Source organism: Poecilia reticulata, chromosome 6 (genome assembly GCF_904066995.2).
Source record: "Poecilia reticulata chromosome 6, P_reticulata-male-v2, whole genome shotgun sequence".
In the NCBI taxonomy this organism is placed as follows: Eukaryota; Metazoa; Chordata; class Actinopteri; order Cyprinodontiformes; family Poeciliidae; genus Poecilia; species Poecilia reticulata.
The window spans coordinates 11,774,131-11,876,164 of record NC_088835.1 but is presented as its reverse complement, the minus strand read 5'-3'; the positions used below and the strand labels follow the sequence as shown (position 1 = coordinate 11,876,164).

The window sequence follows — 102,034 nt, the reverse complement described above, 5'->3', positions numbered from 1 at the left end:
TAATAAAGGGACATACTTGGAATAAAAACACTCTTGAATGATAATTTCTTACTTTAAAAGAACATTTACCCTAACTTTTTGTTGTTTTTTTTGTGGACGTCTTTGGGCTAATGGCTGATGAGTTCATTTCGGAGGAATTCTTTGCATCTCTGTAGGCTGTTTGTTGATCTCCTTGGAGACAGAACATCAGACCTGCTCTTAACTGGGCCTCCTAGGAAAATGTCCAAAAATGTCCTGTTTACTCTGTTTTTGAAGCACAGCCAGAAAAAGACACATGTTGAGCGGACGTCTACAAACACAAATATGGGCTTATGATAAAACTGGGCTCTCAGACGGAAGAGGATGTTTCATGAGAGAGAGAGAGAGAGAAACAGAGAGAGAGAGAGAGAGAGAGAGAGAGAGAAAATCCTGATAATAAGTAATTGGTTGGCTGAAGAATCTGTTCAACTGAACTGGATGAAAGGCTAAATTAGCATATTGTCACCTTCCTAATGTAATGGCAAAAAAAAAAAAAAAAAGCTACTACCATCTTAGCCAAAAGATGAGTTAGGCAAAAATAAAAGATATCTTTTTTGGAGATATTTCAGAGCAGAGAGGTTTTTCTACTAAGGAGTCACACACACGTTAATGTCAACTTGTCATAATTTATTAATATCTGAGATAAAAAATAATTGTAAAAACTGGCTTTGAAAATGTTCAAGTACTTATCGATAAAATAACCGGAACAAGACAATAGAAACTTTTTGCCGCTTTTGGCAAGTCGACACAATATAACTCTGTGTGTAGTTTAAAAACAATCTGAAAAAAAAAAAGATAATTTGTCTTTTAGACTTTTTCTGTCCTATAAGCTCCTCAGTAGACGGGATAAGAGTCATTCACTTCAGCATCCAAACAAAACAGAGTCTCTCTGAAGATTGTTGGACCAGATTTTGGTCCAACATTCAGATGGATCAACAAACCGTCCGTTTGTTGACCTGGGCAGCGTTTTACCTGCGCCCACAGTCTTTTCTGATAATGTGAAGGAGTTTGCGTCCCAGGTTCGACTTCCATGGTTTAACAAAACTCCTGGTGTTCACCATGAGCCGGCCAGTTTTCCAGTTCTTATGGCCAGCCACGATGTATTCGTGTCCTAGGGAGGAGGACAAAAATGTCAGAAACGATCAAAGCGATTCTTGAGAATAGGGACAAAACAGGTCCTATGGATAAAGCACAAAATTTGAATAAAATATACACAAAATATTATTTTTTCAAATATCTGACTAAACTAACCTGGGTCATGTGAGCACAACAATGTATATTTTCCTGGTGTTTGCTGAATATTTTTTTTTTAAACATTGTAGTCCGTGGATGATGCCTGTAAAATCCCTTGTCCAGGAGCAGAACTCAATACATTATAATAGTTTAAAACAAATAAAGAAATACTAAAATTATATATTATGACAATTAAGTATAAGTAGTCATATAAATAATTATAAAAGTATCAATAAATTGAATAAAAATTTTTTTTTTATAAATTTTCCAACTCTATTGAAATTTGTCCCTAGTTTTTGTCAACACCGTCAGACATGAAAAGAATGTAAAAAAAAAATCAGGCAGTATTGGGGGGCACCAACGCTAGGTCAGGTTAATTAAAAATGAAATTTAAAAAAAAAAATGTTGCAACTGGGAGCCTGCACCTTAGCATCTTTACATTTCCAAAACATTATTTGTCATATTTGCATACATAAGGTTGAGAAATAATTTTAAAAAATTATGGGAAAATTAAAACCCATTTTGTCCCTATTCTCAAGAATCACTGTTTCCAGATACATAAACAATACAAATGAGCACCAGTAGGGAAAAGCCATCATTTAAAGAAACAAGTGTTACGGAACTACTGCTGCAGCTTGAGCTTTTCTTCTTCTTGGTGTTTTCTTAAACATTATAACAATTTTTCTTTCATATGAAGCTGATATTTTGGGTCCATTTTGGGTCAGATGGTTTGGATTTGGACACAATCGGCTGCTGCAGTAGGGAAATGTCTCCAAATACACAACAAAACTGGTTTCAGAAGACTGACATTAACCTTACAGGATGGCCTTCCCAATGCTTTGACTTTATTCCTGTTGAAAAAGTGTGGGCCATGACTAAAAACTGGGTCATTAAATCATTAAAAAGTTCTGAGTTATTATGGCATTCGTGACGCTGCTGAATGGACGTAAACGCCGGCGCTAACCTGGATTGAGGATGGGACACGTACAGCCTCGAACAGTCCAAGACTCGGGATAAAGTGTGATGTTTCCGTGCTGGATCTTCATCTGCGGGTTCTGCTGCAGAACCTTTTTAATCTTTGCCTCCACCTCGGCATGAGAGCCTTTATCATGAGCGGACATCACCTTCACCACCAGAACTGCAACACAAACAGTAGATTTTAAAAAAATCTGTTAGGAACTTTATTAAAGTCCTGCTGAAATCTGCCTGTGAAACATATCGGTATTTATCGGTGGGAGTTTTTTTTTTCTTTATACAGGCAATTATTTTTAGTTGAGACTAATTTCATTTATACAAATTCTGATACGCAACATCTGGATTGTTTCTTTTGGGTTGAGTCGTTTTGGGATGCCATCAGATATTTTAGGACACAAAACCCAGAATGAAACAACTCATTTTCCTGTCTGATAAACTTTATGCTCACAAACAACATGTCAGAGTGAAATGATGTCACTGTACTGGTACTGTGGGTGAGAGTTCACTTCAAACTTCCCTGAGTTTCAATAAGCAGCAAATAATTAATCCCACATCGTCCTGTTTCAGTTCTTTTGTGCCTGAAAAACAACTTTCTTTTCCCAGTTTCAAACAATATTTAGTCCTCTAAATACAGTCATATTCAATAAATAAGAATATACGACCCAATGAGCCTCATTTGTCAGATTAAAAGTACTTTTTGAAAATAATACAAGTATTAAACATACTTTTAAAAAAAACAAGCTTTTTTATCGATCTGATCTGTATTCTAGGTTTAAATGTCACTCTTAACAATCTATCTCCTTTATGTGTTTCACTTGGTGATAAGGGGTTTTTAATAATATTCTAATTTATTTTCAGTGAGGTATGACTACAAAGACTCTTTTTTTTTTTTTACACCAAAGTATTTCATTGAAAAACATTGGAATATTAATAAAACAGGTTAGGCATCCATAGTTTATGCTTTTTTTAAAATCTATGTACATTTACTTAAATAACATCAACACCGCCAACATGTAACACCTCATCTTTTTCTGCAGGTTTTTAATTACATCTGGATTATACGGTTGCCTGCCCTCTGTGTAATGGCTGTCTCTTACACAGTTCTGAATAATTACCGATTTCTGCTTACCATAGTCAAACTTAGCTACGCAGAACCGTTTAGGGCTGCCCAGGGTACCTTCGACACATTCACATTTCTCTGCAGCACAAAATAACACAACATGATCAATATTGAAGGGTACTTTCTTCAACTGATGTCTGGATGGAAACAGGTGACTGGTTCCTCACCAGAGTGGTGCAGTGCAGAGAAAAGCTCCTTTGCTCTTGATAGCGCTGTCTCACTATCGTTGCTGCCATTTCCTGGGTTTCCAGCAGCTGCATAGAGGACCTCAGCATCTCCGCTGCACAGCAGAGGTAAAGCCAATTAGACGCAACACTATTTAGAGTTAATACAGAAAAAAAAAAAAAATCTCCCTTCACAGTATGTATTGCCCTAGCTTGATTTATTTATGCTGATTAATACATTTAGGCTCTCACCCAGAGACGCAGTCACCGGTGTAGGGGTCGCAGTCTCCCGTGCACTCACATGGACGGCAGCCATACTCGTGAAGCCCCCAGTATCCCATTATGCACTTGTCACAGTGGGGGCCTTCCACGCCAGGCTTACAAGTGCATTCCCCGGTGCTGGGGCCACAGATGGTGCCACCGGCTGAGGGCACCGAGCCAACAGGGTGGCAGGAGCAGGCTGTGAAGCAGACAGGCAAAGAACAAGACAAGTGCAGGTTAATATGTCTGAAATGTTTGCAACTCTGGCATCATGGTAGGGGCATTTATCGTATCGTTTCTCACTTATCGTGATAAATTTCTTATGATGAGATTTTTTTTTATTTATCTCTGTCACGATAAATTCCAATTAATGATGTGCAAAACCCAGCAAAACTGTCCACATCGTCAGGATGGATAGTTTTACTATTTTTGCCACTATTTGTTCAGTGAAAGCACCAATAAATATCAGTACATTTGAATACAGAGTTACCATGTGGAGCTTCAATAGCTAAGACAACCTAAAAAAATACAAAATAGCTTTTTAGAATCAGTTACATCATTTAAAGCTTCAGATTAGAAATGTGACTTTAGTTGGATCATCTACGTTTTTTTTCTATTTTTTTTATGTAACTGAAACAGATCGATATTTTTTAGATTGTAAAATTTCCAATAAGCTATGTAGTATAATTTTTAGTTTTTGAAAAGGTGGTTTTCCCAATGCAACATTCATGCAAAAATGACCGGCGATTAGCATGATAACACAATTATTGTGTACTGGGGAAATTTTTTATAAACTAGTAATATGAGGAAAACAATGAAAGTCCACTTATGAAAAACTGGAGTTTCAGTGTTTTGATACAGTGAACGCTGCACTGTGAAGGGATTAAACTGATTCCTCCTCGATTCTCTAATCTGGGATCATTATGACTTTTGTCTACTGCAGGTGAGTCACTGACTGCTTCAGCAGCTACCTGGAAGAATGATCAACATGTTTTCTTCGAAAACAAGCCTCACGAGAATCAAAGTCCGCTTGTTCCACTTGTGTTCCAATCTCCCAAATTTGTGACAAATGTTTTTTTCCAAATATGGCATGTTTGTTCCTAAACAGATGCAGCAGCATTCCTTTGGAGGGGGCGACGAAAGCAAGAATGGGAAAAATGTGCTCATAAGGACCATGAGAAATTCCTCTGCTGTCAGATGTTGCAGTCACATTCCCAAGCGGTGACGTGGTTGGCTCAGGAGGGACGACGGATATCACAGCTTAAGATAAGGAAGGGGTCATCCTGTCACATTACTGATAAAGCAGCGACGGATGCACATGCTCTTATCGGGGAGATCGGCGTGCTTTAATCTGGAGGGCTGCAGGGAAATCAGCCTCTTAATTAGGCTTTTCTGCTGCCGTCCATTTATGGTGCGAGGCCAAAGGTGGACCTGTCCAGTCTGGACAGGTTCACGTCAAATTCTCTTACGTTTGCAGGTGTCTGGCGCGGTTTTGGGACGGCTCGGGTCTCTGTAGAAGCCCCTCCTGCAGTTTTGACAGTGACGGCCCTCTGTGTTGTGGAGGCAGTGGTCGCACACGCCTCCTCTCCGCCGTCCCGCAGCTAGCCACAGTCCTCGGTCGAAGTGGCAGCTCCTGGCATGGCCGTTGCACTTGCATTCTGCGTTCAATCAGAAACATACACAGTTCAATGAAAACATGGCGGTCAACTTACATCAGAAACTTTTTTCACTTTTTGCCTCAGTAAAATGCAACCTCAGTGCATTTTATTATAATTTTATGTGGTTGAAGAACAAAGCTATTTATCATTGTGAAGCGGAAATTGACTTCTTTTTCCAATTAAAAACCTTAAAAGAATGAGTTTAGCCCCATTTACTCAGATACCCCTAAAATAAAACCATAAATAAAACCAAGCAGAGCACCGTATTAGTCCAACTTGTAAATAAAGTAATGCTGACTGTAACAAAATCTTTTCAAATAAGTTTGTGACGATCATGACAAATCAAAAAGATGGCGGTGTCAACATCATGCTCGGAGAATGACGTGTGAGGCAGGGAATCTGACCGAGTCAAATACGACGCCATTTTGGGAGGAAACCTGTTAGAGCACATGTGTCAAACTTAAGGCCTGTGGGCCAAATCTGGCACACCACAGCTGTTTATGTGGCCCTCTAGATTCTTCACTTTGATTTTTATTGCAAAAAAAGCCACAAAAAATAATCACAAAATCCTGGGAGGACTGAAAAGACGATTAATAATATTATTTAATTATAAGAATTAATTTATATTTTAAGAGTTTGTAAACAGGTTTTATCAATACATTCTGTAACAACCGGCCCTTTAAGAGCGTTCGGGATCTTGATTTGGCCCTAAACAAAAATTTGTTTGACACCCCTGTGATAGAGGCTTCAGATGATTTGAAATTGGGTCAAAGGTTATCCTTTGAGCAGCAAAATGTCCCTAAATACAAAAACCTGAAGTAGTTTCAACAAAGACATGTACTAGAACGCCCTAGTTAAAGTCCAGACATAGAACTAATTGATAATCTGTTGGAGAACTTTAAAAGGGCAAATTTAACGAGAAGAAACCAATAATTCTAGTCTGTAAATGTGGAAAGCCAGTAGAAAAATATTCCAAAAGACTAATTTTGATTGGACTGAATTGTAACTGCAGAAAAAACCCAAATACTGATTAATGAGTGCTGAATAAAATTGCAAACCACACCTTAAAGACTTTCTACTTTTGAAGTAATTTTAAATCCACGCATCATTTTTTGCTTCACTTCACAAATACGTTTTGTGAAGTAAGCATTTTGTGTTAACGTAACACATTTATGCTTACGGCTTTTGATGCAACAAACCATGAACAAGTTCATGGGGTCCGAACGCTTTCGTGATGCAATCAGCGGCTGAAGGCTCCCACGTGATTTATGACGCCCAATTCGACATGCAGAGGCTCCCAATCTGCTTTTGACTTTCTAGCCCCATAACTCACTCTGGCATTTGTGTGGTGTACCCATGATGCCGTTGGCCGCCTGCCACGGCAGGTCATTGTAGAGAGGGGCGCAGCGCTCGCAGTGGTCGCCGGCCGTGTTGTGTCTGCAGACGCATTTGCCGTGGACCTGCCAATCGGACAAAAGACAGGAAATGATTTTAAGGCTTTTGGAAGCGGCAATAATCCTTGCATTAGAGTTTAGAGCCGCCGCCCTCCTGCAAGCAGCATTGCAACATTTGCACACCAGCTTTATTTACAGAGTAAGAAGCGTAGCACATCTAAACTCCTTTAAGTTTCTTGCCAATAAACCAGCAGGCCGCAGAGAATGAAACACCTAAGATTAAAGGTCGTTAAAGTCTTAGGCTCAATACTATAATTGAGATTTCCACATCGTTAAGACCCTGTAATGGCGGGTAGGACAACGGCTCGACGTCAAGTCTCAAGTCTTCACTTCATCTCTCAGCTGAGGCAGCACGTAAAGCGGCGCGAGAGTCTGAGTCCGTCTTCACTACATGGAAACTCACCACACTGCTGGCCTTTTCCGGGCCGGGTTGATAGCCTCCTGCTGGCACGCAGTGGTCAGCGTGTCCGTTACAAAGGCAGCTGCCTTTGACAACAAAATCATAGATAGCGTAGTGGTCCGTCGGGAGAGAGGCAGCTCCCGGATGTTTGGTCTGGCACGGGCACTGCTGTCTCTGCAGGAGACGAACTCTGAGGTTGGTGACAGTGAGCTGGTTCTGGGCAGCTAGTCCGTAGGGATCCACCGAGCGCCAAGGGGACAGGGCTCGGTAGATTACCTGAAGAGCACAGGACAGGGCAAGACGAAAACCAGACTTGTCAAACGATCTAAAGAAAACTTTAAAATAAATGTGTCAAAAACAGAGATTGTGTCTCTTATGGTGATTGAAAATTTAACAGAAGCTCCATTTTCTAATCAGCATGTAAATCTGCTGATTAGAAAAAAATGAAAACATAATGGGTTTGTTACGTGCCAAGACACAAAAAGGTTCAGTGACGTGTGCTGTGGTGGCGCAGGGGTTAAGCCCAGTCCACATAGGGAAGCCGCTGCAGGTTCGATTCCCGGGCTGGCGGCCTTTGCCACATGTCTTCCCCTTCTCTCATTACCTGCTTTCCTGTCAATTAACTCTAATAAAGGCCACTAGAGCTGATAAAACCTTTTTAAAAAAAAAAAAAGTTCAGTGACTTCAAACTTGTCTGTCAAGCAGCTGCAGAGCAAAGATAACAAAGCAAGCTGATTATGAACCAAAAACCTATGAGCTCAATAGTTCTGAGAAAAAAAAGAAGGTAATTTCTTCCCTCTGTAGCCGTCTGTGTCTTGCTTGTGAATCAGACATTTTTGTGGCTCAGAGCCCTGGAAAGGTTCTGCAGGTCTCTGATCTCCTTAGTAATAAAATAAAAAGCTGGACCCTGACTTTGTAGATGTGCATGTCGGAGCAGCGGGAGGCTTTAGAAAGAGGAACCCGTCTGGAAGGACTCAAAATCAACATTCTGGAAATAAACGGAGAGCAGCAGACGGTTACTGCTGTTACTGGTTCAGGATGACAGGAGGTTTTCAAGTGGACTCTCACATCCCTGTGATATTTTATTTTCTTTCTCTTTAAGATCTCCCTTTCCTCTCACTGTATGTTTAACTCAGTACTTCTGCTTCCCAAATTCCGTAAGCTAATATGGATGGTTCTTGCAAAATAGATTTTATCACCCCAAGTGTGATAGACAAAGAAACAGCAGCGAGTAATATAGATTTAATTAAAAACTGGAAAGTGTGGCATGTTACTAGTTAGCTCACTTTTATGGCATTTAAAATGGAAATCTTTTTTCTTAAAGTAATAATTTGCCATATATACATGTAAATTTTGGTGCTAAATGTGAGAAGGCTAAATATCAAAGAATTGAATCTTTTGTATTCAAATTTTACACTATACCCGTCTCTATGCACACATTTCTCTTCATATGCAGATAGAAATGTTTAGGTTCACAAACTTTCAACAGAAAACTTCTAGCAATGAGTTTTTAACTTTAGGCATTAAATTTTTTTTCCCTTTGCCCGTTTTCTATGTTACGGGACTACAACCTAAATCAGCTGCAGAATTTCAGTATTCAGAATTTATTGTGTTGGCCCGCTATTGCATGCTGAAGGGACCCTCACCTCTCCTTTGGTGCAGGGGAAAGCTCCTGAGTATTTGGAGGTGCATGTTGCCCCGTCTCCCTCGAGAGACAAACCCTCAGCCAGGCCGAACATCTTCTCACAGTCCTGGGCAAAATATCGGAGGGTCCTCCATGTGCGTCCAAAGTCCTGGGAGCGCTCCAGCAGCATGGCAGCCGGGCGGGGGGAGCGGAACACCAGGATCAGATGAGTAAAGAGAAACTTGGTCTCCAGGTCCAGCCGGAGCGCCTCCTCCTCCAGCCCCTCAGCAGACTGCCACCAGGTGTCCGGGTGGCGGAACGAGGAGTCGCTCATAGCCGAGGCAGGGTGCGCCTGTGCGGGCTCGGCGGCGTTGCAGCGGGCGCATTTAGCCGCGGAGCAGGACTGCTTGCCGCGGGGCCCGGCGGTCTGTTTAAAGAAGCAGAAGCGCTCCGAAGAGTTGGAGCCGCAGACGGACTGCGTGTGGAGCACTCTGCCCACAGCCAGGTTACCGATGCGCGGGTTGCAGGCTCGGTCAGAGCAGCGGCTGTGTGGACCTGGGCTCTTCGCTTTAGATTGTTCTGGCAAGAGAAAGTGGGTGGAAAAAGTAGCGAAATTTTTATTCTGGGTGAAAAGTTTATTCAAACTTAAGTTAAACATCTGTAACTCACCGGCTGACAGAGAGAAAGATGCGCGCGTCAAAATAAAAACTAGTAGAGTCCCCAGTCTCATCCTGCAGGAGAGGCAACTTCCACAAACTGTGAAATAATCCGCTGCTGAGCATTTAAAGGCTGGATTCAGGAAAACCACGCATCAATTACATGCCTCTTCATGATTTAAAGAAATAGTTTCGAAATGTTTGCAGAGCTGAGATCACATCTATGTGTGGGGATACGTAATCATTGTTAATCCTAATATTGTTTTAGAGCCCCGCGGTTCCAATCACGTCATTCCAGGATTCAGGATTCTCAGTGGAAAGTTTCATTGACATTGGGCACTTAAGGGCATTAGCTCCGCCCACCTCAGACCACTCCTACTATCTATCGCATAATAAAACTATAAGAGCTACAGCACCGCTAACCAAACCTAATAATTAGTCTTAAACGTTTTCTGACACACTAAAAATACTTTAATTTGATTTTCTGGGTAGCAGTGCATAAATGGAAGAGAAATGACACATTGATGACACAAAGATTTTTGATCATAATAATAAAAAAAGAAAAATCTAAAATGTATGTTTTATAAAATGCAGTGCAGCCAAGTGTCTTCAAAAGTATCTTAAATAATAATTGGAGACCACCTGTGTGTGATTTTAGTAATTTTATCCCTATGCAACGCAGCTGTTCTGTGAAAGTCTTAGAGGTTTGTTAGAGACATAGAGAAAAAAAAACAAACAGTATCATGAAGACTAAGGAACACAGCAGGCAGGTCATGGATAGAATTGTGGAAAAATTCAGGTTATGAAACAAAGAGTAAAGCTTCGAGCGTCGAGTTGACCACTGATTATGTAATCATCTGAAAATGGAAAGAGTGCGGACAACCACAATGCTACCAATACACAGACATTCACCTCATCTAAACCTTTTACACGCTCACATTTTCACGTCGTTTTAATGTTGTTCTTGTAACAACATGGACTAAATATTCACCTTGAATTTCTTGCTCAGAAGTCTGATCTCCATCAAATCAAGAAAACACACAATGCTGAAACTGTCTTTTTGTTTTCTTCCAAAGAGTGATATTGGGCCATTTCACTACGGTACTTTTTTTTTTGCATTCTACACTGATACAGAGTCTATTATCTATTTCATAACATTTGCACTTATCAGGTAGGGTTTGAAATATTCTAAAATAAATGTAGTTTCTGTAAAGAACATTCTGTACACATAGATGATAAAACATTGTAGTTTTATTGTCTTGTGTTTTTGTTTTGCTTTGGAATTTTCACAAGAGACGTAGACAGTTCAACTTTGAATCTGAACATGAAGATGAAAGGACATTTATTCAATAAATTAAAAGTCAAAATACTGACGGGCAAAATCTCAAAAAGTCTCATCCAGACCTGGAGAATTATTTGAAAAAAAAAAATCATCAATTTTATGGGAACCCCAAGTTTTCTACCAAAAAACGAGGCTCTAACACAAATATTAACACGTCAACCTGAACATGTATACGAGACGATTTCCAAATATAATACATAAAGGTTTGTGGCTCTAAGGAGACAAAGTGTGAAGAAGTTCAAAGGGGTATTTATGACTTTTACAGGGCTATTTATTTTTTTTCTCTCATTTTAACTAATCAGTGGCATTAGACGGAACAGAACGTTCCGGCGCAAAGCGAGACTTTATCTATGTCCAACATGCTGTAAGGAGACGCTTAAAAGCTGCTGCTGGTATAAAACATTAACTGAGACATGAAGATTGCCTCCACATTCCTGAAACGTATCATTAGGACTACCTGGCATTTATTAACCACACCTCGTCTGTCTCCTCAGACAGACAACAGCCCTGGACCTGGGGAGCAGCACAACCCTTGACCCATTAATCATGCGGCTCCACTCATGCCTTCTGGCCCATTTATGGATTTCAAAGTGACATCAACTGACTAAGTCCAGAGAGATTTTGTCAAGATAATTAATACAATCTGCACATGTTTAGTTTTAGTCTGTTCGCACTGTGACAATTAGCCGTTTAGTTAAACAGCCTCGCATTCGTCAAGAGACGGACGACGGTGGTGAACATTCATAGTTTTGTTTTTTTTTCTTTTCCCCTAAAGCGTGGCATTCCTGGGATTCTGCTGCTCTCGTCACAATGATGCTTCAAAGGGAAACAGGCTTGATCTCGGAGTGTTTCTAGATTTACATGGCGCATTTAGTCTTTCCCAGATCATTTGTGGCATAGCAGACCTCCTGTTTTTTTGTTGTTGTTGTTGTTTGTTTTTTCCCCTTAAAATTCCAAGAGATCACAATGAGAACTGTCTCAGGACGGATGTCTAATCTTGGCTGATCTGGGTTGTATTCCCTTGACTGGAAGAAAGCTCTGCACATTACGAGCAACTTCCTCTTGCTCTCCAAAACTCCCAACATTTACCCATATTAAGAAGAAAAAATGTAAAGCATGGAATGTGACTAACAGCCACAATTATTTCGGGAATTTGACTTAATTTTGTTCAAAATGTGTTCAATTTGTTCATCAAACTGAAGCTTAGGAATTAAAGTACTCTAATGTTTGATTTGACTTGTGCGTAAAACTTTACGGAGATTCGGATTAAGTCGCTAAAAAAAACTCATAAAAAGAACTGAATAAGCATAACTACTTTTTAACTCGTTTTTTTAAAATATATATTTCAATCTCATTTTCGACCCCAGCTGCTTCTGAATGTTGTCTTTGTCAATTCATCGTCACTGGATGATCTGAGGAAGGGAGAAATGGATCCACATTTGAATGTTTTGGTTCAAACTCATAACAAAGCGACAAGAAAAGGTGTGGAGAAAATTTTAAAAAGTGATTCATTTATTTTTATACCCGTAAAGCACGGTGATGGCTCTGTCATGGTGTGGAGTGGGACCGACAGTCTGAGCTCAAGGTCTGGAATCTTAAGAATCTTAAGAAGGTCGGTTCAAATGACCCTACATGCTATTAATTAAGTTGCTGTTTTACAAAAAACAGCCAACTTTTTGAGGATACACAAGTAAAGCACTTCAAATAGATGATTTTTGCATTGGTTCAGTCGCTACAGTTAGACTGTAAGCTTTAACATGAGATATTTGCAATATGATCTCTGTTGTTCCTGTGGTGTTGTCCTTGACCAGGCATATATGTGTTGCAGTGGTCTCCTCGTGTAATGCCTCAGTAAGAATGTCAGACACGGGTCCGACTGGCCAGCTTTATTTCCAGACTGTAAAAGGCGATGCTTCCCTCCTCTTTCACGCAGACTTGTCACCCTGTACCTTCAGCTCACTGAACCCTAGCGAGTAATCTGTCTACACTTGTGCAGAAGCCAGACAAAAAGCCAGACATGCTACATCCAGAGAAGACCACAGGCTAATCATTACTGCTTTTCTTCTCAGCTCATTTTATGATGTTTATCTTTGGCAGATGTCCCCCTTACGCCAATTTAACGTTATTAACACTACCAGCCATAAAATGTATATTGAACACTTGTTCAATATACTTACTTGGATAAACTTAATTTGATTACGTGTAACGAAACTCAGTTGCCTTTATTGGACCTGTTTTCTTTTTTCGCTGTAATGTTTTGGACAAAAAAACTCAAACCAAGTCTGCTGTAAATGAACAGAGATAGGACTCCCTTCATGATGTGACTTCTGCATACACAATGATACTTCATTGCCTGGAAAGTTAAAATATTTTTTCATAGTCTATGTTATTTTTTTCTGTCTTTGTCCAAAGTACCGTCTGTTTCTGCTCTGGTTTTATCACAGAAGGATTTTAAGTTGTAGGCAAAATGCGGGCAGTTCTCTTATAATATTTAGTTGTATCGGACGCAATGGTTTTGTTCGATGAAATAGACAAATTAAAAAAAAATAGTTAACATTTGGTTCAATATAACTCACAGGAATAATACATAAATCGATGTACTGTGGAAAGGACTCGGAAATGTTGTCACTATTAATTGTGTTGAGTCGTGGGTTGTACCGTGGGGTCCCTTCGATAGCTCAGTTGGTAGAGCGGAGGACTGTAGAGGCTTCAGCTGAAATCCTTAGGTCGCTGGTTCGACTCCGGCTCGAAGGAGACGATGTTTTTTTTTATTTTTTTTTGTTTTTACATTGCTATGACGGAACGCATTAACCTTCGTATATAGGATGCCCATAACACGTCAGCTAAAGCAGGTTTAATCATAAGTTGAAGGTGTGTTTGCGTCTCTGTGTGTGAAAGATTACTGCACAGTGCTTAAAAGTCTGACCTTTATCCTCAGGTAACACATTACAGACAGCCTTTCGGTCAATCAGAGAGCAGACAGTAAGTCTCGTGCATCATAACTTTCAACACAAGCATGTTACCAGGTCCGCATGTGCTTGTTTTCTTTCATGGTTACGTTTTCCTTTAGGGTAGACCATAATTATAGTTTTTGAAAAATAGAGTAGAATAGAATAGAAAATATCCTTTGTTGTCCCAAAGTCTTGTAAATTCAGCAGAAAAGTCAAGTCAAATGTATTTGTTTAGCACATTTCAGCAACATGGCAGTTGAAAGTTGCTTTACGCAACAAAAGAGAGTAATTACAACTATAATTACCTTTGTTAAATAACCAGCTTATGCCACTGTTTTTTTTTTGTTTCTTGGGAAATGTATAAATTATATTTCTTTGAGCAAATTTATTTTGAAGGTCTTGTATTGCGTGCGCTTTTCCTCGTGTCTACGTAACGTCCTCTCCCTCACATAGCCGCAAAACATTGAGAAAGTATGTCATTCATATTTAGAGAAATTGCTTCGGCTATTTCTGCATTTATTTATTTTTTATAAATATTATATTCTATGTTATTCCACATGGACGTTATTCACAGGATAATTTAAAGTGTTACTGTGACGCTTGGCTATATGTGAATATATGTTTTATTTACGTTTTATGCTCAGTGGGCGTCCTTTACAGCCCCCTCGTGGCGAGTGCCTGTAATTGCGCTTCATTTGTTTGGCTTTATTATTTGTGTAACAATAATCTTGTTTCATGTAGGAGTCAGAAGTGCACATGAAACCCAAAGAACAGCCAATGTGGGGTTTTGTTGTGCTCTGCAGATATATACATCATGTTTAAATTTAATGGGAAGTTCAAACTTTTAAGTCCGCTAGGTGTGTTTGTTGTATTAACAATGCTTAGTTTAAGCAGTTTTGTCAATTAAAAGTTTTATTATTAAAAAGCAAATGAGAAAATAATTTCTAAACCTTTCTAAACTCCTGGGAATAGTTGTTTCTTTATTGCATAACAAAAGTGAATGTACTGTAACACTGATAACGCACATTGTTGCCGAGCATTGTGGGGGAACCGGAAGTGCACATGAAACCCACAAGACAACTGATGTGCGTCTCTATCGTCTTTTTGAATAAATGCAGAGCAAACAGTTCATCCGTGTTGGTCTTCTGTAAATATACACAGTCACTTTGATGATTATATCGTATTCACTTACCACGTACAGCCCTTAACCAGACCCCAAATTAAAAGAGTGCTTGTTATCTAAAAAAAAAATAAAAAAATCTCCACGCTATAATGTCTTTAAAATAGATGTATATCTCCATCTACTGGTGGAAATGCGAACTGAAAGTAAAATAATTACAAATGACAAAAAAAAAAAATAATCAGGACAGTCAGTGATTGTTCTCAAGTAAAAGTCGCACTTCTTCCACATGTTTTCACTCAGGTAAAAGTAAGAAGTAGCCATCCCAAGAGATTACTCAAGTAAGAGTAGAGGAAAAAAAACATATTTCGAAAATCTGAATGGATGTTTTTAAAATTATGTAACTACTTGTTCCACTGGCACATTATTTCACTTATAACGACACCGATTGCAGAAATAACAATGAAACATACAACAATTTCATGAAGTTAGAAATATAACAGAAAAATGTGATAAACATTTTTAATGAATCATGGCAAAATCCAACAAGAGAAACACAATGTAAAACACAGACTGATGCATCAACATAACATAGCAGCAAATAATTACACATAAAACAATTTTATTTATGCTAATAAAGCTTGAAACTGTGAAGAGGCTATAAAAACTAAATGAGCAACAATAGTCAAGAGTAATGCAAGTTTACTGCAGTGCTGTTGGAGAAAGTGTAGGAAATAACAAAACTTAATTTCCCAGATAATAATACAATTTGTAATGTATTCCTAAGTAAGCAACACATCTCCACAGATTTTCATGTCAGAAATCTTCCAGGGTCTTACTAATAATTAATCTTTGTAACAATATTTATACTTTTAGTTTTTGATCAGTAAAAATGACTCATGCAGAACAGTAAGAAAACAGAGTGAACTTAATTTGAAGCTTTGTTTCACTCGTGACGGACGCGTTTCCTCGGTGATGCTGGGGGATCCAGGGCGAAGGCGGTGGGGGAATTGGGTCGAGACTCTGGGATATATTCAGTCTGATACTTATCAATGTAAGGCTTGGCCACCTTCCACACCTAAGATTGATAAGAAAGCATTTTCAAAAATTCTTTTCCTTCTACTTCACAAATGTGAACTACATTTATATCAAATTCCAATAAGATACACTGAGATTTTTTGGTTTTGTCTCGACAAAATGACCTAAACTCCAAATATTTTAGCTCTTGCCTTCTGGTCGAGCAGGAGACGGTGAACAGCTTCGATGTCTGGCGACATGAATCGGTCTTTAATCCACGGCCTGTTACAGTGCAAGCAGAAAATGAGGAAATAGGAGACAAATATTCCCCGTTTACATATTTTTGTGGGCTTGAGATCCGTCTAACTTACTTGACAACGGTGCGCACGAGGTCGTAGACCTTCTCCAGCGGGGTGGTGGTTCGAAGAGGGCGGAGGAACTCGATACCCTGGCAGGCCGCCAGCAGCTCTATGGCAAGAACTGATCACAAAAATCACGTTAATTGTGCTAAAGTGAATATCTTTTAGAATATCTTTATGTGCGTATGTTTTGGTCAAATAAAGAATGACCAACTTCTTTATTTGGTCATTTATACAACAGCTCCCTGTTAACTGCCAGGTCATGGTCGCTTCTAACATTACGCAACAGATACATTGTTGACTGGACCAAATCTTGTGACCGACAAACTGTTTAACCGTTTCTAACCGTTTCCACTCAGACGGCTTTGAGGTAACAGACTGAAAATGAGTGAAAAAGCAGCCAGAATCTGAAATTGATCTTCAGAAAGGATGAAAATGTATTAAAACCACTTTGAAAGATTAAAAGAAAATATGGCAAGTATTAAGACACAAGGCATGACTCAAAGTTTTCACTGCACTGCATTTAACCCCTTTAACCTGATACAATGGAAAAAACAGCACACGGGCGATCCATTGCAGGTTAAGGGGTTAATGAACGTTTACTAGACTCGACTTACTTAACCGACATGCAGATATTCTGTTGTTGCATTAACCTACTATAACCTTCTGGTTCTGGTCTGCTCTGCATCCACATAGTCAGAACCAAACATGGAGAAGCAACATTCGGATTAGTGATTGGTCCACTATTCTGGAACAAACTTCCAGAAAACTGCAAAACTGCTGAAACTAAAACACTTAAACACTGAGACTAAAACCCCATTTGTTTGAATTTGCCTTGATCAGTATGTACTGAAACATCATTCATTTTAGCCTGTATTCCAACTTTTCCTTTGCTTTCCTGTATTACGCCGCTGCAAAGTCATGTTTTGTCTGTTTCATGTAAAGCACTTTGAATTATCTTGCTGCTGAAATAAACTTGCCTTTCCTGTTGCCATAATTTCACAGTGGACTTTTAATTTCATAGTTCAAGAAATAAGTGAGACCTTTTGGAATTTTATTCTGAAAAACCATCTAAACCAATACAAATCTACACTTTGACTTGTTTTTGCATTGTCTGAACATTAATTCATTATTACTTATGCTGGTTTTTCTTCTGCAGTAGGATCCTCTGGACCCAGTATTTCAATTTGCAGTGAAATGTTCCAGACAGAGCGTTTCACCTTGCTCCACATGTTCCACAACCCTCAAGGCTTTCCGAGCGGCCCAGCCTCCCATAGACACGTGGTCCTCCGTAGCCGCGCTGGTGGACAGGGAGTCCACAGACGAAGGGTGGCATAAAACTTTATTCTCTGAAACTAACAGGAACAGATGTCAAAATGAGTTTCTACTCATTTAATGATTAAAGTGAAGATATTTCCTAAAGTTCTCAGGTAACATTTTCATTTGTTATGCTCACAAACCAACCTAAAGAAGCAGCGGTGCAGTGGGCAATCATGAAGCCCGAGTTGAGGCCGCCCTCATTAACCAGGAAGGCAGGCAGCTCACTCAGTGAGGGGTTACATAACCTCTCAATCCTCCTCTCACTGATGGAAGCCAGCTCATGGACAGCGATGGACAGAAAGTCTAGAGCCTTTTAGAGAAAATATGGCATTGGGAGTTAATTACTTCCTCAAAGGTCATGAGGCTGTTTTATTACCCACAAACCTTTGCCGGATATTCTCCATGGAAATTCCCACCAGAAATGGTTTCACCTCGTTCTGCAAATACCATCTTGTACGGCCGTTAAGGTAAAATAAAAAAACATGGAAGTCCATGTGCAATCATAATAAGTTATTTTTGAAAAAGTGTGAAATTCTTGGAAGACATTTATTGTTTCATGGTCACATGACACTGAAGGATACAGGGTTGTCTGTAGCGCTGTTGATTTCTGTGTTGATGATGTTCTGCACAAACATTATTGTGTCATTCGCTATTCCGTGCACCTGCATACAAAGAAATACACTAATGAAAGCTTATCTAAACACCACATATTTAAATACGAACTTGAATAAGCTCAAAGAGAAATGTCTAAAAACAAAATGCCTAAAACATGTTCTCGCCAAGTTCTGACAATTTAGCAAATAGAAACAATTTTGGTAATTCGAACTAAGCTAACACAAGAGAAGTTTGATCTAATTTAACTCCAGACAGTGAGCAAAAACAAAAATGTGTCTTGTTAGGCAGCGCGTAACAAGACACTGCATGTAAACTTATGGTTTAAACTGCTTTCAAATCTTCTGAGAAACTAGGTTTTGACTTTTGTCATCTGCAAACTTACAAAATCAAAATGAATCAGAGTAGTAGTAGTAAACCTCCATAGTTTCACTTTTTGAATTGCTGACAGGTTTTTTTTGTCTTTTCACTTAAAGTCAAATTTATTGAGACACACCTGGAAATGATCAGAATTCTATTTTTTTTACCCTGATTACTAATGATGATAAATACCAAGTACTGCTATATGCTGTGAAAGACAACCAGGGCAAATAATTGGTTCAGAATGTCTCGTAACTTTATTCTTAAATTAGGTGAAACTTACGTGACTTTCACATGGAAAATTTGCGATGCTCAATTTCAACTTTTTGTTTAATCTGACTAATTAAACTACATTTGACCTGAAGTTACCTGAGGACAGCAGCGCATGGTGTAGGCATCCTGGACCCTGTCACAGAACCTATGGCTCTCTGAAAATGGACATTAACATTACACATATGGACATGAAACATGGCAACTTAACCATGTTTTCCTAAATCCACATGGACGAAGACACCTTCACAAACCTTATTATGGGTGACAAATTTGATGTGTATTACTAATTTAAAAAATGGCTTCATTAAGCGATCCTCCTAATGAGTTTGGGTCGCTCTGCTAACCTGCAATCTCAGATGGATGGTGGTCAGAGTCCAGCAGCGAACGAAAGCGAAGGGCAACTTCCGTCTGGCCTGGATGGGGACGCAGCGAATGGATGTCTGTGGGAAAACGGCAACGTGTTGGCATGAATTGTGGGTAAATCCACGTCAAGTAGAAACTCTGACGTGGATTTATCCACATCTGCTCTTCCTGCTGTTGCTCACCGCTGTCAAAGGCCTTAGTGGTTCCCTTCAGCACCTCCAGCGTGAGAGCAGCAACGATGTCCGCCTGCTGGGCAATTGCCCGGGCGCGCTCCACCGCCTCCGCCCCCAAAGAGGTGATCATCTGGGTACCGTTGATCAGAGCAATGCCCTGGGCGAAGGACGGACAGAGGAAACTGTCTATTTATTTTTGTCAAGTTTACGAGGTGGTGGACAGTGGGAAAATGGAGAGAAGTTATTAAATATAGGGCCTCAGCTAACGACGATGTTAGCAATTAATTCATCTGTCAATTATTCTGGCAATCCATTAATCAGACGGAAATTTCTGCAGATACTTCATTTAGCCACTTCAGCGTTTTTAGTAGTAGAGATACGTTATAAGATCCAAATAAACAAATAATTAAATTCCTTTTTAAACACAATAAGGAGTTTTTTTCCCCCCCTTTAAATGTGGTAACACAGCCTTGTTTTAGTGTAAGCTATTGGAAAGGATGCATCTTCATCTTCAAACATCAACATGTGAAAATCATTCAATCAATACAGTGTAGGGCTAAACTGATGACAGTTTTTTTTTTGTTTTAACATAATTTCAGCCCAATAAAGCCAAACTATGTCTCTAGAGAAGTTCTGGTTAGAACATATTTACAGACAAAGTTTTTTATTTAATTATATTTTAAATGCAAAATGTATACAATTTTTCTACAGTTTTGGCTTAATTACTGCAAAATGTATTTTTTTCTAACCTATATACTCCAGTTCACAGTTAATCACTGAATTGTTGGACGATTATTTCAGCAATTGATTCATCACCTTTAATCCCTATTAAATGCATCAACTCAGTTATTTCCCATCAAAGCAAATATAACATAAATCTGGGCGTTCTAATGAACTGTACATTTTTTCTTTTTTACGATGATGGATACCTCAATGATTTTTAAAAACAAAATTAGCTGCACATTAGCATCTATTGTTTTTATTTGTTTTCATCTTTTTCAAAATATTATTCTCTTTCTCACTGTTTTTATTTTAATTATGTAAAGCACTTTGAAATGCCTTGCTGCTGAAATGTGCTATACAAATAAAATTTGATTGATTGATTGATTGATAGATACTGTATTTTTTAAAATTCACACAGGTCTAAATAATGGATAAATGCTCAAATAGTAAAAGAATGGTTCAAATGTCTCATTAATTCAACGATGACTGCATGTACACTTAAGCAAACTGTATTTAGGTTTTATTTATCTTATAAATAAAATTGTTTTAACCGATTTAAAATTTGATAATCGTCCATCTGTCCCACTTAAAACATGAAAAAAAAAATAGCATCCTGTAATTGTCAGAACGAGTTGTGTACTTTGATCCCTTAATCTCAGATAAACCACGTGCATATTTTTAAATGTTACCTCTTTGGGTTTCAGTGATATTGGCTTTAGTCCGTGGGCCTCCAGGACCTGAACCAGGAGTAAAAGGAGATAGAGCGTGTACAAAGACAGGGGTCATCAAAAAGCAAACATGTTTCCCCATTGGACCTAGCAACCTTCTACGTTTCCAAGAACGACGCTCATTTCCTTTAGTTATTATTACAGAACTGATGTGTTGAAACTATGGGAAGGTGACTGTACATATTTGGCGTCTGCCCATCCGCTCTTGGGGGACCACATTTTCCCTTCTCCCATCAGTCCCAGGGCGAGGTGTGAGAGGGGGGCCAAGTCTCCGCTAGCTCCCACCGTCCCCTTCTCTGGAACGAAGGAGAGGCAGGAGGCTGCATGGGGGCAAAGAGAAGGATTAGTCAGAAATCAACTCTGAGCCTCTTAAAGAAGCGATCAGAGAACCAAATCAGCTTGGGTAAAACGATCTGGTATCTGATGGGTCTAGTTGAAGCTTACCATTGAAGGCCTGGATCATGGCTTGAAGGGTTTCCAGAGAAATCCCGCTGTGGCCTTTAGCTAAAACGTTGATCCTCAGAGCGAGCAGCATGCGGGTCCTCTCAGGACTCAATGGGTTCCCCAAACCTACAAATCACAGCAAAAACTCTAAAGCCTTTCCCCATTGCAACAAAGTACAACATACTGAATGCTCAGAAGTGTCAATCTCAAGGTGGGCTTTCCAGATTTCTACCTGCTGAGTGCGACCGCACCAGGTTTTCCTGGAGTTCCCTGCGGAGCAGAAAGTGTGTGGCACATAAAAGAAGATTGTTCTGCAGCAGTTTACAGAGATTAAACCAGAAAAGATTGCCTTTACTTGAGCTTGCCGATAGGAATGACAGTTCGGGCAAATTTGCCGAAACCTGTCGTGATTCCGTAGACAACTGCAGGAATGACAGATGCAGAGAAAAAAGTTAATGGTGTTATCAAATTGCGGGGAAACGAAATTCTGCGATCACTGATTTACAGCACACTCTCCGCAATTAATCAGTCATTAAATGCGAGTTTACCTCGGTTTTCTTTGACAATGGTGTCCAAAAGTTCTCGTGATTGCACAACCTTTTTCTCTGCCTCCGGAGTTAGCTGGGAAAAAAAAAAGTTTGGTGGAAGGAGGGAAGTCAAAGATTTACCACCGACAGAAAAAACACAACAGTGTTTGATCATTACCTTTATTTTGTAGAGTCCTCTGCCTAAGTTGACCAGATCAGTGGAAGTCAGGCTGTTGCCATCCAAACTAATGTACTGCACAAGCAAAATGTGTGTCACAAAAACAAAATCTGACGTCCTTTTTCAGGCGTTCAACAGAAAATATACTTACTTCTGCGGGTTCTTTGTACGCAGCTGTGCTGTTTTGTAGTCTAGTTAAGAATAAACGTTATCCAAATGTTGTTGCTACTTGGATTTACTTAAATGTCTCTAAGGTCTGTTTTGCAGGTTTAAGGATACATATTTGAAACTCCAGGCTCACATGGGATGAAGTCGGAAGACATGGTGTCTCCCTCAATTGCTGGAAGCAATTTAGGAGAAAAGTTATTTTAAATTAATAAAATCTTTGAATGAAGCAATACCCATGTGTACAGTTAGGGTGGTCTTGCATTTAAACTATTACCAAGCTCAACAAAGTCATTATCCTCCAGCACATCATCGATGGCGTCATCCGCGTCCAGCAAGCCTAGGCCCTGGCACCTGCGCACTAAGAACCGCGTCTCCTTCACAGACACGATGCCGCCGTTGTCCGGTTTGTTCTTTATGTACCGCTTCAGCGCTTCCTGTCCGAGCCACTGGATGTTTTTGGAGGTGTCCCGGCAGGCCACCGCCACCCATTCATCTCGGATGTGGACGGTAAAGCGAGGCATTGCGCGTCAGCGAGTCTCGGCCGCAGTGAGCGCTGCTCTCTGGGCTCCTGGGTTCCACCTTCAGCCGCACGCCTCCCCAACACCAATCAGAAGCGGGCTGAGGGGGGCATGCCTCGCCGGAGTAGCACCTTTTGTTTTGTTTTTCTTTCTTTCTTTCTTTAGAGAACAGTGACCTCCAAAGGTCGTTCACATAGATGTTTGATCTCATCGACCAAATGCGGTTACAAGCCAAGGGGGAGGAGGCCTTACAGGGGGATGTGCTCCTGTTTGAAGAGGGAAAATGACTGTTGTAGCAGAAATGATTAACGCTGGAAAAATGGAGCTAGAGAATCAATACGTGAATATCTTTTATGATTATGACAATGAATATTCAGGAAGGTGATGATCACGTGATTCCAGGAGCATTTTGATAAATCTTTAAAAGCTCGTATGAGGCACGCTGGTGGCGCAGGGGTAAAGCGGGCATTACCCATGAACGGAGGCCTCGGTCCTAGACGCAGCCGTCACGGGCTCGAGTCCCGGCCAAGTCTTCTCCCCTGTCGAGTAAAGGCCATCACAGCGCAAAAAAAAAAGAAAAGTATGCATCTTATTAAAGAGCTTGGACCCTGCTAAAGTTGTTACCACATTTATGTAATGCCAAACAAACCATTTTAGATTGTCTTTCTCCCAGAGTAAACATAGTGTCAGGAAAAACATCTTCTAAACAAATATTTATTAAAAAGTCAAACACTTCGATCCAGTTCCCCCCCATTATTTGTATCAACATTCACTGCTCATTTTTCATGTTACCTCTGAGGTGGAGATGTAAACCTTCAAATCTTGTTGACATCCATCCAGAGTCCATAGCTGCTTTTCCTTCCAGGTTTCAGGGGGGCTGGTGCCAGCTGTCATTGGGCAAGAGGTGGGGTTGATAGTCCATCACAGGGAAACACATAGACACCCAGGACAAACAACCGCATGCGCACGCACACACGCACACACGCGCACACACACACACACACACACACACACACACACACACACACACACACACACACACACACACACACACACACACACACACACACACACACACACTCATAAGGGCAATTCAGAAAGAGCGAGATTCCGGAGTTCCCAGAGAATATGCACAAACAGGAAGAACATGCAAAATCAACTCAGAAAGACTCCAGGACCTTCAACAATGTTACCTACTGTCGCATTGTTAAAATATGCAATGTAAAATAATAATAATAAAGCAATCATAATACAATGAAAACTGTTAACCACTATTGTGACACACAAACTTGAAACTCCAGATATTTTCTGGATTCATTGGATTCCTGTCCAGCTTTACTGCTGCTGTCTCCTCCACCCTTTGATGAATGAACATCCATAACTATACATTTATCAATAAACGTGGGGTGATTGTACTGCAGCATCAGCCTGTGTAGTCAACTTTAGCAGGTTGTTTGTAAATTTGGGGCCATAATCATACAAGCAATACAATTTACCTAAATGAAAATATGAAAGAGACAGTTGTTTTCTTTCTTTCACAGTTACGTCTTAATTTCACCAGGAAAACCGTCAGAGAAAAATCTCAACAAAACTTAAGCAGGGAACTATTATTCTAAAGCTTACTCCTGTTGGCACATTAGAAACTTCCAGAAACTATTTTTTTTTCTGTTCGAATTTCTAGATCTGAAAATACATAATTGTCATTTTCAACAGATTAATGAGCACAATGTCTCTGCCTACTGGACCACGTGGTTTTCATCATGTTATATCATTCAATGTAAAGAAAACTTTCTTTCTTCTGGGATCACCAATCTGAAGTGTCAAAATAGGCCTGGGCCAGAAAAGCTTCTTCAACACTTAATGCATTACGTAAAACTGCTGGAAAACGTTTCACTTGTAGAAGCTGTAAGTGCTCAACAGTGCCCCCTGCTGATCAAACGCTACATGTGACTATAATAAATCGTCAAAAGTCTCATCGTCACTTGCTGGATGGTTAAATCTTTGAAGTTGCTGCTTTCTGGAGATCTGAATCCACACGAGTATAAATTTATCTTTAATACTTTTATTTTAGATATATTTGGAGTGAGTACGGCTAAATAACTAATCAAATAACCCTAGATTGGGAACTACAGATGTCTTACTGCAAATATATATTTTTTATAAACCTATGTTTGAGGTTGCCCTGCTTTGTTCCACACCTTTTCTTAATAAATGTCTAAATATACATAGTAATATAAACTGTAATGTTTTTTAACTTGTTACCTGAAATTAATATGATCAGAGTGTAGAGACACCGGGTGTGTGGAGAGTGTGGGGAATGTTTAAGGTTTCCATGCTGCTCTGCATTATGACTCCCTGACAGAACTGGCTTACAGTAAAATTCAATAGTTTTGTTATTGTTATTATTACACCATTTAGTTAACGTTTACTGAATGAATTCATTTACAATTACATAAAATCCTGAACTTCCTGTATTTTTGCTGCTAATTAAATTTGGATAGCTGGCATACAACAAACATGATAGATTTAAATGTACATATTTAGGATGTACAATGGAAAATTTGGCATGGCCATATAACCAAACATGCACCTCTGCACATAACAGTAACTGTTTTTTGACTTGTGGTGCCCACTGAGCAACAAGCATTGTATTAAAAACTACCACCTTCCTAAAGCCTTTATGCTATTAACATCTTTACAGTAAAGCAGATCAAAACAAGTTAAAAAAACAAACAAACAGATAAATGGTTTGTTGGGAGTAGTCAGGGTAATCCACGAACAGTGCTTTTCAGAGGCAGGTTACTTGAGTAACCTGTTTGAGAAGTGTTTTATATCAAACTTTTCACTTTTGCTTTCATAATATTACAAAGTATTGCTACTCTTACTTCAGTGAAAACTCTACTAAATGAAGAACGATCATGTTTTAACCAAAAATGCATCTGACACATATCAAGTTTACCTTAAAGTGAGACTGCAGTCTTCAAACTCTGTTATTTTCAGTTTTTATGTTATTAAAAAATAGTATTTCTTCTGCTTAAATTTGTTCATTTTCAATTCTGTTATTTATTTGTGTAATACCTTTTCATTATAGTTTTAAAAATAAAACAGCCTTTATGTTTTTGTCCGTCTCTCTCTGTCTACTCATGAGTCACCTCTTGGATGGCTGCTTTTTACTCTTACCCGAGTAAAATTGTTTGGCTACATTACCTACTTCAGTTCTGACACTAAGAAAAAAAACAATCACCAGATTTTTGTCCCGTTATAACTGCGGGAGTTTGAAGCCAACGAGCCGCCCCTGAAGGCATCACAACGCTACCGGTGATGTCAGTTCACGGACGGTAGGAGTTTCCGCCAGCATGTGTGCCGACAGAGAGTAGGCCCACTGCTGGCCGTCGAGGAGGGGAGGAAAAGTGTGTTTACACAGACGGCTAACTGCCTGGGGAATCGTAGGGGAGAGGAAGTCAGCCGGCTCTGCGTCTGCCTGCTCCAACTTCCTGCTCAGAAAAAGAAAAAGCCCAGGATCCGATTTCAGTCCAGCACAACCGTGCAGACCAGGAGTCAGCATGGAAAAACAAGGGATCACACAGTCTTCGACGTAAAGTTTCGCGGAGTGAAGAGACCCAGCCGGAGATCGCAGGTAAAGTGAATCAAAACTAGCGATTCTTGACACAAAAGGGGTCTTTGTTGGCTATCGGGAGGTCTGTAAAGACAGGAACAATGCAGAGTGAGAAGTACCAGCGGTGCTTATTACCTACTTTATTAGAAAGTGTCGCGACTACGAGCTTCTGCTTCTTGGTGAACTTCCTTAGAAGTACTTTTATAGAGTTTCGGGCTGTGAAAGTAGAGATTCGAGTCGGACTCGGTGCCTTCTTCCGGTCCGAGCAACATCTTGAAAATGAGTCAGTGGGGCAGGAGGATGAAGCAGACCTCCGTGGGTGAATACATACACCCTCTGGAGGCTCTCTAAAGTGGAGCTCGGGACTTAACTCTCCAAAGACCTCCACAGCGCTCCGGGAAGTTTTCTTGAGGGCTTCTTATTGAGTTTTTCCACCGACTGTGAACAGGAAGAGAGCAGATTTGGTCATGGCCAAGTAATGTCTGCATACACCATCTAATCTCATTAGGAGTTTCCGTTCAGCCAACACACTGCGTGGCTTTGTGTTCACTGAGAAAGACCTCTTCATCCGAGCATCAGCAGCAGGACTAATCATCTTCACCTCACCTTACCCCCCACCCCCCCCCAAAAAAAACCCAGCAGAGATGTTCCTAGAAAGAGCAGGAACATGTCTCCAGATCTCCAGACTTGCTCTAGGTTAGCACAGTTCTTATAGGTCACTGTGTCAGTCATGTTGTGAGGTTTGTGCAACAGGAAGTGCAGGATCTTCTGTCCTAGACGTTTCACCTCGGTGGTTCTGAACGAACGAGCTTCACTTTTTGTCCAACAGCCACAGTGAAGTCCAGGTTCAGAGCAGGTCACTGGGTGGACCTGAGGAGACGGGACAATGATGTGATCTTTTGACCTCCTCCCTCTGGGATTGGAGTGGGAAGTGTGGCCGGATCGGGGAAACGCACCCCTGCTGTGGGATCCCCTCACCTCACCATTTGTCCTTGGAAGTAGAATAGGAGGAAGTCCTGACTTTGACAGGTTTGTGGTTTCACATGGCAGACAGGAGACTCTGGGGCAAAGCTTGTGTAGGAAAACTGGTCCCAGCCCTCTTTGGACGGTGAATAAAAAGCTTCTCTCTTGTCACAGTTTTACATTTGTTGCTTATCAGATAGCATTTTTTTTTTTTTTTAAATCAATCTGTGTAAACGGTGCCTTTTTAGCATTTTGGCATCTTATAACCACAAACTCCAGTGCATTTTGTAAGGACCTTAAATGAATATAACTGTGGAAAGGTTCTCATTTTTAAAGTGGTCAGTAATCTATTGACCAGGAGAAGAAAGGTGAGACTGATTTACTTATAGCAAACACCATCCACACGGTGAAAAATGGTGGTGGCACCATCATGCTGTGTGAATGGCGTTCCTCAGCAGGGATAGGGAAGCTGGTTAGAGTTGATGGGAAGATTGAGAAAGGCTGAACAAAGGTTCAAAATCCATCAGGGGGCGACTCAAAACACCCAGCCATAGCTGTAATGGAACAGTCTATAGGTCGAAGCGCATTCACGTGTTAGAAAGGCTTAATCAAAGTTCCAGTCTCTAAACGTGCAAAGCTGGTAAAAAAAATATCCTGAAATGCATACCGTTACCCAGCTGAGTTTAAATAACTTCAGCCACAATCCCTTATCAATACGCCAGTTTATTATTTTCTTATAAACATATTTACTCTGTAATACAAACCCAATCGATCCTCTGTTGCTTATCTGCTTACAAACTGGCCATTTGAGCTCCACATTGGTGCCACTATTTGTGAGAACTAGAGCAAAAACAAAACAAAAGTAAAAAAGGGATGCAGGATTTTTAATGCGGTCGAGTTGTTGGGGACAGAAAGCTGCTAGTCGGCAGACAGGAGCTCGGAGGCTGCACATTCCTCCATTAAAGGAATAACCCACCCTGGGCCCGTCATGCTTCCTGTGGAGAGAGGGCCAGGTTGAACCGCAGCATATTTCTGGCTTGAGCTGTTGTTCCTGCTTGTATTTTTTTTCTCTCCCCTGCTGCTGCTGCTACATTACACCATATTCTTTTACACACACTGTTCTATTCATGACGGCCTGCACTCAGACGGGCCATCCCCCCTCGCCCCAGACACACACGCGAGATTCAGTCTGCATGCGGCTAAGCCGTGTTGGCAGGAATACATTTGAATCAGAAAGTGAGAGTGATGTGAGTGAAAGTGTTGCCTTCCGCTTGCTGCAGGTATGGACAGCGCCATCACCCTGTGGCAGTTCCTGCTGCAGCTGCTGCTCGACCAGAGCCACAAGCACCTGATCTGCTGGACATCAACGGACGGCGAGTTCAAGCTCCTCAAGTCGGAGGAGGTGGCTAAGCTGTGGGGGCTGCGCAAGAACAAGACCAACATGAACTACGACAAGCTGAGCAGAGCCCTGCGCTACTACTATGACAAGGTTATTCCAGCCTGACTAATTGTTCCCCTGCAGGTTTTTTTATTACCATTAGCTGAAAATTGCAGTAAAGGACGATAGTTTCTAGAAAACACTCTTTACTTCCTACTTCCTCTTGGTGTGCATTCACACCATTCCTGTTTAGTCTGCTTTAATCCAACTCTAGTTCGTTCTCTTGGAAAGTTTGATTCGTTTGAATGCATCTAACTCTGATGCAGATCTGGTCCATCTATAAGGGTGTTTTCACACCTGATAGTAGACCCGGTTCAATTAGGAACCAAAATTGCAGCAATTCTTACATTTTCGCTTTCCCACTACGCTGTGTAAAACAATCTAAGTCGTTTGAAAAACCCGTTCTGTGCAAATGCACCCTTAGTCACCAATTGAACCGAGTCTACCGGACTTTCGACTGATGCAGTTGACGCTGTAATGAAACTTCAGCCACTTTTTCTTCATTGTTGCTAATGTTTGTGTTGCAGAACATCATCAAAAAGGTGATCGGCCAGAAGTTTGTCTATAAGTTTGTGTCCTTCCCTGAGATCCTGAAGATGGATCCGCAGGCGGTGGAGATGGGCTTAGCCTCTGGAAGGTTTCCCCTCCAAGAGGGAGACGTGCCTGAGCTGGACGTGGAGACGGAAGAGGAGGAGGACAGCGAGGAAGAGGTCCAAAGGAGGACCCTCGCAGCCCTGGGGGCACAGCAGTGCCAAAGGGACTACCTCCACTCGGGCCTCTACTCGTCCTTCAGAATTAGCTCCTTGCAGAGGAGCCTGCGCGAGCGCCAAGACGAGCCACGCTCCGTCATCCGCTTCGGTGCCAACGCCGGTGGGAGGAGCTCCCCTCCCTCCGTCAAGTCAGAATCCTACGCCTCCCCAAGAGCATCCAGACTCCCCTCGCACTCCCACTCTCCGTCTTCCCCGCTGCACACCCAGCCCGGACGAAGCTGGAGCCCCGCCGCCGAGGAAGAGGACTCGGAGGACTCGGACCAGAATGCTCAGCCACTCAATCTCTCCTCTGGGCACAGGGAGCGAGCCCTGCAGCCTCCTGAGAAGAGGAGCAGCAGCAGTGGGAGGAGTAGCTCCACCAACAGCAGCGGGGACCAAGGAGATGAACTTCCACCCAAAAGCAAAAAGCCCAAAGCTTTGGAGATCTCCAGCCCGTCCCTGCTCCTGGCAGGGAGCGACATCGGCTCCATCGCCCTCAACAGCCCGGCGCTGCCGTCCGGCTCCCTCACTCCTGCCTTCTTCACCGCACAGGTGAGGCACTTATCTCAGAACTTATCTCAGATCTTAAAAAGTTCCATCAGGAAGCCCAATGTGTGGGGGAAAAAAAGCGACACCATTTCCTTGTTTCCAAACCCGAGTCACTGGCTTAGGAGTGATGGGAAAGCCCTGAGTCTGTTACGTTAGACTCCTAAGGTGTTTTCCACCCTCATGGGGTTCAAATGCTCAGACAGAAGTGACACAAGCAGCTACAACATTAAACCCACGAACATGTGAAGCAAACAGAACAGTTCGCGGATCAAAACCGAATCCCTCGAAATTATTCCAGACCAAAGGTCCCGTTTCCTGTCAGTCACTTTAGACGAAGCTAAACATAGTCAGGAAGGTGTTTTGATGATGCGGCTGCTGAGTGTTGTATGAGGTGAACCTTCTCTGAATCTACCTTCACCTCTAACATGCCACAACATGTTGCCACACCCTTCTCTTTCCCACTCTGCTCACCAGTAGTCAAACCGGATTCTGTCACTTTCTTCCAGCCCAAAGCGGTCCAACTCATAAATCACGAAAACACAAGAAAGCGGTTCCCGTCTGAACGGATGTTCTGATCAAACTTTTCCTGGCTCATATCCATTTCCAGGTTTTCTTTGAAGTCCGCCCTGCTAATTCCAGTTTTCAGTGACCTAGAAGAGAAAATAAATGCTGCAGATTTTGAATTTAGCACAAAATGACAGGATTTACTAGATTATTACCTTGTACTATCAAAGGGATTTTCCTCCAACATAAAGTCCATTATAGTACATTTTATGTTTATAGAGCAAAGATTATGGGAGTTCTTAGTATTCATGCATTTAATGACTAAGAAAAAAAGTCAGATTTTTCAGTGTTGGACCCACCTGAAAGCATTTACAGCCAATTAATCCCTGAGAGCAGCAGATTTTAGCAGTGTTTTTAGAGTCCTTAATAGATACAGATTACACTCATTCATCACAATAATTTTTTTATTTTTATACCAATAATCCTGTTTTGACTTACAGTAAATCTAAGCAATTAAAATCAAAATGTTCTTGTTACTTTCTCCGTGACTAGCTCCTTCTTTGTGGGATGTTGTATTTTCGTCGCTAAAACCTCTCAGTAGAAAATATGATGTTTCCAGAACAGAGATAAAAGAAATTGAAACAATTTTTTTTGCTTACAGAATGTCATAATTTAAGTAACACAATGTTTTAAGCTATTGAATACACACTGCTCAAAAAAATAAAAGGAACACTTTAACATTTAAGTGAACACTGAAGTGTTCCCTTTATTTTTTTGAGCAGTATATATCAAATACAATTAATAAGTAAAATAAAATGTATCAAACTATTATGCAGGTTAACCCAAGTTCATTAAATGTTTAAATGTATCAAGTAGATTAAATATGACTTGTATTATAAAGTTAAACATAAAATATTGACTAGGTAGGTATAAATGTGATTTATTAAGTAAATACAAACTAATTTTAAAAATGTAACTTAATTAAATGGGATTTTTAAGTTATTAAATTGGTTAAAATTTACTTTTAAAGATTAGTCAGAAAAGGCATTCAGTAAGTATTTTATAAATTTATTGTGTTTGATTTGTAGCCATATTTAGGATTTTTCAGACAACAAAAAAATCGGTATCGGCCTAAATCGGAATCGGCAGGTCAGAAAATTGCAATCGGTGCACCTATAGTTAAAAATAATAATAATAAGAGTCTCATTGAATATTCTGACAACCTGTTTTTTTCAGCGCAAAAGGGAAATAATTTTGCGTAGTGACATAATGTTTACACCAACACATTTTGATTTAACGAGCGTTAAATCAAAAATGTTTTTTCTATTTTTTTTTTTTCAAAGAGATGTGTAATGCTTCTTAGAAAAAGCTGTGCTACAGGTAAGGAGCCCTTGTAGCAACAGGTCTGTTTCTAAGTCAAATATCAGTCACATTTTCAGCTCATAAATAATGGAAACCTACCAAATTAGCTGCCTCATGACCCGACAAGTCACTCTCTGATGCTCATATTCTCTATATTTGTTTAAGGTGGCACACTTTTGGATTGTGGCAAAAATCCAGACTCTGCTCTGCATCAGCTAATTTTTGATCATCCGTTTTAAATAAAGTATTTTCTTTGGAGGCCTTTTTTTTTAAACAGATCACGCAACACCAACATTAAGAAAGGTATTAATAGTTTTCCCAGGCTGCTGTCTGTTTATGGGTGAAGAAATCAGAGGGAAAACAGGCAGTTTACTGAAATCTTCAGCAAGTGGGGCTGTAAAAGAGCAGAGGGGGTGGAGGGGTGGTCCCTAAGTGATGCCATATGCTCCAATAATTCCATTATTAATGGGAGCAGGGCTGGGTCCGTCATCTGCAGCTCTGGCTCACGTCGCTGAGGTGACACAGGGAGAGAAGTGTGTGTGTGTGTGTGTGTGTGTAGGGGGGGAGGGGAATAGATGTAGAAATTGATTTCATATGTTTTCTCTCTTAAGGATCAATGCCCCCCACTACCCCCCAAAACCCCCTGTATTCAGGAGGAGAAACCACAGACTTCCTTCCTGCTCCCTCAGTTTGTTTTTCCAAACGCCAAAGCGCATCCATTTACCGTTTCAGCATGTTTCACATTACTGAAACCCCTCAGAGCCACGTTTTCCCAACTTCGTTTCTCCCTTCAGTCTTGGGGAAAACTTTTTTTTTTTTTTATTTACCCGTCTCCTCCCTCATACGTTTGGACTTCTTGCTCACAGACTCCGTCGGGTTTGCTGCTGGCTCACAGTCCGCTGCTGTCGGGGATCCACTTCTGGAGCAGCCTGAGCCCCGTCGCCCCGCTCAGCCCAGCCCGGCTGCAGGGCCACGGCTCCCTCTTCCAGGTAAGAGCCGCGGTGCATGTGGGTGTGTCGCCGATAAGCGGAAGATAATAGGGGCCAAAAATAGCAGAAGAGAACAACAGAAGGTGCAACACAGAGAGTAATTGTTTACTGGAAGCTCTTAAAAAAGACAAAGGAGGAAGTGGCATACTGGTAAAACACGTGCTTCTGCAAAAAAAAGAAAAAGAAAAAAAAGTTGGTCAAGATTTTGCTTTTCAGCAGAACTTTGCTCATAAATATTTCCAGTACGTTTTATTTTTTATTATTTGTAAAGCGGCACACACCTAGAGTTGAGAGACATGCTCAGACTTTGGAAGCGGGTCCTGCAGAAGTGTCCTGTTTCAGAGCTTGTGAGAGGGAGAGGAAATCCTGTGAATACTTCCTGTTTGAGCCCAGGGGAGCCAGGCTGAACAGGGTGGACTGGTTTGAGAGCTGCTCCTCATTTATGAAACACACACACACACTAAAGACACTACCTCTTCAGGCACACGCAGATATTACACTTTGAACAAATAATACACAGACTCCTCATTCTGATGTGGGGCATTTGGGTTACAGAGATGAGGAGGAAGGAAGGAAGAAAGGAAGAGGCACAATGAATTAAAATTAAAGAGGAACAAAAAAAAAACAGGAAAGCAGAGCAGTGACAATGCTGCAGTTCCTTACCGGAAAGCAGCTACCCGCTAACTCTCGGCCTCGTCTCTTTTTCTCTCTCTCTCTTCTCTCCACAGTTCCCCAGCCTAATCAACGGACACATGCCTGTCCCCCTCCCAAACCTGGAAGGAACACCCTCCTCCCTGCTCCTGTCCCCCGCCACCCACAAATCCTGATCCAGGGACTGTGAAAGAAAAAAAAAAAAAAAAAACTCCAAGCATCATCGTTTAAAGTTTCTCAGTCGTCCGTCTGCGGTCGAGTTCATGTTCAAATTCAGCTTCAATTTAAAAAAATAAATAAAAAAAATATAAAAAAAAAAAAACAATAGAGACATGACCTCACTCCTTTTTGCACTCGAGTTGCTCCAGATTCTAGTTGTTGAAAGCACTTGGTAAAAAGCCATACAGCAGGACGTCAGAGACGTCTGTGGTAGAGGAACAGCACATTTTATCCACGGACAGCCTCATTCTCTGCAGAAACTTGTTTTTGTTTTAATCTTGTACAAACATTATTTTTCTCCTCTTTACAAGGTGAAACTGCTGGTTTCACTAATGTGGTAATGTAATGTATGCACTATGCTTTCCAGATAGTACCAGCTGTGCCTTATTGTCTTTTTTTTTTTTTACTTTATTACAAAATATTTTTAATGAAGACGAGATTTCTGATCAATAAAACAATTTGTAACAGTACTTTTTTTATACTGGACTTGGCATACAGTTATGCATTCTGTATATGTTTTGTATTGTAGAAAATGTCATTTCCAATAAATAAGGCATTGAATGCGTGAAAATGTAGTTTAAATTATTTTAACAGCCTTCTGAAAGTATTCATTCCCCTTTGCGCTACTTAGAGATTTTAAGCAATAATTAGGAATTGGAAGGAAAATGATACATGGTTTGCAACTTTTCCTTTTTTTATTTTTTAAATATAAATCTAACAAGTTTCTGACCGAGATTAAGTTAATCAAGTTCTGAAACAAACTGCTTGTGTTAGGTTCTACTCGGGGCGTCAGAATAAAAATTGCATGTCAGACTTTGTAGTTCTATTACACAAAATCCCATTACTTACTTTAAGGTAGCCTGGTAAAAAAATTAAATTCAGCCCCTTTTTCTACATTTTGCTTCGTACAGCGCGTGTCTGGACCCTCGACGGCTATTGAGAAGCGATTACTTCCTGGATTTTACCCAGTTGCTAATGTTTGGCCGCCACGCTATGAAGCTTACCGGAAATAGCCTGCGCTGTAAACAACCGTCCACCACTGCGAAGAGGAAGGACAAAGTCGAACAAGGTAACTCAATATTTGAAGAATGTGACCATCGAGGACCGACCAGCTTCGTTTACATCCACCGCCGCCATTAGTAAAACCACAAGTGGAGTACAATTCTAAGAAAATTGACGTCATTACTCACAACTGTTTGCTGATTGGCTAGCTTGAAATTCTATCAGAGAATCCACCTCATTGGGAGAAAAGCTTAGAGTGAGCCGAGGAGAGATTCAAGCTAGCGGAATTTCATACGAAGGCAATGGCAAAGTAAGATGGCGGAAGGTGGGAAATTATAAGGGGTATGAACACTAATCAGGGAAACGGAAGCTGATATAAAAGACAAAAACAAAACATTTGTTTAAACTTTAAATTTAATTTGTTTTACTCTGAAAAAAAACCTCAAAAATGGGAGTCATCTCCAACAAAATCCCACACGGTTATTCATTATTCACAAATAAAGTTAAAGAATATTATACAAAACATCTGTTGTAACACTGGCAGACGAACGATGAGACTGAGGGGGAGGCAGAACTAGAGATAGCATCTTCCTGTTTCAGGAGTTCACTAGCTGTGGCATGCAACATATAGATGGAGCCGAGAAAGAAAACAAAAATTACGTCCCCCAGAATAAAGTAGAACATTGAGGTGTTTCAACGAGGATTCTTCCAGTAATGCCCCTGTTAGCATTTCCTCTATCCCTACTTTTGTCTCATTGGTCATTACTGAGAGCCTCCCAGGATGCAACCTGCGCTTTGCAGCTCGGATATCATCTTCCAGTCGGGACGAAAGCCATCACTTATCATATGAAACCTGGCTTTGAAAGCCTTCAGAGCAAGTGGTCACAGATGATTTATGCAGCACCGTTTATAACAGACAGAACATTTGACCTTCCTCTGAGTTGCTACAGAAACATTGCTACGTCTGCAAACAGCGCAACAAGGAGCTTTCAAGGTGGAGTGAACATGTTAACAGTGAGCAAAAAAAAAAAAAAGAAAACTAAAAAAATAAAATAAAATTCAAAAATATATCACTTCAAAGCCCAAAAAAGAAAAACAAAAAAAGTTAAAAATCTATACAAATGGCATGTATTCATTAAAGTGACTGAGCCAGTTAAATTCTAAACAGTAGTTTGACTTAGCAGCAAATTCAATAAATATAAATGTACAGTAAATAAACGTCTCTTAATGGAGTCAGGTTTGGCTAAACCCGGGAGAAGGATGGATGGATGGATGGATGAATGTGTTTAAATCATCTTCATCACTCCTCTTCCTTCCTCCCCCTCAAAATACTGGGGAAAGCTACCTGTCCACAGTACGACTCCTCCCCATCCCTCCATCCATCTTGAACTGATCTGTCTGCAAGGAGGTCCTTCTCATCAAAAAACAAAAAAAAAGTAAAACAACAGTCTGGTCCAGAGTTTTTAAAACAGCATGCTTTGTCTTCTGTTCTTCCCATTGCCTGGTGGAAAAAAGAGGAAAAACACAGATCAGAACACAGTTTCTGCAATTTAAAATAAATGGTTTTAAAGCCAGATGCTGGATTCCCTTCAGGTGAGTGTCTAAACTCATACAAAAAAAATAATCAGAGTAAACATAAAACAAAGCAACATGTTGCATTTTCTTGTTAGGACACGCAAAGGTTTGTGGGTAATGAGTCAGTTTAGGGCTTGAAGTCATTTCGCACAGCGGTCAGGCTGGAAACTCAGGGATTTTTATAACCACCGTTGACCAATTCACAGTTACATTTTCTAGCTGCAATATGTAGCTATGGATTAATGGATATAAATAAATCAAGTAGGATTAGCAGTACTTTAGTGCATCATTTGGGTTTTTATTCAGGTAGTGTCCCACTGACAAACAGGATATTCCTTCAGGAAGATGAAACATAATATGTTATTATTGATCTCCACTGATTATTAGTCTGATAGCAACTCCAATTTACTTCTATATTAAATAATATTATATTAGCAGACTGCATAAAGTAAGAGGAAAGAAATAACATCAGAATAGTGGCTTTATATTTGAAAAAATGTGACGGAAGAGTTCACACCCTCACAGATTTGATCTATTTTCACTTTTTTGTCACATATTCCAGATATCTAAAATGAAATATTAATTTTACACGTTAGATGTTCTGGGTTTTTGTCACCTCCCAAATTAGTTGTTTTTTTTATCCCCCCATTGACTCATATTGTTAAGTCAGCCACTGCTGGGAAGGTTCACCACTGTTCTTTCTTTTTCTCCACTTGTGGGTAATGACTCCAGAGGGTAGTTTGAGTCCCAAAACATTAAAATGTCTTTGTAGCCATTTTCAGACTTGATGTCAATGAGTTTGTTTTTCCTCCTGCCTTTGAATTTCTTCAGATCAGGACATGATGTGCTGCTTTTACAGGCCTGTTAGTCAGGCAGAGTAAGTGTCTTGTTGATTGGACGTGAGGCGCTAATCGAACCACGGTAAGGAATGTGAAACTGAACCTGAGCTTTGCTTGAAAACCATATCAACCAAAATAATATTAAACTGCACAACTCTATCGTGGTTGTGTTTTTTTCCACTATAGTTGTATGCCAATTAGAAATTATTACATTCATACAATGTAATGTACTGGAACACTTATCAAGTACTCGTCACAGTTGTTATTGTGCCAATACCTTCTTGGAAACCTAAATGCTTTTATTTTTAAGGCTTTATGTAAGTAAATAAATGAATAGCAAGTGAGTTTGCAGGTTGGTTCCCCTAAACAAACCACTTTAGAGTTTACTTTAGGTCATTTATCGTGGTAGTTTGGTAATAAAATGCTAGAAATGTTTTTATTTTGTTTTAATTTAAAAAGACAAATTCTATTGCAAACCATCATCAGTGACTGTGGCTCTGATTCCCATTGACTGATATGAAATATGAACCAAAACAACTTGCAAAAGTGTTCACACCGCTGAACTTTTTCATATTTTGCAACTACAAATGCTGGTATTTGTGTCAGATTTTGTGTAATTTAATGTCAGTATAATTACAGCTGTTCTGTAAAAGAACAAAGAGAACCACGACGACCAAGAAATACAGTGTGGAGAAGTTTAAGGTTGTGCTAAAAACCATCTGTGGTGTAAAATCCCTAAAGTGAAACAGGGTGGTGGCAGCGTCATGCTGTGGGGAATGCACAAATAAGTATTGTGATGGGAAGAGAGAGTGCTGCTTCCTGAAGGTAAACTTGTTGCAGGCTGCAAAAACACATGCCTCACTGAAAATAACGTTTTAATTAAAAAAAATACAGCTTTATTCCATCGTCCTCACTTCACAATCATGTACCATGTTCTACTTCAAAATCCAAATAAAACACATTAGAGTTCACAAATAAATAAATAAATACTTCTGCCAGGCAGAATCCCACGGCTCCTCTGAGCGTCTCACCTGATTCTGCATGCGAGGAGCTCCGGTAGCCGGGGTCTCGCTGCAGCTGCACCTCCTTCAGTGTGAATATGGACATGTCTGCAGAGGAGACACAGTCTGTCACCTTTCGCTATAAAAGCTCCGATTGATCCCCTCCGCTCTCTGGAAGAGCTCATGAGCCGTGCACCTCCCTGGCTGCATTTCTGCATCACAATGCTATTACTCACTCTCTGGCAGCGTGTGCACGCGCGGCCCCAGGGTCCTGAAGTACGGCTGCCTCATTGCTTCATCGGCAGAGATCCTCTTTTTGGACTCGTACTGAAATTTGGGACAAAGGGTTGGCTTACAGTTATTAAAGAACAGCTTAAGACAGAGCAAGAATCACTGCAAAAAAAAACAAAAAAAACGCAACATATTTTTTGTCTGGTTTCTACTACAAACATCTTAGTACTCTTTAATTAAGCCAACTTAGAAGTAACTTTTCAGCAAGAAACACAAGCTTGTCTTAAGCCAATAATTACTTATTACTGATGAAAAATTCTAGTTATAAGTGAAGTCTGGGAAAAATGTGTCGTTCCACTGGCAGATGATTTCACTTATACTTTTTCAACAATATTAAGAAATTATTGACTTAAACTCCTATCTCCTACTGAAAAGTTACTTGTGACTTGTTGTGATTTTAACAAAAATATTATCCTAACAGTAAGCCGCTTTGCTGTTAGCATTGCACCATTTATGGCCGGTAGCCAGTGACTCACTTTTAGGAATGAAGACAGCAGTTCGATTCCATCGTTATCCAGCCTGCATGGAAAGGGGGAGAGCGGGGATGGGAGAGAGGAGGGGAGTGGGGTCAGTAAGGTGGGGTGACTCACAGATGCTGGCGGCTGTAAGGAAGGAAACTCGGCCAAACAGTCAACTATTCCACAGGATTTCCTTACAGGAAGTGACAAAGCACACACACTCCTAGCTAAACAAACCCAGCCACACAAACGTCTACCATTTAACTGCTTTTGGTGAGCTCTACTGCTGTACCTGGGCATCACGACAAATACTTGCTCGTTCCCACTTTCAGTATGAGGACTGGCAGAAATAAGCGGGAGGTTATGTCAGAGTGAAGGTTCTTAATAAAATAAACCCTCTTATCTTACCAAATCTTACCAAGTATCTTCGGTCTGGTCTCTAGCGCAAATATCTTGAAATAAGACAAAACTAACTTAAAAGTAACTTTTCAGCAAGAAATAAGAGTTTGCTTTAACTCAATAATTCCTTAAATATGAATGAAAAAGTACAAATTAAATAATCTGACTTTTGTTCTGTATCATAAATTAAAATGTCTTGTTCCACTGGCAGATTATTTCACTTACGACTAGTACTTTTTTCATCAATATTAAGGAATTACTGACTTAAAACAAGCTCCTACATCTTGCTGAGGAGTCACTTGCAAGGTATGTCCATCTTATTTCAAGTGCATTCAAGGTATTTGCACTAAAACTAGATCAGGAATAAGGTAATATTTGGTGTTTTTTGCAGTGTAACAGAGAATGAATATCTGTCCTACCTGGGAGCATGATTGATTAGTGGCTGTGGCTTGTACTTGGAGAACTTGTAGGACCTGAACTCATCGATGGAGGATATTCCAGGCCAGCTGTCTTCTGTAGGAGTGCCTGTGTGGGGACATTTAATCGCAGTCAGGCTTCACCGCGCCAGCTGGAGGAGTTTTTTCATGCACTTAAAGTGTGTGTGTGTGTGTGGTGGAGGGGTTTACATGCCATGGTTGATGCGATTAAAGGCTCATGTTCAAAAAGTTTGTTTGCTTGTTTTTTTCCCCTGTCACCAGGGGGCAGCACTGACCTAACAGTCTGAAGATGAGATGCAGCTCGTCCTCCACCGTGGAACCGGGGAACAGGGGCCTGCCGGCAGCCATCTCGTAGAATATGCAGCCCACTCCCCTGAAAAGGTCGACAGATGGTGGAGGGGGGGGTCACCAAGAGAGGACCGAGTTCAACTTTCACCGACGTTTGGTGTCGGGTTCCCTGGAGCAGGGCATTCAAAGGCTGCTTTCAATCCGTCACTCATAAAACTCACGCAGCGCTTGAAGCGTTGGTGAACTCTTTAGCCTTTAAAAGTATTCTAAACCTTTTCGTGTTTTGTCAAGTTAGAAACAAACAAACAAAACAAACCAAAAAAGACTCTTTCCATAGGAACTCTGGAGGAGCTGTAGAACAATTTTAGTGATTAAAACAAAACAGTTTATCAGTGGAAATCCAGTCACATGCCCAGAGAGCGATACAAAAAAAACATTTAGCAGCAATATGAAGTACCTTTAACCCCTTTATCTAAATTATTCTTCATTTCTGGCTTCCATGCAAAGCACTAAGCATGGCAGAAACTTTTGACTAAGACCTTTTCACCACGACTATGCTACTGTGCCACATGGTGGTGGCGACCTGACAGTAACGTTTACCTGCCTGGCACACAAATAAACCTTACAGGAAGAGTATGGTTTAGACTAAAGTATTACCTCATGGGTGCTGAACACAAATGGATATAAAAAAAAACAACCTTTTCACTCCTTTTCTTCAGATTTAGTAAAAAAAAAAAAAAGTTACATGTCACAAACATTTTCTAATTTGTGTTGGGCATTAAATATCACATTATAATTTGTGGTTCAAATGTAATAAAATGTGACAAAGTTCAAAAGTTACAAGTACTTTTATGAGAAAACAATAAAATGAGAGGCATCACACCTCTGTTTGCACGCAGACCAGACCGAATCTGTTTACAGGGAAATCTCCCCGTTTTAGAAATCTATGGGCCCTTTCCTCCACAGTGCTGACATATGGAAGTAAAGACTCTCTCCCCGCAGAGCGAGGCCCACTCACCACATGTCTATCTGCGTGGAGTATTCTGAGGAGCCCAGCAGAACGTCCGGAGGCCGATACCAAAGCGTCACCACCTCGTTGGAGTACGTCTTAGTGGGCACGGACTTGGCCCTCGCCAGGCCTGTGTAGAGCACGTTCAGAAAAAAAATAAATAAATCAGAACAACCACACAGAAAATTCCTCAATTAAAAAGTCAGGTAGTGTTCAGTGGAGATTTGGGTTATTTTTTTTCCACAATAATAAAAAAGACACAAAAAAAAACAAAAACAAAAAAAAACAGAAGATGCGATTACGGCGTTGGACCTCACCGAAGTCGGCCAGTTTGAGCTCTCCTCTGTCGTTGATGAGCAGATTCTGGGGCTTCAGGTCTCTGTGGAGAACTTTCCGTCTGTGACAGTAAGCCAACCCTCTCAGGATCTGGTACAGAAAAATCTACAGGAAGGAACCTCTGTGATTAATAAGACAAATACGTCACAGAAAATTGTCCTATTAAAAAGCCTGTGAGCGCGTCGTAAATTGCCGCTCCATCCAACAATCTAAGTTTTGCCGACTTTGGTCAGAAAATTAAAATCTTTTAACATTTTTGCACTGATCATTCCAGTGTCCACACTTTGCCACCAGAGGGCACACAAGCAGTGTTTCTTAAACCAACACCAACAGACGAGAAAAAAAACAAAAAACAATCTTGACAGTTCATTGAGGCAGCTGGGCCGGCAGGCTCACCTTAACGTTCTGCATGCTCAGGATGTTCCCGCAGTCGTCCATGTACTGCTTAAGGTCTTTGTCCTAGAAAAGAGAGCGAGGCCGTTAGAGCGGAGAGGTGAGGAGCTCACGAACTGCAACAGTTGGTAAACTAACCGCCTCCCCCAGACTCTGCATAAGGCCATGAATAATAAACGTTACGGAATGCATAAATTTTAAGCATCCGCGATGCGAGGAAGGTGCGAGTCGAGAACAAGGTGACAGCGAAGGTGAAGGCAGCCTCACCAGGTATTCGAAGACCAGGGTGAGCGACTTGTCCGTGTGGACGATGTCGTGCAATGTGACGATGTTGGCGTGTTTCAGGTCCTTCAGTAGAGACACTAAGACGACAAAAGAGAAAACAAGAGGATGTGATCTCATCCAGAAAAGCAAAATAAACAGTGAGCAAATGACTAAATGTCATTTCTGACCTAGTATGGACATTCTTTGTGGTTTTAAGACTGATAAGGGTTAAAATTGCGATGATTAAATTTAACAACCAAGTCTTTTCACAATTTTTCCAAAGAAATATGTGGGTATTCTCACATCTTGCCTCTGCTGAGGATCTTTGCGCAGGGAGCAGGTGCTAGGCTAAAGTAAATCAGCAAACTGTCTTGATGCGAAACACAGACAAATGTAGTTTTTGCAATGTTTTCTTTGCAGTTCCACCCAGCTTATTGTGCACAGACTAAGCTTGTAGAAGAAGCTGCTAAGTAATGTTGAAACTAATGATTAAAGCTATGCAACAAGGTCCCTTGCAACAGCCGTTGTAGTTTCAACAGTTTACAAAATCACAAAGGCAAAGGACGCAATAATTTTGTTGACTGTAATATTTCAGGCGCCATGCATTCAAACTTGACTAGCGCCTAATTTAGATCCTAGCGATAGAGATGCTAAAAGATTCTAAATTTAAGGGAGGTAGAGAGAAAAGAAGGAAATATTATACAACATGAGCATGATTTAATGATTTCATTAAAATAAGCGACTAGCAAGGTCTGAACCCTATTGCCACAGTAAAATTCAAGCACTTTTCAAGTATTTCCAAGGTAAGTTTTCAAACTTTTCCCATTACCATTAAAAAATTAACTAAAACAGACAGTTTCAGTTCACTATTATACATCATTTATTACCATTAAAAATAAATTGTGATAATATTCTACAGTTTACAGCAGGGACAAAGTAAAACGTCACAAAATGTCTCACACTACACACCTGATTTCTCTGAAAAAATAAATCTCTAATAAATGATTTGTGGTATATTTTTCCAAAAAATAAAAAATAAATAAAAAATCTCCATGCTGAAGAAAAGCAACCCCAGAGCGTCATGCTGCCTCCACCGTGCTTTACTCTAGGGAGGTTGCGTCCTGTCAAACGTAGCTTTTAGTGTGTAGGTTAAGAAGTCTAAAATCTAAAGCCGCATTCAGCATTTAATTTGCTACTGTGCAGCAAAATGCCTTTGGCTGCTTCCTACCTTCTCTGATAGCCGTACACGGGGCCCCTTCCTCGTGCTCCAGTCTGATCTCCTTCAGCGCCACCAGGTTGTCCGTCAGCTTGCTCCTCCCCTTGAAAACCGTTGCATACGTTCCCTGGAGAGCAGGAGGAGAGGGAGGATGAACAAAAATGCCTCAGAGCTGCTGGACAGAAGCAGCATCAGGTTAAAAGCTTTATATTTGTCCACACGTTCAGCTTTTCAGCTCTCATATCTTTTACGTTTATCTTGGAAGTATTAAATGAGAGATTAAGCAAGCAAAAAAAAACAGCAAATAATATAGAAAGTAGTAAGAAAGGAAGAATGAAAAGAGGGAACTGTGTTGGTTTTATCAGTCACAACGAGATCGTCTGCGCCCGGGTGACGAGAGGAGAGGCGTCTCGCATACCTCCCCCAGTTTGTCCAGTTTGATGTACGTCTCCAGCTTCCCGAACCCGATTTCTGACTGGAGGGAAGAAGAGGACAAACAACATTAATGTGCAAAGCCTCTTTATTAGCAGCGACAACAATAACAGACGTGGCGACGAATCCTTACGACTGCCTGGCAGCGTGAGACGAGGGGCGATATAAGGAGGTCAAACGCCCAAAACCGAATCAGAACTAATCAGTTGTGACAAAAGAAAGTTTGCTTTTGGCTTTTGGGATGAGTTTGCAAACAGGAAGGCTAAGAAATAACGAGCTTTCCAACCTGCAGGTTGGCGTTTCTTCAATCTGGAGAAACATCAATGTGGATTTCTGAAGGAAACGTTTAAATTCTCTAGATTTCTTTCAAAACAGAGGCTGGTTCATGCATGAATGTGAGAGCGGCGCCTTTGCAGAGGCCAGAGCTCCTGCCGAGCTGAAAGGTCAGGGAGTCTAACACTCAACTGAAGCCATTCAGAGATTTATAAACAACCCTGCATGGAAGCATGTATGCTAATGAAGCCGACTGGGTGGGTGGAGACAGGGTTATGTATTCCTCAGTTCCGCTTTTTTTTTTCCTTCTTTCTTTTTTTAACAATGCAAATTCAAAGTAGAATCTCAAGCCAATTACTGAAGCTTGGTCACAAAGTTTCACAAAACACATGGCAACAAGCTGGAAGGATCAGATTCTCTCACTTCCGCTTTTAAATAAGACACGGCTCTCGCAATCGGCTTTATTACGGAGCAGCCTCGCCGCAACCCGTCCGCTCCGTTTCTATTGAACAGGCCGTCAACCTCAGACGTTGGCAAAAGGAACTCAATTTTGTATAGTGTGATTTAAGAGGCGACAGTTATGAGATTTCCTGTGAAACTGCATTTTCAGCCGGTCCAATATTGCTTTTTAAAATGTCTAAATTTACCTGAATAGAGGCGAATTTAGAAAGAGCGAGGGAAAAGCTGGAATTGAACTTCTAATGAAACTTCTTTTTTTGTGTGTGTGTGTTTTGGTGAAATCCTCCCTGGTTGAGGATTTTCTCTTAAGGGTCATTTTGTTTGTTTGTTTTTTTTAAATGAATATCAAGTCAGACGACATACCTGGCCTGAACCAACCATTTCAGCAGCTTCAACTTTGATTCATTGTTATGCAGAAATACTGCTCCCATAAAAACCCTGGGAGAAATCTTATCACCGTCTTTTCGCCAAACGTGTTGGGATTCCAGTTGGAGGGAGAAACTGTATCCGTCATCTGACCAAACAACTTGTTCACACCGCTCGTCTCTGCTGTTCTCAAGTTTTATTTGCGTAGAGAGAAAGCGGCATTTACTCTGAATGTGGTTCAGAGAAGCTGACGTCACAAAATGTCAGATTCTTGAGGGGGAAAAAAATAAAAAACAAGAACCTTTGACTTCAATTTGCAAGTCTGAAGGAATCAGAGCAGGCTTTCTACAGAAGTGAATCTGGATTTTTAGCTTCAACACCTTTGAGAGAAATGCTTATGCTATTTTTTTTTAATCTAAATGATCTTTTTCAGCTACTAAATAATCCAATAGTTAGCGCAGGCTCTCTATTAAAATCCAAGCACGTTCCAGTCAAATAATTGCAATTGTAAATAAAAATGAAGACGTTTCTGACCAAAAGACACATCGCCTGTGATCCCTACTTCTTATTTAATGTGTCTGATGTTTGAGAACTGGAGCTGATTTGAGCTGCTGCCTCTTCCTACTTGACCTTTCTGGACCACGACGTAATAAACCCGATATTAAAACTCCTCCTCTTCCTCACCAGCGATGCTCTGCGGGAGCGTCGGCTCAGCGGCTGATCGAAGGCCGGGCTGCTCAGCTGCAGCTTCTGCAGGTAGCCGTCGGGTATCCGGATGTCGGCAGGCAGGGACAGACGTTTGTTCAAGTCCTGCAAATAAAACCCGGATGAAAATATGAAACAGATCATTAGGAAACGTAAAGAGAAACAAAAGTTATCAGACTGAAACACAGAAGAGACATTTTTCCTCCTAACATGCAGAGATGTGAGAATGGAGTTTAAAGAATAGTATTTTCTACTGTGTGGATGTGCGTCTCCTGTTCATTCAGGCTACAAAACAGTGAGAAAGAGCTTCCAGCAGCCAGCTTAACAAACTGTATGTTTTTGAATATAAGCGAAAGCCCAGCGTCTCGACAATCTTCAAGTTAAAGGTAAGCAGCTATAGTTTTAGAATACACACAAAAATGTTTTTTTTTGTTTTTATTTTACCAATGTTAGCTGACCTAACCATGGAGATTTCTCGTTTAAGACACCAAAGATAGAGTCAACTCTGTAATCATTTAGTCTTTGCTTTGAAACAATCAAACTGTGTTTGTTCTGAAATCAGCCACACAATTAGCTTAAAATCAAAATCGACGTCACAAACCGTCTCAATAAAACGTAACAGGTGTGTTTACGTAACACACCTTTTTTTTATTCTAAAGCACCTTTTGTTATATTACAGACTCGTCCCTTTGAGAAATCTGAGAAAGGTCCTGGAATGCCCCGCTGCTCCACCACGATCCCGCTGACATGTTACATAAACTCAAACAGACTCGACATCTGGATCCTTCCCAAAATGCATCTCCAGTTGGTTAGATCACAGCTTTTAATCCGGCCTCTCTCGCTGCTGTAACTCTGCCTCCAGCTGGAACATTTACACCTAAACTTCCTGTTTTCAGCCAATGCCGACTTTTATGTAACTAACATTTCAGCACCAGCACATGGGAAACTGATGGATCTACACCAGCCTTCTGGACGGGTCGGCTGACCTTCAGCCTCTCATTCAAACGCAACAGCGACCGAAGTTTTAGGCCGTTTGCAGCTCAGAAAACGGAGGCGGGTAGATGAATAAAACAGGAAGTAGAAAGCAGAACAGGTTGATAATCTGCTGCGGCACAAGGTGAACAGAAATGTGCTCAACAAGTGGTTGGCGAATTTGCAAACATATTATTAAAATGTTACATTTCCAATTCACATTTAAGACGAATTAGGTTTAATCAATGCAAACTGGTTTGTGAATTAAACTGCATAATTACTGATTAAATATAAATCACTTTAAAGTATGACTTTTTCATTATGGTAGCATACCATTGTTTTTAATAAGCTTTATAAATGTGTATAAAAAAAACTTCAGTAGATATTTGGTTAAAATATTTTATCCTAGAACCAACTAGATGTTTTTAAATTTGATCTAAAGTAGGGATCGAACGAGTAATCAATTATTGAAATAATATTTACGCCAAATAGTTACGCCAAAACTATACTATACATCTACATTATGAATCTAAGATAAAAACACCTTAGTCTGTAAATAAGTTTTAGTCAAAACTTCTCAGTTCAAATGTACTGACGGAATGCTATATTGTTGCATTTTAGGCACTAAAATGTAAAAAAAATATTTAAGTTTTATTTTCCTGCATCTTTTGCTGCATTTCTAGTGTATAAAAAGGTCTAAGAGGTGAAATGAAAATCCTGCAGAATGTGCCAGTTTTTTATCCGATTAATTGTCAGAATAATCAATAGAATAATTGCTAGTTGCCGTCCTAATCTCAGCAATTCCTTTGAAAAATGCTTTGGATTTTTACATCCTGCTCATCGCCGTCTCAGTTTGTTTTAATCTAAAGCCATCAACAAAAACGCTGAGGTTCTCCAATGGGCATCTGTCACTCTTCTGTACATTTTTTTCGAACGATTTGCTGATGGCAGATTATTCAACAGATGCTCAGTTTGGTGGCAGGCTGCTGGAATGTTCGTATGTTTCCAGAAACATTCCCCCCGCCGCCCCGTCGTTCCCGCGCCCAGATTTGGCGGTTTTGTTCAAGGGACGTCCATCCACCGCCTGACCTTTGCCCCCACGCCTCCCCTCCTCCAGTCGTCCAATCGTCCCGTTCTAATCCCTTACAACACGGGCCCATCTGGGCCGCATTACACTAATCCTGGTGATGTAATCCCAAAACAGCATGGCTTCCTCTGCAGAAACGCGATCTGCCACCTGAGCACGCAGGGGGACGCTCTCGTTTCTGCCAGTCAGTGAAGCCGGCACAAAAGACCACAGTAGCTGCTCCTCATTAATAATAAGTTTACGCTGTTGCCAGATACCTGCCGGTTTCTCTGTGACTTTCATTGTAATGAACGCTTTCTGCTTGTGAAACAGGAAGTATGAGGTGTGCTGCTCTCTCAGAGCTCAGCTCTATGTGTGGGCAGCACAAAATCTATACCACAAGTACATCAGGGGGTTTTTTTTTCCAACCACATGCAATCTTCCATGCATGGCGTCTGCAAAAACAAGTGCTCATTAATGATGAAATCACCTTGTTTAAACTCGTTTGTCCCGTTTTCAGTTGGAACCACAAAGAAACTTGACATGTGAAAACATTGGAACATGCAACCTTTTTCATTTCGTCACGTTTTAATGACAAAAACGACATCCATTAAAATGTGAGGATGAAGGAGGGACGTTCGTCTTTCTGAGGATTCACTTGGACAGACATTTGTCCTGATTCCTGATTCATGTCAGCTGTTCATCCTTTAAATCTCATCAGCCCATTAAAACCCGAGGCGCCCTGCATGCGCATGCAGGTGTCGCATTCTCTTCCAACAAATGCGACACCTGCATTCGTTAGAAGTGCACTACTCAGATAAACACGTATAAGACCTAAAATATCAAGACAACTTTTGCAGGAAGATTTTAATAAACATGTTGGATCAATATCTTCTGGGGGGAAAGTTGGTAAATTTAAGTGAATCAACTTTTTCTTCAAATTTTATAAATAATTTAGCAGACAGAATTTGTTTTACATGTTACGTTAATAAAAATCTCTGTTAGTGACATCAGTCTCATCCAGAGGTCTACAACTTGTGGGTCCAGAGGTGCAAGAGGATTTCTGGACAGTTAACAATGGTTCTTAACAACATAGAACAACAAAATAATAAACAAGCTAATAATTGTAAATATAGATGTAATAAGAAATGCATGTTTTAGCTGCTTTTTATGTAATAATTGCACTGAATTCCCACAACAGAATGTCACTAAAAGTACCAGCAACGTTTTTTTATGTTGAAAACTGTTTTCAATATTTCCCATAAGAGTGAACATCTTTCTGGAGAAAATGTATTCATCCGCAAAAGTTTTACGCATTATTTTAAAACCCCAAAACACGTAAATAGGATAGAATGATTGTTTGAAAATAACCACACATTTTCTGCAGTGCGTTCATCAAAATAAATTGTCTTTTTTTTTCCACAAGTCCTGTAACATTTAACTTTAACTCGAAAGTTTTACTTGGATGGACAGAGAAGAAAAAATGGATCCTTAGATTGTAAAGGTTGCAGACCCCTGATCTAGTGTAATAATTTGAAATTCAATCACTTTTTTACACCCCATTTAACTGATGAGAGAGAAAAACCTTTTACTGTGTAATGAAAAGAAATCTGAAGGAAACAAAGAGACAATCAGAGATTGCTCCTTCATCTCTTCGCGTTATGTAATCACCAGAGGTTTGCCAAACTTGGGTCGCTCTCGGCAGGATGTGAGAGAGAGAGACGACAAAGAAGGGCTCGGAGTAGGCGGACGTAGCGACAATAGTAAAAGCTTTCAAATCACGTTTTTAAAACTCTGAAGAATATTAAGTGGAAAAAGAGGGAGTGTGTTCACGCTGAGAACACGCCTACGCGGCGATGCAGTTTGCTGAAAAAACCTTCAGTGAGATGATCAGAATCCCCTTTATTCCTCCGACATCTTCACAACATACGTTCAGCCACAAAGAAGAGGCTGAATAATCAGACGGCAGCAGAACCGGCCGAGTTAGTGCGCCGGAGCTTTTTCATGCGTCAGAGTTTGTTAAGACAGACGGATGACTCGCATCCAACAAGACGTCCATGGTTTGAGGAGCGGAGAGGAAAAGTGAGGACGTTACCAGTCTGAAACGTGACACTGGAGCTCATCTCACCTCAGCAGAGATGCGTCTGTTCCCTTTGTTCCTCAGACAGACTCCCGTGGGCGACTGCACCTCGTCGGAGGACGTCCCCGACGCCTGGTCGCTCTCCCCGTCTGACCCCATGTTTATGTTCTCATGGACAATATCTGGACAATAGGAAGGAAAACAGTAAGGCAGGGATAAGCAACATGCGGCTCTGGACCGACACAGGGCTCCTCAGTGCCTCTGCAGGGGGTCTCTTTACCTTAAATCTAAATTAAATACACAGGAAGTTTAATGTGTTTAAATATCCAACAATTCCATGCATGGTGCAAAGTTTTTACACCACATTTAACACCATTACCAGCTTTTAAGCTAATGTAAACACACAGTGTACACATTATTTACACTGTGCACCCTGGTTGCTGTATTAGAACACTTAATAAATTATAAATAAAAAATCAAATTTCGTTTGAATCACCCAGCTTCAACTAGTCGTACTCTGATAGATTTAGATTTGAAACTGTTTTAATTCCACCAGGAAGTTTGTTTCTAACAGAAACTGTCCTTTTTGCAGAGTCGGGTCATCAGTTAAAAATGATTGATTAAGCCACGCTTGTGGAGCAAAGAACAGTGGTCAGAAAGTCTAAAGGAAGAAAATATCGTCGCTGTAAAAAAAAAAGAAAATGTTTGATGACGTTTATACATGCTGCAAGTTAAAAAAAACATTTAACACAGAATTGTGGTTTGTGTCATTTTTATTTAACAAAAAAGACAATTTCATGACTTCTTGTTACTATTACAAAAACATTACATTTCTAATAAATTTGGGTTATCTCTATTTTTTTGTAAAACTGATCACATTAACCAAAGCTAGACAATGTATTGAAATATTTTTAATTGACTTAATTTGTTGATAGATGCAAAGTAATCAAGTTGGTCAAGTGTAAGTTCAAATTAGTAATAAAGTTACAGTTCTGGAAATTGGAGCAGTTTACAGTTGCATGGCATGAAGTGGCATTTATTTTACTTTTGCATAAATCAGATTTTGGCCCTTGTTCATAAAGTTTGTGGGGAAAGAATAATACAACGCTCTTTGGAGCAGGATAGCTTCAGACCTTCTGTGTGTTAATGTCAGAGGACACAGAACAAGTAAATAAGGTTTAATTTGTCAGGCAGATTTTATTTATGTCACTGGCGATGAGCCTTATGGGGGGAAAAAAAAAAGCAAAGCAACAAATATAATTTTCCTCTTGCCTGAGCACATTTAGAAAGAAAGCACACTTCTATTCCCTCTGGGCTTCCTATTCATGTAAAGCACTGATGCATTGTGAACTTGAACCCTTGTTTTGCCTTGAAGAATCTCCATTATTTCTAGTTGTGTTTATTATAAATAAACATGTGAAAGAAAAACAGGCCTTCGCTGAGGTTCTTTGTGAACTCTGTGCATGCATGCGTTCCCACATCAGGAGGGTTACTCTACACTCGCGCTCGTTAGACGCAGCTGGACCGTTTCTCTTCAGGGGAATTAAAATATAACATTTTCCGAATCTTATTTAAATGTCTTAAGCTAAATTCACCGGGGTAAAAATCGACAGAACTTCAATATGGAAAGAAATTGAGATTTCCAGCAATATTTTCAGCTCTGAAAACGCGGTCTGACGGCTTACCGAGGCGGCTGCCGTTGCGAGGCATGCCCAAACCCAGCCCTCCTCCGATGACACTCTGCGGCCGTCTCATTGGCGGCTTCTTAAAGGAGCCTGTGTACTGGTGAAGGTACGAGTGGACGCTGTGGGCCGAAGAAGGACGGCCGTTCCTCACTATGGGCTCTGCAGGAGAGAGGACACTTCCTGTTAAAGGTTACATGCATGAACACGTCCACTCAAGCATGATAATGATATTCTAATAATCAATTTTATGGAGAAATGAACATTTTCATAAAACTAAAAGTCAAATACAACAAAATACATAATAGTTAACAGTATAATTTTAAAAATATAATTGAAACAATCTGAGACTGACTTATTCTCAGCTCTTTCCTTCAGTTGAACACAACCCTGAACCCAAGAAAATTCAATTTATCATCAATTCTAAGCACATTTTCTAACATCTCTTTATAAAACTCAAGTTAAATAAGGACAATGTTTTTATATTGTCTTTTATAGGTTTGTGTCCCACACTAGTGAAAGGCTGTCAAAAATTATTTCATCGGAGACGATGTATACTCAAAATGCTTATTTTTTTAAAAATCTACTACTACGTCCCTCCCACAGCCGTCCTCTGATACTACATTACCAAATGTAAGCATAGCGGTGAAACAGCATTATCTGTTCTGCTTGTTAGAAATGAGCAGGTTAAAGTCAATGATGAGAAAATGGATCTGCAGAGAAGCAGCAGCTGATTGGCCGCAGACAGACAGACGTTGTGTGACTTGGAGACGACATCAAGAGGATTGTTCCATAGGAGCTATGGATTACGCAGATTAGCATGTGTCAATTCAGGGTCAGAGGGAAACATGTTTTTATGTGTTTGACTGATGGATTTGACTGGCTTCCAACTTCAAATGCTGCAGCTTGAACCAGTAAAACTGATTTTTGTCAGCAGCAATTCAACTGTGTACAAAGCTTATGAAGTTTACAGATGGCATTTTTTGTCAAATTCAAAAACACTATCTGTGTTTACGTATGGGCCCTCAAACATGAGGGAAATATATTTTAATTTAAAATGTATGCTCCCACTCAGCTTGTTGAAGGAAGGTTATTACACTGGTTTTAAGCTTGGTATGGAAATATTTCTGTTTGTAGGAACAAACAAACACATCGTCCTTCTACTTAATGCGGTTTCAAAAACAGACAGCTGGCAGCAGGGGCGGTCCTAACCTGTTAGGTGCCCCAGACGAACAATCCCTCCAAGTGCCCCCTACCTGCTCCACAGTCACTGTTTGCTTAGATCACCTTATGTCAGCACAGACTAAATTATTTTTGCAGCAGTAAAAATAGCTGTTTTTCTGTTTTCAATGAGAGCATCTAGGTGACCTACTTTTAGGTGTTTTTTTCTAGTTATAACTTTCTCTTTACATAGCTGGTCTTACTTTGATGTAAAAAAAAAACAATGAAAAACTTCCTATAATTCAGATGAAAACTGTGTACATGCAGCCATGTGATTCCCATGTCCTTCTGTCACTTCCCCTGCTGCTGCTGGCCTGATTTATGGGTGTTGCATAAGCAGATCAGCACTAGAACCAATCACACAGTTCAGATCAAATCTCATCTGGCTACCCCATTATGTCTCGTCTCTACCCTGCTTGCTGGTAAACAAGGCTGCAATCTTTCCTTCTCCCAGAGAAACGCAGCGATTCTGCATCCCTCATTATGCGAGCAAAGAGCGCTGCAAACTTGGTGTTAATCACAACACAAAAAGCTCATTGCGAAGCCCAGTGAGTTCTCAGAAAGAGGAGAAGATGGGGGAGTGCGACCGGAGGGTCATCCTCTGCAGCCGAAACTAAAAAGAAAAAAGAGTTTAGAGGTGCGGGGATTAAGAACAGAGGAGGCCATGAATAAAGATGCCTGGATGATTGCACCAAGTCAGCCAAGTCGCCGTGGCAATGTCATGGAAATTCAAGACTGTTTCCAGACCTTGAGAGCCATAGCAACGACATGATAGCACACCGAGGCATGTCGGCTCCTCCTCCCATCCCTTCTTCCCTGCAGATTTTGCAAAAATAAATAAATAAAGAGGAGGAGCGCTGTGCCACCCTGCTTTAACCTGATGCCTCGAAGGCCACAACCTTCAACAGGATTCAGGGAAACTGGAGTCTTCGCTCGAAAAGTACAAAATGTTTCTACTCCGACATTAAAACATGGCAAAGTGGCTGCAGAGTGGAGCTGCACAGAGGAAGGAGTCGTTTCTCTACAACTTCTGTGACAGCTTAAGGACAGCATGGGTTTAAAATAAAAGTGCAACAGTTACATTAGTCTGCTTTATTGATAAATGCGAACTGAAGTGAGAGATTATACATCCACTGATACAGATTTTTCAGGTCTGCTTCCGGTTTTATGCGAAATCAGATCAACTAATTTCCAATTTGGAGAGTTTCCTTTTGTTTACTGATGACACATAAGCAAAACAGGCTAATAAGTGTTCCTAAACTATACTTGATTCTTACTAAACAAAAAAAATGCATGTTTGGTTTGATGCATTTAAAAGAATCAGATTTTAAAACAAAAATGTACCAATTTTACGCTGGTTGATGAAAGGCAAGATTATACTTTTCAGTTTATGTTCAAAAATACTGAAAAAATACTGAATTATTATTTAATAAATAAATATAATTCAAACTGCGCATATCTGCAGGAAGTTTAAAGTCAAATATTAAATGAAATTGACTCGATTAAGAGTTCTCTGTCCTAAACTCAGCCATATATAAATGTTAGAGGAGCTGAGCTACAAAGCTGTGATTTACCAGCATACAGTCAGATCTGACTCTGTGTTGTTGAAAAATCACCAAGGTGATTCACTTCTCGCCAGGCAGCATTGCTGTGGGAAACTATGCTCACCTTCTCTGAAACGTGAAACAAGTCTGGGAGATAAGCAACTGTGAAAGCACATCTCACCGACAAATTCAGCTTCTCAGAGAAGAAACGCTGGAATAAAACGTCCCGTCTTTTATGTAACATAGTGATATAACACTGTTCCAATGCCGGGATTTCAACAGAATTTATATAAATAGAGAATCAGTTCCCTTACACTCTCTTAACCTGCTAATGTTATGCAAGACTTCTGCATCTGGCTCACAGCAGCCATCACAACTTCGTCAATGCTTTCTGCAGTGCAGGAGGCTCACTGGATGATTTAAAAATTCACCCTTGAAACAGAACGAGATGTGAAAATTTACATTTTAAATGACGCAAAGAGATGAGAGTCGGGCTTCATCAGCCCACATGCAGCAACGGTCATTCTGACCCTCAACTTTTACATCATCACATTTGTGACAGATCAAGACAAAGCGCAGCATCGTTTTTTGAGGTGCACGGGAAAGGATGAGTGGTTTTTAACAATTTTCACAAATAAAATTATGAAAAGTGTGGTGTGGAGCAAGAGTTTTCATTCTCAGATTTTGCTGCAGTTACAGCTGGTTGGGTTTTGTGGTATTTCTCCAACAGTTTGCTCTCCTACAGACTGAAGTGTTGGCTCATTCTTCTTTACTAAGAACAACAAGCTAACCTCTTCATTGCTGAAGAAAAGCCACCCCATACAATGAGGCTGCCACCAAGCCCCTCTATACTGTCTCTTATATCTACACATTAACTTGATATGCAGAAATTGATGAAATGCGATGTGTGTAAAGTGTGGTGGATACACACACACTTTACACGTAGGTGTTGGTGTACGTTTACACGTAGGTGTAAACGTAGGTTCCACTTTACATGACGACGTAGGATTTAACCACGAACGAAGCTCACCGCTGTCCTTCTCGTCTATCGTGATCTGCTCAGCCAGCTCCGACAGAGACTCGTCGATGGTGTGGCTGCCTCGCAGCGTCTGACTGAGACGTCGCTTGAACCGCTTCATCTTCTCCATAGAGCTCTCAGGAAGGGGAGGCCTTCGAAATGGAAAAAACAAACAAATGTCAGCGGCGGTAATAGATACAGCTTGTAGGCTTGTCTTCCTGATACAGGCCTTGGCATTTCACACGGTGAAATCTGTTACATAAACCCGCTCTAGGTGAAGACACCTCATCCACCTGCTGTCATGTTTCGCAATTCAACGAAGAGACGTAGTAAGAGATCACCAGGAATCCAATGGGACAAACAATGAAAAATCGAGACGGTGACTATATAATCATGACTCAACTCTCAAGCCGCGGGCCTCCCTCAGGGCGAAAAGCATGACAGGTTTGTGAGAGATTCCTCCACGCAACTTTTTTTTTACAGCACAATTCCTGGCACAATCACAGGAACCAGCGGGGAGGATTAGCTGCCGAATAGTTCAGGACGAGCCCAGGCTGCGCCGAGTCCACATCACACATTCCAGCCTCATTTACGGGCTGCATGAGAGCGGCTGATTGGGGGGCGTTTGGAGACGGTCCCAGAGTACGCGGAGAGGGAGAGACTCCCGCGATACGGCGACTTTGGATCAAGGCCGGTGATATTTGCAGATTAAACAAACAGCCTCTCCCCATGATCTCATGTAGGTATCAAGACGCCTTCAGCAGATCTGGACATGCGTCTGTCTGCGATGTTGATGAGTAAGGCCAGAGACAAAAACACAGGAGGAGCAACAGTCCCTTGGGGTTCACCGTCGGGTAACTGCTGCACAGGGTCACAGATAAACAGATACAAGTCCACAAAACACCAACAGGTGTTTTTTTTATAAATTCACATAAAGAAACATGTTTATTCAAGTGTTAGGTAACCTCTTGGAAAACAATAACCACCTCCAGGCTTCCAGATGATTGTATAGGCCTCAACATTGTCTCAACATTATGTTGAGAAATATTAGTTTCTGGTCCAAAGTGGTTTTTAGATACTAGAGTCAGCACACTGTTTCAATTATTACAGCTAGAAAATCAGAGTGTGGTGATTCAATGACTCAGACCTGAACATTCAGAGACACACAAAGGTAGTTACAAAGCCGGCCTTCTATCACCTGAAGGACATTTCCAGGATTAAAATGACTAATGTCCCAGCAAGATCTAGAGAAACTCATTCATGTGTTTGTCTTTAGTAACATTGATTAGTGTCTTCACAGGTCTGCCTAAATAATAATAATAATAATAATAATAATAAAATCAGACAGCTGCAGCCGAGTCAGAACGCTGCTGCTCACATTCTGACTAGAACCAAAAAGATGGAGTGCATCACACCAGCTCTAAAGTCCTCAGACTGGCTCCCTATAGCTCAGAGAATAGACTATAAAATACTGTTGCTACTTTACAATGAGCCACAGTACATTAAAGATTTGCTGCTGTTGTATCAACCTTCCTCTCGGGTCTTCTGGTTCTGCTCTGCATCCTCAAAACCAAACACGGAGAAGCAGCATTCAGCTTCTATGCACCACAAATCTGGAACAAACTGCAAAACAGCTGAAACACTGAGTTCCTTTAAATCAAGGCTAGAATCCCGTCTGTTTAGACTTACATTTGATTAGCAGAAAGTAGAGCATGGATCAGCATATTTCATGTGTATTAGCTTGATTATTCTGATGACGGCTTTTGAACATCGGTCATGATTATTGTTTCCTAATTGGTCACTATCATGTTTCCATCATGTCTTGTTGATGAAACGAGCTACGCAAATAAACTTCATATCAAATTAAATTTGGGGTTGTAGTCATAAAGCTAAAGTGAAATAAGTACCTCAAATATATCACCATGTGTAATGAACCTACCGAGTCTCTTTATTCGCCTTTCCGCTCGTATCATCTAAAATCGCAGCACGACGGACGACTCTTATTTTTAACAACTTAGTCTGAAAATAGAGCAGAAATTGAAACTCCCCATCTATACTTCAAGATGAAAGAACCGAGGTCCATTTCCACATTGTGGGAACCAAATTGCTTTTGTTTAGCAACCAACAGATCACAAAACACTCAGATAATGACCAGATAAAACTGAAAGGCTGTGGCATTTAAACAATTTTAAACGCTTTTACTGAACCAGCTGTTGCTAAGGCGAGTTGCCGGAATATTCACGCTTTAGTAGATTTACAGTATTTACATAATCGACGTTATTCTAATTTAGGTTTAAAGCAGGGATTAAAGGGTTTTTTTTCCTCTAAAATCTGTCCTGTGAGGTGAGAAGCAGTGAGCCTGTCCTTACTCACTGGACACGCAGCAGCAGCCCAACACTGACCTGGGCCACGGGCCAAGGCAAACAGGGACAGTGCAGAGCAAAATACTAATCTGTACATCATGCATCAGGACATCGAGCTCCACATAAAACTGAGCACACCCATTCATCCAAAGAGGGTGGGAAAATAAGCAGAGAAACCGAGCAAGACGGTATTAATTTACTGCATTCAGAGACATTCCTCAGGAACAGAGTGTTACAAAGACCTGCTGTCAACATTTAGTCATCCTGTGATGATAACGGTAAAAATGATAAAGCTTCCAGCTGCGAGAAAATACAGCCAAGAATTTCACAGTCGCTCTTTTTGCTGCTGGATGTTTGAATTCAGTTGTGATTGAATTGAAATTAGCATTAGCTGCCCGACTGGCTTGACAAAATCTTTCATTTTCTGTTGGATTTGAATAGACTGCTTTTTATTAACATAACCTGCAGTACATTTTTCCTTTTTTCTACACAAAAAAAATCTGAAACTAGTGGGAAAATCTTGATCCACGCATCTCTAACTCCAAAAATTTAAAATTCTGGCAACATTAAAAAAAAGATTGTATTCAAAAGGAAAGTTTATTAGCGAAATAGGAGATTAAATACCCCTAAATACTTTGATAAAATGTTAGGTCTACTAATATTTCATTCAGTAAAAGAAATCAAACAACACCGCAGTTGAATATCTGAGTCCTTTGATTGTCACAGCAAAGTACAGAAAGCATATTTTCACAAAAACAAATTTCACTTCTGCATTTCTCCTCGATTTGTTTCCACCTAGTCATTCACTGAGTTATTCTTAGTAAAAACACAATCAATCTGATTTTCCGCGAGCCAAGATGAGGGGAAAGGACGGCGACTCGCCTGTCACAACATCAGATCCGTCGGTTCCACCTCAAGACACGTCAGCGGCAGCGTGGACGGGCGGTCCGTCATGTCCTGCCCGACTCGCAGCGTTGCCTCGCTGTCGTCACACACACACACACACACACACAAACGTGCGCGCGCTCACACACACAAAGCCTGCAACATGTGTGCAGCACACTCACGGCTCCACTTTTCTCAGAAAACAAATGCTACTCATTACCGCTGACAACTTCCCCAATAGAGCACTCACTTTAAATAAAGTAGATGAATATAGTACTTCAGTAATACTGCAGTAATGACCATGATGAATATGGCAAAGACATGAAGGCTTTTTCTGTAGGTAGTTTTCAGAAAAACCGCTTGACAGATGAATCAATGACAACCATTACTGATAGTTGCAGGCCAAATATATTGCTGCAATAAATCTGGAAAGCAGAAATCCCGTCTGTGTTAACAGTCAGAGATAAGATTATGGGATTATGTGGCTCCAAATGAGAACAGGCGACCATTTTACTGTCGTTTCTCATTTTCCAGAGTTTTATTCAGAAGTCCCTGTGCTAATTCATGAATCTAGATGACAGGAATGTAAAGGTTTCATAATTTTAAAAGGGTTATGTGAAAATGACTCGGCTTTCCACAGCTCGGGATGGACAAATGATTTAATATGAAGATGTAAGGGTGGCCATTTATCATATATCATTTTATGTCATAAGATTTTGGATTGTCAATACATTTCAGTTAATGTTAAAAAAAAAAAAATTTCTTACCATTTTCTCATGTTTTTTTAAACGAGCACGTCAATAAATAAAAGCAATAAAAGTGTGCAGTTCAGTGACATAAATTATACTTTTTGTAATTATTTGGCGTCCTGAAGAAGCTTGTATCAAATAGGATTTTTTTCTTTGAAAGGCAAGAATTTATGTTTGTGGTGCTACGAATGCTGCGTCACGGAGTGACCTTAAGAAGTAGTAATTGATTTTATCATCATTTTTATCGTCATCGCAACAGTACTACGAAATGTCGCGATAAAATTCTAAGTCCATATCGCCCACCCTAACAAGGATGGATCGACAGATGATTGAATGAATAGATTGATGGGGGGAGATGCAAACAGATGTAAATATTCAAACATTTCCACACTATTTTCTTTTCCTATGCTTAATTATAACCGGAAAAAAATATCTTCTGACTACCAACATCCAATTGGAAAATTTTCATGTCCTCGGTCGGACCCAGAAAACAAACCAGAACTAAAGTGGCAGAAGAGGAGCGTCTCTTTAGCGCTCGAGTCCAGCGGCCCACATTCCTGTTCTGGGGTTGAGTGTGGAGCTTTGGCCATGATCCCTGCTCCCAGGAGCAGACCGGTCCGCTCTGAGCTCCAGATCTGCCCTGGGAGGGGGAGAGAGCAAGGAGGAGGAGGAAGGGTGCCCTGAGGTGTGGAACGGAGGGGTCCGAATACTGTGCCGTTTTCCCAATCATTTGTTGCCACGGCAACCCCCACTGTATTTTCTGTGCTGAAAATGCTAAGCACTGCGGGAAACTTGCGTACGTGCTGGTTTTCCGATTCCCTTCATCTTGTATCTGAAGCCAAGGCCTTTCTCCCCGTTCCTCACCCACCGTGTCTCGGTCTTTACGTTCATCACCTCGGCCTGAGGTAATATGTCTCCTTTAGCCTAACAACGCTCAGCTCCACCTATCCAGTAAGAGCGGGCGGAGGTGAAGCTGATGCAGGGAATCAAAAAGAGAGAGGAGGAGGAGGTGATCACTGCAGATGCTGAGACATATGGATTCTGTCCTTTCTTCCCCCCCTCCGATCCTCACGACAGCAGAGCGGAGACATTTTTTTTTTGAGGACATGAACCGCCACGTGATCGCCTCCGTCTGGACGAGCAAGGTCGAAGCCCCCACATGACCCCCGCAGGGCTCCGTAAAACTCCCAACGTCACTCCCTGAAAGGACAACGGGGGACGCAGACGACACCCACGTCTCGTTCCCAGCCGCTGCAGCGCTCACGCTCGGGAGAATGAAACACGGGAGAAGCATGACAGTTGGCGTGAGTCATGGGTGAGCTCAGCCTCTGGTTTTCTGAATAGCGGCCTTTTCTCCAACCTGACCGGGACAATGAGGACACGAGTGAGGGGGCTGCTGGGTCTGTTACTGGGGGTCTAACATTAAGGCTGCTCTGTGCTGAGTCAAAAAAATAAATAAAAAGTGGGCGCCTTCCTTGGATATGAGGAGGAGCGCTGCGTGGTGCTGAATGAGTGAGCATGCACTCGTCACTCACTGATGTAACGTGTCGTTTGTTCCTCATCTTGACTCTTTTTATGTCTCATTTGACATATTTTCCTGCTCACGCCGCCATCACACCAGGCTCTCGTGTCACCGGCGTTCAAACGCTTTGATTGGAGGCTGACAGACGGGTCAGAGATGATGGTTGTGTGAAACTAGGGAGGCACGATATTGGTCGATATCCGATATGCCGATGTACTAGAAATGATTTGGCCGATAACGCCGATAATTTTGTCCAATATCTGCTTACTGAAACTATATGGGTTTCTCTGCTGTGCAGTTAAAATACTGCACAATCTTTGTCAATTTAGCCTGCTACAAAATGCTAAAAAGGAGGCTGATGAAACACTTTCAACTTATTATGTTTAATGTCAAATGTATTCATGACATTTGCTCTCTCTAAGATAGTGACAACACTCAAACGGTGCAAATCTTCACAAAACTAAACTCAACCTGTTCACAGGCAACAAGTGAAAAGCCCCCACACTGTCAAGCATTAATACTTGACAGTTTCTTATGATGCTGTGCTGCAGCAGGCATTATTCTCACTGGTTTGTCTTATAAAAACAATGCTTTCTATAATTGGTGAATTATTTTGACGGAATGGCCAATGTCCGATATTAAACTTTACAGCCAATATCGGTTGATACTGATAATATTGTGCATCCCTATGGGAAACAATGTGGGGAAAAAAAGAGCCAGCAGTGTCCCAAAGCCACAGATCTCAACAAGATTCAGCTGCTAACCCTGCTGCTATGGTTACAGCAGCCTGAGTGGCAGGCCGACTCCTCTCTGCTCTCACAAACCATTTCATTCACCATCATAAACACTTCCATGCTGAAAACAGCTCACAGAAAAGTCAGAGGTCAGAAATCAACAACAGAAATCTCCAATCTGACCTCCAGTTAGCAAATGAAAGCAATAAAATAAAACAAAGAAAATTCCCTTGTGATTCTGGAAATGTTACCATAATTACTTATTATCATGTTATAATTACTTATAACAATTTTCAGAATGATGACTAATTAATACAGTAGCAGGCAGGAATCGGCTATGGCAGCTATTGTCTCAGTTTAAACGCCTCTGATTGCTCATAGTACCTGGTCATCAATCCAGACAGTGTTCAGCAGAGGGCAGGGCAGAAACAGAGAAAAGCTCTGCTACCACGTAAAACAGTGACACATTTCCATAAAGCATAAGATTTACACTAGTTTAAATGGCAACTGTGAGCAGAAATCTACACACTCAACCAGAGCTGCACAGTCTCTTGTAATGTGTGATAGTTTGGTAAATTGTGCCAATTGACTCATGTAATAATCATAAAATTAACTTTTAATTTGCTCTCTGTATGTTCAGCATTCTAACCACTTTCTTAAGATTGCCTGTCAGTATCTGAATAACAAAATATATTACTGCTAGGCAAAATGTGAACCCATGACTCCCGGAAATATCAAATCCTATTAATTGTAGGATTAGTTTATTGAAGGCCCACAGCCTTCAATAAACTCCCATCTTGCTCCGGCTGATTAGGTTTTAATGTTAACCCGTTTGTGCTAGGCCAACATTAGCTTGTTTACTCTGTTTCGATAGGACTTGTTGAAAGTTTCAGTCACTCGTGTGCAGGGAAAAGGGCATCCCTAGCCTTAACCGTTTGTTCCCAGAAACATCGATCAGATTTTTAAAAGTAGAGCAAGAGGACGGCTGACATTTTGGCCTCGTTAATTGCTTCACTGAACCAGTTCTAAACTATGTGCAGTTGTGTAACACGACGCGATTTGTCACTGTAATGACTGACACTTTAATTCGTAAATATTCTTTTGTGAGCTCAAAGCAAAACAATGAACTACTTCTAAGAGGTAAGCAGGCATTAGAGGAAAAACATGACCACAAAAAGCCTGATTATTGAAGAATAATTAGCCAAGGGTCGAATTAAGGCAAAATTAATCAAAAGTGCAACCATTTGTACATAACTGCCATGAGACAGTGTTTTATGAATGGAAAGAAAGGTCATCCTCAGATGTGACACGTGAACTCTGTCAACAGAGTGATTTAAAAATATATAATTTAAAATGTTGCTTTATCAAAAGCTTTAATTTGATATCCTACACATTTAAAATGACTCAAGCCTTTTTAAAAAAAATCAAGAGTTGTGAATATAGCTCATCTGAGGTACGACGGTGTTATTAACTAGTTTGGCTCGTCATGGAGATAATCAGACTCATCTGAGCTGCGCGTTGACTCGAGAGTCGCCGGTTCTCCGTTCGAGAGCCGGACATTAGCATCAGAGAGAGCGACAATGCGTTCGCCCTCGCAGCATCAGCGGCAACCCCTTTGTGGCTGTTAAAAAGCAGAACAACAGACTGGGAACCAGCTGGGATGTTATTCAGAACATCAGCGATTAAATCAAACAGCAGCCTCTGTGGCAGCTCCAGGCAGCCTCCGTGTCAGTCTACCTGGAAGGTTTTCTGCTGACCTTTTCTTTTTTGGGGCGATTAAATAAGCATCCGTTGCAAAACTTACTTTGCTTTTGATTTAATCTTTAACATTTGAAACGGCACTGAAAAAGAAGAAAAAACTAATGAAATGACTCATCGAGCATCCACAACATCACACAAAAGGTTGGGCTTTTCAGGTGCCTCTGTTTGTTGTGTAACGTGATTGCTATCATGCTCTTGGCAGCTGATTTGAGGGTTGTGAAATCGTCACGGCAAGCTGTTGCACTGGTTCCTTACATGCAAACTCTGCGGCCCGACCAGGTAGTGAGTCAGAAGTCCTCTCCTTCGCCCCTCCAAAATTTTAATTATAGATTTAATTAAAGGAAACAGAAGGCACCACAAACACAAGAAGTGACTTGTTACACTGCTAGACGAGCCAGCCTGGAGTACGAGATTCAATCTTGATAAGTAGAAAAAGAAGCATAAATCAAATAAAGACTCATTAATTTGCTTCAGCTATCATCTAGAAATCAGACGTGGATTTGGACGACGAGCTCGTTCCGTTGCGATCGATTCTGAGAGCCAAATGCGACCAGAGTTGTGGCGTTTTATTCTTTTTGAGCTTCAACCTGTGTCTGTCGTGGAGCATGCAGGGTTTTAAAATGCCAGCATCCTTCTTGAAATCTCACAGACCTACGTTTTCTCAGGCGTACACACACACACACACGCTCACACACACACACACACACACACACACACACACACACACACACACACACACACAGAGATTGCTGTTTTGTTAATGCAAGCTGCAATGCTAATATAAGATGCTGAAGAATGTCAACTCTAAGTATTTTGTAAAGCTTTGTTTTACAGCCGTGGCTCGCACACACATTTAGCAGTGCTGACTCTTCTATTAAAAATAAAGAGCAGCCATGTAGTTTGAATGTTGTTTTATGTCTTCTTTTGTTTTTGTTCAATTGTTGAAATGAAATCAGTATTGACTAAAGCTTTATCAGTCAAAAACAAAAGATCAGCCTCAAAACAACTACCGGTGTCCGCTATTGATCCTTTTAGTCTTCAAAACTGCGTAAGTCGACCTTGTAACAAATCAATTAATTTTTTGAAAAACGTCAGCATGCCCAACGCCCCACTGTTTTGTTTGGCAAGGATGTTTTGCAGCTCCTATTTATTTGGAGTTTTAATTCAGGTCAACTACAACAAAAATGGAAGGATGAGGCTACATTTTCTTTTTGTTTTTGGTAAAAAATAAATCTGTAGGGTTACAAAAATACAGTCAGTCCTTCAAGAATAAAGTCAAATGACAAAGTCAAAGTAATACAAGAATAAAGTTGTGCTATTAGGAAATGGAAATTAATAGTACAACTTTAATTTTATAAGAGCTCAACACAAAAAATAAAAACTTTTTTCTCAAAAAATTTTCTCTTGTAATTTTAAGATGTTCTTCTGGTAAAATTACATCTTTGTTCTGCTAATATTATGACTATTTCCTCATAATTTAAAACAAACATTCCTGTAGCAAGGCACTGTTTGAAAACATTTTCTGTCGTTTGTCATTTCTTTCTTAGAAAAGAAAGCAAGTAAAAAAAAAAATAAAAAATCAAATTGTATCCGGTATGAAACAAATTTTAGATTTTATTTTTTAAGTGATGTCGCCCAGTCCTATAAGAAAATGTTATATTATTAAGAAGTGCTGAACTGTGTTCCGTTAGAAAAAAACTTTGATTTTAACCCAAATATCTGAAGCCCTCTGGGTCTAAATTTAGATCGAAAAAGGCAAAACAGACACCGAAACCCAAGATGGATTTTTATTAAACCACGGAGAAGTTAATTATGAGCGTATGACATGGAGCATTGGAAATATGCACAGCTTTGCTGGCTCTAATAACCCTGGCTCAAATGAACCTGTGTTAGTCTCCAAATAAAGACCAGAGAATAAAGTCTTGTCAAGCATCTCTCGATAAACCTGCCAAGAGCAACAGGAGAATAAAAAACAAAAACAACAACAAAAAAAAACAGGCAACAGTCGTCTATCACCTGTCTCTAACTAATGCAACAGATGACGACAGAGTTGCAGAGTTATGGAGGAGTCGGACAAGTCGTCCGCCGAGCGGCTCCGGGCTGCATGGAGGTCTGTAGGATCAACAGATACTTGAATTAGAAAGAGACAAAAGAGTCAGGGAGTGGAGGCTGCCAGACATGCAAGCAGTGACCGCATGCGAGCGAGCCGAGCCGCATGCCGACGGTAATGCGGCAGAGAAAACCAGGAAGAGTTTGTATTCACGGCTATCTATAGACGGGAGTGGAGGCTGCGACAGAGCAGCTGCCCCGTCCTCCCCGCCCCACCCACAGAGAGCAGGAGTGACACATTAACCTTCAGCCAGCTGTCTCAGCCTGCAGCTTCACCTCGCCGACAGGAAAACTTCCTGGACTTCAGGCGACGCTGCGTTTAAGCACATGGACTTTTCATTTCTTGTTGGTTTTTAACCTTTTTTGTTCCCGGTGGGGACGGAAAGAACAGCTTCCATCTGTAAACGGGTTGAAGAAACGGAAATAAAACTCTCAGCTGGACGGACTGAAAATATATTTCAATGAAATCCACTCGTGTGCATGCTTACACACCCTCACACGCCCATTCCTTTTGCCGGACCATCATCTGATCTGCACTGGGACTCAGTTGGGATCAGCTCGGCAGGCTACAGCTGTTTCCACAGCGGGTCAGGTTACCCTGCCACCAACCGTCTCCCCCCACCCCCCAGGCCTTCACCAGGGAGACGGCCCTGGTGTCAAAACAGCGCACACGGGTGCATCCCGCTGCCTCCGACGACTCCCTGCCGCCCTCTCGTTTCCACCCAGCCCTACAGCGGCGAGCTGAACGCTGACCCACTGTGGAGAGGCCCTCGCCTACCAGCTCGATACCAGGTCGCCTGGCAGCTCGTGGTTGTCAAAGTGAAAACTGCGCACAGGAAGTGAGCATGAAAAGAAGTGCTTGAACTGCACCTTCATTCACTCCAGAAAACACGAGAGGCAGCGGAGCATGCAGAAGTGGCCTCACTTTATACCTCAAGGAGCTTCCCGCAACGTATACCTGATAGTTGGACTGAAGAGTTGCTTCTGAGGATTTTTGCTGATAACACATGATAATACAGATACTTAGTCGCTTAATCTGATCCATTTTCAGCAGCCGGCCTAATAAATGGCTTTTAGGAGGATATGAACACTGCAAGAACCCAAAATCTTACCAAGTATTTCTTGGTCAACATTCAAGTGCAAATATCTTGGTGCATTTGCAACAAGACAAAATTTACTTATAAGTCATTTTTTCAGCAAGATATGGGAGTTTGGTTTAACATTGATGAAAAAGTACGAGTTATAAGTGAAATAATCTGCCAGTGGAATAAGACATTTTCCCATATCTTAAAATGTGTTATTCCACAGACAGATTCTTTCACTTATAACCAGTACTTTTTTCCATCAATATCAGGGAATTATTGATTTAAAACAAGCTCATATTTCCTGCTGAAAAGTTACTTGTAAGTTAGTTTTGTTGTGTTTTAGGTGTCCTAGGATATTTGCACTAGAAACCAGATCAAAAAACACTTGGTAAGATTTTGCACTTGCACAAAAATATTACTATGCGATTATAATTAAACCATATAAAACACTGGTGCCAAAGTTTTAACTGTGAAAGTTAAAACCAAATCAACAATTTTTTATAAGAGATGCACTAATCTGGGTTTTACTGGCTGGTAGAGGTTATAAGGTCTTGTTTTTTTTTGTTCTCCTTTCTTTTTTCTTTAAATACATATTGATTAGGTCATGACCAACTATTATCATCAATGAAAACTTGCCGTTTCAAAACTCCTTAAAAATTATTAGTACCGTAAGCACAATTCATATACTTTCAAATACGTTTCAATTCTAAAGAAGTTGTTGAGTTTACTGTGGCGTAAGGTAAGGCAATGCCTTAATGTTTAATGTTATAGATCCTTTTAACCACAGTAATCAGAAGATTGCTGTTTTTCTATTTTAAAAACAAAAACACCTTTTTTTTTCCAATTTAATAACAACAAACCAAATAACCAAATCATTTGATGATGTTTTTACATCATCAAACCAGCACAAGCCTAATACCAAAAGCTTTCAGAACAATTTGCTTTGACTCAACTGAAGCAAACATCGACCAGGTTCCTTATTAGACACAGCAGTTTTAAATCCAACAGAAAACGTCAAGATTATCTACATTTATGCTTCATAACAAAACAAATAACATCCTGTCTGTTGATCCGTTCACAGACCACAAAATGTGCCAGGTGTGTTTTTTGTTGCATTTAATGAAAAGTTTAAAATTCAGTTCAATCAATCAATTGAACTGAATTTCAATTGATTGATCGGGGCTGCCAATCAATCAATCAATCAATCAAATCCGGTGGTTGGGACGCTCAGGCAATCATTCATTCCGCGGCCTGCTGTGTTTTTGAGTTAAATGTTTAAAGTTGTCAGGAAATGTGAAAATGTCAATTGATAATTTTGCATTATTGGAAGATTAATACCTGAACACCAACTACAAAAAAAAGGCAAACATTCAAAAAAACGTAAATAAATAAGCAACGATTAGCCTGGTGGAAGCACAAGTAGAACCTGGTGGCCCGCCAGGCTTATAACACACAGAGGAAAACCTTGGAGCTTGAACCACTCAATGGGACCTTTTGCAGAAACTTTGACAACTGAGGGCTCCCTGAGATGTTTTTGAGCTTCCCTAAAGCTCGCCTTTGATTATTCAACAACAGGAAAACAATAGCTGACACTGAGCTGACAAAAAGAGTTTCGGTGGAAAAGTAACATCAATGAGAATAGCAATATCTAGAGATAAAAATCAGCAGTGTTACTCACTGTCCCTCAGGTTATAATGCTGGAGCTAGTTGACCTGGTTCATCACATCAGCCTGCACAGACACAAAATGAAACTAACTTTTCTCATTTCTGATTTCCTATCTTTTTTTTTCTTTTTTTTTTTTTTTTAAGTTAACATCTTGTGCTTCTAAAATATAGACGACCTTGTGAATCTCCTCTCTGGGTTTATCCCGGCATCAATAGGAGATTGTAGGGATTCTCAGAAAGCTGCTGGAGCAGACGTCTCAGTCCGGGCCTTCACACAGCAGCTCAGCCGGGGCTTAAGCGCTCCTCTTCCGGGGCTGTGTGAGAAGGCTGAGGCCGGTGATAAACCGCGGAGCCGGAGGACGGGACACCTCAGAAATGTGGGTCACTGGATGTTTGGGTGGCAGCTATGCAAGATGATCCACGTAGAGCACCCGGCCAACCAGCCCTCCCGTTCCACACAGTTCTCTGACAGCTTCCACGCAGACCGTTTGTGGAGCTCCAAGTGGTGTGAAACAACAAAGCTGACACAAATGTCTCCCCATAAACTCACCGGAGCACAAATCGCAAACTGTTAGCCTCTCTGAACTTAGTTCACCGGCATGCTGCAGCTACCCCGGTTGTGTCTCGGTAAACTGCGGCCACTCAACTGGAGACACACTCAACAGCTCTGCGTTCAAACAGAGTCTGTGAAGTCCACATTTTTTACACTGTTGTATCGTTATTAAGCTTTCTGTTTTTCGTCTCCAGCGTCCGCGAAGCTCAAAGTTGAGCCAATTTAGCAGAAATGTACTAAAATGACCCTCACCAGAAGCGATGGAGGCTGCTCCGACCGGAGTCCCCGACCTCGGAGCGTCTTTTTCTCAGGCCGGATGCCGTCGTTCCCTCCGAGCGTGAAAAAAAAAGAAATACGGCGAAGCAGCTGCTTCTGCTTTGTGGTTTGTGTGAGGTCGATACTTTCTCCTCCGCAGTGTCGCTTATACCAGCGGGGTCGTAGCGTCCAGCACCATGATTTGTGGCTTACGCTTCAAAGTTTCTCTTCTTGCAGAGGGCAGGAAGCTCCGTCGAAGGGTTTTTCGTCGAGCAGACCATGGCAGAGGGGACGGCGGCGATTACTAGTTGATCTGTGTCAGTCCCTCCACGCCAGCTGACGCTGCCTTCTGCCACCACACGGCCGCTTGAGCTATCGAGTCGTCAGTTTCAACAGCGCCATCTACCGGCAGCTGCGAGAAAATACACCACACCAGGTTTGACTCAATGGCGACATCTGCTGGAGAATATTGATATGATGAAAATTTTGAAGAAAGAAAATAAAATCACACCCTTTGAACTTTTTCGTATTTTCTCACGTTACAAAGGTGATCCAAGACAGAAAGTACAATTGTTAAAAGGCCAGAAAGAAAGATATGTCATAAAAAATGAAAGCAACTTTTTACTCAAAAACAGACTTAGACAATAATTTAAATGGGTTGAATGCAGTTAAGGGTTTTCAACGAGAGTTCTCATGGGAATAAGCTGAGATTAATATCTGTGTCAACAAGTTAGGAAATTGTACAAATTTGAGACCCGTTTTTAATCAAATGGCATGTTATTGCTGATCAGGTAAAAAGAAAATAATTGACAATAAAATTATTTTTGCACTTCTACCTTAAGAAAGTGCCCCCTGAGTGTTTTCAAACAGGTGATTTTGGTCCATGATGAAAAGTCTGGACAGTGTTGATTTAGGTTAAATTCAGGCTAAATCTTTGAAAACTCAGCTGAGCAATGACAATGACAATGTTTGCACGTTCCCTTGAAACAAGAATGCCTTTTGTGTGGGGTTGAGTTTGTGCTAAGAGACCCCTGACCTTTGACCCGTATTTCAGGCTAACTTAATGTCGCAATTCAGTTTCATCCGTGCAAATCAGAATCACATTTCTCTTCAGCTTTCGCACCGAACTAAGCGAAACATTCCCACCTCTGTCTCGCCTTCTCAAGCCCTCCCTGCAATTTCCTCTCACTTTCCCGTGAGCCAAAGCACCACCAGTTTCAAATTCCTCACCAAACATTAGGACATTCACTGTTTTCTGGGGCGCAGCCACGATCCACGTTGGAAAACAGTCAAGTATGCATAGGGCTGCTCACTCCCAAGCTCTATTTATGCAAAGCAGACAGAGTTGGAGGGTGCCGTACGAAGGAGCCCACACTCAGGAGGCCTTTGGTTGGAAATCTGTGCATCAGCTCAGCTGTTTTCTGTCACTGGAAGTTAAATATTTATTTGTTCCTTGTCCGTCTTTTTCCTAACGCTGGAATGACTCAGACCTCTTCTTCATAATCAGCCTGTATAACTGGGTTTGTATATTTCTCTGACTGAAAAGCCAATTTAAATTAACCTTATTTGCCATATGTAGCGTGGAAATCTAACACATCGCTCCCTGAACGCTCTTATGAGCTCATTGCAGGATCATACTGTGGGGGGCACTTTTCCTGAGGGGGATGCAGTGGAGCTGATCAGAGTTGATGGAAAGACAGATGGAGCTGCAGAAAAATTTAGCTAAGGGTCCAAAATGTTATCTCAGCTAAATAAGAAAAACAGATGATTATATTGTTTTATAATTTATGCACTTTCTTGCTACTTTCTCTCTTGCTTTTACTCTCAAATCTGCAAGGTCTCCCTCTTTCTCACCTTCTCTCTCTCTCTCTGTCCCTCTCTCTCCTGACAGGTAGTCCAGATTTCCCCGACCTCTTCCGCCCTTCTCTAATCCCAGTCTCAGTCATCTCTGTCCCTCCTGTTTGTTTGTCGACGCTGGTTTCCCCCGAACACATCAGGACACGGAGTTTTAAAAAAATGTCCTGGACGTATGCAACCCTCCTGGCTCTCCTTGCAGTGCTGCTTGCACTGAGCTGTGAGTTTAATGCTTACCAAATCTTATGTCAAGGACTCTGCTGACGTCTGTTTTGTCTCTGTTGTACTGAGATGTGCTTTTTCTAAATTTATTTTTAGTCAGACCTGTCTCATTTCTGTCTCCAAACGCAGTGTCTCCAGAGACAGCCGAATCTGCAGCTGTGGATAGCAGCACGAGAAATGCAAAAAGTCCAGCAGGTGTGGAGCTGCATTTCACAACCGTGTGTGACCTCTCGTTTTGTCCTTCAATGCTGAAAAAAACAACAACAACAATCTATTCCCCCACCTTAGGTCAGCTGAGGAGGATCTTCATGAAAGAAGCTGATGCCTCCAACTTCTTCAGGAAGCGCACCAGGCGAGCTGTGAAATCCACGGACGAGATCAATGGTGAGTTTGGTGCAAAGTGTCTGGTCAGAGAGGCGGAGGCGTATCGCTGCATGTGGATACGCTAAGGTGGTCACTGTGGGAATCTGTGTGTTACCATCAAGGAGTTTTACACAAGAGGAACATGGACCAGTTTGTTCTGTTGAATTCATTTAGAAATAAAATGCAAATCAGAACAAAATAAAGAAATGTAATTATGCACACTCATTTTTTATCATTATTATTATTATTATTATTATTATTATTATTATTAGTAGTAGTAGTAGTAGTAGTAGTAGTAGTAGTGTCCTAAACATGGAATATACATTAGCATGTTTGCAATCCTTAAGCCGTTAAAACTTACAGAGATTATGCTGAACACTATCGCCAATATATTGGAATGCTTTGCACATCTGATGCAGAGCTGGTAGATGTATTCAACAAGCTGCCAAATAACTAAAAAAAGAAAGAGCGCATAAATCCTGATTGCTGCCATGTCTGAACCAACCTGAAAAGTAAATAAAAAAGCACAGCATAAAAGATGATATAAATGGAAAACATGTCAGAATGTAAGAGATCTCATTGACAGCACTTAGATTTTCATTAAGAAAATCTGACTTTTACTGTGTTTTCATTCTAAGACAGATAAAATGATCTTTTTATCAATTTTGATTTTTTTGTGAAACCTGGACGGGCTGCTGTGGTGCTTAGGTTAATCTTTAGCAGATTTACCCTCGCCAACTGATCACCTCAGTCTTTAGTTACATTACAAACACGCTGCTGTGAAGCTGGTGACTGTTGGGACTGTTTTGGTTTCTGAACTTGGCCCGACCGTAGACCTGCTGCTCCCCTCCCAGCAGCAGGAGTCACAGGCCAGCATGGAGCTCCAACACCCACGTCTCTGAGCGCAGCCACTTTCTGTGTGACGGCTGACAGCAGGGTCGGCCCAAGTCACAAGCGAACTAAGCGCCTGCTTAGTGCCCCAGGGCCCCTAGGGGAACCCCTAAGTGGAACAGATTTTTTTTTTAGTTATGATTTTTATGTGATTATATTAATAAAAATATACAAATTCATTATAAAGTTGTGATTTTTTTTTAACAATAACATATATTTGACAATGTATGTAGAAGTCTTTCTTATATGGACAAAATTAAAGATTAAAAAATAAATTGCTCTTGGGGTCCCCCGGTGGCCGCGGTAGGTACCGCACTGCGCGGTAATTTGATCTGCAATGAGCAGAGCACATCCAAACCTCCAAAGCTCCGGTTTAGGATACAATAGCGAAACAATGTCACAAAAAAATGTCTCAAGAGCGTTAAGGCGCGATGTTGTGTAACATGCTAACAAGGTGAAAAAGAGCAAGAGAGTAAAGCTGGGAGCGGGATGGAGGAGTGAGTAGGTGGGAGAGCGGCTGGGAGTTCAATGAGGAATTTGACCAGACAAAATAAAATACAGGCAAGAAGGTCAAACAGGCCACACATTTTGAATGCTCCTTCCTGGATTCCACAGACATAAATGATAGTAATAATAATAAATAATAATAATAATAATAATAATAATAATTAATAATAAAAGAAAATTACAGTCATACAAAATAACATTACAGTCAACCTCAGTCTGTCAGTCTTTTTTACTCTCAGGATGTTCTGCTCTTAGCAGCGGAAGCACAAACTTGAGCAGCCAAGTCTGAGAAAAGGTCAGGGGTCGTGGTTACTGCAGACGGTGTGAGTTTCGCTGACAATCTGACTGATAAAAAAGAAAGGCTTTCAGAAATATAACCATGTGAACAAAAACTATGAACCCTTACAGGTTTCCTGTTTTTTTGTTGTTTTTTCCATTTAAACATTTCAGCTCAGCGACTCTGAGGTACCGCGGGTCTGCCTCTTTTCAATGTGCTCCTTACGTTCTGTAAATACCGTATTTTCCGCACTATCAGGCGCACCTAAAAACCGTCAATTTCCTCAAAAGCCGACAGTGCACCTTATAATCCGGTGCACCTTATAGTGCAGAAAATACGGTACTGTTAATGCACATCATGTGTTTTAGTCTGATTATGTTTCCCAGCCACATAATCACAGCACTGTCAAGTTATTTAAGAAACTCCTGCTTTTTCTGACACTCTTTATGAAGTCATCACAACATCACTCTTTTATTGGGTCTTCAGCAACAATTTACTGAGAAATAGCTTGCATAACGGTATAGCATAGCAGATGCGCAGTTCCACCAGGTGTTTGCTAATTGCTGCTGGCTAGTCTGAAGGAGCTGAGTGGGGGAGTCAAAAGGAAAGGTTGCTCTGAGAGTCGGAAGGTTGAAAGCTTGGAAAATGCAGCTCTGAGGAGGAGATTTGTTGATGATGGAATAACATTACAATGTATAGCTCAAAAAAGTTGATTTTACATAACACTGCCTCTTGAAGCAATAGCCACAAAATAGAAGAAAAAGCAGAGAACCCTTTTGAATCTAAAATCTGGGTCATTACCTACTTATCTGATTTCTTCTGCGTTTGCAGCGGAGCAGAGGCAGGTTTTGGCTGCTGACGAGCGAAAGAGGGAATTTCACGAGGAGAAGAGGAATGAATTTGAGAGCTATGCCGAGGAGGACAACGACGGTATGTGTCACACGTAGAGCAGATGCAGCGGAGGTGCGGAGGAAGAGGAGTTTAGACAACTTTGAAGCTCAGGTTTGTCTCCCTAATTTCTTCAGAGCAAACCGAGAGGACCAGAGAGAGCACCGAGCAGTGGAGGGAGTTCCACTACGACGGGATGAATCCGTCCCACGAGTACAACCGTCACACCGCCTGAGACCGCTGCATACGCTTTGCTCTTATAAAAACATAAGTTTCATTAGTTTTCAGAAGAAATGTTCTCCAATTTTTGTTCTAGTTTTTTTTCTATATAGCTTAAACCTAATCCTGTAAACATTGGTTAAAATGTTTCATATTTTTTGAAAGAATCCGTAATTTAGATTGTGCTCATTGTTTCTCATTATTTCATTTGTCTGTCATTAAGCAGTTGGTTTATTAACGCCAGCACTGATTTAAAAGAGCAAATTTGGCACAAAATTGAATTCACACAAGTACATTAATTTCAGATTTGTTCAAATTTTAATGTTTGCAACATTTAATTGTCTGATTGCGAAAACAATTAAATTATGTTACACCAGAATATAATAGTAACATGATGGAGGAGTGATTGATTGAATTGCCACCAACTGCAGTGCTTGCAAACCAGAGTGGTCGGATTTACGTTTTTCTGTAGCCATAATGAAATGGATACTTTTGGAGGCTAGCCTTACTTGTATTAAAAAAATTTACAAGTAAGATGATAATCCTCTTTTCTTATCAACAGGGTTAATATTCAGTACTCTGTAGAAAAGTAAGCTTAGATGTTGTTTACAAACATGTTCGCTGAATATTAAGCATTTGTTTTAAAGTGACCATGCACATCTGTATTTTTTTATTCATATCAGCAAGGGTTACAAGCTATTATTTTTATTGTAACAGTATCTATTCTAAAGAACGCCTATGTAATTTCCGAGTAGTAGTAAATCTTATTTACTTTCCTTCAGAGAGCAAAAATATACAGAGACTATAAAAAGTAAAGCTTTCCTGTTAAATTGTCAAGCTTTTCCAATGTAAAAAATTGAGAGCTAATAAATTATTGTAATAAGAAAAATAGGTACTGTATCAAAGACTGAAACTGGTTTTATTGTGGATAAGCAATCACTCCAGGCGTCGGGTTAGGACAGCTATTGTATATGTTGAGGTGAGTTATTGAAAGGAGAGAACGTCCGAGTCCAGAATTAGGCTTAACTTGACTTTAATATACTTCCAGCTTCATCCATACACATAACGGGCAGGATTCAAGGGGGTGCGCTAGTAGATGAGATTGTGTGTGTATGGGTGTATGCGTGTGTATGTAGCTGTGGGTATGTGTGGTTTCCTATAAAGACAAACAAATACAAACCATGAGTATATGTCTGTAAATGCTCTACACGTAAACAACAACCAATCCAATCCGACCGACAATAGCGTAACACTACAAAACATACAAGAGAAACACGGCATTTCGGTCGGAAATTGTAACACCAGCGACAGCTGCGTCTAATTAACTGAGCTTACAGCTTAACCTAAACAGTTAACTCTAGCTCTACATAATACGAACAAACCACACTAAGCGACCATAACATTCGACAAGACAATATACAAATACAGCTCTTACACATCAACAGTACCACTTACATTCAATGGACGCACACGATATAAAGAGGTAATAACAAATCTGCCTTGGGAGCCGCCTCACTGAATGCTCATGTCCATAAGTGAAGTATGAACAAGAAGCCACCCAGTGGAGGAAAACGGCACTACACATGAAACACCTAGATAAAGAAAACCAAACTAAAGGGCTGGAACAAATAACAATCTTTTGTACAGGTACGACTCACTTGAATGAGCAACTCAAATTTTTGGGTTAAAAAACAAAAACTCACTTGAAAAATCATGTAGCTGCGTGTGTAGGCAAGCCCTGGAACCAGCCCCAAATCATGGGGTTTGCTTTGTTGTGGACATGATTTTCTATTTGTGTCATGGGGTGAGGTGGTTGGTGGTAAGAAGAAACGCTGAGACCCAGGTAAGATGAAAATGGTGATGCTTTAATGAAGAATTCTGCTCTTACACGAATCAGAAGGCTGGCAGCATGGCAGAGAGGGAGGCTAGAGCTCAGCACCGGTAGCAACAGCAACAGTACAATGTAATGCGAGCTAGTCGACTCAGGACTTGACAGTTCTACCAAGCCGACTAACCAGATACAAACAACATTAGACAAGGACCTGACGAAGAACACAGACAACAGGTGAGACTACACATGGGTAATCAAGGGAACGAGACACACCTGGGAGACAATCAACAGGGAAGACGCAGAGACAGGACTCACAGGGAACAGGATCACAGAAAACTCAAAAATAAACACACAAAAACACGTCAATCATGTCACGATCATGTCAATTTGTCTTTAGTAGGTGGAGACACTTCTGACATTACTTTGCCTATAATTTTAACATGGTTGTGAAGATGTAACATATCCAACTTCCTCTCCCTGTTTGGCTCAGCTATAGACACATTTCTGCAGTATGGCGTTTTATGTAAAGTTAAAATCTTTTATTGCTTCACGTTTTCTTTAGGATTGCACCGATTGCAGATTTCTGGCTGATTACCGATCTTTTAAAAGCCTGACCTGCTTTCCGATTCCAATTTTGGCCAATACCAATTTATTTTGTCTGAAATGTTGCTCAATAATGTAGCAAGAAAGTCGCTGAATTGAACTGAATAGTGGCTATTGTTAACAATAAACGTTCAGACATGACCTGGTGGTCCGGTCTATCAGTCAAACTTTCTGACGACAGAGCAGAAGAAGACAGTGGCTGATTTTTTGACTCTTGCCAAGGTAGATAAGATCCGTGGATACGTTCGGCTGATTTCACATGTAAAAATCAGCTGAACACCAATCTCCCAAAATTACGTAAATTGTCACAGATGAATCAGTGCACCCCTACTTTTCTTCTAATGATATAAAATAAAAAACGCAAGACTGTTGTAGAGTTCTTGTATTTACAGCAAGTATACTTCCAAAATCTTTGATAGTCACCACATCTTTTGTTATTAAAAGGTGGAAAAGCCATGCACTTGTTACTTTCTGGACTGCTTTTTTTCTTCTTCCTTTTTTTAAATTCCACATTCCACAGTTTTTACAGAGCGACAGAGCAGGAGGGGAGGGGATGAGGACGGAGTCTTTCAGCTAAATTCAACAGGCTGGTATGAAAAGCACAGTGATTTCACAGTGATAGCTGTTTCTCAGAGCAGCCAGTTCAGGAGTGGAAGCAGAGCACGATACCTCAACTGCACCACTGCGATGGGAGCAAAATGAAGCAGAAATACCGTCACATCACTGGTCGTTCTCCACAACCCGTCATGTTTGAGGTTTACCGAGAAGAAACAGTGTCAGGTAGTAAACGTATATCCCAGTGGCACAAGGGGATAAAAAGCTGTTTTTAGGTGTTTTTCTTTCTTTAAAAAGAATAAAAATATTTCATTAAGTCGGATGAGTCAGTTGTGATTGATCACACAGAGGCGTTTGGTTAGATTCAAGCACACATCCCTGCAGATCCCTGAGAACTCATAGAGCGCCCTCCTGTGGATGAAGGAGGACATTACAGTCACATCGAAACTTGTTAAATAAAACAGCAATTACAAAGTCACATCTAGTAGATACTGTATTTATGTGGCAATAACTGCAAGTCCAACTTTAATAAACATTTACACATCTCAGCAAATTATATTCTTACTGACAGCCATACTGTTGGAAGTCATGACGCCGTGAGCCGTCGCAGCAAAAACACCACAGCGGATTTGACGGGAGCCGCCTGAACAACAGCAGGTGTAGGAGCCATATGTAAATTTTTGAAACTTGGTACAGAATATTGTTTTGTTTTGGCGCGAGTTGTTTTTTTTGTTGTTGTTGTTGTTGTTTTCTTTGCTCTGCTGTTTGAAAGAGATTGGCATCTGTGGTTGTATTGTGCTTGAGCTTGTTGCGTGGTGCCTTTTGATTGGTTGTCTGTCTAATTCCCGGTCTTGCAGGTTTTGCATGTTTCACTCCGTTTTTAGTTGGATATTTCATGATTGATGTACCCAGGGGGGTTGCACAGTGGCGCAGGTGGTAGAGCTGTTGCCCTGCAGCCAGTGGCGGAGCTAGACTTTTAAAGTTGGGGGGGCCAAGGGGGGGCCAGGACTACCTCTGGGGGGGCAAAATTTAAAATGTGTGTCTATCTATCTATCTATCTATCTATCTATCTATCTATCTATCTATCTATCTATCTATCTATCTATCTATCTATCTATCTATCAAACTGAATATTTGGTTATTTTCTTAAGCCCTTCTGTCATTTGACATGTTATAATTAACACCTTAGACTGGCGCACATGGAGACATGATAGACCTTATGCAGAGTTAATCGCAGAGGAAACTAAAATCAATCAAATAAAATATCTTTTCTGAATATCATCTCATGGACACTGAACTAAATGCATCTTTCTGACCGGGAGCTGACAGCGTGTTGAAGAGTTATGGACACCTTGGTTAGGAAGCTCTGCTTGGACAGGTAATTTGACAGGTAAAAATAGTTCGGGTCGGACCACAATTATTTGCCTGATGGTGGTTCGGGCTTCTAATGAGTTTACATTTAATGAGTTTGCAGCACACAGAGAAAACCTAAAGAGAATGTGATCTACTTATTGTAGTTTAAGTAGAGGAATAACAGCTGACTGTTGAGAGAGGAAAGAAATTAAAGTGCAGATCCGTTAGGCAGAAACAAGCGCAGAGCGCTGGACAATAAATGCTCCACGGTTACGCTCCAATTAATCACACATGAGATGACAAACGCCAAATATACAATATATTTTTAAAAACAAAACCAGTAAAAACTTAACTGAGTTAATATGTCAGATTCCCTCCTCACCTCATCTTGATAAGAACAGAGAGCAGTCCGCTGGTTTCTATCCAGACTGTGATCAAGCGCAGCTGACCACTTGGTGCGCAGACAGTTTAAGCTTTACGCACAGAGAACATCGTGGAGCTCATTATTAATCAGACTAAGAACAATATCTGTCAGAGAATCATCTCTGATCTGGACGCTTTAAGGGACCAGAGGCTTTGGAGCGCTTAGCGGAGCTGATCCACTTCTGCTGGGTTTTTCTCCCGCTGAGGGAAGTCAGTGCGGGATCAGGAAACGATCAGAGTTCTGCCGTCTTCTAATCACGTCATTTCGTGAAATGTTACCTGATTTCAAAAACGTTCTAACAGAGAAATAATAAATGTTTCGTTTAATGACTACAAATTGGAAATAAAATGATTTTTTTTCTTTGACGGACAACGAAAAAACTCTAGCGCAACCTCTGCTCCAAACTACGAACATTGTCGGCCCCTCTTCGGTTTTTTCTCTTTTTTGCGGAGGATCAATAAATAACTTATTGGTGTTTTACCATCACCACCAGGTATGAAGGGCTTTAGCCTTTGAATTGCACCACAGCGCAGCACAACTGAAACATCCAGGAGAAGAATATCAGCTTGTTGTTATGAGTATAAAGGAGGCTGGTATCGCGCCTGATCTAAATCTATTTATTTATGTCACATGGACTTATTTAAAGTTTTATACATTTTCTTTTCATATATTTATTATTGTTTTTCTTCTTTAGATATTAGGTTGACTTAGAATGATTCCAAATAATGTACAGGAATAACCTGGTGCTGTTACATGTCAATCATCTGGGGGGGCCACTAGAGGGGCCAATCAGATGACAGGGGGGGCACTGGCCTCCTGGCCCCCCCTCTGGCTCCGCCACTGCCTGCAGCAAGAAGGCTCTGGGTTCGATTCCTGGCCCCGGTCTCTCTGCATGGAGCTTGCATGTTCTCCCTGTGCGTGGGCTTTCTTCCTCCCACGGTCCAAAAACATGACTGTGTCTCTGTGTTGCCCTGCGACAGACTAGCGACCTGCCCAGGGTCCACCCGGCCCCTCGCCCAGCACGCCAGCTGGAGATAGGCACCAGCACCCCTCCCGACCCCACCGAGGGACAAGGGCAGTGGCGCAACCACACATCATTCCGGTGGATGCCAGAACATCGATCCGTGATAATTGTGTGAAATTAAATTAATTGTCTAATATAAAAAAATAGCTTGCTGCTGTCGGGCTCAGAGTCTGAGAAGCTTTTCCTTTATCAAACAATTTTGTTTTCTGCCTCTTATTTAGTGGAAATATTGATGTTGATGAGACTTTCTCCAAAATATTAACCTTTTTCAACCTTTATAGCTCCACTGTTGAAAATGAGGAGCTAACATTCACAAATGACAGTGAAATTAAATCCAGTGCAACATCTGGTTTGAGGTGATTCCTCTGTAACCTGTTGGAGGAAAAATATCCAAACTTCAGAAGATGTGCTTTTAACCTAACAGAGCTCTGTGGTTCCTCCTATCAGTATGAGAGTCAGGGTGAGGAGGTGCCATGTTAGAAAGAGAAGTGGAAGCTGCAGGATCTTCAGAACAAACAGGTCATGATGCTGGGCGACTGATTATCCCTCTGTCTGGACACAGGATCAATAGAACCAGTTTAAAAGATAAAATGAATGGTTATATGCCAGACATGGAAAGCTGGGATGCTCTCCATGCCATGATGGTCAGGATTTAGGTCTCATGGCATCTCAAGGTGTCAACATTTCAGCCAGTGGACTGAAGGACTGAAAGAAATACAGCTCCATTCTGTAACAATTCAAGAGCTACCAGCTTTTATATATATATATATATATATATATATATATATATATATATATATATATATATATATATATATATATATATATATATATATATATCTTCTTTACACCCTTGTCCCTTAGTGGGGAGGGTTGCTGGTGCATATATATATATAATTTTTTATTTTTTTGTCATTGTACCCCCAAGAATTTAAAACTACTTTCACCCCTGGATGTACCCAAAAGAAATTCCTCAGTATCAAATCTGCTATGAGTATTTTTTTTTTGGCTCTCATTTTTTTTCTTCACGTTGTTATTTTTAAATCCTGTTAATTTGATTGGTTGTGCTGCAGCTTATTTTTTTTTGGCTCTCATTTTTTTTCTTCACGTTGTTATTTTTAAATCCTGTTAATTTGATTGGTTGTGCTGCAGCTTACGCACACATACATACGGAGTGTGGAAAAACAGAGAGAAGGACTTCTTTGCCTGTTAATACGTAATGAGTGAAATGAATTAATGGGGTCCCTTTATAACATGTTTTAAATTTTTGACTTGAGTAAAATATCAAGTCTTTTCAAGTAAACAGCTTCAAGTCAAGTCCCCAGTCAAGTCCCAAGTCTTTAAGCATTTTGTCAAGTCAAGTCTCAAGTCGTGATTTTAATGACTCGAGTCCAAGTCATGTGACTCGAGTCCCCACCTCTGAAGTGTGTTAGCAAAAATCAGCAGCAAAGATAAGGATAAAGAGCAGTGATCAGCTGTCATCAGATTTGTTTAAGGTTTCTCATTCTTTACATCTATTCCGCCACCTGAATCAACACCAGCCAGCAAAAGATCTCCTATTACCAAGCGACCAGAGGCACCACCAAATTTAAATACAATTAAATAAGCAGCAGCTAAAGAAAAACTGATCTAAAGAAAAGCCACTATGGCAGGAACAGAAATTTTACATTGGCCAGATAACTTAACCAAAGTGAACGATTTTTGGGAAAAACCAGAGCGCCTGGAGAAAAACCGGTTCCTGCAAATTGAATAAGTAAAAGTCCTGTCCAGAACTAGACACCTTCAAGAGGTGCTATGTTCTAGTCAGTACAGGACATTAGTCCTTTTGATGAAAGACTTAAGGGCATATCTGTCTCATTTTGTGACAGATATGCACATTTGACATGACGAATTAACTTTACCTAATGGAGAAAAACCACCAGGAGGATCTAGAGGTCAGCCTTACTGCTGGGTGACCTCCAGGTCCTCCTTGTGGGTCTCTCCAGCTGGGTGATCTCCAAGACCTCCTGGTGGTCTGTTTTGCAGTAAGGCTGAAGTCCAGGTCCTCCTTGTGGGTCTCACCATCTAGGTGACCTCCAGGTCCTCCTGGTGTTTCTTTTGTCTCTTTCATTTAAGAAACAGTAAGGGGTGTGCATAAGACTGACATGACGCTGTCATAAATATGACATAGCACTTGTTATGAACATGGAGAAGTCTTAATGAATGTTTATGAATGTTGTATGTAAATAATGACTCTTTTGACAAAAAAGTTGCTTATGCACACCCTTTCAAATAAAGGGTTAACTAAGAAACATTGCTAAAATAACATATATGGTCTCCAGAGTTGACCTAGAGAAAATTGTTCATGCTTTTGTGTCATCTTGTCTGGAGTTGACACTTTAGAGGTTTTTCAAAAGCAACTAAAAGCTTTTTAATTTTCTCAGGTTTTTTTACATCATGATTTTGTTGTGTTTCTTGTGTTTGTTTTTGCTTTGTGTAGTTTTAAAGTTGATTTTTTTATTGTACAGTGTTTTGTGATTGTGTCTGTGAAAAACTTTACTTACTTAGAAAGTAAAATCACATGAGGAGGATAAAAACTAAGAACAGACAGAATGAATCTGAATAAAATAAATAAAATATAAGAAAGTTTAGAGATTTAAATACAATTAAATAAGCAGCAGCTAAAGAAAAACTGATCTAAAGAAAAGCCACTATGGCAGGAACAGAAATTTTACATTGGCCAGATAACTTAACCAAAGTGAACGATTTTTGGGAAAAAACCAGAGCACCTGGAGAAAAACCGGTTCCTGCAAATTAAATAAGTAAAAGTCCTGTCCAGAACCAGACACCTTCAAGAGGTGCTATGTCAGTACAGGACATTGGTCCTTTTAATGAAAGACTTAAGGGCATATCTGTCTCATTTTGTGACAGATATGCACATTTGACATGACGAATTAACTTTACCTAATGGAGAAAAACCAACAGGAGGATCTAGAGGTCAGCCTTACTGCCGAACAGGTCCAGCTGGGTGACCTCCAGGTCCTCCTGAGGGGTCCATCCAGCTAGGTTACCTCCTGTCCTCCTTGTGAGTCTCATCAGTTGGGTGATCTCCAGGTCCTCCTGCTGGGGGATCTCCTGGTCCTCATGGGGGGTGTCTCCAGCTAGGTGACCTCCAAGACCTCCTGGTGTGTCCGTCTGACTGTAAGGTTGACCTCCCTGTCCTCCTGGTGGGTTTGTCCAGCTGAGTGACCCCCAGGTCCTCCTGGTGGGTCTCTCATGCTGGGTGACCTCCAAGACCTCCTGGTGGGTCTGTCTGACTGTAAGGCTGACCTCCAGGTCCTCCTGGTGGGTCTCTCCAGCTGGGTGAGCTCCCATTCTTCCTGGTGGGTCTGTCCATCCGGCTGACCTCCAGCTCCTCCTGGTGGGTGTCTCCAGCTAGGTGACCTCCAAGACCTCCTGGCGTGTCCGTCTGACTGTAAGGCTGACCTCCCAGTCCTCCTGGTGGGTTTGTCCAGCTGGGTGATCTCCAGGTCCTCCTGCTGGGTGACCTCCAGGTCCTCCTGGTGGGTCTCTCCAGCTGGGTGAGCTCCCATTCCTCCTGGTGGGTCTGTCCATCCGGCTGACCTCCAGCTCCTCCTGGTGGGTGTCTCCAGCTAGGTGACCTCCAAGACCTCCTGGCGTGTCCGTCTGACTGTAAGGCTAACCTCCCAGTCCTCCTGGTGGGTTTGTCCAGCTGAGTGACCCCCAGGTCCTCCTGGTGGGTCTCTCAAGCTGGGTGACCTCCAAGACCTCCTGGTGGGTCCGTCTCACTGTAAGGCTGACCTCCAGGTCCTCCTGGTGGGTCTCTCCAGCTGGGTGAGCTCCCATTCCTCCTGGTGGGTCTGTCCATCCGGCTGTCCTCCAGCTCCTCCTGGTGGGTGTCTCCAGCTAGGTGACCTCCAAGACCTCCTGGCGTGTCCGTCTGACTGTAAGGCTGACCTCCCAGTCCTCCTGGTGGTTTTGTCCAGCTGAGTGACCCCCAGGTCCTCCTGGTGGGTCTCTCAAGCTGGATGACCTCCAAGACCTCCTGGTGGGTCCGTCTGACTGTAAGGCTGACCTCCCAGTCCTCCTGGTGGTTTTGTCCAGCTGAGTGACCCCCAGGTCCTCCTGGTGGGTCTCTCAAGCTGGATGACCTCCAAGACCTCCTGGTGGGTCCGTCTGACTGTAAGGCTGACCTCCAGGTCCTCCTGGTAGGTCTCTCCAGCTGGGTGAGCTCCCATTCCTCCTGGTGGGTCTGTCCATCCGGCTGTCCTCCAGCTCCTCCTGGTGGGTGTCTCCAGCTAGGTGACCTCCAAGACCTCCTGGCGTGTCCGTCTGACTGTAAGGCTGACCTCCCAGTCCTCCTGGTGGTTTTGTCCAGCTGAGTGACCCCCAGGTCCTCCTGGTGGGTCTCTCCAGCTAGGTGATCTCCAAGACCTTCTGATATGTCCCTCAGGCTGCAAGGCTGAGGGACATATCAGACATATCAGGGCTTTCTTTTTTTTTCAAAAGTACTTGTCTAAAATCTGTTTCTTTGGGGTCTTTTGTAAGTTTATCCAAATAAAATGCATTGGCTTTCTTGTAGGCTAAATTAGAATGGAGCTGGTAATACATTTTCAAAGGTACAGAAGGGTTCCAATATTGAGAAGACATCGTCGCTCACATCAAACTTGGGTCTCACGCATATATATTGACTGAATATATATGCACCCAAAAAGGAGAAAAGTAGGGTCAGTAAAATACATTTTAGGAAATAGGTTGAAAAACTCCAAGAATTTGGAACGTGACCCTCATCAGGATCAAGGTCAGTCCCTCCAGCTTGGTGACCTCCAATACGTGCAGGTGTGTTCTGCTGCCTGACCTGCAGGTTCTCCTGAACTTCATCATCTTGTCCTAATTCGGCTGAAGAACCTGCTCTCTCAAACTCTGAATTCGAACAATCAGAGTCAGAAGAGGTGTGATGGTGTGGGTCAAATCGGCTAAACAGTTCGTCCTCAATTTCTGAGAATGAGATTTCCAACCATAAACTCTCTGTTAAACCACCAGTTTCAGCCCAGTTCTCAGGTTGTGCAGACGAGGTCGAAGGCTCTATTATATCATGATTCTCAGCCTCAATGACCGTTGTCTCTTCTTCTAGAATTATTGTTTCCACAACAGCATCTCGGTCTTTTGTAAAAATTGTGTCTTGATTTTGCTCGTGTTGCTCCCTGACAGGAGTAAAGACTTCAACCTGCTCGCATTCTGGAGTTGTCACTTCAAATGAGATTTTCTTTTCCAGAAGCTTAGTTTGATTTTTATCTGCTGTACTCAAGTCAGAATCTGCAAAGTCTTGAGTGCTTATTACCGGTGTAGCACTAGGAATTACTTCTGTTGGCATTACTCGATTTGGTATTGTGTCAGATTGTTCAGACAAATCAATCTGAAGCTGAAGTACATCTGATGGTGAATGTAGAAACTCTGCATTGTCACTACCAGTTGAACTTGCATCTGCGAGTACATCCACCTCAAGATCACACTCACTCTGTTGCTCTGAAGACAGCTGGGTGATTTCTTCTTCATTTCTTTTCTCCATATCTTGTCTTTGCTGGATGACATCAACCTCTGAAGTAGAAATATGTTCTTGGTCAGATTCTGGAGCTTCAACATCCAAAGATATTATAGATTTCTCTTCTTCGGACATAGTAAACTCCTGAGATTTAGTATCCTCAAATTTCTTTGGTGGTCTCTGGTCTCTCTCTGAAGAAAATGTGCCCTTCGGATTTGCTTGACATGGTTCTGTTAATTTCTTAATTTTTTCAGTGAGTTCTGAAAGGCTTTGAACCTCACATTCAAGTTCATCTGCAGATCTCCGCGCAGCTTTGATATTTTCATCTACATAATCACTGTCATAATTTCCACATGAACTTGAAGTGTCAGACACAGCTGTCTTGTCTAGTATTGCACGCAATTTCAGGAGCTCATCTTGCGATTCCTTGTATAGCTGGTGGTAGTAGTCCTTTTGTTCCCTTTCTCTAGATACCTGTATATCAAGTTCGGAAATTATCTGGTGAAGGGAAAATGCCGTGCTTACTTCAGCTTGTGGTCGACACAAACTTTGAGATTCTTTGCTTTGTTCTGTATCTTGTGTTCCTTTCAGAGGGCCACCACCCAAAGTGGATATCTGTTCTTGATCACATTCAGGAGCTGTGATGTCCAAAGATGTGCTAGAGTTCTGAAAATTAGAATCCAAGCTTATGTTACGTGTGTCTCTAGGCTCCTCAGTCGTAGCAGTTGAGGTTTCCAGTTGTGCAGGTTGTGGGGCATGAGTTTCCATTGTAACACTAGAATCCTGTAAAGTAGGTGCATATACATCATCATTTTCAGTGACTAAAACTGTGTAAGATGTGTTTTCTTTGTGCTCAACGTCGGAAGAAATTGTTTCATTTGAAATCGTTTCTTTGGGCTCTGCTACAATCATCCATGTATTGGCTGTTTTTACCGTATCTTCAGATTTCAAAAGGAAGTTGTCCCGCATTGCACGCAACTCCAACAGCTCATGATGTTCTTCATCATATAGTTTTTTGTAATAGTCCTTTTCATCCTTTTCCTTAAGCAATTCCTCTTCAAGATCATAATTTATTTGTTTAATGGAAATTAACTCAGTTTTTTCTACTTCAGTTGTACACACATCCTGTTTCTCATGCTCAGGATCAAATACTGTGGAGATCTGCACATTTTGGTCCGTCTCTAAAGAAAATGTGCCCTTTGGATTTGCTTGACATGGTTCTGTTAATTTCTTAATTTTTTCAGTGAGTTCTGAAAGGCTTTGAACCTCACATTCAAGTTCATCTGCAGATCTCCGTGCAGCTTTGATATTTTCATCTACATAATCACTGTCATAATTTCCACATGAACTTGAAGTGTCAGACACAGCTGTCTTGTCTAGTATTGCACGCAATTTCAGGAGCTCATCTTGCGATTCCTTGTATAGTTGGTGGTAGTAGTCCATTTGTTCCCTTTCTCTAGATACCTGTGTATGAAGTTCGGAAATTATCTGGTGAAGGGAAAATGCCGTGCTTACTTCAGCTTGTGGTCGACACAAACTTTGAGATTCTTTGCTTTGTTCTGTATCTTGTGTTCCTTTCAGAGGGCCACCGCCCAAAGTGGATATCTGTTCTTGATCACATTCAGGAGCTGTGATGTCCAAAGATGTGCTAGAGTTCTGAAAATTAGAATCCAAGCTTATGTAACGTGTGTCTCTAGGCTCCTCAGTCGTAGCAGCTGAGGTCTCCAGTTGTGCAGGTTGTGGGGCATGAGTTTCCACTGTAACAATAGAATCCTGTAAAGTAGGTGCATACACATCATCATTTTCAGTGACTAAAACTGTGTAAGATGTGTTTTCTTTATGCTCAGTGTCGGAAGAAATTGTTTCATTTGAAATCGTTTCTTCTGGCTCTGCTACAATCATGCACGTATTGGCTGTTTTTGCCGTCTCTTCAGATTTCAAAAGGAAGTTGTCCCACATTGCACGCAACTCCAACAGCTCATGATGTTCTTCATCATATAGTTTTTTGTAATAGTCCTTTTCATCCTTTTCCTTAAGCAATTCCTCCTCAAGATCATAATTTATTTGTTTAATGGAAAGTAACTCAGATTTTTCTACTTCAGTTGTACACACATCCTGGTTCTCATGCTCAGCATCCAATACTGTGGAGATCTGCACATTTTGGTCCGTCTCCAAAGAAAATGTGCCCTTCGGATTTGCTTGACATGGTTCTGTTAATTTCTTAATTTTTTCAGTGAGTTCTGAAAGGCTTTTAACCTCACATTCAAGTTCATCTGCAGATCTCCGTGCTTCTCTGATATTTTCATCTTCATAAACTTTGCCATCACTTTCAGATGAACTTGAAGTCTGAGGTACAGCCGTCTTGTGTTTAGATGTCTGATTATTTTTCTCTAGTATTGCACGCAGTTTCAGGAGCTCATCATGGAATTCATTCGATAGATTGCTGTAGTAATGCTTTTGGTCCTTTTCTTCAGATAACTCTGTCTCAAGAGCAGAAACTCTCTGATGGAGGGAAAGTACCTTGTTTTTCTCTTCTTCTAGTTGACACAAAATTTGAGATTCTTTGCTTCGTTCTGTATCTTGTGTTCCTTTCAGAGGGCCACCGCCCAAAGTGGAAATCTGTTCTTGATCACATTCAAGAGATGTGATGCCCAAAGATGTGCCAGAGTCCTGAGAATTAGTATCCAAGCTTATGTAACGTGTGTCTCTAGATCCCTCAGTTGTAGCAGCAGAGGTCTCCAGTTGTGCAGGTTGTGGAGCAGGAGTTTCCACTAACACACTAGAATCCTGTAAAGTAGGCACAACCAGCTCCTTGTTGTCAGGATCTACAATTATGTAAGATATCTTCTCTTTGTGCTCAGAAATTGTTTCATTTGAAATTGTTTCTTTGAGCTCTGCTACAATTATGCATGTATCGACTGTTTTTGCCATCTCTTCAGATTTCAAAAGGAATTTGTCCCTCATTGCACGCAACTCCAACAGCTCAGGTAGTGCTTCAACATACAGTTTTTTGTAATTGTCCTTTTCCTTAAGCAATTCCTCCTCAAGATAATCATTTCTTTGTTGAAGGGAAAGTAGCTGAGTTATTTCTGCTTTTGTTGTACACACATGATGGTCCTCAGACAAAGTAAAGTCCTCAGCGTTAGTATCCTCAAGTTCTTTCTGTGTTGCAAAACTCGTGTCCTCTGGCATGGATTCAAGATCCGTGATTTCCATGGTGTCACTAGGGTGCTGCAGGTTAGGCAAACCAAGTTCCCCTCCATTACCATCCAGAAATGTAGAGCTGTGAACACTCTGATCAGACTCTAAAGGAAACTTGTCCTTCATATTTGTTTCGTTTGGTTTTGCTAATTTCTTATTGCTTTCAGTACATTCAGATTTCTGCGCAGGTTCGACATTTTTATCCTCATAACTGCCATAACTTCCAAATGAACTTGCAGTGTCAGATCCAGCTGTCCTATCTTTGGGATTAATTTTATCCAGTGTTTTGTGCACTTGCAGGAGCTCAGCTTCCAACTCCTTGTAGAGTTTTTTGTAAAGATTTCTTTGCTCCTTTGCTTCAGATAACTCTGTCTCAAGATCACAAAATCTCTGTTTAAGAGAAACTAACTTGGTCATCAGTTCTTGGTCACTTTCAGGAGCTGTTTTCTCCACTTGTGCAGGTTGTGGAGCATCAATTGTGTCTCTAAGGTCAGTCTGTAAAGAACTGTCCTTCATGCTAAGAACTTCTTTTGAATCTGGTAAGCTCCTAAATTTTTCAACTGACTGTTTGATCGTTTGAACTTGAAAGTTAAGTTTATCTACAGATTTCCACACACCATTTATTATTTCTTCTACATTTTCATCATCATCGTCGTCATAATAATCATCGTCGTCATCATCATCATTTCTAGATAAGCTTGAACTTTCAGGTTCTGTTGACTTGTCTTTATACTGCAGATTGCATTTTTCCTTTGCTGCACGCAACTGCAAGACCACATCTTGTGATTCATTGTACAGATTTTTGTAATGGTCCTTTTCCTCCCTTTCATTTGAAATCTGTTCTTGCTCACTTTCTGTAGTGTCAGAGACTTCATATTCTTCCTCCAAAATCATAGAGAGCCTCCGCCTGTCGTAGTCAGTCTCTTCAGAAAACCTGTCTTTTGGGACTACTAACTTATAAAGTTTCTCTTCTGATTTGATGTTTTCATCTGCCTTTTCAAAGCTGTCTTCTCCAGATGAACTTGAACATTTAGGCACAGTCATGTTTTCTTCAAAATTCTGACCGACATCCTCCTGTGCTGCAAACTTGTCTACTCCTGAATCTGCCTTTTCAAAGCTGTCTTCTCCAGATGAACTTGAACATTTAGGCACAGTCATGTTTTCTTCAAAATTCTGACCGACATCCTCCTGTGCTGCAAACTTGTCTACTCCTGAATCTGCCTTTTCAAAGCTGTCTTCTCCAGATGAACTTGAACTTTTAGGCACAGTCATGTTTTCTTCAAAATTCTGACCGACATCCTCCTGTGCTGCAAACTTGTCTACTCCTGAATCTGCCTTTTCAAAGCTGTCTTCTCCAGATGAACTTGAACTTTTAGGCACAGTCATGTTTTCTTCAAAATTCTGACCGACATCCTCCTGTGCTGCAAACTTGTCTACTCCTGAATCTGCCTTTTCAAAGCTGTCTTCTCCAGATGAACTTGAACTTTTAGGCACAGTCATGTTTTCTTCAAAATTCTGACCGACATCCTCCTGTGCTGCAAACTTGTCTACTCCTGAATCTGCCTTTTCAAAGCTTTCTTCTCCAGATGAACTTGAACTTTTAGGCACAGTCATGTTTTCTTCAAAATTCTGACCGACATCCTCCTGTGCTGCAAACTTGTCTACTCCTGAATCTGCCTTTTCAAAGCTGTCTTCTCCAGATGAACTTGAACTTTTAGGCACAGTCATGTTTTCTTCAAAATTCTGACCGACATCCTCCTGTGCTGCAAACTTGTCTACTCCTGAATCTGCCTTTTCAAAGCTGTCTTCTCCAGATGAACTTGAACTTTTAGGCACAGTCATGTTTTCTTCAAAATTCTGACCGACATCCTCCTGTGCTGCAAACTTGTCTACTCCTGAATCTGCCTTTTCAAAGCTGTCTTCTCCAGATGAACTTGAACTTTTAGGCACAGTCATGTTTTCTTCAAAATTCTGACCGACATCCTCCTGTGCTGCAAACTTGTCTACTCCTGAATCTGAAGCAGTCTGCCTAGATGCTTCCAGTTCAATCAGAAGCTCATTCAAAGCTGAACTTAGACTGTCAGGAGGAGTAGACAGGAACTTGTCTACTTCTGAATCTGAAGCAGTCTGCCTAGATGCTTCCAGTTGAATCAGAAGCTCATTCAAAGCTGAACTTAGACTGTCAATATCGCTACCTAAATATTTGTTGGCATTGCAAGATGAACTGGTGCTTTCAAACTCGAATGTCTTGTTTTCAAGCTTCATCTTTACGTCCTGCCACATCGAATTCACTCTCACGAGTTCAGCATGGAACTGAACAAATTGGTTTACGTAAAAATCCTTTTCTGACTTCACTTTGAACATCTCTTTCTGAAGATTAAGGTAAGCTAAACTCAGAGTTTGAAAGTCAGTTATGACTTTTTCAAGACAGATATTGAATTTCTGCAACTTTGTAAACGTCTTATAAAGCTCAGTTTGTGATTTTACGTACTGCCTTTTGTAATAATCCTTTTTGGCTGTTTCCTTAATTAACCCCGACCTGTCATCAGAATGTTGTTCCAAGAGGAGAAACGCCTGATTTCTTTCTTCTTCTTGTACAACAAATTTTTGTGAGTCCAAGATTTGCTGCTTGTAGTTTTGCTCCCAAGATATTGTCTGCCTACGCTCACAGTCTGGATCTTCAGACTCCAAAGTTTCACCAAACCTTTCTTTCACAGAAAACAAACTCGCTCCAGATTCTGTATCCACGGCTCTATAGTTTGTGTCCTTGCTTGTTTGAGCCTTTCCAGCCACAAAACGATCTTCAGATTCACCCTCTGGCAACATGTAACGATTGTCTTCATTTTGCTCAAGCTCACCTGACAAAACATCTCTTGGAATCAGCTGATTTTGTGTCAGGTTTTCTTGTTGCAAAATCTCCGCTTGAGCATGAAGTTCATCCAAAATCAAAGATAGAACGTGAATATCTCTCTGTATATCAAGGTTGTTGTCGGCATCAGAGGCTGAAAGGTAGCCTATATTTTCCTGAAGCTGATTCATTACATTTTTCCACAATGGATACAATTGCAACAAAAAAGCTTGGCATCGAAAGTACAGAGTCTTCCAATGTTCCTTTGCCAATGCCTCCCTAAATAATTCTGTCTGAAGACCTTTGGAATCTATACTTGTAAGGAGAGCTTGAAATTCAGCGTTGATACACTTTGAGTTCACTTTCGAACGTCCAAGTGTTTGAAGGCACTGGTTTCTGCAGTCAGTTGTGTTCAAATTTCTTGACATTGCAACGTCTTGGTAAATCCTGGCAGACAAGAAAAGTTGTTCAACAAATGAATAATTCTTCTAGGTTTACTTTGCAAAATAATTTGCTGTTTAAAAGTTCTGTCTGTTTTCCAAAATCGGGAAAAGTGACTGAACTGTCTTACCATGGCTGAAAATAGACGTCATAGTCCAAGGTTGAACCTGTATTATGTCATAAAAGAAAATATCCTAGCAACACGATGACGCAGTCAGTTCTCTACCCGCCCACGTTGTTTGCGTCACGCCAAAGAAATCTGCGATAGATAGATAGATAGATAGATAGATAGATAGATAGATAGATAGATAGATAGATAGATAGATAGATAGATAGATAGATAGATAGATAGATAGATAGATAGATAGATAGATAGATAGATAGATAGATAGATAGATAGCGTACTTGAGGAAATAAAACTATGAAATATTGAAGCAAAAAGACAGCAACCTGAAGCTACAGCTGAATAAATGCCTTGTGCTTTTACTGCAATTGGTTTGGAAGCAAATTAATGGTTGGCCCGAACCAAGTATGTACTGTATATGATGACATTTTTTGTCTAAATATGTTTTTAATGGGGGTTTTTTGTTTGTTTTGTTTTACAACATTCTAGCGTTTTTAATAAACGTACGCCATCGCTACCAACATTAACATAATGAGCAAAAGCTGCAATAGGTTTACATAGTATATTTATTTATCTCAATGATATTCAAATTGGGACGTTATTCCAACTTACAGAGACATACTAGCATAAATAATTCATTAATTAACGTACTGTTATCAAAGTCCAGAAGTGGTAGCGCTGGACTGTCGTGAAGGGAACGGGATCAGCAGCGGTGAACCGGTAGGCGGAGACTGTCCTCTTGCTTCCTCGTTTCCCTCTCACTTATCTCATTGCACAGCACGCCGGTAATTTTGGTCACGTTTCCAACCCTTCATCTTTATTTATTCCCATTTTAGTTCTATCTGTAGCGAGTTTATTAAAACGGCTTTACAACATTTAGCAAAACCCACACAACCCTGTCCTACATAATCGGGGGTTGTCGACTGGCTCATCATAGGGTTGCCACTACTAGGGTTGCCATCTTTCAGAAATAAAAGTAAGGGTTGCCACCGCTTTCTGTGTGACGGCTGACAGCAGGGCCGGCCCAAGTCACAAGCGAACTAAGAGGCTGCTTAGGGCCCCAGGGCCGCTAGTGGGCCCCATCAGTGAAACTGATTTTTTTTTAGTTATGATTTTTTAGTTATGATTTTTATGTGATTATATTAATAAATTCCTCAGTGCAGCTTTCGACACTGTTGACCATGACATTTTACTGAATCGACTGGAGAGTTGGGTCGGACTCTCCGGTCCAGTGCTCAACTGGTTTGAATCTTACATAAAGAACAGGGATTTCTTTGTTTCAATCGGAAACTTCTCATCAGAGAGGTCAAAGGTCACATGTGGGGTACCCCAAGGTTCAATCCTAGGACCCCTTCTTTTCAATATTTATATTCTCCCACTGGGTAAGGTTTTAACAGGACATAGGATTAGCTACCACAATTATGCGGATGATACACAGCTCTACATCACGATGTCACCAGGTGACTCTGAACCCATCCAATCACTGAATAGATGCTTAGAACAGATAAATATGTGGATGTGCCAAAACTTTCTCCAGCTAAACAGAAACAAAACTGAAGTTATTATCTTTGGACCTAAAGATGAGCGAACCAGAATCAATGCACAGCTTCAGTTATTACAACTATAAACCAGCGATCAGGCCCGAAACCTGGGAGTAGTGATGGACTCTGACCTGAACCTTCAGAACCACATTAAGACAGTCACAAAGTCGGCCTTCTATCACCTGAAGGTTTCTAGGTTTAGAGGACTTATGTCTCAGCGCGATCTAGAGAAACTCATCCATGCGTTTATCTTTAGCCACATTGATTACTGCAACAGCGTCTTCACTGGTCTGACTAATAAATCAATCAAACAGCTGCAGCTGATCCGGAATGCTGCTGCTCGGGTTCTCACTAAAACCAGGAAGATAGAGCACATAACACCAGTTTTAAAGTCCCTACACTGGCTCCCTGTAGCTCAGAGAATAGACTTTAAAATACTGATGTTAGTTTATAAATCACTGAACGGTTTAGCACCACAATACCTTAAAGATCTGTTATTACTGTACCAACCGTCTAGACCCCTCAGATCTTCTGGTTCTGGTCTGCTCTGCATCCCCAGAACCAGAACCAGACGAGGAGAAGCACCTCAGATTTGGAACAAACTTCCAGAAAACTGTAAAAACAGCTGAAACACTGGGTGCCTTTAAATCTCAACTTAAAACCCACTTGTTTAGAGTTGCTTATGGCTAAATTAGGATTCGAGTGCGGGTTTTGGTGTCTTCCATCTTTTTGTCTTTAATGTTTTTAATTTCTTCTTCTTTCTTTTCGACGTTTTAATGATGTAATGTTTTTTGTTTTTTTATTTTTATTTTTTTTAATCTCTCTCTTTCTCACTGATTATTTCTGTTTTTATTTTAATTATGTAAAGCACTTTGAAATGCCTTGCTGCTGAAATGTGCTATACAAATAAAATTTGATTGATTGATTGATTGAATAAAAATATACAAATTCATTATAAAGTTGTGATTATTTTAACAATAACATATATTTGACAATGTATGTAGAAGTCTTTCTTATATAGACAAAATTAAAGATTAAAAAATAAATTGCTCTTGGGGTCCCCCAGGTGGCCGCGGTAGGTACCACACTGCACGGTAATATGAGCTGCAATGAGCAGAGCACATCCAAACCTCCAAAGCTCCGGTTTAGGGTACGATAGCAAAACAATGTCACAAAAAATGACTTTTTCTTCAGGGAGAGAGAACAGAATAAAGACAAGATAAAGGTATGTTTTTCTTGGCAATGTAATGTTTATCAGAAATATTTGTGGAGCAGTCCAGTTCAACAGCCAAACATTTATACTACAATGTTTGTTTTAATGAGTTGATTCTCATGGTTGGCTCTGTATATTTCTGAGGTATTATTGGCTGCTTCAAAACGCCCTGTTTGATGACGTTCGATAATTAAAACTTCTCAATGTTTGACATTATCTAGCAAAATGTTTCTTTTCCGATCAGAGCCGATGTCTCCACCGTTAATGCAGACGGTGTGAGTTTCGCTGACAATCTGACTGATAAAAAAGAAAGGCTTTCAGAAATATAACCATGTGAACAAAAACTATTAACCTAAACAGGTTTCCTGTTTTTTTGTTGTTTTATCCATTTAAACATTTCAGCTAAGCGACTCTGAGGTACCGCGGGTCTGCCTCTTTTCAATGTGCTCCTTACGTTTTGTAAATACCGTATTTTCCGCACTATCAGGCGCACCTAAAAACCGTCAATTTCCTCAAAAGCCGACAGTGCACCTTATAATCCGGTGCACCTTATAGTGCAGAAAATACGGTACTGTTAATGCACATCGTGTGTTTTAGTCTGATTATGTTTCCGAGCCACATAATCACAGCACTGTCAAACTCCTGCTTTTTCTGACACTCTTCAGGAAGTCATCACAACATCGCTCTTTTATTGGGTCTTCAGCAACAATTTACTGAAAAATACCTTGCATAACGGTATAGCATAGCAGATGCGCAGTTCCACCAGGTGTTTGCTAATTGCTGCTGGCTAGTCTGAAGGAGCTGAGTGGGGGAGTCAAAAGGAAGGGTTGCTCTGAGAGTCGGAAGGTTGAAAGCTTGGAAAATGCAGTTCTGAGGAGGAGATTTGTTGATGATGGAATAACATTACAATGTATAGCTCAAAAAAGTTGATTTTACATAACACTGCCTCTTGAAGCAATAGCCACAAAATAGAAGAAAAAGCAGAGAACCCTTTTGAATCTAAAATCTGGGTCATTACCTACTTATCTGATTTCTTCTGTGTTTGCAGCGGAGCAGAGGCAGGTTTTGGCTGCTGACGAGCGAAAGAGGGAGTTTCACGAGGAGAAGAGGAATGAATTTGAGAGCTATGCCGAGGAGGACAACGACGGTACGTGTCACACGTAGAGCAGATGCAGCGGAGGTGAGGAGGAAGAGGAGTTTAGACAACTTTGAAGCTCAGGTTTGTCTCCCTAATTTCTTCAGAGCAAACCGAGAGGACCAGAGAGAGCACCGAGCAGTGGAGGGAGTTCCACTACGACGGGATGAATCCGTCCCACGAGTACAACCGTCACACCGCCTGAGACCGCTGCATACGCTTTGCTCTTATAAAAACATAACTTTTATTAGTTTTCAGGAGAAATGTTCTCTAATTTTTATTCTAGTTTTTTTTCTATATAGCTTAAACCTAATCCTGTAAACATTGGTTAAAATGTTTCATATTTTTGAAAGGATCCGTAATTTAGATTGTGCTCATTGTTTCTCATTATTTCATTTGTCTGTCATTAAGCAGTTGGTTTATTAATGCCAGGACTGATTTAAAAGAGCAAATTTGGCACAAAATTGAATTCACACAAGTAAATTAATTTCAAATTTGTTCAAATTTTAAGCAAAACAACATATTTCCCACAATTTACAGTGAAATAGGTAGAGTTGATCAAAACAAACCTATACAGGCACATGCAGAGGGGAGGGGCTGGGGTTGCTTGAGCACCTGCCCCTTTTGCTCCTTGCCCCCAAGTGCCCTTTTGGTAAAATTTTTTATTCATTTATTTTTTATTATTATTTCCTAAGCCCTCTTCTGACACATAATAACATGTACTAAAATTATTTGCTTTTTTGTATAACATAATAAGCCGGTCACCTTGTTACCTTTGACCTTTTGCCTGTGACGCATGACGCAATTGCCTCTCGCGCTGTGAGATAAGGCGGCTAACTGCGGAGCTCAACGAAGCAAATGTTCCAGATTATAGAACAGTTTTTGGTGAATTAAAAAAAAAAAAAGTTTGTGGTGAATAAAGTGGAGTAGACTTGCTACTTGTCAGATGACGGAAAACGGTGAAGTATCGTTTCTGCTTCAGCACAGAGTCGCGGTTTAAGCAGAGAGGTAATGAACTACAACAGACACTGACAGGCCTCTGCGTCTGCCTTTCTCTGAAGAACTACTGAGTGGGAGGAGACAGCCAGGTGAGGAGAAACTGTTCTTATCTATCGATTCAGTATTTTTATCATACAGACATTAGGCTGTTGTTGTTGTGCTAATAGCTAGCTGCTAGCTAACGACTTTGCTAGCAAAGCTAGATAACTAAAGAGCTTCTTCCCTGTGTACGAAGCACTTTGCCCGTCCTAAACCGATCATCTCCATAATGAATATATGTCTGATCTTCTAATTTCCTTTGCTGCATAATGTTCATTTCATTTAGTCCACCGTTAGGTAAATGTATCTTGAAGGAGAATAACACTTAAATAATAGTCCAACAAGGATGTTCATTTAGAATTAAAAATGACTCACCCTGAATTACCATGATAAATATAATGAATGTAATAAAAGTGTCATTAATGTAGGGGGAAAAACTCAATCCAGACTAAGTTTAGGGTCTGGTTCGCAGATGTGCCCTATTTTGTTGTTGAGCAAATGCCCCTTTAGTGGTCTCTGCACGGCCCTGAACCTATATATAATTTTGTCATCATGGCCTAAAAAAGTTCAACCTTTAATGTTAGCAACATTTAATTGTCTGATTGGGAAAACAATTAAATTATGTTACACCAGGATATGTCATGTTTTAATTGTCTGACCCACATGCAAGAACACCCACGGTACAAGGGGAATCAGTAAAATGATGTTTATTACAGGGAAAAATTCACAGTCAGAAAAGGGGGGAAAAACTGGTCCGGAGTGGAGTCGGTGCTTCTGGGTGTGAACTGGAGGGTGAGAGTGTATGGTGAGTTCAATGACTGGGGGAAATAGCAAACTGCATGGACAAAAACTGAACGTTCTTACTTTTAGCTGAGATTATCTGGATTGAGGGGGGAATCTGATGGTTCCTGGGCGGATATCCTGAAGTCGGGTGTAGCTGCTAAGCCTAATGGCGGCAGCACTGGAGGGCGGACGAGGTCAGGTCGAGTTTCTTAATTTCAGGTGGGACGAGGGCAGCCTGCGTGGAGATCTGGTCACAGTGGTGGGGTACAGGGACTTGGGCATCCGGTGGGTATAATCCACCAGCGTCACAAGGAGAGGAAAGGTTATAGGAGGAGAGGTTCTGCGCTGGAACTCCACAAAGGGTTTCACAGCTTCTAAAGAGAGAGTTCCTGTGGAGGCACAAAAAAACGTCACTAGGAGTTCACAACGAGCGATCACTGGAAACATTCGGGTGGCCTGTAATACCAAAACTGGCAAAACACTCTGGCACTGGTGTGTAGGCTGCCTCCTCCTCTGATATTCATCCAGATGAGATCATGCAGTGCAGGTGATTCGTATCAGCTGGTCCACGCCCTCCAGGAATAAACCCCAGGCGCCCCCTGAAGGATGAATGGAGAACAGCAACCCCAACAACAAAAGGAAACACCCAGGAACCCAACAGGATATAATAGTAACGGGATGGAGGAGTGATTGATTGAGTTGCCACCAACTGCAGTGCTTGCAAACCAGAGTGGTCCGATTGGGTGATTCTTTTTTTGCGGCAACATTTCAGCAGTAAATGGGGGTAACTAGTGAAATGAAAACAGACAAATGGCAAAGACATTTGATAATACCTCAGACTACTCTGCAACTCTATTCCATCATCTGAAATTTTTTTATTTGACTTAAAATTATTACTTTTAACCCTAATTTCTACCTTATTTGGTTCATGAACATAACAGGGTGGAACTTTCTAACTAATCTACCTGTAGCTCTTTATGTGCTCAACATTTAGCTAGCCAACATTCAACAAAATAACAAACCTTTAATGACTAAATCTAATATTATGTGTTTTAAATTGTACTGAATAAACATTTTTCACAATCTATCCCAACAGGGTGGAGGTTTAAGCTTTACATATACAGGATTAACATATTTAAGATAAGAAAAAGTACAGAGATGGTGACAGTTGAAGCTTACTTTGTTTTCCATGGTTGAATTCACATCAAAACCAATTGATGTCACTTGCATTAAATGTTTTTATGGAATTTTAGACTTTTTGAAGGCAGAAATGAAACATAACAGGGTGGAAAGTTAGTACAGGGACATGCATAATATAAGGAATATATCAAATGAGAAAATAGTTTCAGTAGATTAAATTGCATATTAAAATAAGGCTTAGTTCAGTCAATCAACTTATTGAAGAAAAACATAAATATATATAGGCCTGTCACGATAACAAATTTTGCTGGACGATTAATTGTCTAAAGAAATTTTTGCGATAAACGATAATATTGTTTCAAGACCTTTTGACACTGATTTAATGGAAATGACTATACATGCGATTTCCTGATATTTATTTTTCAAAATAACACGTAACACTGGAACTGATCAACTAAATAAACAAAACAAGCAAAAACAAAAATAAAATTCTCAGTCTCCATTAACAAAAAACGTACTTGAATAAAAACTAAACAACATAAAGCCAAAGTGGAAATAAATACTGCATTCAACCAAAAGAGTGCAGATTATGAAGTCTGTATTGCCCTTCAGTAATCTCTAGATTTAAATAGAGAAAACCGGCACATCCGACTACCTAATGCAATAGTTCACACTACACCATTTTTTGCCCCTATTTTCCCCTTATTACAATCTTAGGTCGTTGGCCGATCTAACCGATCATCCTGCGGTGTGTGGTGGGTTACGGTAGGTTGTCGTGGCGGCTCCGATCTAAATCAGGGTTTTTCCAGGAGCTTAACGCTGAATGTGACAGGTAGCCAATCAGAAAGCCGGATTCTTCTCCTGCTTTCTGAGGGGAAATTACGGAGGGGAATCCCAAACAGCTGAAACGGCGCAACCCGAAGTTCAGCGGACATCGGAGATGATATGTGGAAACAACATTAATGTTTATTCAACATTTCGTGCAAAGAATATAGAAATGACAAGGGGATGAGTTGGAGATAAATTGCTACCGCAGTTGATGAACCCGGTAGGTTTTCAGCTGTTCTTCGTTAACGTGACATAAATAAGTTATAATTATTTTCATTCAGCTAGGACTTTACGCTGACTCTATAGCCACATGCAACACAAGTAGATTCTAGTAAAGCATTGATTAATGCCTGATTTTAAAATTAGTTAACTGGACTTGCAGCTGTTATTTTGTGCCCATGTGGCTGGACATCACACGGCACGACGAACCCAGGGGGTTCGACCAGTGCTCCCCCTGTCATCTGATTGGCCCCCCTAGTGGCCCCCCCAGATGATTGACATGTAACAGCACCAGGTTATTCCTGTACATTATTTGGAATCATTCTAAGTCAACCTAATATCTAAAGAAGAAAAACAATAATAAATATATGAAAAGAAAATGTATAAAACTTTATATAAGTCCATGTGATGACATAAATAAATAGATTTAGATCAGGCGCGATACCAGCCTCCTTTATACTCATAAAAACAAGCTGAAATTCTTCTCCTGGGTGTTTCAGTTGTGCTGCGCTGTGGTGCAACTCAAAGGCTAAAGCACTTCATACCTGGTGGTGATGGTAAAACACCAATAAGTTATTTATTGATCCTCCGCAAAAAAGAGAAAAAACCGAAGAGGGGCCGACAATGTTCGTAGTTTGGAGCAGAGGTGGCGCTAGAGTTTTTTCGTTGTCCGTCAAAGAAAGAAATCATTTTATTTCCAATTTGTAGTCATTAAACGAAACATTTATTATTTCTCTGTTAGAACGTTTTTGAAATCAGGTAACATTTCACGAAATGACGTGATTAGAAGACGGCAGAACTCTGATCGTTTCCTGATCCCGCACTGACTTCCCTCAGCGGGAGAAAAACTCCGCAGAAGTACTGTCACGCCTGAAAAAATCCCTGCCCCCCTCTTGACACCCCATAAATATTTTTCTAGATCCGCCCCTGCAGATAGGCAACACACACCTCTCACTCGAGGAAAGACAGAGACGTATCTTTGCCTGTATTGTGGATCACCTGGGCATTTCATTGCTGCATGCCCGGCGAGAGTAAAATCCAGGGTCCGCCTGTAGGTGCGGGGAGTCTGGCGGACCACCTCTTTAAAGAGAAATCTCCTTGTCTGTTGTTGCCGGCCACAGTGCTTCATAACGATCAGTCCTTTACCCTGTCTGTCCTAGTTGATTCCAGCTGCGAGCGAAACCTAATTGACTCAGGTTTTGTTCAACAGATGGCTATCAAAACTGTCCCGTTATCCACTCCTCTTAGAGTATCGGCCCTGGACGGCAAAGCCTTACCTCAGATAACCCACCACACCGAACCTCTGAGTCTGCTCATTTCCGGAAATCATCACAAACGGACCTCGTTCTACGTGTTTCCCTCTGCTAACTTCTCAATAATTCTAGGTTTTGACTGGTTATCTCTACATAACTCCCATATCAACTGGTCCAAAAGATATAGAATCCTGGTCTGTTAATTGTCACTCATCCTGTCTCCGCTCAGCTCTCCCACCAGGTTCCCCGCCGGCAAAGCAACAGGAGGCAGACCCGTCAGACCTCTCCCGTATTCTAGTTGAGTATCACGATCTGGCTCCAGTGTTTAGTAAGTCTAAAGCGCTGTCACTCCCACCTCACCGACCATATGATTGCGCAATCGACCTTCTCCCGGGGCGCCTCTCCCTAACAGCCGTCTTTAACATTTCCAAACCAGAGAGAGAAACAATGCAGAAATATATAAATGAGTCTCTAGCTGCTGGGATCATTTGGTTATCATCTTCTCCATTAGGATCAGGATTTTTTTTGTGGGAAAGAAAGATGGGTCCCTCAGGCCATGTATTGATTACCGGGGTCTTAATCAAATTACAATTAAGAATAAATACCCCTTACCTCTTCTGTCCTCCGCGTTTGAACCTGTGCAGGGAGCCACCATTTTCACCAAGCTAGACCTAAGAAATGCTTATCATCTCCTCCGAATTCGTGAAGAGGATGAGTGGAAGACTGCGTTCAAGACTCCCCTGGGCCATTTTGAATACCTTGTGATGCCGTTTGGCTTGTCTAACGTGCCCGCCTGTTTTCAAGCCCTGGTAAATGATGTACTCAGGGATTTTTGAACATATGTTTTCGTTTATCTTGATGATATTCTGATTTATTCAAAAAGCCTTCCTGAACATCAGAAATATGTCCGCCTGGTTTTGCAACGCCTTCT

At 40.9% G+C, this 102,034-nt stretch overlaps 5 protein-coding genes and 1 non-coding gene across 9 annotated transcripts; 3 read left to right on the top strand and 3 right to left on the bottom strand.

The window, feature by feature from the left end:
* Window positions 1–630: 630 nt before the first annotated feature.
* Window positions 631–10,062, bottom strand: LOC103466341 (netrin-4-like). The gene is made up of 10 exons (XM_008411851.3): window positions 9,577–10,062; window positions 8,930–9,486; window positions 7,287–7,559; window positions 6,763–6,889; window positions 5,241–5,429; window positions 3,763–3,970; window positions 3,514–3,626; window positions 3,356–3,424; window positions 2,216–2,389; window positions 631–1,129 (listed from the first exon to the last, which is right to left on the bottom strand). Exons 1-10 carry the CDS (start codon window positions 9,635–9,637, stop codon window positions 987–989), a joined length of 1,914 nt encoding a protein of 637 aa, XP_008410073.1. The 5' UTR covers window positions 9,638–10,062; the 3' UTR covers window positions 631–986.
* A 3,510-nt stretch (window positions 10,063–13,572) lies between these two features.
* Window positions 13,573–13,659, top strand: trnay-gua (transfer RNA tyrosine (anticodon GUA)). Its single transcript is given in 2 exon segments — window positions 13,573–13,609; window positions 13,624–13,659. It is a non-coding gene; the product is annotated as a tRNA-Tyr (tRNA).
* A 1,825-nt stretch (window positions 13,660–15,484) lies between these two features.
* Window positions 15,485–25,024, bottom strand: hal (histidine ammonia-lyase). Of its 2 annotated transcripts, XM_008411852.2 has the most exons (22): window positions 23,532–25,024; window positions 23,212–23,278; window positions 22,496–23,005; window positions 22,333–22,393; window positions 22,205–22,232; window positions 22,054–22,128; window positions 21,897–21,969; window positions 21,704–21,770; window positions 21,581–21,618; window positions 21,349–21,474; window positions 21,085–21,224; window positions 20,866–20,913; window positions 19,463–19,610; window positions 19,262–19,357; window positions 19,014–19,072; window positions 18,254–18,334; window positions 18,057–18,122; window positions 17,817–17,982; window positions 17,573–17,707; window positions 16,365–16,473; window positions 16,206–16,275; window positions 15,485–16,054 (listed from the first exon to the last, which is right to left on the bottom strand). In XM_008411852.2, exons 3-22 carry the CDS (start codon window positions 22,740–22,742, stop codon window positions 15,923–15,925), a joined length of 1,965 nt encoding a protein of 654 aa, XP_008410074.1. In that variant the 5' UTR covers window positions 22,743–23,005; window positions 23,212–23,278; window positions 23,532–25,024; the 3' UTR covers window positions 15,485–15,922. The 2 variants fall into 2 exon arrangements, with proteins under 2 accessions (XP_008410074.1, XP_081464036.1); XM_081607910.1 differs by lacking the exon at window positions 23,532–25,024 and having other exon boundaries at window positions 23,212–23,484.
* Window positions 25,025–26,070: 1,046 nt separating this feature from the next.
* LOC103466343 (ETS transcription factor ELK3) lies at window positions 26,071–33,885 on the top strand. Its single transcript, XM_008411854.3, has 5 exons — window positions 26,071–26,376; window positions 28,599–28,807; window positions 29,284–30,057; window positions 32,787–32,909; window positions 33,638–33,885. The coding sequence occupies exons 2-5, from the start codon at window positions 28,601–28,603 to the stop codon at window positions 33,734–33,736; spliced, it is 1,203 nt and encodes a 400-aa protein (XP_008410076.1). The 5' UTR covers window positions 26,071–26,376; window positions 28,599–28,600; the 3' UTR covers window positions 33,737–33,885.
* Window positions 33,886–35,177: 1,292 nt separating this feature from the next.
* On the bottom strand, window positions 35,178–69,122 carry LOC103466344 (cyclin-dependent kinase 17). Its single transcript, XM_008411857.3, has 17 exons — window positions 68,784–69,122; window positions 55,118–55,257; window positions 51,326–51,484; window positions 49,689–49,822; window positions 45,502–45,627; window positions 43,706–43,762; window positions 43,300–43,414; window positions 42,075–42,169; window positions 41,811–41,873; window positions 41,396–41,519; window positions 41,088–41,208; window positions 40,057–40,154; window positions 39,764–39,869; window positions 38,964–39,006; window positions 38,433–38,523; window positions 38,227–38,304; window positions 35,178–36,282 (listed from the first exon to the last, which is right to left on the bottom strand). Exons 2-17 carry the CDS (start codon window positions 55,233–55,235, stop codon window positions 36,245–36,247), a joined length of 1,566 nt encoding a protein of 521 aa, XP_008410079.1. The 5' UTR covers window positions 55,236–55,257; window positions 68,784–69,122; the 3' UTR covers window positions 35,178–36,244.
* Window positions 69,123–69,129: 7 nt separating this feature from the next.
* LOC103466368 (putative cartilage matrix-associated protein) lies at window positions 69,130–96,464 on the top strand. 3 transcript variants are annotated; one of them, XM_081607912.1, is made up of 6 exons: window positions 69,130–69,222; window positions 70,678–70,860; window positions 70,992–71,057; window positions 71,151–71,246; window positions 73,732–73,830; window positions 73,926–74,397. In XM_081607912.1, exons 2-6 carry the CDS (start codon window positions 70,803–70,805, stop codon window positions 74,021–74,023), a joined length of 417 nt encoding a protein of 138 aa, XP_081464038.1. In that variant the 5' UTR covers window positions 69,130–69,222; window positions 70,678–70,802; the 3' UTR covers window positions 74,024–74,397. The 3 variants fall into 3 exon arrangements, with proteins under 3 accessions (XP_081464038.1, XP_081464039.1, XP_081464037.1); XM_081607913.1 differs by lacking the exons at window positions 69,130–69,222; window positions 73,732–73,830; window positions 73,926–74,397 and adding exons at window positions 70,037–70,306; window positions 95,756–95,854; window positions 95,950–96,464; XM_081607911.1 differs by lacking the exon at window positions 69,130–69,222 and adding an exon at window positions 70,118–70,306.
* Window positions 96,465–102,034: the final 5,570 nt, after the last annotated feature.

Coding starts and splice junctions, on each gene's coding strand:
- LOC103466343 (XM_008411854.3), top strand. CDS start 28,601: ATGGACAGCGCCATCACCCTGTGGCAGTTCCTGCTGCAGCTGCTGCTC. Junction 28,808..29,283: donor TGCGCTACTACTATGACAAG/GTTATTCCAGCC, acceptor TTTGTGTTGCAG/AACATCATCAAAAAGGTGAT. Junction 30,058..32,786: donor CTGCCTTCTTCACCGCACAG/GTGAGGCACTTA, acceptor TCTTGCTCACAG/ACTCCGTCGGGTTTGCTGCT.
- LOC103466341 (XM_008411851.3), bottom strand. CDS start 9,637: ATGAGACTGGGGACTCTACTAGTTTTTATTTTGACGCGCGCATCTTTC. Junction 9,487..9,576: donor ATCTTTCTCTCTGTCAGCCG/GTGAGTTACAGA, acceptor TTCTCTTGCCAG/AACAATCTAAAGCGAAGAGC. Junction 6,890..7,286: donor CGGAAAAGGCCAGCAGTGTG/GTGAGTTTCCAT, acceptor TCCGATTGGCAG/GTCCACGGCAAATGCGTCTG.
- LOC103466344 (XM_008411857.3), bottom strand. CDS start 55,235: ATGGAGAAGATGAAGCGGTTCAAGCGACGTCTCAGTCAGACGCTGCGA. Junction 41,874..42,074: donor CCCTGGTCTTCGAATACCTG/GTGAGGCTGCCT, acceptor TCTCTTTTCTAG/GACAAAGACCTTAAGCAGTA. Junction 38,305..38,432: donor CGTGCACACGCTGCCAGAGA/GTGAGTAATAGC, acceptor TCTCCTCTGCAG/ACATGTCCATATTCACACTG.
- LOC103466368 (XM_081607913.1), top strand. CDS start 70,803: ATGTCCTGGACGTATGCAACCCTCCTGGCTCTCCTTGCAGTGCTGCTT. Junction 70,861..70,991: donor AGTGCTGCTTGCACTGAGCT/GTGAGTTTAATG, acceptor CTCCAAACGCAG/TGTCTCCAGAGACAGCCGAA. Junction 71,058..71,150: donor AAATGCAAAAAGTCCAGCAG/GTGTGGAGCTGC, acceptor CCCCCACCTTAG/GTCAGCTGAGGAGGATCTTC.
- hal (XM_008411852.2), bottom strand. CDS start 22,742: ATGCCTCGCTTTACCGTCCACATCCGAGATGAATGGGTGGCGGTGGCC. Junction 21,475..21,580: donor GGTGCGGTCGCACTCAGCAG/GTAGAAATCTGG, acceptor TGTGATTTGTAG/GTTTGGGGAACCCATTGAGT. Junction 17,983..18,056: donor ATGGAGAATATCCGGCAAAG/GTTTGTGGGTAA, acceptor TTTCTCTAAAAG/GCTCTAGACTTTCTGTCCAT.